The sequence below is a fragment of the Corella eumyota genome, chromosome 3 (genome assembly GCF_963082875.1).
Source record: "Corella eumyota chromosome 3, kaCorEumy4.1, whole genome shotgun sequence".
NCBI lineage: Eukaryota > Metazoa > Chordata > Ascidiacea > Phlebobranchia > Corellidae > Corella > Corella eumyota.
The window spans coordinates 5,498,499-5,611,498 of NC_137492.1; the positions used below are offsets into that span (position 1 = coordinate 5,498,499).

Here is a 113,000-nt window from a genome sequence, read left to right on the forward strand (position 1 = left end):
GTAAAAAAAATCTCTTTTGGAAATGGATATTTTTAAGCAAGATTTCTGAAGGACATTTTTTTAAACATTAAGGTTTACTATAATATCGTAAGTTTAAATTTAACTTTTTTTATACCAAATTATATAAGCATATGACGTCACGCTACCTTGAGATTTTAGAATAAAAATAGTATTTTCTTCTAATTTTATCTTTTTGAATTTGAATTTTTCGAACTCAGTTTTTACTTCTTAAGGTCAAAAAATTTATGATAAATATAAAAAATGACGAAAACTTTACTTAGCGTATTTTTAATTGCAATAGAAGTAACAAAATAGAGCAATCGAAGAAATAAGGTCAAAAAAGTAACAAAAAAGTGTTCTTAACAGTTGCCAAACATAAAATTTAAAAAAAGAGACAGTTTGGTACAAAAATGTCGGTGTGTCAGTGTGAATGGGATAAAACAGAAAAAAACATTGCAAATTGGAACTAAAAAATTGTAAATTTTGCTAATTACTTTGACAAGTGTCGTATTTAAAATGCCAGAACAAAAACATGGTATTGTTTTGTTGGCACCAGCCATTTTTTTAATAAAAATGTGCGAAGTCTAGCAGCATCGCCAGTTGGCATTCGAAAGGTAAGAAAAATAAAAGGCAAAAAGAAAAATTATGCTGATGCCTCCATGACGTCACCGAGCCACATTAGCCCGTCATCGTCTGTGACGTCACAAGTGTTATAATCGTTTTTAATTGAAACGGAATCTAGTAAATAGTTCACAGTTTTAAGCACATCTTCCTCGTCCCCTCGAACCACAAACGCTAGATTACTGATGTCGGGATTGGTTGGCGTGACGTCACCAACTGAGGTTAAAGAATTTTCCGACACGCCGACAAGAGTGGTGTCAAAGTCTTCGGCGTTGTCCTTAGGCAAAATCGGCTCGGGTGCGACATCTCGCGGTTCCAAATTTTTGAACGAGATGTTTATTTTAGGCGTTGATGACCAACTTGATGATATTTCACCCAGTTTAGGGTAAGATGGGATAATTAGGGGGCTTGACTGTGACGTATGCAGCGGGTGGTGGGTAAACTTACAGGATTGATCCTCCTCCTCCACCATTGGAAAAAACTGCGAGGTAAAAGAAGAAGCAGGGAAGTTGGGTGACTCCAGTAACCACTGAGGAGGTTTGGAAAACGGGACATTGTCTACTGGCTTTGAGAGGATGTTGTCGTCACTGTTTGATGACGTCAGTCGTTGTTTGACCTCGTCTAAAGTATCCAAGGTGGAATCATTTGAAGTTAACGAATTATTGCTTTTGGCGCTGTATAAATTAGGGGTCGACCGGGTTGGGTGAGTTAACAGCCGGGTGCTTTTCGGGGGCGTTTGGTTTGAAAACCGGGGGTCAAAGGAGTTTGCGATTTGAAGAACCCGACCGCTCGGGGGCTTATTACAACTTTTACTTCTAACTAGAAAACTTTCGCGTTTTGGGTTCGAGCCATTAAACTTACTTCGGATGGAGACCGACAGTCGAGATATATTCGGCGAGGCGTTAAGACTTTGCGACCGCCGACAGGGACTCACTTTTCGTTCGTCATCTTCTTTATCACGTGACTGATAGGAATCATCGACTGAGTTATCTTCCCATTCGTCGCGCGTTGCTTCGGCCTCCGTAGCAGCTAAGCGTTTTCTAAGAGATATCGAGTTTTTCCGTCGAGTAAGCGGGGATGGGAGCTTAAACTTCCGGCTTGTCGATTCCTTCTTCTCGGAGTTTGCTGTCTGAGATAAATTTATTGATGTATTACTACGATGCCTAAGCCATGGGCTTGTATGTCCGCTATCGCTCTTTGCTGACAACGAACGTTTGATCGAAGCGCTTTTTGATTTCAAAGTAGATGTTTGTTCTGAAGTCGAAATTTGATCTTTGACTAATTGTAATTTGTTAATCGCTTCTTCTATTGAGTTGAGCCATTGCTTTCGGTCGTGTTCATCAGCAGCAATTAAGGTATAAGAAATATTTAAAATCTCGCAGCGAATTCGAAAGGAGTGCTTAGCTGTAATCCAAATATAATTTCATAAGTTTTTTTTCCCAAAATAAATTATTAAATTCTGAAAAAAATTTTAATCAATTTTTTTGTTTTAAAAATTCTGTCAAAATTAAAAAAAAATGCATGACCCACCTTTATCGCTACTCAGTATTCCACCCCTAAACGACCCTCCTAGTTTTCCCCCCTCTTCCGAGTCGATTGACAACGACCTTAATGTGAGGGGTTGTCGGTAAACTTGGTAAACTAACTTCCCCCCTCTGGTAGCATTACGCGTTAATACGATCACCAAATCGAAAAGAAATACCTGAAGTTTCTGTAAACAAAAACAGAAAAACAATAATTTCAGAAAATTTTTTATTTTTTTAAAACAGAGTGAAAAACGAAACCAATTCTTTGGCAAAGTGAAATTATTAATACTTCCGCTATCAAACTATAAAGGATTTTGATTGGTTTTATTTTTGTCACTTTGTAGTTAGTCAATGCATGTGCCTTGCACTTATATTTAATAACAGCATGGAGATATTTGAAATTGTGCGATTCTATGTTAATTTTGTACATTTTTGTACGTTTATCAAGCTGGTAAAAATTAAATAATTAATTTGCTATTTTAAAAAAAAAAATTATCAAAATCCTTTTTTACCAAATTTTATTTAATTTTTTTTTGAAATTAACACACCGAACCGCAAACAAGCAATTTTAACCCTGGTTTATATGAACGAGAATCTTCTAACTTACCGCTCCTCTGTTGTTTTTAAGTTGTCCTGAGCACACCAACGATCTACAATCCTCCAGTTCCAAACACCGCTGTTTGTCGTCCAAAAACTCCAACTTATCGAGGACAAAACTGGCTTGTTGGTTCCCGGTGACGTCATCGACTCGCGATATGATGTCGTTTATTATGCCAAGCTAAAAGCGATAAAAAAAATTTTAATTTGATTTTTTGAAAAAGGTCAAGTTAAAAAAAAGTTCAAACCGTAAAATTATTGAGGGCTATGGGGACCGTGAAAGTAACATGAACAATATGTATTAAATATTGTTGTTACAAATAAACTGTAAAAGTAAAAGTTACTTTGAGAGCCAAAAAATTAACATTGTCAGAATATAATCACTTTAGGAATTCATTTATTAAATAAGACTTTTAATTGCTTCGAAATTTGAAATTAATTACCTCATCGCATTTACAAATTATTTTATTTACAATAACCACCCTTTAACGTTCAATAATAAGCAGGTCGTGACCAATTAAAACGAAAACTTTGAAATTAGCCTTGTTTTTACTCGAAAGTGTGTAGGATTAACGTTAAACAAAAACATCGAGTGACTTAAGCTAGATAAGGCATTTGTCGCAAATTTAACACAAGTTTTTATTAGTTGGTTAAATTAATTCGACTAATGAATGATTTTATTAAAAGGCAATATACAATATTATTAATATCAAAAACTGGTAAAGCTTATTTCAACTAGGCTAAATTAATTAAGATTATTTTATTTTTTAGGCTGTGAAGTCGACCTTCTTACATCAAAGATAAACCAAAAAAAAAAAAATCAATACTGCGTATGACCTTAATCAGGCCAATTCTTTTAGTATTTTTTAAAATGATTAATAAAGACATGATTTCAAGAAAACATGTTCAAAAGACGAGTAATTAATTGAACACGGAAGTAGATAAAGTTTACAAAAATGTGATACAAGCTTCATCATTGGCAGTTTAAACGCAAACAATACGCTTGGCTTAGTGACTCAGACAATTGTGTTTAAAAAAAAAAAAAATAAATACAAATCTAGAAATTTGTATCAAATATTTAAACTGTTAAACGGTATTTAATCTCCCAAAAAAATTTAAATTAAAAAAAAAAAAATTTTTTTTTGATTAAAACCCATTTAAATTCAACAAAACCCTTACCGCTTGTTCAATATTGTTTTTATCCATGTGCTCATTCCCAGTGGCGTTTAAAATATTTTTCAACAGCAGAGGGTACTTAACAAGCCGAGAACGCGGCAAGTCCAGATACGACCACAAGTCTAGTTTTCGACTAAACGGAGACTCAAGACATCGCTGTAGAAAATCGCGAACCCTGGCCTCTCTGGATATTACTTTATCGAGCGCTTCTTTGGCACTTGATTGGTTAGCGCAATATTCCTCATAACCAACCAGCGTTGGGAACTATAAATTAAACACATTTTTTTTAGATTAAATTTTTGAGTTTATTTCGAAAATAGTTTGAATTATTAAGTGTAAGTGACGATGGGACATTTTAATTTTATTTTAATGTAAACTGCTATAAATAATTTAAGAGAGCAGAAGCTATAAAATTTTCAATTTATTAATGCTGCGTTTGCCGTTTTTACATGACCTTGTTTTAGAAAGTTAACGTAAAAACCTCAAAAAAGTAAAAAAATCACAACCCTAAATTTCCCCCCCCAAAAAAACTCAAAATTTACCCAATCAATAAAAACTTTTCCGATGGTATCTGTTCTGCCAGATGACGACCTCTCGGATTCAAGGAGTTTAAGGAGGTTCTCGTGAAGAGGAAGAAGGCAGTCCAACTTCCCGAATATTGTGTTTACTTCATCTTCACTCAACATTTTAAGAGTCACCATTGAGTCGCGGTAAGTCTAAGAAAAAAAACTTAAGTTACAAAATTGTTTTTTATTTCTTATGATGCAGATTGCGTTTACTAAAATTTAATGCTAAAAACATTAAAACATTTTAAATTTTCATTATTTTTTTATAATTACCTGTTTGGCCATCTTTAAATCTTGCACGAGGTCACATTCTCCCTGATATAACTCAAATATCGCCTCCTGTCGCTTAACTTCTTTATTATTTAACCCCGACCGATCGAAGGTCTCGCACCAAAGCCGACTTCTCCTATTTTTTGCCTTCCCGCTGTTGCTGGTACGACCCGGCGTGGAACCGCCGAGACTCGAACTCGAGACGGTAGAGTTGTTTTGCCCAGGTGCACGGTAAGGTTTACAAGGTTGTGCGGCAGATTCTTTGAAACTGGAGGACCTCTGCAAAAAAAGTTTTAAATTAATTTTTGTTACTAGTTTGTAGCAAAATAAGTTATAACACTACTAAAGTAAGCGTATTTTAAACTAATAGGTTATAGGGTATTAAAAATAACTTAATTTAACTCAATTTCTAAGTCAATTTTATTTGCTAGAATCAAATCAGTATATTTTTATTTGAGTCAAGCAAATTATTTTTTTTTTAATAATATTGGTCACAAAAACTTATTGGCATTATTAACTTATACTAGATTATTGAGCGGATATGACGTGACTTATGTGTTAAGACAGGCAGAAAATTAAGACTGATTACTCTACCAAAAATATACAAAGTTTTTTTTTCCAAAAATCGATTTTTCTATCATTGAATACATTTATTTTAATCATAATGACAAAAGCGCTAAAATTTAGAATCAATTGTGACTTAATTTTAAATAAACCTCGTCCTTTTTTTAAAAAAGCACAAAGATGGAAATTAAAAATTCAAACAGTCTTTAAACCTGGTCAAAAGGCCGACTGTGTTTCACCTTGTAAATTATCATAATATTGGGTGAGCTGTTATCGAACGGCCTAGTTATCCAACTTTTTACATCAAGCATCAAGAAATAATTTATATTCTTTAAATATTTAAATAAGACTTTTTTAAATTAAAATTTCTAAAAAAAATTTCAAAATTTCTCTTTTCTAAAAAAATTAATAAAACATTAAATTAAAAATGTATTAAACTCTTTACTAATATTTGACAGTCTATAGATAAATTCATAAAGATCTAAAAATGGTAGCTGGTATACCTTAGCTCTTAACACTATATGAGGAACATTATTCGATCATAATAAACTAATTGTACTGACCTATAAGACCACGCTTGCGAAATTGTCTAAATATATAAATGACTCCACTTGCTATAAAGTACAAACCAGGCTATTACAACCAGTTAAAAACAAAAACACACGTACTAGCCTACATAGACTGTATTTATTTTAGTATTGTTTACATCTTTTTAAATGAAAACAAGTTTACTAACTGCTTTGGTAATTTTAAAATAAAATTAGGCTCAATTTAAAAAAAAAACACGCATCGACATTTGGTTAAACCACGTCTATTTCCCTTACCAGAAATAACCCTAGTACAACTCATGTTTTTTCCACAATTTTAAAGGGCATCGCTAGCTAATTAATTTCTTTTCAAATGATTAACGCGTTAGCCTTTTTGCTGTAAAAAAACATGCAAACAACGATATCAGTTTCGAAAGGACATGCTGGAAAATAGGCCTTTTTACTACCGAAACTGATGTAATTCTTCATGTTTACATAAAATTCAACTATAAACAAAAATTTGATCTTCCCTTTTTAAAAACAATACGGTTTTAAATCCACCCTCATTACATACTAGATCAACTAAACTCAAATTACTCCTATATAGGAAAATTAATAATACTTAACGAGTGGGCTGCCTTTCTATAAATATTTCATACAATTAAATCTAGCAAATTAAATGAATAGGCTTTGATAAATTAAGACTACAGTACCGATATTAAAAATAAACCTAGCTAACTAGCTGCTAGCATAAAAACCCCTATTATATGTTACAATCTAAATAAGCCTAATTATATTTTTTTAAGGATTTTAAAAATTTACATGTTATTTAAATGCACTTTTACTAAATTTAGTCCTCGACGTGATTGAGATGTTTTATCAGGAGCTGGTAGCTGATAAACTTGACTCTTTTACCTCGTGTTTTAAAATAGAAAGCGTTTGGATTCACTTTAAAAATCGATATTAAACCAGGATATTGAACGTGTCAAAACAGCATGTGCGAGTTGACTTACCTGTAGTTTTCCTCTTGGTTTCCCGGGCGATATTAGATTGGCGAACGAGGCCACGGACTTACGAAGGTTTTTGACCCGTTTGGAGCCCTGGTCCTGCAAAAAAAAATAATTAACCAATTGTTAAAAAAATAATGTAAAAATTTTGGTTAACGTATTATTGTACGGTTCTTTTAAAATTTTAGAGCCGTGAAAGTAAAAGGAGATGTGGCGAGAACCGTAAAAGTAACAAGAACACTATATATTTATTATAGAGATTATAAAACAATTATAACCCATCATTAGATATATTGTTATAATTGAGCTAGAGTTACGGTTTATAAAGGTTTTTATATACATATTAAAAAAAAAGTTGAATTATAAATATAAAATATAAAATACATATGATTTAAAATAAAATTTTTATATTATTTTTAAAATCGTATTTTCGTTAACAAGTTTTATAATAGAATGCAAAAAAAGTATATAATAAGTAGTTTCAAACTGGATTAGAACCAGACATAATAATTAGTCTCATGAGATAATAAAAAGGATTTCTTTAGGAAATTAATGTAAGTCTCATGAGTATTCTACAGCCTTATAAAATTAAATTTAAAGCAGAAATAAAAAGGCAAAAATTAAATAATATTAAAATAAGTTTACACTTTTTTAAAAACAATTAAATTAACGTTTATATGTCATGTTAGTCTATAAAAATAACACCGTATTTTTGTAATCCAATTTTTTTGTGTTTACACGGTCTTACGTTAAGGCCTTACGTTAAGGCCTTTAAATAATTTAGTTCGTCTTATGCACAATTTACCGATAAGGTTTATACCGCTACAATTAACCGAAGAAAAAAACGCCAAGGTTCTGAGGCCAGTAATGTGTAATTCCTATGGGTTTAGGTAATGTAGCATATGTTAGCTGATAAGATGAAGCTTAACAACAGACATATCTGGTTTCATGCAATTTACATGTCATTGTGATGTTGAATTTAATTCTAATATGTCAAAAAGGTTTACACATGTTGAGTTGTTAATGTACAGTAAAAAGGTGTCATGACCAATTTTCATTTCATTTATTGTTATAATTTTACACTTATAAAATAAAAAAGTTAAATTTTTGAAACATTTTAATTTAATGTCATTTATTTTTTGTTTTAAATTTTAACCAATTTTTATTAAGTGAAATCAAAAATGAATGTCTTAACGGATTACTCTTGAACGTAATACATTTCTCAATTCAGAAAGTTTAGCTAATAATACGCAAGACTACATCAAAAAGACCTCGGGGCCTTATGTGCAGCAGCCTATAATTAAAGTCGGTATTTATTCAACCTTTATCGTTAGTCCGAAAACTTAAAAAAAATACGAACTTTACAAAAAGCAATACCTTATATGGTTATACAAGCGATATAATGCCGGGTTTTGTTTAGTTAGTAAAATCGACGAAATGTAATCGGTGAATTTTAAATTTAATCACGTAAATTCTCCAACGTTAATGAGAATAGTGACTTTTTTACAAACACACCTACTTTAACGAGGATATTAAGAATTTATTATTATTTTGTGGTGTTTTTCACAGTTATATTTTTACACCGGATTTTCGCTAAAACGTAGTGGTTAATATTTGCCAATTAAAAACAACAAGTTTTTTTACTGGTAAATTCAAAATTCAAACTAGTTATTAAAAATATTTATTTATGTTTTGTTTTATTTAACTAGTTTCTTAAAAGGTAGATTATAAACATATAAAAAACATGACTTTATAATTTTTTTTTTTAAATATACTTTTTACCTGATTTTGAAAAGATTTGCTGGAGTCGCTGCTGGTCCCCTTTTTCTGGTAGGCAAGATAAAAATTCGACAATTCGTCATCATCCAACAAAAGATTCGGATCAATTTCTTGAAAGCGGCTAATATCACTTAGATCGCCAACACTCGTGCTATGCAAACGGTTTATGTGGTCCGAAAGCGCGGCTAAGTTTTGCGACTTTCGAAATTCGGCCAACGAGTTCAGTTTGTGATTTGGAGTGTCAAAGTTAAGGGACATTGTCTGAAAAGCGCGATTTTCTCGGGACAGCATTTCTGTGCTCTGATTTTTCTTTTTCTCGCTTTTATTTTTGTGTCTTCTTAATACTACCCCGGGAAATGCAATAGCGCGTTTGATAGGTGAGTCTACAAGTTGCGATTCATTTTGCAGGTGACTAGAAGGTACAACAGTTTTTGATCGTTCGCGCGTGATATTATTACTTTGTGGAACCTGCAGTAAGTTAGCCGGATTCTCGTTAACCGAAGTCAAGCCTCTGGTTGGGTTGGTTCTATCGCACAACTGTGGAGTTGAGGTAAAAAATGCTCTCCGCTTTAACGAGCTAGTCGGGTACGTTTCTCTTTGCGGCATTTTTCGCGGTAACGTTTGGTTAACATTATTTTTTATTTTTTGTAACTTTAGCGTGGATTCGCCCAGTTCGTAACTATCCTCGATCGTAGAACCACTCGTAACTGAACTATCATCAGGATACGACCCCTTTAAATGATCGTCAAGGGTGTGCAGGGACATACAAACCGGGCTGCTATATCGTTTATTTATTGAGTTTATAGCGTTGTAACTGGGCAAGTTAGGGTCCGTGTCGACTATTGATAAGTGCATTTCGCCACAAGTGCATGCGATTTGAGATAGCTTACATGAATTGCAATTGTTCAACATTTGATCGTTTCGCCTATCTGGGATACGAACTGGGGTCGTCGAGTTACTTATTACCGTACCGCTGCTGGTCGTCGAAGTACTGTGCGAGCGCTCGTGGTTTTTGTCTTTAGAATAATTTAAAAGTTCAGACACAGTTGATACGTTACAAGATGGAGAATTAAAGTTCAGTGGCAATGATGATGACGAATTTTGTTCCGATAAAGAACCACGCGATAAGCTATTTTTCGAGTTTTTCTGAGTTTTCGAATTTTTGGTTTTCGAAGTTGGGTCTCTTTTTCGAAAAGTTGCATCGTTTTCAGGAGGACCGAGATTGGAGTCGATGGAATGTTTTTGAGAATGTGACATCGTCGGTTTACGTAATCGCCTAAAAAAGTCCATGGTTGAAGTTCGAAAACGAGTTTCTTTCGTAAATTCAGAATGTTCTGTTGCGGACCTATGGTCACGCGTAAGGGTATGGCTCGCATTGTGGGGTAAAATAACTTTACGGGGGTTTTCCAGATGGGTGAACTCCCCTTGCAGTTCGTCTTCCCTTGTGAATTCCCCTAATGTGTACGCCCGACTCGGCTCTACCCAGGACCAGGGCCTTTGCAATCTACTGGAAGAGGAAGACGCGGAAGACGCAGTCCGGGAGCTTGATTCCGACCCCGGAATTCGCATTCCCGATTCTGACCGTCTGGTGACCCGGTTTTCGGGGTAATGGATAGGAGCATTGTTGGGTATATTGTGATGGCTATTAACTAACACTACTGCGCATTCCACGTCCTTGGATTTCGATTTTTTGAGCTGCTTTCTTTGATTTCGTTTCTGTTTTCGACTTAATGGCTTGCTGTCCAACGAGTCAAATTCATCTTGGATCACTTTTTTGTTGTTGTGTTTTTGTTCGTAAATGCTGGGCTGGGATTCGACTGTTGCCTTTTTCTTTTTATTCTTGTTGGAAAAAAATCGTTTCATCTTCATTTCAGTAAGGCATGTGACGTCAATAATATTTCTTTTCGATTTTTGTTTAAAAACTTTAATTACAAAACTATTAAAACCTTATAAAATGCCTAGCGTCCCAGAAAGTTTTATTTTCTGTTAAAATAAATGAGTTATTAGTAAAGTCAAACAGGTAAAGCATTCAGATTAAATTCTTTTAAATGCATGGAGATTAGCCACACCACCTAAAATCTAAAAACGCAAAAATTAATATTTTAAAATACATTTTATGTAAATATTAGTGTTATAAAACTGCATGCACTGCCTTTAATTAGGATTTACTAAATTAAACACAATAAATATAATAACAACACACCGTTAAAACATGCCATATTAAATACCACGCGCATACATTATTTAAACACTAGTTAGACAACGTTTGTTGTGCAAGGTGACGTCACGCCAGTTCGATAGTGAAATAACGGAAGTGATGTCACGAAGCGTAGCCAGTGTGAATCTTGCAAAACGTAAATTTTAGAGAGCCACGTGATTTATTACAATCGCACCGTCACTGTGAAAACTTTCCTGTATCGAACCAGAACTATTTTAGTAGCTCAAACTAATAATTTAAACCAAAAAATAAACCATTTAACAGCTTTGTAAAAATCTAGTAACTCCATTTTTTATTTCAGGTGTTATGTAACTGTCCGAAAATTATTATTTTCAAGTTTTAGTATTTTTTAAAATTTGGTACTAATTTTGTAAAAAAAAAGAATATTTCACGGGTTTAGATTTTTTTCTAACGTGAGAAAAAAGGAAATTATCCTGTGATTGACCCCATTTCCGTTTCCTGATTACCTATTATTACAACACAGCTAACATATTACCAAAACAAATAGATTGCGACAATACTGCAGTTTTAACACGACCAGACCCGAATTACAATGTAACATGTATTACTATACATACGTGAGACAGTTGACAAAATACCTTTTCACCGGAAAATGTCACATGCTTATTTTTCAACAACATAATGTAAAACCTGATGACATTTAAAAGAAACAAAAGTTTGCAATAATTTATATAAATAAATCCAATTAATAATTTAATTTAAGTTTTATATTGAAAAATGCCGGTCCAGAGATGCAAACAGTTTTAAAAATATTAAAATTAGATTTTTGTTTGAATTTAGGGTTGTAAGACTGACATTTTATTTTAAATTTCGCCGGAAAATGGAGACCGGAAGAGTAAATGTTAACAAATTCAGTGGTTGACTTATTTTCCATAGCTGTCTTTCCTGCTAATTGTTAACGAAAATTTATTAACTTTAAAAATTTCCGTAACGGCCAACACGAAAACAAGCTCGTTAGAATTATTGCTACCGCAATACCACAACAAATAGGCAGTTGAAACGTAGAAATAATTTATGACGTCATAATACAACAAAACAACGTGCTGTTAATTTCCTTTTAATATGTGGGCCGCTTCCGACTTTGCCAGTCGAGTTTTTTAATTACAGAATAACAAAAAATAAACTTTTGGAACAAAACCCAAGTTTAAAAAAGTGTGCAAAGAATAAAGCCGGTTTCTCGTTAGAGCCATTGTCTACTTAAAATACTACGAAGTTATATCAATTATGTCATTATGCGTACATTTCCAGCTCCCCTTTAACAATAACCTCGTAGCTAACGAAAACTGTACGGTTCATTAATTCGAGTTGCACCATTTCGCTCGAATCTGGAGAGTGTACAGTGTTGTAAATCATAATTTAACTTTTACAAACACTTAAGTTGCTATATTTGGGGACTACGCAATTAAAAATAAGGATTGCACCTAACAAACTACAGTTGCAATGTCGTGTATGTAACGTTTACAACACCTATTTGTAAACACGGTCTGCTGTTATATTATGACGACATAGAGCTGTAAACATTCAAGTCAAAACTACTAGGCTTTAGTTTATTTAACATCAACAAACCACAACTCAAACAAAACCATTATTATGTAGCTTAATTATATTTTGAAACAAATGCAGAAGTTTAATCAGGAGTAGTGACTGTGGTAAACAAGATAAAATAATTTTTTTCAGCATTTTTAAAAAGAAAACAAGCGGTTTATAAAGACACACCACAATTAATTGACCATTACAACACAGCCATAAAACAACGCATTGCCCCTTATAATAAACTGAAAACAAAACGGGCAATAAAAAAGAAGATCATACCAATGGCACAGTTAGAGATTATTGTGGCTTTAAAAAAACATTTGATATTTACCTTTCTGATGACAACTTTTTACGACGATCGGTCATTAAAATATACACGTGCGTCAAATAATTGTCGTTCTTGTCTGAATAAATATCCACGCATTTTATAAACCAAACCTTCACAACCTTTACCATGCAAACAAAGACATTACGTAATAAAACAAATCCCAAGCGGACAGAACATTAGGGTCACAAGCGTTTTTTTAAATCCCTAAGGTCCAGAGGAGCTAATTTAAAAGTTTCCTAAATTTCGTTTGATGTTTCAACTAAATTACCCTTATTTACATAAATTATCACATTTAAATTTACCATTAGAAAAAATTACTAAATCTAACATTGTTTAATAAATGAACTTTAACGATACACATTTTTTTAGAAAATGAGTTTTAGTCTGTCAATCTATTTGCCAAGTAAATTTTGCTCTTCATTTCTCAAGTTTTACCTGTACTACTGTTTAGTGTTCGTAGCTGCCTAACAAACTAAATTGACAGCTATTTTTACATAAGAAGAAAGTACTTTCGAACCATTAATAAAGCTTGAATTTTATTTTTCACAACTACATGTTGATAAGCTAAAAAAGTACTTAGTGTTTGCTGTTCAAATATCCCATGGATACGCAAAAAATGTTAGTTCTATTCTTACTAACTAAAAACTGTCCTGTCAGCCTGTATACGTCTAACACGTTTGGACTTGTTCCAAACAGTTAGGAAAACTCATTTTAGTAGCCTAGACAAGTGTTCTAGCTGTCTAGGGTAAATGATAACTAACCCGAGCTTAGTTCGATCATAAATATTTGATAACCAACAAGAAATTGCTCTAAAAATGAATATCACTGAGCAAAACAGCTGTTAGTAATACAAAACGGTTAAGTGCTGGTTTAATTCAAATATTAGAAGCGAAGCATAATGGCAATAAAAAGAAAGTCCGTAAAATTTTTATATTAATACTTCAAGCTTTTTTATTGGTTGTAAAATAACTCGTAAATGTCCAAGTCCTTCCATAATGAAATCACTTGAATTTTTACTTACTGAAAAATAAATCATAAAGTACTTTGCTCTGTTCGTCTACTACTACTAACTAGTAAAACTCAATTTGAATCAAACAAAACAATTTAATTTGAACAAACCTTGCTTTACAAATGCCTCGGGCACACAAGTTAATAAAGACGTCAAGCAGAGATCTTCAGAATAAGCGAAAAATCTCGTGGTCCGCCAATGACGATAAAACGACATAACAACCAATTTTGTTTACCAATGCGAATAAATTTGTTCAGAACAAGGTCACAGCGTTCAGAAGGAATATTTTTTTAAAATTTTATAACCTAAATGAATTTAAATGCAAAAACATTTGGCACAGAATGGAATGATAACACAATGGCGTGATACGTAAATTACGTCACCTTTTTTTCTCCATTAGTAAGTCCAATAATTTCGAACCTTCGATTAATTATCAATATGGTATTTATAAAACGATTATATAGAAACGCCCGCTATAACTACAAATTAAATTTTCTACAAGTTTAAGGGAAGTTTTCTTTTTCCCACTGTTATGAACCTTTAAAGAGTTAAAACATGACATTCAGTTCCTTAAAAAAACTTTCTATTTAAAACGAATGTGTTTCAGGTCAGAACACAATTATTCTACCTGTGGCTTTCTATTTTTGAATAAAAAGGGTTTGTTGACCAATCATTTTTTATACATTCAGTACTCAAAAACATACATAATAGGATTAAAAAATAATAATTTAATAAAAAGGATATATCAAAGTGGTTAATATTTAAGATTATTTGATGTTCAAATAGTTATTTTCTGCGCTTTGGAATATTTTCTACAAACAAACCAAGCCATATTTCATTAAAAACTGTACTTCTGCAAACATACTAGATAATACATCTTGCTTGCAGAAATGACAATATAACAAAACAAGCAAAAACTTTTAAAAGAGACATACACCTAAACCCTGTTCAAGTTATTGATTCTGTTAAAGTATGGCACTCTATTTTAAAGGGCAGTTTTTAACCATAAGTATTTTTAATAGAGTTTTTGAATCACTTTCTTGAATAGTGTTCATGTAAGTGGCAGGAAATATTGTAGCGTACTTAAGTAAAGCGTTAAGGGTACTTATATCTGCCATGTCCAAAAAACAATTACCAGCTAAATGAACACACAAAAGTACAATTTAACAGCATACTAAGCTAACAAAGGCATTCTGAGACCAAGGCATAGTAATATAGTTACATTTAGTTTACAACACAAATTAGGCTTGACCATAATATACAAACTATAACTATAAACAGCCCCAAAAAAATTAGTAGTTACATGACTCAAAACCCTTCTCAATACGTTGCTTTGCACATAATCTGATATGAATCACTAAGATTACAAATCATAAATAATTTTAAAACAAGTAACATGCATATATTTAACCTAAACTTACTAAATCTTAATAGCCGACTAATATTTTTTGAATGCTGCTAACATGCCAATATGTCAATATACTGGCAAATTAATGACTTTAATATGTTAATGACGTACTAAGCTCACCATCACCAAGTTGCATGTTGCATCAAGTTTAAACGACTACAATTGTGCAGATTTGTTAAAGTTGTTAAAATTCTGATTTTTTTTTAAATAAAAAATAATTCCTTTAAAAAAAAATTACATTAGTAAGCGTTATTAGTACAAATATCTTGCTTCTTAGACAGTAAAAAGTATATTTAATAACATAACTTCTTTCTAAACGCGTAATAATTGCAAAATATCGTTTAAAGAGTCTAAAAAAACTTACGTGAAATGTTTTATTTAATTCTCATTTCAAGCGTTCGCGTACAATTTAAATACAATAGAACTTCTAGCGGAAGTACAACTTGAATCATAGTCTGTCAGTCAAGCGGATAGTTACAACTACAGTGTTGTCAAATTTATTAAAACATAACTGCAATTTATAATAAATAAAAAATTTAATATTTTTCAATAAAAATTAAATTTTAAACATCAACTGGTATCGTAAACAAACTTTTATCATTTGCGTATTTTAGTGTATTTTATTGGTATTGTCTATGATGTCATATTATAAAAAGTTAAAAAAAGTTAACACATGATTATAAAATATAATACAAGATTTTTATGAAAAAAATATTTTTAAACTTAGTAAACGCTTTAGTTTTTTACTAAAGTTTTTTTATTAACTTTATTTAAACATATATGCAATATTTTTGTATTATAGATGTGATTTTTAAAAGAATACCTTTTGTGCAAAATTCCGGTAAAATTTTAGCGGAGTCTTTGGTAAACAAAAGGGGACTTTTGCAAAAACAGAGTTTGTAAGTGAGATTGACGTAATTTTCCAAAAACATGAACCAAATAACTCGAAACGCTCCATTTGGGACAGAAAACACACCAGCTATAAATGTAAAAATTATTGGTGGAAAATGTGTTGAACTTGTAGCAACACCAAAAACTAATTCAAGAGATAAAAGGTAAATAAAACACTTTGCTTGCAGTTGCTGTTAAAGTTAATGCTGGCAAACTTTAAAAAAAAATTATTTAAAAATGTAAAATGTTTACAAACAAAATTAATCCATTACATTACTATACCTCAACTATCAATCACATTAAACAACTACCTGACCACATTATATAAAACTTTATTTAAAATTGGAATTTAATTATTTAATTAATTATAGTAGAAACAACAGGGAACCATTAAATGCTGGTCCACATGGCACCCCATCAATGTTAACCCAACCACCTTTTTGGGAATATGAATATGCTGATTTTAGAAGTGATCCAAAACTTAAAGCAGTTCAAAATGTAAAATGCATTTTTTAAAACTTGAATAATTATTATTTTATTTTTTGTTTCCTTAAACTGTATCTTTGTTAAATTTTTTTTTGTGATGTATATATATAGTTTTTTTTACCCCCATATTACCCCATTATTTTACTTCTACAGGGGTTTTAATGACTTGGTATATTTGTAATTTTTCTGGTCAAATATAGTATATAAATAAATTGGATTTTCGTTATGTTTTTTTAAGGTGACATCATATACTTCCCCAAATGGGGATCGAACCCAATCATTTCGGCATGGATTACCAATGCTCAACAAACATCCATTGGTACCACATTTTGGGGTTTCACAACCAGCTGGTATTGTAAAATTTTAAAAACAAATCTTTGTTAAATTTATCTTAGTTTTAGATTATTATCTAGTTTTGAATATTTTGTGTTTAAATAGTTGTTTGTAATTGTATGTATTTGCCGAGTTTTTATAGTTTGTTAAAATTAAACATTTAATTAAATATTATTGATTTTTTTTTATAAACCTGTTGTTTTAATGATGCTTTTAGGTACATTTTTGTCACACAAAAATGAAATGAATATAGCCGAAGTGAAAGATGATTTAAATAGCACTTCAAATTTAGAGAACAATGCAAGTATTGAGTTTTTAATCTATCGACAAATGAAAGGGTTTCCTATTGAAAAGATTAAGTAAGGAGACTTCAGTTTAAACTTTTTTTCATAAAACATAGTTTAATAAAGTGTTATTGTTTTGATAGATGTAAGGTTTATCAAAAGTAATATATTTTAACAATTTTAATAAATATTACTGTTGCAATTTTTAGGGACATCTATATCGAGTTAACTGGATTTGATCGACATCTCTCTGGATATGTTTCTGACACTCAACTTAACCTCATTGCCTTGAGATATAACTTACCTATTAAACTTTCATTACTTAAGATGATCACAAATAAATTTGCAGGCATTTGATCCCATTATTTTTATTGGCTATAATGTTTAATTTATCTGAAAAGTAACTTTTGTTAAAAAATTAAATTTGAATTTTTTTCAAAATAAATTCTTAATTTTTTTTCCGGATTACCCCTTTTAAAAGTATCAAATGTTAAAGAAAATAATTGTTGTATTGTAGATCCCAAAAACTCAAATTTAGTTGATTATGAAAGCTTTCTTCAATTTTTATCAACCTGTGCTACTTCAACTGTAAAAACACCAGAAATACCAAAAATGAAACCTCCCTACACGACAAAGTAACCATTGTTAAAGTTTACATATTCGAAATCTTAAATAGGCATTGCCCTTTAATCTAAACATGCACTAAACAGCTTTAATGAAGACACTGTGAATCCAAAGAACAACTTTCCTTCACAATTAGATTTTGAGGGTAAAGATGACACAGATTGTAGCTCCCCTCTTGACCAAAAACTTATCGGATTAATTAGTGAACAATTAAGTGGTGAAAATAAACTTGATGTGCCAGCAATTAAAAGTACATTTGCTAAACTGGACAGGTGGTCATAATATTATTTGAGACTAAAATTTGTTGTCTTTTTAAAGGTAGATGGTATAAGGCAATTATGATAAATATTTTTTCAAACAATTTAAGTCAACCTAACACTGGCTGGGGGCAAAAAATGTTACCCAATGTTACCCTTTGTTTAGGCTATGAAATTAGCCTTTTCACATCAAGGATAAATAAATTCTAAAAAATACACCATTATAACATTTTTATAGATAAAACTATAGTACATGAATTTTTAAGAATGTCATAAATTTAAACAAATATTTTTAAATAATTTGAATCAACTATTTTCAATTTTTAACACAAATTATATTTTTAGATATAAATATAACCTTATACTGTTCTTAATTTTTAACAAATTTGTTTTATTTTGTAAACTCTAGGTATGGAAATGGGGAATTAAAGGCAGAAATAATACAAAATTCTTGCGTAGAAAACCGATTACCTTTGACTCAATCAGTGATTACAAAAATGTTACTGAGAGCTGAGATTGCAAATGGAATAGTAAAGTAAAAATTAATCTCAAGTTTAATAAGTTATACTAAAACAAAAATTTTGTATAGGTCTAGCAAAAATTAACCCTTTTAATCTAAAAGTAAGGCTGGTGTACTAATTCCTAATGTCTTCAGTTACATTTGATTTTTTTTCAATAAGGCATGATATTGTCTTAGCTTATCATATAGATTCTTAAATTAATTATTATATACCAAATTATATAATGTCTAGGCGCAAATTTTTTAACAATATAAAATTTCTTTTGTTTAAAAAATTTGAAGTCATTTAATAGATCTGTGCTATATAAAATTTCTTTGATTAGCAGTGACCCTACTTGACCCAACTCTTCAGTTTATTTAATTTTGCTAGATTTATAACAAAGGGATTTTTGTATCTGTGTGTTTTATTGTTTACATAAATAAAATTAATGAAATGTATTTTTTTCGAAATTTTTAAAAAGTCATAATATATTTTTATATTTAAAAAAAGAATTGTTTTATTTTTTTTTAAAATGGTTTGCTTCGAAATATATTGTTTTATGTTTATCTATTTATCTTTTTTGTATTTTAGTTGGCGGGACTTTATCAAACCATTGGAAATAGCATCTCACTGGATATATAACACAAGAGAAAGTCAAACAAGAAAAGAAAGTGCAAACACTGCACAATCAAGCAAAGAACAGGGTAAACTAGATTAATAACTTTGCAAATAATAACGGATTGCAAAGGTTTAAAAAAGTAATTTTATTTTAAATTTTAAAAAACTATTTATTTTTTTAATTTTTATGAAAAATTGTTTTTAATTTTTTTTATGCAGCATCCCGAACTGAAGAGTTTGCAGTTAAACATGAAAGTCAAGATCTGTTTCGATCAAGAAACTCTGAACCACCAGCACGTACTGAACTATGGATAAGAAATTTCAACAAACTCTCTCTTGCACTTAAATCGTATCATCCATATAAAAGCGGTATGTATCAGTGGTAAAAAAACAAAAAATTAATATTTGGGTAAACATATTATTGCCATCCGCGAGTTGGCGCTAACGAGTCGTTTTTATTTAGATTTACTACCACGAAAGGAAGTGCGCAGAATGGTGCAAAACTACAATCTTATATACGGCCTTGGGTTTTCGGAAAATCAGCTCTCTAAAGCTGTCGTAAAAGCAGTCACATCTAATGCAAACACGGATATCGACCAAAGCGTTTCCGTTGATAAGTTACTGGAAAATCTTATGGACATTTCAACGCTGTAAGGATTCGTGTAAAGTTGTGAAGGTTAAGGTTGCTCGATAGTTTTACAAAATCTCGTTAAAAATGGTGTTGTAAAATACATGTAAAAAGCATAACCAGAAGGTAGCAAAATCACACTTATAAAACACTGATAACTAAACGTAGATATATGCTAGTAAAAATGTTAACTGTAACAAAAATCTGGAGTAGATATTAGAAACTAATGCATATTTTTTTCAAAAAAGTTTACGAAAAACTGTAGTAATAAATAAATGCCACTGTTATTTTAATTAAACATACACATGTTCTATTACTTTAAAGTTTCGCATTTAAATTTTTTTTTTTTTTTAAATTTTTGTCGTCAACACTGTTTATATTTTGCACTGTTATTCATAATAATGTTCATGTGCTTGTAGTTTAATATAGTATTTTAGTTTTAATAATTAAATTCGACTGTGATTAGAAAATGTTTTTTTATTTAATTACAAGTACAAGTTAGTTTTAGCAAAATTTTAAAATTACTGTCATCTTATTAAATTGGAATTTTTTTTTCTATTACCCCTATTTAAAAATGTCCTTTAATTTGTAATAAAAGTTAACCTAAATTACAGTAAAAAACCGTTTTCAAAATTTAGGTTTTTGTAAAATGTCCATTCGATCAATGATCATGTATGATCATTGATTCGATCAAATAGTTTCAGTAATATGGGATACCCTTAAAAATATATAACTGTCATTTAAAAAATATGCAAAATAAACGTTTTTGCGTGTAATATACAAGTGCATATGTAAGTAAATAAAAACTTGCCGAACGGAAATGTTTTAAAAATATTTAAACACTTGTTAAATCGATAATCGCTATGCTATCATGTGACCAAATACGTTTTTCATATGGAAAAGCACGAAGTGGGCACATCTTCAAACGCCTAACCTCACCCCTTTCGACTTTGGACCAGGCTGGTAACACTAAACTGGCATTTAAAATCACAATTAATGTACTTATAAAACTCGTCGTTATTTTGGTATTGTTTTAACGGGTTATATTACAAAATATTATGACAAATTCTTTAGTTTTAAATAGTACATGTGAGAGACTTTGTACTTAAGCTGACCATTTTATATAATTAAACGTCGCGTTGTTATTTTGGGCTACCGAAGGGGTAAAGTGTTTTTGGGATCCGATGACAAATTGTCCGTGTTTTTTACCTCGTTATAAAAAGTAATATGGCAATAATGTGGGTAAAGCACTTGTCCTATATACTTTATTATAAACGAGTGCCAAAATCGTAGAGAATGTGGGCGCGTTTTAATTAAGGGTGGGAAAATAGGGTAGTTATATATTTTGTAATGGAAAATTTTGAACTTTTTTTTAGAATAACATGTCCCATATATTTTCTAAGCTACAAATGTTTTTGTTTTTTACTATGTTTTTTAAGTTTTTTTATGATACTTATACACGTAGAAGTGTCAAACTTAAAAAATAATTTGCTGTATTACATAACTGACTTGTTTTTTTGAAGAAAAAATGCCACTTTTGTAAGAAAAGATGCCAGATTTGAATCTTAAAGTTTCGAAAACTTTATTACCCATTTCGGAGCTAAATCATTTTCGTTTTAAAGATACCATCCAAAAAATAGATTGGCATATTATGTTTATTATTGAACGAATTTTAATTCACAGTGTTTTTATATTGACAAACAACAAATGGTTAATAAATAGAATAAAATTTTTTGAGACAAAACGAATAACTTATATGTGCCTTCTGGTAGAATATAGAAATTTTGATGTAAAATTGCGAATTTTTAAGGAATTTAGAGAGAGACACGCACGTACAAAGGCACAGAAAATGACCTATGGAAAGAAGTTTTTTTTTTCACGTTCCAAATGCAGAATTTAATAAATTAAATATCAACGGTTAGAATTTTTTTTTGTGGTTATTTTTGCTCTTCAGGACTCTTGGGCAATTTGTTTAACACAGTGGATAGAGTCTATCATGTTTTTGTGAGTGTAATTACAAAAAAATCAAAAAAAAAAAAAATGAAAGCGACCCTCGATATAAGTCGACAATATCATATACAGAACAATGCTGTACACTGATGAAACTTATAAATAAAAATAAATATATATTTATGCAACTTCGTACAAAAGAAAACAACGAACAGAAAAAAAAGAATAAGTTACTAATATTTACAGTCTCGGTGATTAAATACGGGAATAAATAGAAAGAAAACGGCGTTTCGCAGCGCAACCCGATCCCGTTTCGGCGCCAATCCTTTTAACCTTACTTTCCAAACACCACACACATATATATCGCTTTGTAAGAGAAATTTATACCATATAACACATTGCATAGAAGAGCAGCCGGAAAGACCGATTTGATTTAACCTAAGATAGACGATGGCACCGCCTGTTTTCCGCTATTGTATCGAATCTGGTTGTGAAATTGTGTTTTGCGTAGTAGTAGTAGAAGATGTAGTTAATATTGAAGGTGAGTTCGTTGTTTTTGGCGAGCGTTGTGGCACCCCGTTTCTTAGTTGAACCAAGGCTGGTGAATAAACGCCGTATTTCTTATAGTGGCGCGCAGTCTCTTTGTCGATACTAGGGTATTTTCGTGGAAAGGATCTTCGAATAAAACTAGTTCGAAGAAGCTCGAAGTCTTCTCCAGGGGGAATGAAATGTGCTCGAATTCTTTGATCTCGATTTTTACCGAGGGGCAAATAAAGATATCTAAGTAAAAAATTAGGAAAGGTTTACATCTTGATTGGACATTTTTTTTTATTTTACGTTATCCATTGTAATAAACTAAATTTTAAATATTTAAACTAACAGAGTGATGTAGTGGTTAAACGCCTGGCCTTGGTACATAATGTCCTGAGTTCAATTCCCACTGTGTTTAAGTTAAAGGGTTTTTAAATAAAAAAGCTATAAACGGTATGAGCTAAAAAAACCTTTTCGCAAATAAACTAACAGGCAATTACATTCAACATTATCCCAAACTGGTAAAGTAAATTTTATACTATGGGTCTGGGTAACTAATGTTACTCTATGTTTAGGCTGTGAAGTCGACCATCCCACATCGAGGATAAGTAAAACGAATAAAAAAGTAAATTAAATTTCTTTTTTTTTTTTACCTTTTTTGTTCAGAAGCGGAGAAAATTTTGATTCTCTTAAGTCGAATGTTTTCCTTGGAGCAGAAAAACCAAGTCCAACAGGTCGGCCTTTCCCAGCGGAAGGTAACCCGGTCTATATCTCCAATATCGTTTTCGGTATCTTGAGCGACCAAAAATCGGGTTGTTCGGCCAGCAATAACTTGAAAGGTAGCACCACTGGAAAATATAAACAGATAAAAATTATTTTTTTGGCTTTTTTATGTATAACTTTTGAATCATTTGTATAATAAGATCCTTTAAAAAAATTAGAACCGTAAAGTGCAAGAGAGAATTGGCGAGGACCGTAAATTACAAGTGAGTCTACTTTTTAAATGGTGAAATACGAATACGGTTAAAACTTACTCGTTAAGTGCTATTTCGTCTGTGCTTCTTTCGGCACCATGTAACGTTATAAAAAGTTTCGCTTTAAAACCGTTCGGTGAAACGTTGCTGCTGTTTCTCCAGTGAATTTGAATTTGGTAATGTTTGACTAAAAAAAAGAAAATAAATTTAAAATAAATATTTTTTTATAGATAAATTTTAAAAGTTTAAAAATGCCAACAAAAACATTTTGCTTATTTTACCTGTAAAAGGGGCATCCCCGGACGTTGCTCCATAATACTGAACTTGCTTTTTACGTCCGAGAGGTGGCTCCGCCCAGTAGCCCATCCTCCTGCATCGGTTTCCACCTCTCTTCTTTCCACTACCTCGGCATCTTAAACAAACACCCCGCTATAATTCAAAAAAAAATTAAAATACTTGATCAAAATAGTGTTTAAAAGGCTATATTTGTTTATGGGTAAATTTATTATAATTTCTATTTGGGTATATTTAATAAGACTTGGTTAACAAAACTGTTAAAAATCTCACCTTGAATTTTTCATAACTGTTACATTTATAAGCCATCATTGGAAAGTTATCTCCGGTTGCATTAATGCTGTGTTTAAACAATTGGGGGGCTCGCAAATGGTCGCATGCAGTTAGGTCGGTAACCGCTAAAAATAAGATAAAAATAACTAGGTTAGATATGAAATACTTTAAAAAGTGGTATTGGTATTAAACTTAACGTGTGTAAAAATATTTTTTTAAGCTTAAATAAAAAAGTTAGTTAGGCAATGGCAGTTCTGTATAATGTTACACGTAGCTTTCAAAGTTAAGTGTTTTTGACATACCGTTGTCGTTGTTAAACCATAAGCACCCTTAAGTAAATCAAACATACAAACTTAAGCAACAGATAAAATGGCGTGTTTTTTTACCCGTTAAAATTTTTAATATTGATTATTTTAACGAACGGGACTTGAAGAAACGAAAATCGATGAAAGGAAAGTTAATGGAACAGATTTTGGCAACAAAGACTAATGGTAAAATCAATTACAACGAAACCTGTTAACAAAACATGTGTGCCACTTTGCTTTCAGTTTATTTAAATATTAATTAATTTTCTCTGAAATTTTTATTTCGGAAATTCAATATGTTACAGTAGCAAAGCACAAACAAGTGTTTAATTTCATTGAACAAAATCGATTTTTGAACAATTTTAAGATGGTTGCCAATTACTTTGGTTTCACACATACATAAACACTAAATTGTAATATCATAAAATGTATTATTTTTTTTTTAATTTATGATGCGAACGCACTGAGTGACAACAAAGTTGCTTAACCAAACAAAATCATAATCTAATCAAACAAAAACTAGTCCATCAATTAACACTCAACATAACATTTATCAGGCATGTAACTCATTCTACGTGCCGCAGAACAAAATGATAAAATATTAATATTGACAATTTGTTACTCGCTAATGTTAGATTAGTAAACAATAGATGATTTCCGCTGGCAAAGTCTGTTTACATTTAAAAGCCCTTAAATAAGTATATGGGTTATGCAACCAAAAAAATTAATAATCTAATGGCATCATTTAGTAAGTGCCTGATAAAAACGCATTGCCTTTGTTGTTAAAATGTAGGACTTTTAGATAATAATGTTTGATGTTTATTGTTTTAACATTATGAGGAAAACAAGTTGGGATATATTTAACTTATGTGTGTGCACTAATCCAAAAACGCATCCCGGCTGCCTTTGGGCCTAAAAAATGCGACGCGGAATTTCAAAAATAACCGCGGGCAACGAAACACTAAACTTTATTCGAGTTTGTAAATTTCAGCATAAACAAAACATCGAAAATCGAGTTTTTTAATATCAAGTTACATATTAAACGAACGATTTTTTTGTTTTTCTTTTTTAACTTAGACTTACTGATCATTATCGAATACACGGTTATTTTAAGAAGCGAAACGACGTCAACATTCTTTGGAATAACCTTCCTTATCCTAATGATGACGTCATTGGAATGACGTTAGTATTCCACACGTGTTGGTAAAGAGGCGTGGCGCATGACGAGAGAAGGTGACCTCGCCAAAGCGATGTAACTAACAAAGCGTATTAAATCGCGCGATGTTCGTATCAACTCTAGTTTGTACAGTGACGTCACTTGAACAAACGTCACTGTCATGCGGAAACTATTTCGGGAAACTACAGCGGATTCTGTCAACAATATCACAGCGACGATTCATAAGCTATGGCACCGCACAAACGAGAGACTTCCTTATACAGCATATTGTATACGCGACGGTAGCAATTATGTATGGCCAGATGCTGAACAAAATAACTCCAGTTCAGTAACCTTTTCGGGTTACTTAACTGGAGGAGCGAGCGAAACAATACTAAAACATGTTAAGATACTGGGGAGTGAAAGAGGCGTTTCCAAGAATCGTTGAGATGACGCACTACCGAATGCGATTTTAAAATTATTTACGCTAATAAAGTTTCGATTTTGAAAGCTTTTAACGAAAGAGAAAGCACTTCACCATAACGTTGCTTTTTTGTTAGTTTATTAAGTGGGTATATATATATAAAAATTCACAAATATTGTTTAATAATAACAAACCCAACGCTAATTGAGAGAAATGTGAACAAATTGTAAAAATACCTATTCGAAATATGTTTAACATGTTTTATTTGCGTTTAAAACGGTTCAAGTAACTTTAATTACATTCGGAGAGTACCAAATAATAAACGTGTTTGATGATAATTACCTGATATCCATGTGGAGTCCTCCGACCACGAATTGCACCCAGTTTGATCCGCTCCTCCGTTTGGGAAGAAGTCGGCGTGTCCGAGATTTCTGTTCATCCCGGAAGCTGTGGCAAGAAAAAAAAATTTAATTGTTTTTAAAAAAAGTATAAAAACTGCTTGTTAAATCTGGTTATTAGATGAAGTAATATCGTATCACATGTTTTTAGCTTTCCCATATATTTCATAATCAAATTACATAATTCTTTGGTTTAACACATTGCATAAAAAGGTGCAAGTTAAGCGCATTATTAAACAATACAGATCAAAACGTGATAACAAATTCGCCATGTTTCTTAATTAAAGTTTTTTTTTGCAACAGAGACAAACTACTTACCCATTACTAGAACTGTGCTTGTATCTGTGTGGATAACGTCCACGAACTTAGCGTCCGTTTTGTCGAGCCGAACTTTTGTGCTGTCGTAGTTGAAAGCCGGATTGGCTGGGTCAAGTCCGGTGATGCGACCAATCATGTTCACTTTACCACCCTTCTGGACAATTTTTCCGGCGAACCCAGCTACGTGTGCGCCGAGACTAAAACCGATCAGGTGAAAGTCCTTGGCTTTCGCGTCGTGAACTTCCTATAAGAAAGAAATGTATTTTAACTTAATTTAGGCTATTAAATTTTATCACAGATATCAAAAGTAAGGGTATAATTATCAAAAGTAAGGGTATAATTCGCAACTTTTTCTTACCATTAGCATATTGATAAGGTAGGCTACTTGAGCTCCGACCAGTCGTGTATTCGATGCAGCATTATCATATTCCAAATTTGCTCCTTTTACCCAATTAACTTGGATAACATTAACGTCGTGATGATAAAGAATTGTTTCAGTTACTTCAGGTACCCAAGAAGCGAGTCGAGCATTCATCATCTGATTAAAATTTTTTTGAATTATTTTTAAGTTTAAGACGGTGGTGATTCACAGAAATACAACACAGGTTTTAATTTTAAACCTCAATTTTTTTGGTTTTTATCGATTTGCGTTATTTTTTTTTACTCACCACAAAACCGTGAATCACTATTTTAGTCGGCTTGGATGGATCGAAATAAGACGCGGTTAGATTAGCGTCGTCGGGCGATATACGTTGATTAACGTAGCGATTCTGTCGGGTACGCAGGTAAAATTCCGTTGATATTTTCCGGGGTGACATTGGCAAAGGCATGTCGGGCGAAAACGGTGGTAGGGCACTGAAGCACCCCAGCGGTCCGTAACACACTGTTTGCTTTGTTTCTTGCGCTGCGTTTTTGCTTTTTTGACCTTGAAAAATAAAGAAACATATTTAAACTCCCATAAAGGGTTAGATCTTACTAGAAATGCAAGATATTTAAAGGTTTAGCGACAACTTACTTCGAACCGGGCTGAAGGATAGGGTGACATAAAACAAAAAAATTTTCAATAAAACTGTCATAGAAAATTTATGCATTGTTGATTTGTGATGCTGAAAAGCGTTCGTCCGAAATCTTTTCATCTGGTTTAACATAATATAAATATATATATATATATATATATATATATACTATTTTTACAGGAATAATTAAGTGCGAATTAAAATAAATAAATCTAAAAATCAGAATTTTTAATTACTTAACATAATATCAATAAATCAATACACTATATAGTTTAATCTGTTAAAAGGCTATATAAAATAAAAACTTTCGTAAACAAACAATTTTATATTAAGAAAAAATACTTGGCGACTAGGCTACCACAGCTACGTCTGTACGTGACACTGCCAGAAGACTTGTGTAAAATACACGATTTTACATATACCATAAGCACGAATTTTGCTTAGATTATACACAAACTAGTCAATACTACACTACCATCAGACCATACTGCCCGCAGACCCGGCTGCCTGATATTTATTTGCACGTGCTTGACCTATGCCCCAAAACATGAAAGTTAAACATTAATACTTGCTACAAAGTGATAATTATTTGCTTACTATTTGTCTACATTTAAATATTCTCCATTACAAGCTACCGGCTAGGTTACCTAGGTTTGCTGGCCACGTTTCTAAAAAGTACAAAGCCTTACAGTCTTAAACGTGTTAATAAGTCAAATCCTTTTTAAGTCGGTGTGATGACGTAGAAAATATACCACAAACTAGTTGACTAACTGTTAAGCAACACTGGCAGACGCCAACAAATATGCTTCAGCTGTTAATGGAGTTAAAAAACATATTCCATAATAAACAACTATACTGTTGTAAAACATATTCTAACCTTTGCCGGCTTGAACATAACGCAAAACTTGGGAAGTTGATTATATCTGCTCATCCTGTCCAACTTCCTGTCGCTAAAGCTACGACTATAAAGTTAATATAATTCCAATCTACAAATCTTTTGGAAACGAAACAGGACGTAAAGACCTTACTGACGCGCGGCGTTAAACTATTAAAATTCAATCACACCCGGTGCCGTTTTACGCTCGATTGACCTCATAGTAATACGTAAAATGCTAGCTAAGGTCAGGCCATATTGAATGGGCCAATCAGCGCCCTCCGCCTATCGTATGAGAAGGCGGGTGAAAAGAACATATAGAATTATATGGGTTTCGAAGAATGACTCCTACTTTAGTTACTTAACAAAGATTATGACTAAACTTTTAAATAAAGGTGGACAAAAGTGGCTTTGTTAAATAGTTCAATTAAGTAGAAAGGGAGGATTTTAATGGTTATTTGCTTTTAAACCAGGGTAAAAGTTAAACAAGCCTGGCAAACTTAAATGTTTTTTTTTTGTATTAAGAACCTTGTGATCAGCTTTATTTTAATATCATTACCCGTTTACGCTAAAACTAATAAATTTTTATAATTTTCTATGTATCATAAAATTAAGGTAAACTTTAGTAACCTCTTGCTAGGTCAAATCCATTTTGTCCTTAAGTAAACCCGCACCATAACAAAGAAGGCCTCTCAGGAGAAAATGTTTTTCTCTTTTGTTTCTTTATTTATATTAGGAAACGTGTTGGTAAGGGCGTTGCTATGAGCCCAAATGCCTTGTGATCGATCAATGAAACCGTAGTAAGTATTTATAGATTGTTTAAGTTATGATTGGGCCTTTTTTAGGCGGAACAAGTAACACACAGGGATTTGATTTATAAAAGACCATTTTGTTAGCCCCTATAACAAAAATTTACATATAACCTGACAATTACACAATTATTAAACTAGAGCACTTACTTTTTAAGTGACGAAGGCATTTCACAGTTTAAAAATGCGAAATGAGGTAGATCACACGTGGCAAAAATTTAACGTAAATGAAATGCCACTGGTGTGACATCTAGCGTTCACTTGTTTGGGCGTTCTAACTGCCGGTAGGTTACACTTGGTACAGCATCTGATTTCAAAAAAAAAATTTACACAAAAAAAATAGTTTTAAAACCTATTTCACGTTACAAAAATAGTTCAGATACGTTCCAACCCGCACACTCTCACCCGATAAAAATGAGGGAATATGAAAAAAGGGGGAATATAAATTAAGGGTGTATGAAAAGAAAACGTTATTTGCCCTTGAGTTCCGCGTTAACTGATAACCCAAACACTTTGCACACTTATCCACGATAAACAAATAAAACCTAATACCTTAAGATGATATGAAAAAAGAAAGGTTTAAGGTTTTCCATTTAGTCAAAGTACTAACTAGCGATGTATAATAAATAAAGAAACACTAGATTAAATATTATTATTCGAGAAACATTGTACCAAAACTTAAAATTAAAAATTAAATACATATCAACGGCGATGTTAACTCATTTCGTGAAATGCAAATTTTTTTTACCGAAAAGCCGTTTCATCACCGAACAAAATTTAACCTAATAAACGTTTTGCCGAAAACCATATACCAAAAACCACCAATGAGACATTTTCTACAGAAAGTTCCCTTTTATTTCTGAAAAAAAATTAAATTAAATTTTAGTAACATCTAAATTTTAGTTTTTAAAGTTTTTTGGAGAATGTGTCCATTTGGTGAACTGATTTTTGATAATATGAGCAAATACCACACTTGATCTAGTTACAGGTCTAAAGACTCTATATAAGCAACACCAGTATCTGGCATAAAATGTATTTTTCATTAAAAATGGTTACTTTATCTAAGCTTTTAAGGTGTTATGTAATAAGGGTGTAGTAGAGTATTGAATACGGCAATTTTGCTGAAAAAATTTTAGCCTTTTTTCCAAACACTAATAGTCGCTAGAGGGTCGTTTACAATAATTTAATTTTAAAAAAGGCTTAATATATCCTTTGTTTGTTTTTTAAAACATTTATCTTTAAGTAAACTTGTATTGTTTATGTTAAAATAATAATTATTTGCAATTAAATAGAAATCATAGAATAAGCAAACACACTTATTCTAATGGCTTAAAAAATACTTTAAATTTCATTATTTACTTTAAATTACCCGCTTTTTTATCACCTTAGATATATACCATCAATGGAACTTGTTTTTCTTTTGCTTAGCAACATAGATTTAATAAAAAGTTGAAAAATAACTATATCGGTAACTTATTTAACAACCTATCTAAATTAAATAAAAATACGACTTATAAAAAATAGTAAGATGTCAAGTAGGCTATGCTTAGTCGAATTTTAAAATCGTGAATAATGTTTTATTTAATTTTTAAATAAATCAAATATTAATATAATTTCAAGATATCTCTGGATAACTTGATGTACTTCTTTTCCAGCGTAAGCTTAACTACAAACACGTAACTGGCGCCATAAGAAGACTAAACAGGATCAGAAAATACTTGAGGACAAATAATAAAATGTGTAACAAATAAAAAAATCAAAATTAGTGTCTTAAATATATTTCGATCTACCACTGTTCAAATAATATAGATTAAAACTGTGTTTTGATGTTACTTGTACCAAAAAAATAACGTCATAATCTATTTTTGAGATTTTACTCCGTACAGCTTAAGGGTCAAATTTATTGACATCGTTTGGGCTATGTACGTAAGAAAACTACTGTAAATACCTGAAAAATACGTGTATAAATATAATATGTGATTCATGAAACGATCCAGAAACTACTACGTCATATACAGATGACAGATCCGATTAATTATAATTTCTAAGAAATTTGCCGAACAACACGATAATGACATTTTAATTTGCAAATTGAAATAACTTATTAAAAACAAAAGTTACGTTACCAACATTTCAATGTCTTTAATGTAAAAGACAACCTTATAGCATTTTTGAATTAGAGTACGCCATGTTTTCTAAATTTAAAATAATATGTTGGTTATTTTGAAATCTTAATTTTTTTTCCGTTTGTGTTACTTTAAAAAATCGATTGGAAAGTGAAAGGCAGGGCTATAATATAATAATTGCTGCCTTCAAATATCACTTTAACGAAATATTTGGTTGTCGTCATAACAAATTAGTTACGCATGGTATTGGCACTTTTTCGCTACCTTTATCGATAAACGAGCCTAATGGCTTATACCTTTGAACTCAATTACAGATATATGTCTTTTTTGTTTACATCTTATCGTTTCTAAGAAAGTAATGGATGGATTTCAGTTATTTACTGATAAACAGAATTAAAACAGAAACTAATGGGCGCTTGACAAAAATGCAACAGACACTGAATATTTTAGTCCTCATTGGCCATTGCGAGGTTTATGTAAAAGTTAACAATAAAGTTTATAAATTTCTACACGCATTTGTTTAATGTCTGATTGTTATTTAATATTTTTAAACAAAATTTATGCTTGTTAATTTGCAAATAAACAATACTTAGCCTTACCGCTTTGGGTCTCGCCCGGTTCAAAGGTCAGGCTTTGATTTTCCAATCGCAACACGGGCTTGGCTTGTTCGAGGTTAAGTTAAAATACTTTCAAGTATGTTTATACTTTTACACTCAAACAAAACGGTAGCTGAATTGTCAGGCTTGATTTGGCTTGCTTTTGCCTTTACAATACCTTAGTGTTGATGGGTGGTAAACGAAAATGTCTGGCAAGAATAATCAACAAATAGCGCTCACTTTCAAGTTATACCCAACGGCCTTTTAGAACTTCTGTTTAAAAAAAATAAGTGTGGGCGTCTTGTAATGTTTTGAGTTGCGCCAACACGCTAAATTAAAGTTACATTTTATGTTAAGTTTTCTTTCAAGGAACCAGAAGGGCTTTTAATCAATAAAAACTTGTGTAGGCGCCCTATTTCCATAACAAAAAGAGTTGATACCACCGCGTCCAAGTTTTTGTTAAGTGGTTATCATAGCTATGTAGAGAAAAAAATTGAAGGTTTTTTGTTAACCTAGTTTGGAAAAAAATTTTGAATGTCAAGTTACAAATTTTGTTCATTTTTCGCACAAAATCGTGCCTTGTTTTCTTATATGTTAAAAAAATATTTTGTGGTCTATAGTGTTCGCAACGTTGTTGACCTATAAAAATATTCAACAAACTTTTAATTTTAGAAAATATTAGAATATAAGCTTTCACGATTATTGGTGATATTTAACGTGACATTTGCGCGGGAAACTAAACCCAGATTTCAGAAGCGGTAGCGATTTCGTTTCGTGTGATCGTGCACACAATTTTGCGATTACGAAGTTTATTTTAAAGTCAAACACGTAAGCAGAACACCGCACGCCGTGATATTTACGTCTTACGTAGCAGCGTTTACGTAAAGAAAGGTCTTGCGTGAACGCCGCAAATTCAGCGCCAGTTTCGTCGGCAAAAACGTGAGTGCAACTGAATTTTTGTTAAGTTAAATTAACCTAACTTTAACCTTTACCGCATTGTGACCTTAAACCACAAATATTAAGGTAAACTTTTAAATATCAAGAGCATATGGCCGGGTAATGATAAAACCATACCAAAAAAAAAATAATTTAACATACTTAAGAGCAATAAATAAAACATGTACAGATTTTTTAGTATTTTAAGTTCATTAACATTTTTATATTTTTCAAACAAACTAAAAATCAAATAACAAATAGGTTTTACAAAATTAATAAAGCATAAATATAATTCTAGAGGTATATCTTCATTAATTATTGCTTTTATCATCAACTGTTTATTTAAAGACACTTTGATATTATATTTTCCCTAAGATTTTTCGCTTGAAACTTCCTTAAAAAAGATTAAAATTGCATACGTGATCTCGCTCTCGTATTTCATCAAAAATTATTTCTAATTATAGAAATATAAACAACTGGGTCTTAACTTTCTGTTTATTGAAATTCTCTCGAATGGCAGAAGTCCAAAATAAGCTATTTAGTTCGTAAAAATGATTCCATTTTTGATTTTAAACCAAACATTGCATTTGATATCAAATTATAGGTAAAAAAAATAAAAGCTTATTTTATACTATTGATAGTTTATGTAATGTGTCATGTATCGGTAATAAGCTAACAAACTTGCAACGCAGGAAAAAATATTGCTATGTAGGCTATAAATAGCCTGTCTAGATGCAATCATGTCAACGAAATGATGAAATTTCGTAATTCAGGTAAAAAGGCTTCTTAACCGTTTAATTTTGCCGCTAGGTATAAGAAGCTTATTTTGTGTCCTGTAAAACCTGAAAGCTTGACATGTTTCGTATTCGCTTTCTACGAATTCGGAAGGAAAAATTTTTCATATGCCGATTGCTAGCGAAGCTAAATGATATGACATTTATAATAAAGCATCTTAAGATCTATTAATATTGCAAAAAATTGTAATTTATTTGTAATATGGAAATTAATATAAAGAGTATGCTGCAATTGCAATCCGTAATTTTTGTTCCTTTAATTTATTTAACCAAACTACAATTGTATTATTTTAAAACATTTTTTAATGCAATATTAAAATTGATTGTATTTATAAAAAAAATAATTTCAAATTTTTTTTTAAATTTTAAATAAAAGAGTTTTTGTTGAAAAATATCTATTAAAGCAATATTGAAAAGAAAACAATGAATAAAACTGTTAAAGGTTGATATATTTATCGGTGTAATTTGGGTAAATATAAATAAATAATTTAATTTGAACTTTACACAAAAAAGAAAAATGTTAAGGCAACAGTAAATAAATAAAATATTTCTTAAATATTTAAAATGTCAGACCAATGTCAAATTTATTTATTGTTGACAAATTTAAATTTGATTGCAACATCCTCGAAAAAATCTTCTTAAATTCTTTTTCTTGATTCTAAAAAAAATATGTTTATTTAAATATTTGAGATTTAAATTTTTTTTTTAAATATTAAAGAAAAAATATATATGTCCTTGTACCCCATTTAATTTTATTTAATTCTTGTTTAATCGTTAATCAATGCATTTATCTTTCTATATGCTTGTCACTTAAGTTAAACAACCGCTTTTAAGTCGGGTTCACTACAGATGTATTGATTATTTATATGCATTAAGAACTTACACAAACTTGCTGTAGATCGCACGACGTTCACATGAGTTGCCGCATGCGTTTTTAAGTTGCTTCTCTGGTTGAAGGTTTTCCCACAAGTATGACATTGAAATGGGGGATTCTTAAAGTAATACAGTAAAATTTGTTAATATTTTGAGCTAACTTGTTAATTTAAAAAAAAACACAACCAATAGTAAGTTAAATTATAATATACTAGATTTAAATTGCTATTTGTAAAATAATTTTCATTTCAAAATAGTGCAACAAGTATAATTTCGAATGGAATAAAATATTTAACCCTTTTTTCGCCTCAGTATTATGTTATATAATAATTTAATCTATCAAAGCCCTGTGCTTATATAATAACGGTTGCGTAACCTTCTTGTGCTGTTAGCTTATAATGACAGAGGTTATTACATAAGTTAAAACCATGAACTCACTTTTAGGTGTAACAATTTATGCACTGCTAGTGTTCTCGATTGACAAAAGCCCTTACCACAGTAAGAACATTTGAATGGTTTTTCCTTGCTATGGATGTATCTAAAATAAAAATTAAAAAATTGATTTGTTATTGCCACCATTTTTTTTCATTTAATGTTTATTAAAAATAGAGTTTTAAATAATTAAGTTTTTAAATAATTCTTATATTTTTGTTTGTTGTTTTATTATTTTGTAACGTATAATTTTAATAGTAGATAATATAAATTGATGATTAAAAAAATTTAATTCACGGCGTTTTGCTTATTGGATTCGGTATCAAGAAAGTCGAAATGCCCAAGGTTAAATAATCAAAATGGCGTTTTTCTGGCAAAACGCGTGATTTTTCATTTTGGTAGTATTTTGAAATATTTGTAAATTTGACTGTATTAAATAACAAACATACCAACTATTTAAAATATTATATTAATCGTTAAGCAAACTTTAAGGTAAACAAAGCGGCTGTTTGCGTAAAAGAATTATAGTTACGTAGTTTTCAAATTTTTTTGCTGTCATCTAAATATTTTACCATTTAAAAATATATTCAACAATTTTTTTAGTTTTTTTTTCACTCGTTTAATTTTTTGTATATGTGCTGTATTTGCGCCCAAAGTTTTGGCAACAACATAAACTTTAGCGGGACATTTTAGGTAAATAAAAACATTAAAAAATATCAACAAAAAGTTAAAATTTATATCACTAAAATAAAAACCCAAAAACGTTTAACATGTTGTTGTAAGTTTATTATGGGTTTAAAATTAAATTATGTTTTATTTAATATTTTTTATTTTTAGCAATAAATAAGAATTTAAAAAAACGACATTATCCCTAATAAAAACATAAAATACATTTTTGTTAATTAAAAAAACCTAATTATGGCAATGTGGTATAGACTATATCAAAAAATGCATATACGCTTAAATTGTGCTTTTAATAAAAATATTGATTTTTAACACATTTTAAAATTTGAAAAAATATAAATTTTTAATGACATTAATTTTAGAAAAATGTGATTTTCTAAGTTTGTTTTAATCTCCCAATTTATGATAAAATTAATTAAAATTTATATTAATTTTTTGCATGATTAAAAAACTATTTTTAGGAGGTATTTTCGAAATTAAATAAACTATACAGTTAAACTTATTACATTTTTGACTAGGTGTTTTAAAACTGTTGTTTATATAAAAATCTGTCATAATTTTTTAATTTTTAAATTTGTTAATCAAATAACCAATGATAAATTTTAAGTTTTGTTAACTCGTCAAAAACAATGCTGCTTTTGATGTGATAAATGCATATATAAAATATTAATTGCATTGCGTTTTTACAGAAGTCAGAATATTATTTACGCATTTCATTTTAACTTAATTTTTACATTTAATCTCACCTGTGGTCTCGCAAATGGTCTTGTCTTCGAAAGGCTTTTTTGCAAATTTCGCATGGGTAAGGTCGTTCGTTCGTGTGAGTTCGCTCATGTATAAGCAAGTTGTACGACTTCGAAAATTCACGGCCACAGTATTTGCAGATGTAGCGCTTTTTTGGTCTGGTAGGTAGCCTGTTTGCTTTAGCTGTCTTTCTACATTTAAACTTCCCTACCATCTCAGTATTTGCTTTAAAATTTGACATTGATGTCTGCAAAGAATTACTAGTAGCGCTACAGGTTTCAAATGATGTTGATGTATAATTAGCCACGGACTGAGTTTGAATGTTTTTTCCACTGAAATTTGGTCGAAGCGACGCAGTAGCGTTAGGGCTAAGATATTGTAAGTGATTTTTATCTGGGGACCTATATAACCTTTGAGACTGAATAGAGTTTATAGGCAGAGAACTTTTTGTTAAATTTAATGGACCAAGATCATCATCAACTAGTTCGCGTAAACTTGGTCCAGTACTTGATTGTCGAGCGTAGTTACTACCAACAAAATCAGACACTGTATTTCTTGACGAACTTGGTTGGCGTAAAATGTCCATTGCTGACAAAACTTCAGTGTTCTGCCTGTTCAAGCCCATATCCATAAATCTAGGCACGAATTTGTGATGAGAATGCTTCAACAAATGGTTATCCATAGGATTGGACAACATAGTTTGTGTGTTTCGATTTGTTTCTTCGCCTAAACTTTGAGAAGTTGGGAAAGACTCTAGTAGCATAGAAATGTACGCGCTGTAGTATGCCATATTGAGCAACGGGTTTGTCATACCATACGTTTCCAGTAGTAAACGAGCACTTTGCATGGGTGATAGATGGGTGAAGGGTAACATCGGTGTTGGCATTCCATAGTTAGTAGCAAACATCGGCAACGCTGGCAAAAATCGAGGTATGACGTTTGCTGAACTTAACGTTGGCCAACTATTAGTTTGAGCAACTGAATATTTTACGTTCTGATCGAAATCTTTTATAAAGTCAGTTCTTGCACTTGAAACGTGACCATATGCATGTGGCTGACTACTTTTGTTTTCTTTAGCAAAATACTGCATTCCTCCGTTATCTTTATTTACACGTATCATATCGTAGTCGGCAGATGTCGAACACCGGCAAGACTGTACTGTATGGCCTGGCGCTTTTCTAGCTTCGCTAGCAAGCCCGCTAGTGGACTCTTTTTTTATGCTAGACAGCGATAAATCCACCGGCGTTTCGCAATCACTGTCTTTATTCATGTCTTTTTATGAAAAAATGCTTTAAACAAGCCATGAGTTGAATGATCAATTTATTCTCCCCCCCCGGTAATTTAAGTAAAAATGTCTACATATTTACTACGATCTGGGTTCTTTTTTCGTTTTTTTAGCTCCCGGCTACCGATGTTTTTAAACGGTAGCTTAAATCGACTTCGTTCAACTACAAATTGACATCTTTTGATTTCATTTATTTCTACAAATTTAATATATTCTTTTTAACGGGTAGCAGCTATTTCTTTTTAGAATCTAAATATTTTTTGAGGACAAATAAATAGTTTCGTCATTTTAGCAAACTATTTATTTGCTCTAATATTCATTTATTTCAACTGCTGCAAAATTAAAGTTACAGTGTATTTAATTAAAAATATATGCGCTATATAATATGAATTTGTAGTTATAAAAAATAGCTTTTCCATATTAGCTTGTTCGGTTATATAAGATTTTATAAGCAAATTTGTTTATCAAATCCGGCACCTTATAAGGCACATTCAGACGATCTAAGCCGGATTCACGATGGCAGAGTTTCTAAAAAACAAAATCTTCTCACGTACTTCCAAGGTAAACATGCTTGATAATTTCGCGATCGTTTTGGTTTAAATCACGATTACGACCCAGCCGCAATTCTTAGGAGAAAGAGTAAGGATCTAAATTCCCAAAAGCACTGCTATCAACGTATCGCATTTAATGAAATATAGGGCGTGGATTTGATCAATTTTATTTATAATTTTGTACCTTTTAAGAACAATGAAAAAAATTGCATAACTATGAAGTGTTGCTATTTAATTTTTATTGATATCCTTACTTTTTATGAAGTTTTTCATGATAAAAATATAAACAAAGTATTTAAAGATAAGCGAACTTAAATCAAAACAAAGCAACAACATTTAGCTATGTTTACAAAAATACTCTTTGTCTATTGCGATAGACATTTGTTTGTTGTATATTTGTAGATTTAACCTCACGCTGAACGTGTTGTTTACAACTGCGTTTTGCGTTTTGAGAATTAAACCTAAGTGCGGGTAATGAAACTAACTAAGGCCTGCACAATATTGTATTTTTACAAGACATTCGTGAAACGAGTAAACAGACACGATTTGTAGATTATGGTCAATCCCATGTGATTTTTTGCACGGCGTATACTTGACATTTGCCAAAACGTGAGGCCAGTCCTAATAATAAATTCAAGGCAAAACAATAGCGCCTTTACACAACACAAGTGCAAAGCATGAAGTGTCCTAAAATGGCCTTGTGTTGTTGCAAAAATCATGATGTTGTGCCTTAATTAAAACAAAACCTACACATTGTTAAGCTAACGGGTGTACCCAGTCGTTTTGTGTGCAAGGAGCAGAAGCATACCGTCATCAGAAAACCATGTAAAGATCTGATCCAAAAATAGGCATTTCTGCAAGAACTGATTAAGTAATCGATGATTTTTTTCAGTTATTAAAAGAAAACAAAAAAGTGTCTTTGTATAAATTACCCTCGGGCAAAATGATATGTGATGCAATAGCAGACAACGAAATTAAGTCTATACCTTAACTTTTACTGACAACCTAAAAATGTTTCGCAAGCTTTTTTTAAAAATAAAAAAGTAAAAAATTACATCTTTAATATATTATCCAAATTTAATATTTTAAATGCAAATAAATAAGTTTATTCTTTTTATAAATTTTCAACAGGAACCCAAACTTTTTTTCCGAAAATTAGTTTGTCCTCTTTTTTGTAGTTTTATTGTTTTAAAATGTTAAACCATCTTAACTTTGCCACCTTAATTTTAACTTCCACCACCTCAACTGTCGTCGTTGATGTTCATCTGATTAGTAATATAACCTTTATAACTAATAGCTACATCACAATCACGTTTATTTTTGCCATAGCCTTACTTTCCCTGAATTCTTACTTAACTGTAATAACCACCAACTTTTAATGTTACCTTATTACCATTATTTTTTTAATTATCTTTACTGCTACTTTTATATTCTATTTTCACCGCACTTTTAACATTATCAGTATTGTAACCTTTTTTAGGACTAGCACTTTGCAATTCAGGTCAACTTAGCTATAGTAAATTACATGTTTTACTAAGATGACTTAGCTGTTAGAATAATTTGACTATACAACTGTTTTATTTTTTGGTCGATTTTAAAACATTCATTTTCACAGACGGAGAACTCCGCTAGACGTCGTTAGCTCTCCAATTAAGCTGGAAGTTTAGAGCTTGGTTATAAAATGAGTCCGGTAGTGTGGCGAACCGGTCATGGCGTCGGACTACGAGCCGAAATGTTTCTACGAGCCGAAAGGTTCGAGCCGCACCAACGTCACACTATTCGCCCTTGAGCCCGGCATTTACGGATAGCTCAAAACACGTTATGAAAGCACACCGTTCCCCAATAAAAAATATAAAACCTATCACCTTAAGGTAATATAAAAAAAAAAATTGGTTATAAAATGAAAGCCTAGTAATTTAGTATTCCAGTGATGGTAGAAGATATTATATTCTTGTTTTGGTTTAATTTTGATCAAAAATTAACTTAAGGTAATACTGATCAAAAAGTTTGTTACGACACTTTCAAAAACTGTTTATCAATACCTTTTGATTACTAAAGAAATTTTTTTGAACAAATACTATTCTTATGACTTTGTAATATGCTACTTTCACCATTTTTGCTACCACTCCAAGCAAATTTTTTAAAACAGTATATCATTAGAATTAGTTTTACACCAAAAATAAATATGTGCTTCATTTAACCGTAATTTATTCATCAAACAAATTACTAAATAGCCTATATAGATAAGATATTTATGCTTTAATATTCGATTCTTTGTAATTGGTTGTTTTTTTGTGCAATTATTTTAGTATATTAGTTAGCTCATTATTGTAAAGATATTCTATACAAGCAAAGCCATAACAACCGTATACAGCGACAACAAAGGTTAGCGTGTCAATTTTGAGTTTCTTTTTCAAATATTATATCTTCCTGTATAAAACTGATGATTACTGTGTTCAGCGGCGTGTCGAAGAATTCCATTTTATTCACAGAATCAATTTTTTACAGTTTTGTGTCTGCCTGAAATTTTTGTCAAAAAAATCAATAACCTAAAATTGAAATTATATTTGTAGTATTAGTTTGGTATTTTGTTGTGCCAATAAAATTCAGTGAAATACTTATAAAGGATTTAAGGGAAATTTAACTAAAAAGTATTAATATGTTGATAATACAATAGGGCAGTTTAAAGGCAATATGGTTAAAATAGATATCTGTCATAAAGATAAAACAGCTGTCGGAAATTTTCCATATTAGTTTAGCATATTACAAAATTTTTCAAATTTTGTTTTTTGTTTAAATTAGATATGCCATTATTTAGCGTTTAAAAAAAAGCGTAGAGTTTAAATAAATGTGTAGACCTTATTTAAAATTCGTTATAGAATCAGTAGGTTTAGTAAAATACGTTACATTGGGTTTAAAAATGCGCCCGCGGTCGGTATAGGGTTTAGTAACAATGGTTTACTGATGCTATGTGTATAGCGACAACCCGGCCCAAAGCATCATAATTATAGGTTTCAATAAGATACTAGTTGGTGTCAAAATATTTCTTATTCACTATACTTCAACGGATAAAAACTACCACCGTCGCTATGGCAGTTAATTTAAACTCTCGGAACTTTCCAACAGTTTTTTTTTTCATTATTAGTTTAGTCTGCTTACCTATTAAACTATATTACAGGAAATGGTGGCGCGTGATATTATATTTTGATAATGCCTGTATTGTAAGTAGTTCAATAGGAAGGATATAATACAAACGATAAAAGGTAAATCTATGGCCAATAACATAATCAATAAATAGATAAATATGATGAACGGTAATTAGAATAAAGTAAAGGTAGACAATGTAAGGTAATATGTAAGTTTTATTTCTGACAATTTGAGCTTTTATTTTGTGACAATATGAGCTAAAGACAAGCTAAAAAGGTAACCCGTTATTTTTTTCGTCATTAAATTGCTAATAAGTTTTTTTGATTTTTGAAATATAAAAAAAACATAACGATAATATTAGTTAAAATAAAAAATTCCAAACAACATTTTTAGCATTATTATTTTGAAGTTAAAACGATGAGACTGTTGTTGGTTATGTTAAAACGAGGATAAATAAAAAAATATATAGAATTCTCAAGATATTATAAGGTAATAAATCTATATTTGGAGTGATCTACCTTTTGTATGTATGTATGTGACACTTTAGCAATAAAAATAAATAGTAAAATTTCTAAAGAATTTTGTGTTAAAATATTTTTTGACAAAGTCATTAAAAATCGATCAATTAAAAAATCTAAACTATATTTTAAATAGTGTTATTCTTTTTGTTTTGTTTGGTGTTTTTTCTCCCAATTTTATAGGTAAAACTAGCAAGTGTCACACATTGGTTATACAATTAAACTTAATATAATTTAACATATAATTTGTGTTATATTATTTTATTGCATACGGTGTGTGTTATAATAAGACTGTTTCGAAGTAATGATAATACCAGGATGCTATGACAATAGGATATCCCACGCTATATATTTACAAAACACACTAATGCAATCCGTATCAAATGAAAATATTTTAATTAAAATTAATAAAAAAAATAATTTTAATATTTAGTAAAAAAAATTTTCATTGTCTTGTTAGTTAAAATTATTGTCTAACATTTTTTTATTGAAAGAAAAAAAATTTTATATTGTAGATAACAAAAAAATTAATGCAAAAATTTATAAGAAAATTAAGCTGTAAAGAATTCTAAATGTAAAATGTTAAGGATGCGCATTGCTTCTAAGAAATGTTTAATAAACAGATCAAATGACGCAATTGCCTTAGATGATCTTGCTGAAGCGTATTTTAGTTAGTTTCCTTAGTTTATAGATATATTTGTGTGTGTGTGTGTGCGCGCGCATATGTGTGTGTGTGTAAAATATATTATAAATACAATAATGTGATGATATATCAAATTAATACATCGCAATGTATGAATATGTAACATTGTTTTGCCAAATAGTTTTCTGTAGATTTGTGATAAATTAAGTTTAAGAAAAAAAGACAAAGAAAAACGAAGACTAGTCACGTGACTCTGGTCGCTGATGAGCGTTTAGTGATAAAAAAAGTTTGTTAAAAATTTACGGAACGCACCAAAAATATGGTAGATATCTTTTTATTTTGGTTTTTAATTATATTTAGAAAAAAAAAAAAAAGTTTAGGAATTTTCTTAAACACGATAATCGTTGAGTATCTGACTGCAAAAAAAAAACTTAACAGGCACGCTATTGTCGCCCCCACAACAACAAATAACTTAATATTTTTTAATTAGAAAAAAAATTTATTGCAATTTTTTATAACAGTACAGGTAGAGCTGTGAAAAGTGAACACAGTAAACTCTTATGTAAAAAAAACAACGATTTAAATATGTATTTCAATTGCTAAGATATATATTATAAAATGTGTGTAATATTTTCGCAAATTTGGAAAAAAAATAATTAAACAATATAAGTTATTTTAATTTATACGAGACTTTATAACATATACATTTGATGTTATATGTAAAACCTAATAAAAAAAATTAATTCACCTAATACCATGTTAATAAATGTTCAAAGTTGGCAGAAATTTTACCACAAATATAAATCCCGTTTAAACAAAAATATATTTTTTAGAGAAAAATTAAGGGCAAAAATTTAATATTTAACAGAAGTAAATGAATTGTTTTATGATGGTTTAATATTACACCATCGAAAGATACCATTCGCTTTATTTCAACCCGGAAACTGCATTATTTGTAATTAGCCTATCACATGTCGAGTACAATTCTTACGTATTTATCCAGTCACGTGATAGAAACCAACGCCCTCTCCTTATAACCTAATCATGTAGTTAAACAAAAAGGATACTGACTTTGAAACATTTTAAATATTTGTAAATGGACAATAAGTTCAAATCGCATAGTCTAGAAGTTAAATAAATTCCATTACTAGTTTTACAATAATTTAATTTATTGTATTGTTCTTTAAACTTTTACTTACTATTGCTTTTATACAAAATTTCTATAACCTGAATAGTATATAAAAGAACATTTTTTACAAAAAAGAGGATAACTTGTATTAGAAAAAATAATAGAATTAAGTAATAACTTTCAGAGATATCAATTAAGAACATTTAAAATAACATTTTATAATACTTAGAAGTATAATGTATTAATAAGCTAAATCACGGTAATTAGTCCCATGCATTACGGCTGCATTTCATTATAGTAAGTTAATTAAAAGATTTGTAGCCATTAACGACCTATTAAAATAATAAAAAAGTGTGGCCGTTAATGGCTTGCGTTGCAATGTTTATTTAATTTACCATCTAGTAAGTAATGAGACTTTTCTAGAAGTCGGGTATATTGACTTTGTTTTGATAAGGGATTTGTAATTGTGCTGTAATAAGCACACGGCGAATTTCGCCGGTCGCGAGGCCAACGCGTAAGTGTGCGTTTTTACAAAAAACCATGGTGCATTTACATCCCTAATCCCCCGCAAAGTCGTCCGGTTAATGTACCTGCAGACTTCCAAGGTGGACTTTAAAGTATAGCCAGTACTTTTCCGAGCTGATATACATCCCACTAATTGTTTACAAAATGTAGTCAGCACATCCGTCGGTTTTAAAAGATTATTTTCCTAGCTTATATATGTTATTACTGTTCCTTCTATATGTCATAGACTATCTAACAAAATACCTAATTTAAACCGAAAACTAACCATACTACAATTTTCTAAAAAAAAACTAGAAAATGTAAGTTAAATCATTGACAATATATGGCACATGTTAGAATTCACTGTTTGTCATTTCCAGTGGACTGTCATGTGCTGTTAGTTGACATGATTATATTCTACTAATATAAATGAGAAGTTATACCAGACATATTATAAAAAAGGTTAAAAAATAAATAACCAAGACCTTGTGCACTGTCATAAATTTGATTTAAAAAAAAATTGTTAGCAAAACGAAATGTTTTGTTCAAATCCATACCATGCCTTTGTTAATTTATTAATTCATCAGTAACGATAATCAATTTACATAGTTTTAAAGTGTGTTACCCTAAAAATCAGTATAATTTAAAGCGTATTATGTAGTATAAGTGTTATTGAGGCTACCATATTTCAATAGCAATTGCACTACTAAAGCCTAAAACATAATCATTGAAACACTGCAAATTCAGCCAATGTGTAGCTATTATTGCCAAGTAACACTTTGTGTAAATAGTGCCACATTTTATTAATAGATTAATATAGAGTCGCAATATACCATGTAATCCCTTATAATCTACATGCAGGTAGATGTTAATTATGTCTGAGAGAACGCACTTCTGATAACGGGCTAATAACCAGTCTTGAGGGAAGACGTTCGTCTACACGAAATAGCCGTTAATGCATTATTCAAAAGGCACGATTGCATGATAGAAAAAGGCAAGCAGGTCAATATATAAACAGCAAGGAATGACGACATATGATAGGTAGTGCATAGACAACCACAAGTAGTTTTGCAGCAGGTGTTTTCATTCCTTAAAGTCTTTAGCTTATTAAAATGGAAATGTATAATAGTGTTACTTAGAAAAAACATTTTTCGTTAGTTTCGGTTTGGCACTGGCACATATTTGATAACTATATGTAGTACTATCAAGTATTGCCTGTGCTAATCAGAGACAAACGGACAGTCAACGTTAATAAAATCCACTACTGAGGGAAGTTGTATTTGGAATGTGTAACAAAGGTGTGGTTCAGTACTTGGCAAAATATAGAACTCACGTTGGATTTGACAAAGTATATCCAGTGGTTTTAATTTTGCTAATCACGGAAACCACGCATTAGCAGCAACATGCCAGGTAAAACATATTTCTATTTCATCACCAACTGCCTGAACGACACGTGTTAGCGCCTTTTTAATGTAACAGAAATTGTAAAAAAATGTAAATTTAAACCAGCACTTCAAAAACTTTTGGATGCAAAACCTACAATAGTTTTTAAGCTAATAGCAAAGCAACCAACGCAGATTTTTTTGCTCGATTTTTAGTCAATTTCAGCCGGATCGAAAAACTAAAATATTAATGAGTAACCGAACAGCTGTTTGTAAACCTATTCGCTACAGAATTCAACAATACAAAGCAGCAATTCTATGTAATATATGCACAGTAATGAAAAAGTACATAGAATAAGCGAAGTTGCTGATGGTAACTCTAGTTTAATTCATTGTCTATTGGGGATTTTAATATGGGACTGATGTTTTATAATAATTTTTGCAAAACTTTCAGTGTGAAACTCATTTTAAGTAATATAATAACTGCTGAATTGACATAATTTTAATTGGTGATTATTTTGATGCGGTTACATATTTTACTGCGTTGTTTTTCCTAAATAAAATTGGCTTGATTTCCAACAAAATTTCCAACAAAAGAACCACACTTTCCAACAAAAGAAAAAAGAAGTTTCGGACATTAGCAAGACATTTTTTTTGGCAATGCATACGTTAAACAGGGCTACAACATGCTTTTTTGTTGAAAACGATCAGCACTATTCAAAAGCTAAATGTAGCAACATACTATATAGGTTATAGGTTACAAGCGACAACATTTGCAAATAACTTTTTAGTTTGCAAATAACTTTTCGGTTTTGAAATAAATCAACTCGATAATTTGATTAGATCAGGCAATAAATTACCAATTTTTAATAGATTATCCTATAAAAAACGTACAATATACCCGTTATCAAACGTTTAAAATTTGATAAACGTTTTCAAATTCTCAAAAAAAATATTTTTAAAGGATTTAAAAACTTAAACCACTTTCTGATTTCGAATCTCTGTCACATTTCGCATCTTGTTCAACTTTTTCTGTTAAATTAGCTGACATGCTTCTCGACCGGTCACCCTTTATTTGGTTGAGTTTGGGTGAGGGTCGAAGTCCAAGAAAGTCAGGGGTTAAATGTATTCGACCGTCTGGTGATATGGAAACGGAACCAGCACCCGATTGCTGGTTAATCGTGTTGGCGATCTTCTCATAAACGGAGACAGGAATTTGGACCATAGCTGTTACAATTAAAACTCGTTTTTGTAATTTTTGTTTTTATCTTTACTTGATGTAAGTAAGCCGACTTTACAGCCTAAACATTAAGTAGTTTTCTCTACCAATGCCTATTCTTGATGTGAGCATTGTCTATTTGTTAGCCTTTTCGCATTTACTATCACTTAAAGTGGTAGTAATTCTACAACATGGAAACTGTGGGAATCGAACGAAACACCCAAAGTATAGTAATGCGTAATAGCCCGTTTTTAATAACTGTGCCAAGTCGAAAATTAGATAAAAATAAATAAGTATTTAAATGGCCTTTTCTTTGTTTTGAATTGGAATTAATAAAAAAATATGATAGTGATATTACTTTCTTAAGACTTTAAAATTTTTTTTTACACATGTTTAGAACAATGTTTCGATAGTTAAAAGTGATAAAAAATACTGAACAATACTTTACCCGAAGATTCGTCTTCAGCAGATATCGTAACGTCATCGTTTTGTTCTAAATTACTTTCATTAACCATCTGAACAAAAATTTAAATTAAAAAAATATTTAAAATAACGGCTATAGAGCGTTATGTTTTTACAAGAGAATATTTAAATTTATTTAAATAATTTAACGGCAAATAAGGTGTGTGAAAATTTTTCGAATAAGGTGTGTGTAAAACATCTAAAAATACCGCTTTATAGTTTATTTATACGAACGGCTTGCAATATAGGTAATATCACTCGGCACCAGCCCTTGAGGTCTAGAGTTCGATCACCAAAAACTCCACGTCGTTGGGCAATTCGTGTTATTCAGTATTTAATAATGTCAATCAAGTCTAAGTTCAGTCGATATACAGGGCTTGTAATATCCTAGACTGGCAAAGGCAACTCCAAATTTGACCAGGGTAAGGAAGTAACGTAATTTCAGGCTGTGAAATCAATCTTATACAACTAGGTTAAACATTTTTATTTAAATAAATAAAAAACTTACCTGTTCGTTGGTTGAAAAGGGAAGTGAAAGGGGCTCATTGCGTTTTCTGTCGATATCGGAAGTTATGACACTAAAACTTTCGACCATGTTGTCTGTTTGATTTTCTAGAGGCCAATTTCCGGCTTCAATCTTGAGTAAAGTTTAAGTAAAAAACGTTAGACATTTTTTTTGTTATTTTATTACTATAAGTTAAAAGTATTGGGTTGGAATAGTGTAAACCTGCCTTGTAAATTGTCCTCAGGAAAGGACTGTACTTACACTGGTAGTATACTGGTCATGGCAACATACTGGTAATAGCATTGAAATGCAGCATAAAAGTTTAAGATTATTGCTGCACTAATACCTTACCATTTGCCCTTGATTTCGTCGTTTACAGATAACTTAAACATGTATTAACAGCACACACTTTCCAAATAAAATGCGATAAATAAACAGAATCTCTAATATTTAAATCTAGAAAAGGCATTTGTAGACTTATTAAATAAATATTAAAAACCAACATCTTCCATGGTCATTTCTAGTCTGTTGTCACTGGATGACTGGGTGGTTAATGTGGCCACGGCTGCACCAGATTGGTCCTGATGAATGGTTGCAATGGTCTGACCAGAATCCAACTTAAAAAAGAGTTATAATTTTTTTACAAAATCTTTAACAAACATTAGTAGGTTACACGTAAAAATAGATAATTATAAGTAAATGAGTTTTGTTAAATTCTAGAAATATAAAGGCTTTATATGAACTCCTGCTGAGCCAGCACTTAATCAGGCAAATAATAATCAGGCAATTACAATTTATATAATATCCCAAACTGCTAAAGGCAACTCAAAACTGGGTAGGAGTAACTGATGTTGAGGTTACACATTCGACCAAATCCACATCGAGGATAAAGATATATACAAAAAACACTTCCATTTTATAGAATTTTTTTTTCTTTACTGTTGGAAATTTTATTTGTGTTATTTTGATCGTCTATACTTTAACAAAAATGTTCAAAAATGGTTTACCTGTATTAGAGAAACAGAACCATCAGCATTATGAACAGTTTGAACCAGAGTAGGGGATGTAACTGACATGGTGGAACTTGTGCATGGCATGTGAACTCCCAGTAATTTGTCACTAACAAAAATATCACAATAAAGAAGAAATGAATACCACTTCAAATAAAATATATTACGTTTTGTTAATATTGTACATTTTATTTAAAGAAAAATACAAGTCTTTAATTTTTTTTAAATGAATGTTGTAACAGAACTACCCAAAAATGCCAAGCACAAATGTATATAGGCATAAGTTGAACTTGAAAACAAAACTTTTTGGGTCAAAGCTGATAACATCACAATTGTGCTAACTACATGGTCTGAGACTAAAAATTAGTTTTAATATTGTATAAGAACCAACCGTTTTAACTCAATAGAATCCAGATTATCCTCTGTAGAAAAACTGCCATAAAGTAAATCTTCCCTGTTGTGATATCTATAACAATTTCGAACTATTTGTCTTAATGCTTGTGTCCAAGAAACCTAAAAAGTATAAAGTTTTATTGCTTTTAAGAACATTGGATTTTTTTTATGAAGTTGACATCAAGTTTTAAATTTTTTTCAATTCGTTGGCTTTTAAATTTGTTTTGTAATGCCAAATTATTCCTCTTTTAAAAGTTGCTTGTTTTTTTTGCTCGGCTGAAGTTGGCACAAGTTAATTGAATACCATACTTCTGAATTTAATAAAAAAGTTTTTAAAGAGCTTAGATTAAAATAAAACAGCAACAACATATAAAAAATAAAAAAAAATGTCACAGGAAATGCTGGAAATTACAAACAGTTTAAAACAAAATAATTACTACTGATTTTCGTTCTTGTGTTCGATCATCCCTTCTCACATTAGCCCATGGTACATCCTGGGGCCACCACACGGGGCGTGTGTGATCTCGACCCCACCCAGGTTTTCCTCGTCCTGTAGAGTATTTCAACATTTCCGGAATAAACATTCGAAGTTGTGCCTAATTTCAAGTTTATTAATGTTACATTACGTACAATAATTTTAATAAAAAAACTTATACTCTGTTTTATAAAACAAATAAACATTATCTTAACCTCAAAAATTTAAAATTACTTATAATGTTTTTAATATAAGTTGCCAGTTACAATTCGTTTTATAAATAATTCTAAAATTTTAAGAGTTTCCTTATGATACTTTTTTCAACTTGTTTTTTATCAACTTGGTTAAAATATTGGTAGTAGTCCCTAGATCACTTAAACAAAGGAAAGTTTACTTATTTGTTAAAAATTTGAACATTGTTCAACACTTAAAAGTCCTAAGCTTTATAATGTACAAACAAATAAATTAGTTTTATCGAATATTTGTATAAACTGAAAATTTTGGTTTTTATTTATAAAAGAAAGTAAATGGAAAAAAATAAAGAATATTTTACTTGATTCATTTTATCAACAGTTGTTGGCAAGCCTTCTACTGTTAAAACTGGAAGTTCAAACTGTTCAGAATTTCCCTCAGTATTTTGAGGATATTTTTGTTGCAATGCAGTTTCTATCTCACTGAATATTAAATCTCGACAATTTTTTACCTTTATAAAAAAAATATTTAAAAAAATTTTAACGGAGGGGTCCTTAAATATTTTTATTTAAAATAATATAACCTAAACTTTATATGATTAACAGATTAACAATTTTAACAATTTTTCCATAAAAATTTAATAAATGTCTGAAATAGATTTAAAATAATTGTCTTAAGTTTAAACCTATTAATTAAACGAAACCCAAGACTATCACAAAAGTTGCTCTTAAAACAGTTACCCAAAAAAACTATTAAAGTGTAAAAAATATAACACACCACACGATCTAGTGGAGATGAACCAAAAACACAAAAGTTTGGATTTTCCTTTCCAGGAGACACACAAAGAACAACTGCTTGCTGACCACATCGAGTACAAAGTTCATGAATTGTCTGTTTTAATTTTCTAAAAAAAGAATTTTTTCAGGTTTGATAATAAAATAAAATGTATTTATATAGTAACATCATGTATTTGTGTTTTAAGTATGATTAAAACATGTTTTAAATTAAAAAATAATTTTCCATTACAATAAAGTAATATTGCTGTACACTTTTTTGAATAAACTTCATTAATGTGTAAAATTTAAGTATAAAATAATTTTCATTGTGATTCATAGAATATAAAATATAGGCTCATGCAGCAGTTTAAATAGTTGCAATGTTTATTTCAAGTCAAAATAAAAAAAAATGTTATAATAAATTATGTTTTAAGATCTTACCTTATTAGACGGGTATGTTGTCTTTTACGGGCGGTTGGGTTTAGTTCAAACTTGTATGGCCGATGTCGTTTGTGGGAAGATGCTAGAGCAGCAGCTGCTGCTAATCCTGGAATCGTACCTGAGCCTGCAAGGACAGTGCTTATTGTTTCCTTAAATAAAAAAATGTGTTGGTTAAATGCAGCAAAAACAATTCTTAAAATTATAAAATTTTATTTTCCTAGTTTAAAAAATATGCTTTATAAACTAACGTTAGATAGCCTATTTACAAACTAAATAAAAAACGGTTTTTAGGATAATTTAACCAATCATTTTAACTTTCCCACTTAAACATTCATTGTTATACAGATATTGATTTGTTTAAATTAAACTAGATTTTGCAAATAAAATATCTACAAATTATTTATTACACTAAACTGTAATATTGTTTTATAATTGACAAAAACTTAAAATTTCAATTTTTTAAATCTACAAAATATCCTTAATTTCTAACCCTGGATTGTTTGGACTTTTTCGTATTTAAAATTTTGATCTTTTTGTAAGTTGATTAGCTATTGATCAAATGATCACCAACATTTATACATACCTGTAGTTCAGCACTAAGAAGATTACTTGTGTTGACTGGTTCCTCTCCAATGTCACCTTCTTCTTCACTTAGCATGTCCAGTCCAGCTGGAAGCGAGTTTATAATGATTTGATTCATGTCTTGCTCCTCCATTCTGTTAAAAATAAATTTAAATTCGTTAGCAATTAAACAAAAATATTAAACTGTAAAAGCACATAATTAGGATAACATTGTATTTTGTTTATGATCAAAAAATGTAAGTGAACCAATTAAGATAAAGAGAAATTAAAGGTAGATTAAAGTGCAATATTTTGATTTTTATATAACGAAACACGAGTTACAGTTTTTAACTAATAAACAAAAAAAAAGTTTTTAGGTTAATGAAAATGTCTGTATGTAAAAATGTCAGTTTGCCATAAATGGTTTGCCAAATTTTTATTTAAATACTATGATTAGGAAATAGTTGTATACAAAACAATGCAAACACTTTGATTTTACAAGATAAAACAGTTTAAAATTGTTCATTTATATTTTTTTTGTAAGTTACAACTGGGCATGTGCAAGGCACCTGCGCACTGTAATATCACTAGGGTAAACGATTGTTGCTAAGAATGCTAACATAAAGACACAACACAGTGGTTTTATACTGACAAGCCGAAGACGATATAGAACTATAACTATATTACTTGAAAAAACAATGCACTTAAGTTAATAATACATTACCTTAGTTGTTGTAACAAAATTGATCACACTGTAAGTTTGAAGATTGTTTAATGGCTGCCTTCGCATGAATGATTATGACGTAAGAAATGTCGCGCAAGCGAATTTTAACAATATAAAAAGATAAACAGCTAAAATTCATTAGCAACAAAAAGCGAATTGATTTAAACTTAATGTTTAGGAAAAAGTTTACAATTGACAATTATGTGATTATTTACTGTATAACTGACATTTTAACTTTTTTCGATGTATTTAGATTGTTGAGTTTAGATTACATTTTGTTTCATTTAAATATTTCTAATATGCCACCCAAAAAGAAAAAGGGAAAAAAGAAGGGGAAAAAAGGAAAGAAAGATGAAGCAAAAGAAGAAGATAAACTCAAGAAAACTCTTCGCGAAATTGATGTTCTTAAAGATCATTTAGGTAGCAATTTTTAAGCTTTAAAATTTAAAACTATCAAAACCACATAATTTTGTACATATGTATCTATTGGACATAAACAGTTAGATTTTAACCACATGCTTTTCAATTTCCTCGTTAACCTTGAAATTTAAATAGGAACTCAAAAGTAAACAGTTTAAATTGTTGATAAAAGATTTAAATGTGTATTTGTACCCGGATTCATAGTAACAAACAATTTTAAAAGTTTCAGCTGTTTGCTATGACAAAAAAACATATATTAATTCTAAAATTTATAACAAGACTGTGTTTATTTAGCACATAGAAATGAAATTGCTCGAAGGTCCCAAGCTTCTGCATCTGATGCTCAAGAAAAACTACATCAAGTTGAAGAAAAACTTAATGAAAAACATCTCGAGCAACTGGATGTTAGTGCAGATTTAACAAGACAATATAAGACCATGCAAACTGAAATGGGAATCAATTTACATCAACTTGAAGCAGAAGTAACATTTTATTTATAAATCTATATTTTTAGGAAAAAATTCAAACTAAATTTAGTGATTTTAATATATTTATATTAACTGTTAACTAATTATCAAAAAACAGTTAAGTGCTTAAAGTCATTATATAATCTATTTATATCAAGAAATAAGTGATAACATATGTCAATACGGTTTATACTTATATTTTCACCTAATCAGTTTTAGTTCTATTAAACGATTACCACAAAAATTGGTTAAATGGTTATTCGTTAACTTGTGGGTCAAATTTTATTGTTTAAAATAGCTGTTTTTTTATTATTGTGCATTAATTAGGACCTAGTTTAAAATCTCTTTTTTTAATTTTAGGTGAGCCATTTGCGTCAGCAACTTTCACATGCCCAATCTGAATTAAAAAAAACAAAAGAAGAGAAAGAGAAAATGGAAAAAGAGAAAAATGACATAATTCAAAAACTTGAAACTAGAATTGATGGAATGGAGGTAGGTTTAATTTTTAACAACTTTATACATATTCAATAAATATCTTTTTATGTGTAAATAGTGTAGGTTATTAAGTAAATATTTTATTTATATACATATGTTTAATAAAAATATATGCAATTTTAGGTATTTTATAAACTATACTATTAAGTATTAATTTTAGAATGAAAATATCACTGATTGTAGTCAACCACTTGGCTTTACTACACAAAATCCTATGTTTAACCCCCTTATTCTATTCAGTTATTCAAATAGGGAACTTTGAATGTTATAAATTTCTGTATAATATTTTAAAGGTGCCAAAAGGCAACATAAGGTTGAATTAGGGTAACAAATATTACTTTTTCCTATTTGGAATTCAAATTATATCTTTTCCCATTTGGAATTCAAATTATAAATTTTTTTTATTAAATTTAGGCAACCTATTTAAAACAAAAATTTTAAAATGATTTAAATTTGTATTTTAAAGGGTGCATATGAGAGAGTATTAACAGAAGCTCTAGATTCACTTATTGGCAAGATCGAAATTACTAAAAGCCGATGGGAGGATGAAAATATTGTCATACAAGAACAAAACAAGAAAGCTTTGCTAGAATTTGGTTTAAATCATCTCGATTTGTAAGAAATTAATTTTTTTTCACAAGACATTAGGTTTTTCCAAAATTCAGTTGTTGTTTAATATTTAAACAGTTTGTAGCCAAACTATGATTTTACCTTTAATCCCCATACCTACATTGTTTTTAAATGTTTGTTAAGAAATATTATTTTTTATACTTTACCTAATACAATACCTTAAAACTGTGTTATCATTTTTTTTAAAACTGTGAAAATTTGTTTTTATATTTTTTTTAAAACTGTGTTACTTATCTTTTAACATAAATTTATTTTGTCATTTTTAAATATTGCCTTACCCTCAAGTTAATTTTAAATTTATAATTTATTTAAAATACATAATAAATACTAAAAAATATATTCATAAAAAGGATCAAATGTTTTTTAACCATATTTTATTTTTTAAATAAATTTTAACATCATTTTTAAATCAGTGTTGTCTTTTTAGAATTTTATTTTTTTTGCTTGAGATATTTTTATATTGGCAATATCAGGGGTGGATCTTGAACTTTAAACTATTTTGTAACACAAAATATTTTAATATATTTAGAATAAATGTATATTTTTATTTTATTGCCATTATAATTGATGGAGAACACATAATACAACTTAAAACACATAGAAAACTATATAGGATGTAAGACGTATGCAAACAAATGAAACAAAATTTGTAAAGATTAAAAAGAGTTTTAACTTAAAAAAGGTGATTGTTTAAATATTTATTGATTTTGTTAACATTTGTTTTACTTACCAGCCATGGAAAATTTGGATTTTAATATTATCAATTAAAAAAAATATTTCTATTTTCATTTATTTATTTAAAAGTAATGATTTTAAGGCTATTCTTTTTTATTTTTTTATTCCAATATAGTGTTAAGTATTTAACAGATATTAAACGTAAACTAATTAAGTAGTTCGAACCTAAATAAACTTGTGATTGGTGTTTTTTTGGGTATCCAATTACATGATAATTGTTGCGTAACCCAATAGCTTAACAAAAACTCCAGTTTTCAAATATGCTGCCACGTTTTAATAGACTTCAGAAAGTTGTATGTAAGTAAGAAAGTTTCTTGCTAAAATTCTGTAATATCTTACGTAACTTTAAATCCGTGTGTGTGTGTGTTTTTAAAAATAGAATACAGTGTACACAAGTATTTAGGAATAGCAAAATTAAGTTAAACAAATTGTATAAATTTCCAAAATAATAATAAAAAAAGTTAAATATAGCTTTAAATTAAATATTACAGGTACCACATTATTTTATAATAAAACTTAAGTATTATTAAATTAACTTTTTTTTAGTAAACTATATATAAATAAATGTCAATAATATTCACAACCCTTGTCTAGCCTCAATTGTGCCAGTTTGTTATCTTGCAAAACGTGTCATCAGCTTGGTATGGCTGTATGGTGGTGTGGTGTGTAGACTTACAACGCTTTTAATGTAAATAAAGCTGATGTAAAAAAGCTAAAGCTCGTGATATTACGATACAGGCAAAAGAAAATTGCGCAAAAGTACACTTATTTAAAAAAAAGATAAAACAGTTGGTGATACCTGATAGATTTAACACAAAATATTTTATTTTTTAGATAGTAAATAACTTTTACAATGGTCGAGGCTGTTGCTGAAAAAATAGACTTTTCAAAACAGGAAGAAGTTATTTTAAAGCTTTGGGACGACCTTGATGCTTTTCAAACTTCACTGAAACAATCAAAAGGAAAACCAAGGTTTGGTTATTTTAAAATGAAAATTCTTTATAAATTAGTTTGCGTGTTAACTGGTAAATTGATTTTTGTGTAAATAATGGCATTTTAGTAGGACCTATACTGCAGAACTCAAATTTTTTTTGCCAGAGATTTTGCCAGTAAAATTTTCAAATTAAACATTTATGTTGGTCATAACATTCCAATTTTAGTAACATTTCTGTAATTTTTGGTCACTTTTTAGATAATTTATGCCAAATATACATTGCGAAACCCCTGAGTTTTGCAGTTAGGAAGTGGGACCTGAATTTTCTTTTAACCAAACATATTTTTTAGGTTTGGGTTTTAACCAAACATATTTTTGGGTGTTAACCAAACATATTTTTTAGGTTTGGGTTTTATGATGGGCCTCCATTTGCAACTGGTCTTCCCCATTATGGTCACATATTAGCGGGAACAATTAAAGATACAGTGACAAGATGGGCACACCAAAGTGGATTCCATGTGGAAAGAAGATTTGGTTGGGATTGCCATGGATTACCTGTTGTAAGTTCTAAATTATTTGATTTTATATATAAATTATAATAATAACATATTATCAGATCTGTAGTGATTATTAGGTTTGGTAATCACTATGTTAGGAAACTTATAAGGAGAAGATATGTATATATAATATAAAAGTTAATTAAAAGACCGTAAAGTAAATTTGTGTATATACACACAAAATCTAAATTTTTCTTCTTTTTTAGGAATATGAAATTGATAAAGCACTAGAAATTAAAGGTCCAGAAGATGTTGCAAAAATGGGAGTGGGAGAGTACAACAAACAGTGTAGAAATATTGTCATGAGATATTCTGGAGAGTGGGAGGTAAATGTGTTTTAAAAAAAAAATTTTATAAATATTTAAAATAAAAAGTTCATCTTATCAACTGTATAAAAAAAATGTAAAAAAATTAAGAATTAACATATTAACTAAATTCGTACCAACTCGCTAGCTAATAAAGTTGCAAAATTAGAGTTGTTTATTTGCATACTTCAAAGAACTGTTTTTAGTGATTTTAAGAAATTTAAACTATAACTTTTTATAGTATATATGAAAATTTAACTTAATGCCTTCTTTGTAACAGATGATTGTAAAACGACTTGGGCGTTGGATCGACTTTAAAAATGACTACAAAACTTTATATCCCTGGTTTATGGAGACAATTTGGTGGGTATTCAAGCAGTTGTTTGATAAGGGACTTGTGTATCGAGGGTTTAAAGTTATGCCGTTCTCAACAGCTTGTCACACCCCCTTGTCTAATTTCGAAGCAAATCAGGTATAAAAGCCTACCAAACATTTTTTTTTTATTAACTGACTACATCTTAGTTTTTTGTTACTTTAGCTAGTTTGGGATTCTTTTATAATTAGATTATGGGCTATGTATATTGCTTGTCTTAAAATTGCTGTGACATAGATCCAGTGAAAATTGAACCTGAAACCTCTGTGGTAATGCCAAATGTTGTCAACCACTTACAAAACAAATGCTTGCTTTATTATATAATTAATTGATATAACGAGAATTTTATATTAAAATTATGACAAATAATAAACTAAATTTAAAGACATTTTATTGTTTTTTTTTTTAGAATTACAAAGACACTGTGGATCCTGCTGTTATAATTAGTTTTCCTTTAGATGAAGACCCGAACATAAAACTTATTGCTTGGACTACTACTCCATGGACGTTACCCAGTAACCTTGCTCTTTGTGTTAATCCTAAGATGATTTATGTTAAAGTAAGTAGTTTATTTTCTGTATATGGAGAGAAAAATATTAACACTTTTAATAATAAAAAGCTATATGTGTCCAATTTGTAGGCCCTCAAAATAAAAAAGTGTCTTTTGTGGCACGAGTTAAATTATTCCAGGCTTATATTTGTACAAGTTTTAACCGTATTTTAACAATTGAAATGCAGTTTGTAGGTTAGAAAACTGACCAACCAAAAGCCAAAAGTATTTTTTTATTTTAAATTTATTAAACATAAAATTTTTTATTTGGAATTTTAATTTATATATTTATAAATAAGATTCTGTTAAAATAATCAGTAATTCTCTTTTTTTGTTTGTGATCTCATTTAGGTTAAAGACACAGCAACTGGAAATATTTATATTCTCATGGAAGCCCGTCTCATATCATTGTACAAGGGGGAAAATGAATATTCTGTTTTGGAAAAATTTTTGGGGACAACTCTGTTCGGAAAATCTTATGAGCCCCTTTTTCCATATTTTGCTCATGTAAATAATTTTTTAAGATAGTTAGCAGTATTTGCATAACTTAGTACAATTTTATGGGTATGTTTAGTAGTGTACTGAAGGCACCATATCAAAGAGATGAATAAATGTTATGACCCCTTTTGTTACTATAAATTTTAATAGAGTGCAACTTCATTAAAGCAATTTATTGTTAATATTTAACATAAAGGGTTTGGTGATAATGTAAGATTCTATAAACCCAGATAATAAAATTTAATAACTAGTGCATGTTTTAACTAAAATCTTCTCATATTAAAAATAAAACGCCAAAAACTCAAATTTTAAAATCAACGTTTAGCTAAAATTTAAATCAATTTTTTTCGAAAAAAAAAAAGATGTTTTCGAAAGGTTATAGTAGAAAAATAAGTTGAAACAATTGTTTAATTGTTTACAAACTTACATTTTTTTGTAATATAACAATGTTAAATTGACAGTAATTTAATTTAAAACAGAAAATTGATTTTTGTCGTTTTTGTAATAATGCAATATATTGTTTAGTTGGTAAATATTTACCAGCCTGTCTGTAAATAACTTTTTTTTAACAAATTTAATTTTTTAGATGAAAAAAGATGGCGCATTCAGGGTATTGTGTGATAATTATGTGACAGATGACAGTGGTACCGGAGTTGTCCATCAATCTCCCTTCTTTGGAGCCGTAAGTTTTTTTTAATATCAATTTAATATTAATTTTAATAAAGTCGTGGCATCAAGAATATTAAATTTTTTATTATTTTTTTGTGTTATATGAACTTAAACTAAATTAAATATATATATACATAAATTTTTTTGCAAATAGTTTTTAAAATTAAACAAAACAATCAATTGTTTAATAAATATCAAAACTATTTGTTTAAGATATATTTATTTATGTTTTAAGTTATACCTATTTTTTAGGATGATTACCGAATATGTTTAGCAAATAAAATTTTTGAAAAAGATGGAAAACCAGTTTGTCCTGTTGATTTATGCGGAAAGTTTACCGAAGAAGTCACTGATTTCAATGGTATATATGTGAAGGTAACTAAAAAACTTCTTAAATTGCATTATTATGTTAATACCATAAAATGCTTAATTTAGAAATATATTTGCCTCCTGGAAAAATTTTGTTTTAAATTTTTTCAAACAAACTTTAAAGTGGACAAGATGTAATGTATATTTACGCATGTCCAAATTATTGGCCGCAAAATAAACTACCATTTGTAGTGTGTGGGTTAATTTATGCAGGCAATTTTTAAATTAAGATTTGCTTCCCACATTTTAACATTTAAAAGCTGAAACAAAAACACTTGGGTCTGGGCAATCCCCCTAACAAAAATTATAATTTGTCATGAATATATTAAAAAAAACAATGATTGTAGTAATTAAATGATAGAATAATGCATATTTTAGTTAATTAAAAATTAATGCCAACTGTATACCTGCTTTATATTTTTAAAAAAAAAAACATTAAATTTACTTCCCTTTTAAACTACAAAATTTTGTAACTATGTTATCAATTTTAAACTATTAAAAAAATTTTAATTCTATATTCTCTTAGGATGCTGACAAGCTTATCTGCAAGCATTTAAAAAAGGAGGGTAGACTGGTTCACCAAGGTACAACTAAGCATAATTATCCATTCTGTTGGAGGTCTGATACACCACTTATTTACAAAGCCGTACCAAGTTGGTTTATCAGGGTTGAACAGATGCAAGATCAGTTGTTGAAAAACAATGCACAAACATACTGGTAATGTTTTTGTTGTAATAACTAACAGTACCTATCAAATAAACAGAAATTGAGGGATTGACTAAATTTAAATGGGTTAGGGTTTGATTCAAAATATCCATTCAATCTATAGGATTTATTTTATTAATGTGACCCACGATTTAATTTATTTTATCTGATTTGGGGAATTTAGAGTCAAAAACTTTAATATTAAAATTTTAACACAATAAGTTTTAAGGGTATGAAAATTAGGAATGGGCTGATTTGAATTCGAATGTAGTGATAAGTAGTAAGAATATTTAAAATTCGAACTCTCAGAATATTGTTTGATATTTTTTGGCAATAGCAATTTAAGAGACATAGTATTTTTTTTCATTTTTTTTGAAACATCTGCGGTATACCAGTAATTTTAATTTTGCCCTATCTCTATAAAAATGTTAAAGTTAGTTCTATTTTTAAGGGTGCCAGAATTTGTTAAAGAGAAAAGATTTGCCAATTGGCTTCGAGATGCGCATGACTGGGCTATTTCAAGGAATCGCTATTGGGGAACCCCCATCCCGCTTTGGGTCAGTGACGACCTTGAGGAAATTGTCTGCGTGGGGTCGGTCGACGAACTCAGCGAACTGACAGGGGTCAAGGTTACTGACCTCCACAAAGAAAAGTAAGATATTTTTTGATTTCATTTAGTAAATCTAAAATAAAAAAAATTAAAAAAATAACTTTTTTTTTACCAAGTAATTAAAATTAATCATGAAAACTTTCCATTTAATTTTATGTGTTAAAAAAATTAAATTTAATGCCATTTTAGTACTTTTAAACATATTTTTCTAACGCTTTCACATTTGTTTTTATTACTAAAATTGCTAGGTAAAATTTTCATATTTCGTTGTTCTCATTTTTTTTTTATTCTTTAACAATTTTTTTTAGTGTTGATCATCTGACAATCCCTTCAAAAATGGGAAAAGCAAATTTAAAAAGAATCGATGAAGTTTTTGATTGTTGGTTTGAAAGTGGATCTATGCCATATGCTCAACTTCATTATCCATTCGAGGTTAACTTTTATCTTAACTTAAATTTAGCTATGCTAGTTATTTACTCAGTTTCTGTACTAAATTTAATAAATAATTAGATGTTTTTTTGTTGTATTTTTTTTCTAGTTTGTGCTAAAAAATACATGATTATAAGGAATACACTACTATTTGATTGCCTGTCATACAGAATGCATTTTAATTGTCATAATGTGGTCACAACTAATATATGCCTGTGATAATTTACCTGCACACCACAAATATTATTTTGATGGCGTATAAATTAAACTACATGCTATACACTTATATATAATATATTGTACTAGGCTATAATATATATAAATTTTCTGTATTGAAATACCATTTCTATTAATCAATTGTGCATTTGCAGAACAAAAAACAATTCGAGGAAAGTTTTCCGGCAGATTTTATTGCAGAGGGAATTGACCAAACCAGGGGATGGTTTTATACTTTACTGGTGCTTTCAACCAGTCTTTTTGGCAAACCACCTTTTAAGAACCTTATATGTAATGGTTTGATTCTAGCAAGGTAAAACCATATCCTGATTTGAATACCGTGTTCTTTGATTTTTAGGTTATTAAGATTACAAAAAGTTAATTTTTTTCCAACAGTGATGGAACAAAAATGAGCAAGAGAAAGAAAAACTATCCGGACCCCATGGAGATCATAAACTCTTACGGATCGGATGCTCTTCGTCTTTACCTCATCAATTCTCCAGTTGTACGAGCAGAGAATCTTAGGTTTCAGGTTTGTGGATTGTTTTGTTAGAGTTTTAATTTCCTTAACCTGTAGGTCAATCAAGTTAGATTTAAATTCTTGTTTAAAAGTCTGTAACTTAAATCACAGTTATTTGTAAGTGCTGTGCCTAAGTGATTATACTTCGTCTTCTATGGGTCGTGAACTTGAGACCTTAAGGGCCATAAAGAGTAATCAACAAGCAGTATTTAGTTATATTATTAAGTCGAAAGTATTTAATTTTTTTATATATAGGCAAATGGAGTTAGAGATATTCTAAAGGATGTATTCTTACCTTGGTACAATGCATATCGCTTTCTGATTCAGAATATAATTCGGTAAGTGAATTTTGCTACGTTCAAAATACTGTTTGTAGGAAAAATAAAATAAAAAATAAGCTAATTAGGATTTTTTAATTGTTGAATTTAGACTACAGAAAGAAGAAGGTCTCAAGTTCGAATACCACGAAGAGGACCTCGGAAGCTCGACTAACATTATGGACAGATGGATCCTCTCATTTACACAAACTCTGGTTAAATATGTTAAAGTGGAAATGAAAGGTAAACTAATATATTAAAAAGAGGTTTTGTTTATATACAATACATTAACCATTTGGCCCTGAGTTTTTTTATATTCACTACTAAATTAACAGGGCTTTTATTTTATACTATTAAGGCTCTGTGTTCAAATAAAATTCAAGTCTTCTTTATTTTTGTCTAAAATAAATTTTTAGTCGTTAGAAAAACAAATATTATATTATTAAGTTTCACAATTAAAATTTAATTTAACATAAATGAATAAATATGATGCAAATATTAAAAAAAAATTGTATATATAACGAGTTTTTGCATGTTGTATTTCCAACCGATATTTAAATAAAAAAGTTTTTATTTTTCAGCTTATCATTTATATGCTGTCATTCCTCGTTTGGTGAAGTTTGTAGAACTTTTGACCAATTGGTATGTCAGATCCAATAGAAGGCGTTTAAAGGTAATATATAAAAAATATTTTCGTTGTATATGTAATAAATATAATTTTGGTAACTGTCTTTTAGCTTTAATTCCTGTAGTTTACTTAATATTTTTTTTTATTTTAATTTATTATATAAAATATGTTTGATTTCTTAGGGAGAAGGCGGTTTAGTGGATTGTCAAAATGCATTGCAAACTTTGTTGAGTGTTATATACACCATGATTCGATTAATGGTGAATTATTTTTTTTATAAAACCCGTTTCTGCTTTACTGTAAAATTCAAAAAAAATAGTTTTTTTTAAGTTTTCTAAAAATCTATTTTGTTAATTATTTTTTTGTTGTTATTTTATTTATTATTATATTAAATTATTTTTTTTTTAAATATATTTTACAGGGGCCTTTCACGCCATTTTTGACTGAGACTATGTACCAAAATCTTCGCAAAATTATGCCTGGTCTTCAGTCATCAGAATATGCAAGCATCCATTATCTTATGCTTCCTGAAACCATGTTAGTTATCTATTTTTACATGATCCAACATTATTTTATTTAGTTTATCAAATAAGTATAAGAACTTGATTGGTCTTATTTATGTTGTGTATATATTGTGTACAATTAATAATTATTATTTTATGTGTTTGGTTGGGGCCTTGATGTAGTGGTAAGAACATTTAACTTCACAACATAAGTTTATCGGTTTTCCGTTGCTTTTATGTTGAAACATTCAATTAAGTAAAGTGTTTAACTGATACAAATGCTAGTCAGGATCAAAGCCAATTGGCAGATTAGTTATCTGGTATTGATAACCATTAATATCCAAATTTGCCAAAGGCAATTTAAGACTTTTTCAAGGTATCAATATTACATTAAGTCTGTTGAGTCAGCCTTCCCATGTTGCTAAGAAGTATATTTAAAAACTAAGTAATAAAATTATTTCTTTAGCGAAAACTTGATTGATGTTAACGTAGAAAGAGCCGTCTCTCGCATGCAAGCTGTTGTTGAGCTAGCTCGTGTTATAAGAGACAGAAAAACTTTGCCTACCAAGGTATTTTCCATGAACAATTTTTTGCAACTTTAATTTGCAGCTTTTGTAATAATATGTATTTAGTTTATTTTAACAATTAGTTGTTTTTTTCTTATTTTCTAGATTTCTTTATACTTTTTTTAAATTTTTTTTTTAAATTAAAAAAAAAAATTCTTTTATATTTGTCTTCATCATTTTAGTATCCTCTTCCCGAGTTAGTGGTCATCCATAAGGATCCTGGCTATCTCGATGACATCAAGCAATTGGAGAGTTATGTCACAGAGGAGTTAAACGTGCGCAACATCACTTTGTCATCAGACAAGGATAAATACGGGGTTCAATTAAGAGCGGAACCGGATCATATGATCCTTGGAAAGCGACTGAAAGGTTCATGATAAAAGATATTTTAATTTTGTTTATGTTAACTAGTCAGTCCCCCGCCCTACGACTGATATTTTAATCGTCGTGATATAGTTACAACTTAGAACTTATATTTGCCCACAATAATTAGCATCACAAATGGCAGTTTACTTTTTTTGTAGGCCTTTAAATTGAACATACATATATTTCATCCACAAAGTTTTGTTGTATATATGATTAAAACTAACTTAATCAGTAATTTAATCAAAATGAAAATAAGTAATGTTAAAATGAAAATGACATCTTGCATAAATTACGGCTTTGTTATTTTTTTATTAATTTTAAATGCTATATAAACTGTTTTTTATTGCAGTAAATTTACTAACAAATGGTTTAACAAAATTTTTTTAGTGTTGGAGTATAATGTATGTTGATATTTGTATTTAAGACCTAACCAAATTACAAACAATGAGTTTAAGGCTTTTTTTGTTTAGGTGACTTCAAGCAAGTTACAGCGCTTATAAAGGCAATGTCGAATGACGATGTTGAACTTTTCCAGAAAACTGGTGAAGTTGAATTGATGGGTCATCTTTTAAAGAAAGGAGACCTGAGAACCATTTACCAATTTGCTCAAGAAAATTCAAAGTTCGATTTGTTTGTTGTTTTTTTCTTGCTTAATTTTTTTTCACTTAACTTAAAAAATACAATTAGCAATACACTATCGAATGGACCGGCAGCATGGTGTAGTGGAAAACAACTTGCTACACCACCATGAGGTCGTGGGTTCAATCCCTACTGAGCTCATGCTGCCCTTGAGTAAGGCACTATAAACGGTATGAACTCCTGCTGAGCCAGCACATAATCAGCAGAATAATAATCGGGCAAATATAATCTATAATTTTCCAAATTATCACAGGCAACTCGAGACTGGGTCGGAGTAACTGATGTTACTCTATGTTTAAGTCGCACATTCGACTTTCCCACATCGAGGATAAAGATATATACAAAAAAAAAAGAATGACTAAAATAATGGTTTAAATTTATGTAAGACTGCTTGACCACGCTTATTAAAATTTTACAAATTTATTTTGTTTTGCAGTTTGTCAAATATTTTTTGTTTTCAGATATGCTGCACATTCAGACAACGACGTATTAGTTTTGTTAAATACTGTTCCAGATCAATCTATGTTGGATGAGGGAATGGCTAGAGAAATAGTTAATCGAATTCAAAAATTAAGAAAAAAGGTAAAACTTTTATGTAACAGAATGTGATAAACATTTTTGCATAGTAATTATTTACTAACACTACTCAAGATAAATTCTATATGAAATGGGGTTTAGTGGATGTATGTACATCAAATTTATAGGCCTTAAAATAAAAAAACTGCCATTTGTAGTGTGCTAATAAATTACTTAGAACATATATTATTTGCCACCATATTACAACATTTAACTTTTAGTTAATACAATTACTAAGTAATTTGCAAACACAATTTTTTTAAGTAAATATATATATACATTTTTTTTATTTTTGAAACTGTAAATGTGTATTTTCTTGGTAAATGTGTTTTTTTCTGCCAGTTTTACATTAAAAAACAAAGATTTTTAAATTTCCAATTTTTTGCAGGCAAAACTTGTCCCAACTGATGATGTCACAGTATTTTATGACATCAGCGGTGGTGATGGGTACTTGAAAAAAGTGGCAGTGGAATATGGTAATTACATTACTACAACAATAAAATCACCGTTCCTAACTTACCCCGTCCCATTATGTGACATTCTTATACAAGAAAAAGCTCAGGTATTTTATAATCTAAATATATATATCTTTTTTATGTATTTTTATTCTCAATGTTGAACGGTTTACTTCACAACCTAACCATAGAGTAACAACTGCTACCCCGACCCAGTCTTGAGTTGCCTTTAACAGTTTAGGATACTATTAATTATAGTTGCCCAATAATTAACCTGCTGATTAAGTGCTGGCTCTGAAGGAGTTTATACCGTTTATATTGCCTTACTCAAGGGCGCTACAGCATGAGAGCAGTGGGGATTAAATCCCTGACCTAACGTAGTGTAGCGATTGTTCTGACTACTACAACACGGTGCCGGTCATATGAAAGCTTAGTTATATAGAAATATAAAAGATTAGTTATATAGAAAATAATATATAGAAAGCGTTGTTGCATACATATATATATAAAACTGCGCCTTACTATTTAAATTTGTTGTGCTTTACAATCAAAAAACTACCATTTAAGTGTGCTGGTAAATTAACACAGGTATATATTAGTTGCAAGTTCGGACCATATTTTAACTTGCAAAATGCAGCTAGTAGAGGTGGATTTCAAATTTTAGTCATCTTTTTGTAAAAATCATAAAAATTAATTTTTTTTTTAAGTTCACTTCTTTGACCAAGGGGACCTTAGAACTGACTCTCGTGAAAGGTCATGTGACCAAGGACCAATCAGCTTGTAGATTTGTTAATGTGATGTTACGCTCCAATGGTTTGTTGTCAGGTAGTAATAAATTTTATTGTAATGTTTCCAAAATATTTTTAAAAAATTTCTAAATTTTTTGTTATGGCAATAAGGTCAAGCTTCAGTAATTTTGCTTGAAAATCCTCGAAATTGCCCGACAGTTCGAAATGTTCAAGAATTGAAATCATTGGTTGTAAAGTTGTATAATCTTGATCAAAATTCGAAAATCAATTTGGTTCAACTTCAAAATGAAGGTAAAACTTAAATCTTAATTATTTAAGGAAAAAAAATTTGTTGATATTATTTTTTCAGTTTCTAGTTTAAGAATTTTTTTTTGCATGTAGTACTAGTCGTGAAAATGCTACAAAATTTGTTTAATCTAAAAAAAAACTTTTTACAAAACATCTTACGAATTTTTTCTTTTTTTTTTTTTTAATTTTTTTTGAGAAAAAGTTATTAGCTAATTTAATTTAAATATGTTAACTAATATTAGAAACTCCAATGAACTCTGTGCTACCAGTTTCTGGTTCAGTATTGATCGCTGACGTTTCCTCTCCTAATTTTACTCTGAAACCAAATCAATCAAAAGTTCAACCAACCAAAATGGCTTGTCCGAATATCAATGTTAAGTTAACTAAGGGAGAAAACAGAAGTAAGTTAAAGAATTTTTAAATGTGATCGTACATAATTATTATGTTATACTTACTTGTTATCAGTTTAAACTAATTTAAAAAAAAAATTTTTTGTTTTTTACATATTTTTAATAGAAGAAGTACAACTTTTATTTGCATTTTTTTATCTGCAATGTGTAAGGGCTGATTTTATGACCTAAACATATAGTAACATAAGTTTCCCTGGCCCAGTCTAAAGTTGAATCTGCTGATTGGACTTTATGATTGGAGGTAATAGCAGTCATTCATAGCACCAAACTTAAACCGAGGACCTCATGTTGTAAAACCAATGGTTTTAAAAACTACAACATGCTTCAAGTTTAAAGCCTAAACATTGACCAATTTTTATTATTGCAGCAAAGTCTTGATAACATTACTTTTAATTATTTACTAGTGAAATGAGGTTATATCCTCGCTGCATTATGCAATCGTTCAAAGTGCATGAAATCTAACAAACTCCTTGTATTATCTAATAGTGTCATTGAATATATTTAACAATAAAATTGATAATTTTAACGAGGTGGTGGTGATGCAGTTGGAGTCATTCTTCTCGAAAACCCAGTGACCCAAAACAAAATCACATGGGAGCAGTTGTCACATAATGTTGCATCTATGTTTGGTCAAAGAGAAAAAACAGCAAAAGTGTTTGGTGACGTCTCTTTAACACAAGGTTGGTAGATTTCATAATATTATATTAATATTTTTTTATTGTTGGGTACCGAAAAGTTTGAGACCTGATATCTTTCTTTTAACTCTCTTATTATTAATATACACATTGTTTAACTTTAAAAACATATTTGAAGATTTGGAATAAAAAATAAAATATTATTTAATTTTTTAACGATTTTTTATTCAGAATTAAAATCAATGGAAGATGTTGCAAACCATGATGTTGTATACATTGCTATATAAGCCCCTTTAAAAGTTGCATGAAGTCACAAATTAAGAAAATTCATTTTTGCTTTTTTATTTATTTAGTTTGCTAGTTGGTGTTAGCTTAAAATTTATCATGTTCAAAAAATGTATGGGGTTACTTAATTTTGGAAAACAATTTCATCTGTAATTGTAAGCAGACTCTGTATAAGAGAATATAACACGTTATCTGAAGACCTTATTTTTTACCTTAAAAATATAAGCAAAAGTCTATGCATTAAAAGAAAAATTTACATTTCATGAAAATAAATTTTACTTTTGTGTGTTTGACATTAAACTAAATTGCATTTAAACCATGGTCCATTCTGAAGTACTCCCTTTTTAAGTATTGCATTTTACATATATGTGTGTTCTAGTTGAATATGGTAATTAAATTTAATTGCTTAATAGTAAAAAAACTAGTCAGCTTTGCTATGTTATCTGAACTTTAACTTTCTTTTCAGTAACTACATATGCACAATCAAACAAGTTTGTTAAACATATAAAAATATTTGAAACAACCGATATAGATTAGTTTTCTACGAAAGCTAAGTTTTACAATAAACAAGCAGTCACAATAACACGAAAATAGTAGCTTCATGCAATTAAATTAAATGCCTTAATTAATTCAATACTATTGATTTGCTAGAAGTAGTAAAAAATAGAATTGCAGCACATTATATTGAGTTTATTAGAAAATACATTATTGTAAGGATAGTATTTGTAGAAGTATGTAAAATCTTGAACATTAAATATGGGTAGTAAGTAAGTGTAATAGTTATTTTCTTCTACAGAGAATTTGTATCTGTACTCTATTTAAAAGGTAAATTAAGTTAGGGTTATAACATTTATAAATCATCTTTGCAAAGAACTCAAAAACAATATATTTTACGAATTAATTTGGTAATTTAAAAAAAAATTATTTTGTAACATATTTTCTAAAAAAGTAGTACAAAATAATATAACTATATAGGCTATGGAACTTTTTTTGATGTGTTTATACTAATAAAGTTACAAAATATAGAAGAAACTTTAATTAACAACAATAGTACCAATTTTTTGAATAAACGAATAACACTCAAATGTCTGAAATATAATGTTTTTAAAAATTTCTGTCATAGTTTACAAAAAATATAATTTAAAATACAACACAAACCCCTAATAATAACATTTTTTCATGCAGACCCCATTTTAAGTTAGTTTTACCCACTAACTATAGAAAATATTTTATTTCTTAAAAAATGTATGATAGTAATGGTTATAAAACTAAAACATTTTTTTATGAATGATATGTTTGCTTTCTTCATATTCTGCTTTACTAACCCATATCTTCTTAAAAGTGTCCAATGATGCTAATATAGAACCTCTACAAAATAGAAAGGATTTATGTGGTAAAATATTATTTTTTTATAATTCAACTTTAATTTTTATAAAATCAAGTTCAGTAGATGAAATATGTACATACATACATATATGGATTGGTTAATTTATATTGCAATTATGATATATTAGCTGTGAGTTATGACCATATAAAGGCAATTAAAATGAAACCCAGAATGAGGCCAATTGACTAATTTAGTAAAAAAATACAAAAAATTAATTTACCCAATCCAAGTTGAATATAAACGTTCGGGTGACGATAAGATTTTTAATTTGACATCTTTGGGTGCAAGTCTTTTCGCTTCATTCATAAATCGATCCCCAAAACCTATTATTTTTTATTTTTGCAAACATATTTTTATTGGTAGAAATAGTCTATTAGAGGTCCTTAACAAAATTTAATTATTTTATAGTGACTAAAAATTAAAAACAAACAAGTAAACCTAAAAAAATATGAGATCGTATATTAGGCAAATAAGAAAAAGGTATAACAAATTTTTGAACAGAAGTAAAAAATAGTGAATATATATATCTAAATTCTATGCTTAATGGTACCGACCTTTAAATAATGTTGAGCCTCCAGATAGGACAATGTTTTGATATAAAGTTCTTCTTAAATCTCTGTCAGATTTTTGAATACTGTAGGAAAGAACCTCATGAATTCCTAGACCTTCTTCCCCAATTAATTCTGGTTGAAATAAAACTTCTGGTGCACAATACTTAGCAGAACCAATCTAAAAATATCAAATTAATATCGGCATAAGTTGTGTAGTAATAAGAACACTTGGCTTCACAACATGAGGTCATTGGTTTGATTCCCACTGCTTTCATATTGTAGAACTTTTAAGTAAGGTGCTATAAGCGGTATGAACTCCTGTTGAGCCCAAAACCAATCAGCAAGTAAGTTATTTGGCAATATGCTTAAGAATGGGTTGGGGTAACAGATTTAACCCTATGTTTAGGCCATCAAATCCCCTTTTTTAATCAAGAAAAAAATGTTATTTAATATCATGTCCCAAAACAAAGCAAATTAAGCTGTTGATAAAATTTAATAACAATACTTACAGATTACAGTTTTTTAAATAAGCTCCATTTGGCAACAAAAGATTTAGAATTTTATCTGTGTAAGTACTGTAGTATATATATATATATATAGGCTATTTGACATGTAACAAAATATTACTTTTATGTAAGTTCCATCAGGAAGTTGATAATGTTTTTTGTCATCTGTGTTAGGTGGAACTAAACCTTCATCTTTTACTGCATTTGGTGACAAATAACATGCTTTCTAAATAAAAAAAAAATCATATGATATATATATACAGGTTAAATACAGTTATATAGATATACAAAGTATTACACACCTCTTTTATTGTCTTGATCATTTCCCTTTCTGATGAAGTTTTAAATATATGACCTTCTTTTCTTAGGAGAAGTTGTAAATAGCTGCAAATGAAAAATTTGTTTGTTGAAATTATAGTCATTATTGAGAAGAAAAAACTGGGTTTTTAAATTTATTATAAGTTTTTTTGAACAATACTTAGTTTAGATCAAAATAGTATCAAAAAGAGCGGGGATCTGTAGCAAAAAGTTTTTAAATCGTAATTACCTAGTTACATCTCTTCCGGCAATATCTGTTCTAACAATCGAGTTGGGCAAAGAAAATCCCTCGTAAATTGGGACCGAATGGGTAACTCCATCACCTGCATCAACCACTACTCCAGTTGTCTTTCCAGTTGAATAACTAACCAAAAATTTTTTTTATAAATATTGTGACTATCAAAAATGCAGACATTCCTGTCTAAGGATTTAAAGTTTATTTCATTTTGTCTTTGAGTTTTTGGCCTATTTAATCAAATTTTTTTTAATTAGAAAATTAAAAGTCCAAAAATACAAAATTAGCTCAAGAACAACTGACAGTTTAAATTAAAACAGCAGGAAATGATAAAATTTATATGAACTTTTAACTTACAGTGATAAAACAGCTTGTATTGACACAAAAAATGCAGGAACGTTAAATGTTTCGAAAAAGATTTCTGCAGCACGCTCACGATTTAATCTGGGGTTTAAAGGAGCTTCGGTAAGTAAAACTGGGTGCTCTTCCGGAGTAGTTTGAAGTCCATTTTTAGAGTAGACGAATTGCCAAATTAGTTCCATATCATTCCAATCAGTAATAATGCCATGCTAAATATAACAGAAAAAAACATCAAAAAATGAAAATTTTTAAACTGGTCCAAGGTATGATTGGTAAATTGTCAGTTTGTCATTTAGTTATTACATTAAAAACATTTTTCGAAACAAAAAAATTTCATTATTTATAATTGCAATTGTCCTTTTACAACTGATAAATATAAATGTGTATACCTCCATTGGATATCGGATTTTTAGAATACCCTTGTGCTCTTGTGCTTTGGGGCCAATAAAAATATCACCTTCTAACGCACCAGCCATAACTCGAGAATGCTTAGGGCGCCCAATACTAAAATTAAATTTATTTCAATTATAACTAACTTCGTAATTATGTGACTTCACGTTTCGAGATTTTTATTACATTATAAATAATATACAGTTTGACACAAACAAATATATGATATTATTAACTAACTAGTTTGGAAAATAAGATTTCGGAACTTGGTCTCCAGCAAACCCAGCTTTCACCATCCCCGAACCCTGAAAAAAAGAAAAGTTAAATATCTTTCACTAATATTTTAGTTTAAACTATGTTAATAACAAATTTATATAATTATAACTCTTAGTTATTTTTACATTTTTTTCGTATATAAATTTATCCTCGATGTGGAAAGGCCTAATGCGTGACCTAAACATAGAGTAACGTCAGTTACTCATACGCAGTCTCGAGTTGCCTTTAGTAGTTTGGGATATTATAGAGATTATATTTGCCCGGTAATTATGCTGTTAATTAGTGCTGGCTCAGCAGGAGTTCATACCGTTTATAGCGCCTTACTTTAGAGTGCTAAAGCATGAGAGCAGTGGGGATTGAACCCATGAACTCATGTGTGATGTAGCAAGTGTTCTTACCACTAAACCACACAGCCATTTTTTTTACCTCTACACCACATTACAAAAGCTAAAATATAGCAGAAACTTACATTATCTATTACAACAGGTTGGTTGGCAATGACCTCGTAAGAATTCATATTGGTGTTGCTTGAACCTTGCTTTTTATTGATTGGAGTTATTAATATAAACCTTATTTGTTAGAAGTTATTTAAAAACAAACAGCAATTATCAGATTATTTAATGCAATATTCAGATAATTAGAAGCATACAAGATTACAAAAATCTAATAATAATCAAACGAAACAACACTATACACGCAATAATATGAAAGCAGTAGGAATTGAACCCAATATGTTAGTTAATTTGGATAAGCAAAATAAATAGTTGACATAATATAGCTATACACTACTTAAGCAGCAAAGTTTTAGTAATGACATATGTACCGAAAAAAACGGATATTCGTAAAATTAGCGTTTACAAATTATTTAAATCACTGATACAAAAAATTAAAATTGAAACCAGATTTAAACTGTTATAGCAGGCCTTTTTAAATTGCCAACTAAAATACAATATATAGCTAGGCAAAAAACAAATATTTTGGTACCATATTTAGCTGAAATTGTTATTTGGCTAAAATAATTATTGAGATTTGCGTAAGCACTAAAAAGTTAAGTTATGTAAAAATTAAAATGGGTAATACAAATAATCATTTTTTGCTTAATCAAAAATAAAGTTATCAGAAAAATAGGTGTATGGCTTATCTTCTAAAAACTAAAAAACATTCTTCAAAAGCAGGGTTACTATAGAAAAGGTTAATAGAAAATGCCATTTTTTGCTAAAATGACGTTTTTAAGCATATTGTTTTTGTGTGATAGTAGAAAATGTCCATGCATAATAGAGTGGTTATATAAGCCAAACAAAAATTGTAAACCTTATTTTCATTTTTTTTATTTTGTGGTCATATCACATAAATGAGTTAGTATGCCATTTTTTATACGCTGATAAACTAAGTTGATTAATACCTATTGTGTCATTTTGCTTTAAAAACGATTGAACATTATGCATAGTTGCATAAATAATGAACTTCTTCTTTTTTATTTTTGGTTATTTATTTTTTTAGGTAGCTTAAACGTTACTGTAGACAATGCAATTGAAAAAAGGACGCATTTTCGAATGTGCATTCTTTTGTGTGTCATATTGGACTTTTTTGTAACCTTCCTGTATTTGCCCTTAAAGAGTTTTTCGTTTGGTGATTACAGTCGGTTGAAACCTTTTGTAAGAAAGGGAAACCATATAACAAACGACACGATTTGAAAAAGCATAAATAGCAAAATGGTTAAATGATTATACGACCTTGTTTGGTTAAAATATTTTGGCTTGGGTAATTTTAATTTTTACAACTTGTTTAAGATTCATAACTACCTTTTTCGAATTGCAGTTTTAACATAATTGCCAGGTTACCATTAAAAAGCGGCCGTGCCTTCTCTGCAAACGTTTAGGACTTTATGGAGCAAGCATGACCTTTAGTTAATTTATTTTTGCTTTTTTTTGTTGTTGAATATTTATTAAAAATAAAAAAAAACTTATTTTGAGTTTTATATTTATAAAATAATAATAAAAATTTGTTTGGACACCAACAAACATTGGATTTCGTTTTATTAAAATTAAGAAAAGGACATAAAATAATTTACTATTGCTTTAACATAGGGTGTTATAAGGCATGAAAGCTTAAAATTTTCCACTAAGCGAGGCGCAAGGAACGTGACGTCATTATTAGTGCGCCTCCTCGAAAAATTCCTTTACCACGAGGCTCGGGTGCAAATTTTAATTAGTTAGCACGTGCAGACTAAACAGAGATTTTATTACCAAATAAGGTTATAAAATGTAGATGAATCCAGCTGTAATTTATAAATTAAGCGAGGGGAATGCGACGTCTTAATTGGTGCGTCTCCCCAAGAAATTCCTTTAAAACACGAAGTTGAATCATAAGTCTGAAATTCCTGATGTTACGTAATGCGCTATGTTAACGCACGTATAAGTTGTTTAGTCGTAATTTAAGACGTTAATTGTTACAAATAATTTTTAAAAAGTAAATAAATATTTACATATTATAACCGGTTATTAGTTTGTGTTGTTATACTAACGTTTTAATAAATTGTTTAGAAGATTTAAGCAAATATATTTTGAGTGACAGCTTGAAAAGCGCTTTCCACTGCAAGAAGCGTCGTGCACGTACACACATGTTACTAAACACTTGCAGAGTCACGTGATTTGGTGTTTCGTGGCAAATTTGAATTGAAATCGGAATTTTAGTTCTTTCTAGATGGACTTTCGAGGTGAGTAGACGTGTTTTTATTGGTAATTTATAGTTACGATTTTTAAAGTTTATCATTAACAGTCATTAACAGTATAAAGTGTGGCATATTATAAGCAGTTAATAATTAAATATAAATATATTTTATATAAAAAAAAACTGTAAATTTTAAAAGATTTTAAATTTTTTTTAGAAAAGTTCGTGAAGTTGGACTTCCTTATGTGAGACATAGTTTCCTGAACACTGTTCCAGGTATGTTAATTTTTATTTAATTGTTTTAAAATTATTGTTTAACTTTTAACTAATTTTTGAATAACCATAAAAAAATTGTAATATTATAAATTTTAGTATTAATTTATCATACTTGCCAATAAAATAATAATTTTTTAATTAAAAATTTATAAACATTATTAAACCTGTGTTGATGCACAGGTACTCCGAAAAAGTAGTTAAACGAAGTATTTAAATATATATATAACTGTACATTTGGCATAAATTAAAAAATCTGGCAATAGTTATTAAAAATGGAAATATTTTAAAATTGTTGGCATGAAAAAATTAACAATTATACATTAATAATATTTGGCATGTGAATTGGCATAATTTAAAGTTGTTGGCACTAAAAGAATTGAAAAGTGACATAATTTAAACAATTGTGGCACGATTTGACATAACATAAAATTGACATTTAAAAAGAACTTATTTTTAAGTGGGGTTTAGTGTCTATCACTCATTTTTAAACAAGGTTTTTTATAGAGAAGAAAAATGGATTATATTTGGATTATTTAATTGGAGGAAAAAGATAATGGCAGGAATTGGAGGAATGGAAAGCGGATGGAATTATAATAAGTCTCCCTTGCAACTAGCAGGGGAGAAGTTAAGTCGAAGAACTCAGGACTCGAAGACAACTTAGGAATGGATCGGAACATATTTCAAACCTAAAAAAACTTAGGACCTTATTTAGTTAATGACTGTAGGGGTGTAGGTTTTCACGTGCCTGATTTTTTATATGTACTGCATAATTAAGCGCTTTAAATTTTCACGGGTTAAAAGTTTTATGTGTCTGCATTTTCTTTTTATTTGTGACTGGTTAAAAACTCATAATTTTGCGCATTAAAAGTAGTATAGTTGACACAGTCCCAATGTGTTTAGGTTTCTGTGTGTTCATAATTATATTAAACGGGACTGTTTAATGGGTTTTTAATGTTTTGCGCAAGTAATAAATAAAGTATATAGAACAGATTTATAAAACTAGGCCTATATGTGTGTTATGTGTTTTTTTTGCAAAAGAAGAACTAAAAAAGTCTCAGGACCTCTTCAACTTGGCAAAATTCAAAAAATAGTCTCAGGACCTCACTTAACAAAAGGTGGGCTGTAGGGCTTTAGGTCTGTAGGGCTGTAGGTTTTCACGTGCCTATTTTTTATATGTACTGCATAATTAAGCTCTTTAAAAGTTTTCACGGGTTAAAAGTTTGTAGTATCACGTGTCTGCTTTTTTATTTTGACTGGTAACAACTCATAATATTGCGCATTAAAAGTAGTATAGTTGACACAGTCCCAAGTGTGTTTAGGTTTCTGTGTGTTCATAATTATATTAAACGGGACTGTTTAATGGTTTTTTAGATGTTTTGCGCAAGTAAAGTATATATAAAAAAATTAAAAAGACTAGATTTTAGAAAACTAGGCCTATGTGTGGTTTATGTTATTTATGTGTGTTAATTTACTGTATTTTATTTGTCCTATTATATTTATGTACTAAACCTAAGTGTGTGGGTGGGTTGGAACCCAACATAAATTATTTAATTTCGTGGGCGGAGCCCGACATAAAGCAGTATTTAATTTCGTGGATGGAAATCCAAACTAAAAACTATAAATTTCGTGGACGGAGTCCGAAATAGCATACAAAAAACACAAAAATTTCCAATTTCTCTCTTATTTTTTGCAGGCCATTCTTATTTCCTTCTACCTTTAAACCTATTTACCTCTACAGAGGCCTCTAAACAGTTCGTTTTATTTCCTTACAGGGGCATTACTAACCAAATTATAATTTTTTTAGGGGCCTTTAAAAAACTAAAACCATAATTTTTTTTCAGGAGCCTTTAAAAAACTAAAACTAACTTTTTTTTCAGGGGCCTTTAAAAAAACTAAAATCATAACTTTTTTTTCAGGGGCTTTTAAAAAACTAAAACCATAATTTTTTTTCAGGGGCCTGTAAAAACTAAAACCATAATTTTTTTCAGGGGCCTTTAGAAATTAAAACCACACCGTTTTTACAGTTTTTTTTTCAGGTTAGATTACCAAAAAGAAATTTAAACATTCTTTTTTTTATTTTTAGATGCTGGTTGACTATTTCGAAGAGCTCGTTGATTTGTTTTTGGCCAATTTTAATTTGTTCTTTATTTTTAGAGATCCTGTTTAAAGAAAACTTCAATCTAACCTTTTTCAATCTTCAATCTTTAATCTAACTTCAATAAATAACTAACTCTGTTCTTTATTTTTAGATTCTGGTTGACCAGCAAAACTACCGAGTTTGTATAAAATCTTTTTTAATGTGAAAAGTCACCAACACAAAACAAATAAATAACATTACTTTAATTTAAATGATACATTTAACATTAACATAATCAAATAAATACAACTACACTTTTAAATATTTGTAGGCAGTATTTTAATCTTTATTTTGTTATTTTATAGAAAAAAAAAGATCGAAGCATACATACAAAGTTTGCTAAAAAAGACTCCACTTTTTCTTAGGGCCATCAAACCACCCATTTTTAAGGGGATAGTTCTTGTCTTCTGAGGGGCCAGCCTTTTTTGTCAAGGGCCCAAAACCATTTTGCCGAGGTTTGTGACAATTTAATGTACAGATCCAAATCAACTGTACAAACAGACAAAGACATTAACTGTATAAAGTTAAAATTGCATAAACACTTCTATAAAACTGAACATAAATTTAAAAAAACAGAAATTTTTTGCATCATCTTATGTCGTTTTACTACAAATTTTGTACGTCAAATTAACTACTTTTTCATCCATAAAACAGTATTTTTTATCTTAAAAGTAGTTTACTTTTGACCATGTATACCGAATTTTATTATTTTTTGTATGTACTCTTTATAAATGTAATTACTTTGTTACTTCGTTTATTATACTGTATATGTTTGAATATTTTTTATTCTTAAGTGTAATGTATTTTTGCTTTTTGTTTTTTCTTCGTATTTATTGTTTTTTCTGACATGTTTAATGTATCGTCATTTCTATTCTTTAATAACCTTTATCATTTTTTCAATGTAAATTATAAATGTTTTTACTCTTTGCCTTGTGTGTAACGTAATTGTGTTTTGCTTTGTAGTTTTTCAACTTAACAATGTCGAAATAAAATAGATAAAGAGTTATTATTCTTATACCTCGGGCTCCTATTCTGTATACCAATAAAAAATTTGTCCAATGACATAAAATGAAACTTTAACCAACCATTTGTTCAAATAACTTGAAACTTTGTCCAATTAACATGAAAATAACTTGAAATTTGTTCAATTAAAATGGAAATAACTTAACTTTGTCCCATAACCTAAAAAATAAATTTAATTAGTCCAATTAAAATGAAAAATAACTTAAACGTTGTCCCAATAACATGAAAAATAACTTGAAATGTGTCCCATATCATAAAAGTACTTTAACATTGATTCCATAACGTAAAAAATAAATTGAAATAATTAGTTCAAAAATAACTTAACTTTGTCCCATAACCTGAAAAAAAAAATTAAATTGAATTAGTCCCATTACATGAAAAATAACTTAAAATTAGTCCAATTAAAATGGAAATTAACTTGTCCCTCTCCGACAACATTAAAAATAATTTAAAATTGGGTAAATTAACAAGAAAATAAGTTAACCTTGTCCCATAACATAAAAAATAGTTTTAATTTGTCCCCAAAAATAGTTATAATTTGTCCCATAACATGAAAAATAACTTAAAATTGGACCAATTAACATCGAAATAACTTAACAAAAAATAGTGTAAAATTTGTAATCAAAAACCATAAATATAATCTCTTAATATAGTTATATACAACAAAGATTTTATTTAATTAACAAGTTATTCCCATGCATAAATTAAAACATTAAACTCAAGGCCAGGTCATAATGAAACAATATATTTTGATATTTAATAAGTCCAATAAAGAATGTGTGTAGAAAAATTAAACAGCTATAGTTTTATAAGTCATAAAGTATATAGAACAATGTATTAACAATGTGTTTGCATTGTATTTCTGTTAATGGTTATTCAAAAAGCTAATGCTCATTAAGCAGTGCACTTTATTTAACGAAGGGTTTCCATAACTTTTTATACCAAATTAAATTTTTTGTATTCTCGATTTAATTTTATTGGAAAGCCTAACCCTGGTTTTCCTAACCCTAATCGAGCTCAAGCCCTAGCTCATGCGATTTCAAAATGAGAAGCAAGATTCGTGACGTTACGATATTTGCGTAAATTTTAAATGACTTTTAAAGTCATTAAACAACATTTTATTGAAATTATTTTATCATTTACCTTTTTTTAATACATTTAAATATTTTTTTTATTAATTATTTAAATGTATGCAAGTTTTTATAAATTCCTAAAAAAATTAGGTATTGAGGATAAACGAAAAAGTGCACATCTCAATAAGCATGAGCTTTTTGAATAAATATGAACAGAAATACGATGCAAACACATTGTTACTTAAATTATATCTTAACTATTTTTTGTTCAACATACAGGTAGCTAAATTGTGGTGGTAACCAATATGTGACCAAGCCAAGATGAAAGAAATGTTAAGTTTTGATACATTTTGTTGATAAACCTAACTTCAACCCTCTAGTCAGCTAGTCTCTAATAAAAGCAAAGACTAAACTAAGTTTTTTGTTTTTTTGGTAGTTGTTTTTTTGGTAAGTAATTTTGTTTTTTTGGTAGTTGTTTAATCTGTAGATATCTATTTTATTTATTTTTTTTTAATCTGTAGATATTTAAATTTAAAAATAATAAGTGTATACATTTTTTATACTTACATTAATAAATATCATAACATAGCCACTTAAATTAACACCTTTTTTTATTTATTTGTTTATATTATGAATTCTTTATTTTAGTTATTTTTTATTTATTTTTGGTTGTAGAAATGGTTGGGGTTCAGAAGTTTTTTTCAACAAACAAATAGCAAATTGAAAAGCAAACTCTAATAGTGCTAAAAACTGGAACTTTATTCCATGTTTTTTTAATTTGGTTTTGTCATTTTGTATTTTAAATTTGCCCTTTAAATATATTTAATACAACTATTTGCTTTTTTAAAATATATTTAACACAACTATTTTTAGTCTAAGTTTTGCTATTATGTTCAAATAAAACGAATTGATGGATTGTAGTCACTAAAATTTATCAATATTCCTTCCCGCTAGAAGGCAGTCGCGAGTAATAGAGATTTGTAAAATCACGCGTTTCCTATCGCGTTCTATATACATTTTGCCTCTATAACCTTTATTAGAAATCTAAACTAAGTTTAATTATAAAGGATATTTTAAAACATTTAAATTTTTTTGTAACGCACGAATTTGACACATATTCTTAAGCTCAAAAATTGTTGATCTCTGCTTAAGTAACATTATATTTTTCCCGGTAAAAAGACTTTTTTTAATTTGTAGCAATTTTACAAAAGTCTGAAACTAAAGTCAGTAATTAGCGTGGTTTTTATAACGGAACAATTTTGTTTTTTCCAATCGACATTTGAACAAAACATTTTTGGCTTTGTGAAGTTCGGTTATACGGGAGCCCCGTCTCTTCTAAAACATTTTAACATACACTAACTGATTAAATGTCGTTAATAGAAGGTTTGCGACACATTGGGATAATAACATCCATACTAAAAATTTAAAACTTTTAATTTTAAAGAACAGAAGTTATCGTCTTTCAAAATTATGACTAGAAAAAATAAAAACAACAATAAATACACTGACAATAACAATATGTTTTAAAATTTAAGATTTTGAACCATAACTAGTTTCGTACTGAGTATATTTTGTTGTCGGTCTGCTGTTGCTAAATATAGAATAGCCTACTGATAGTTTTTAGTAATATAGAAATCTGCAAAAACTTTATAGTAAGTGCTTTTTTTTAATTTAACAATTTGTTACAAAAACTGTGAAAAAAAGACTTACTTTTTATATTTGTCAAATAATACTTTTAGTAAAAAATGTGAAGTTCAATAACTAAACGCGTTGTTTTAAAATTAACGTTTAAATTAAATTACGTAAATTAGCAAGCTTCTGTAATTAAATTACAAAATAATTAAAAACTACCGAACATATTTTTTAGGATAAACTTACCATTGTATATAGTAAATTTAGGTTATAATTTAATTTAACAGAATTAAATAATTTGTAATACAATTCGATGATAAGACAAAAATGCCAATCACAAGTTTAGAAAAATATCTTTAATTAAACTGTTTTTCAAATCTGCAAGGCTTGAATACTATTTATTTTAACATATTTAGAAAGCAAAATTCGATACATTTTTTGCAACTTTAGTTTTATAGTTGTAGCTCTATGTTTTAAATTATTAAGTATGGGACAGTATAACCTACTTGGGCCTATAACTTTTTAAGTAATTCCATTTTTGTACGCAAAGTTAAAAGTTTTGCTTTAAAATATAATCTAAAAAAACATGTTTAGATTTTAACTAATCTAACCTATACTTCCACGATTAACAAATTAGAGTATTTAAAACTTTAAAAGTAAAGGTATGTTTCCCTTCTAGTTTTTAGTTCACCTTGGAGGCTATTAAGTTACTAAAAAAGGGGAAACAATAAACTAACGATCCTATTACACTAATTTCCTGTCAGAAAGCAACCAGCAATATTTTAAACTTAGTGATAAGGCGCGCAAATAGTTTGCAAAATGAGATTTAATAGAGTTGTTTAAAACTTATTTTACGTATAGTGGATGCGGTAAGCCTACGCGTTATTAAGTTAATATTTACTTTTTCGTACACTTTAAAGTCTTTTTCATAATAAATTTATTTTAACAACAAGTTTAGTCGTAGTTTGCGTTTGGTAAGCCTAATATTAAAAACAAGCGTCGTTTTTTTTTGTTACTTTATTAAGTGTGCGTTCAATTAGGGTGGTATATATATAAAAGAACTCCCTAGCGTCGTTTAATGTGAATAATTACGGGTTCAAGACGAGCAATAACGACGATGCTACAGTTCATATGTAGAAAGTCAACATTCATAATTGGATATGACTGTATACGTTTGATTACTACTGCGCTTAATTGAGGAGTGATGGTAAAGTCTAGAAAAGTTATATAAACTGATAAAATAGACTGTTAAAAATAAAGTGTTGAATGGAATAAATACGATTAAGTATATTAGTGATCAAATAGAATGCCTTATCGTAGTGAAGAATTTAAATAAAATAAAACAAGTAAAGTATTTTTACGTGATGTACAATTTTACAGAGGGTAATTTCGTAGAATGCGAGTTCTTCGAAAACTTACCCACATTTACGGGTTTATAATAAAGATACTAACCGAGTTCAATCAACCGGCAACACCAAACAAATGTTAAAATTGTCAGCTTAAAACGAATGCCTTATGTAAAAAAAATTCCCAGTCGTAATTTTTCTTTTTTTAGAACAAGATTTAACCCAAATTAAGCACAACCAGTAAAAATAGGCTAAATAGTGAGTATTTACTTATTAATTGTTGACTAGACAGTCATTTTCGCCAGAATACTTTAGGTTACATTTAACTAATTTTATGTACATACAGGCAGTCAAGCGTAAAAAGCAGGCAACTTTTTTGTGTATATTAATGGTATTTCTGTTATCAAGTTTTGTTTTTAAACTAATTGACCTCGGCTCGGTATCAATATCAAAACAAATTCTAGAATTTTCTTTGTTATAATGTAAATGTGGTATACTTTTTAGCTACAAGTTTAAATGGAAGAGAGGCTTTAAAAATCTTATTCTAGATTTTATTTTTAGTAATCGCTATTAACAATATTCTGTTTAAAAATAGTCAAATTTTTTTAGGGGGCAAATAGTCATAACTTAGGTAATTTAAATTCTTTTTTTTTCAATTTTCTAGCCAAGTGATTTTGCGAAAAACGCTAATTTGCTTAAACGAACTAAAATCAGCCGTTTTGCTTTTTAGGGCCTCAGGTAGCGAGAGAAAAAAAGTTTTCAGATTATTGTAGTTGGTACTTGATAGTATTATTATAGAGTACATGTTGTTTTAATATCTTAAGTTTTGTAGGCTTTGTTAAAAAAACTAGTCATAAAACGTATTGTATACAGCAGGTAAAAGTTAATAAGTAAATAGTAAACCTTTGATAATAGCAGTGTAGTTGCTATTGAAAAAATGAAAAAAAATGCGTTTTTAAGTAATAAGGCTAGGGTATAAGTATTTAACTTTTAAAAAGAACATAAGGCCACATTTAATAGAGTAAGATATAGATTATATATAAAACCAAGCTTATATTTGCCTAACTTCGTAAAAACAGGGAAACTTTTTAAGCAGCAGACTATCAACAAACAGACTTGTTTTTTATTCCTTTGTTGTCCGTTGAACTTAAACTTTGTTTACTTTTTAGGTCGTTAATTAGTTTATATAAGGATAAGATTGTGTATTTAAACCGAACTGCACATAAAATAACTTTCACAGGAACTCGACGAACTTTAATCAAACGCTGAATAAAGAAACATTAAAGTTATTAACTGAAGGTAATTTTAGACTTCTCTTTTTGATTACTCTTTAAATATTAAAATTTATGTTTCTTATAAAACTAATTTATTTGTGCTCGTACGTCTAAAATTTTTAACCCAATGTAATACTAAGAAATTCTAAAGAAAATACTAAGGCTATTTTTACGTCCTGTACTGAAAGCTTAATTAACGCAAATTACGAAGTAGTTGTCTTTAATGAAAAAAAACATCAAAAACTTAGCAGAGATTAATAGGTATATTTTATTATAATTTAAAACAGTATTTTTCTTATGTGTTAAATTAAAAATTGAAATATTATAAAATTTTTAAAACGAACAAACAAGTTTTATTTTAATTTGTCGTAGACGTCTGGGGCCCTATTTGCATAGAGTTTAATAATAATAATAATAATAAAACCCCCTACAAAAATATTTTCTTTGCGTTCTATCATTAGAATATAATAACATGTCATCTTAATTTGGAAATTAAAAACAGATCTTGTAATTATTTATTGTTTTTTTTGAAAACACTTAATGTTTGGCATTTTCGTCATTACTTTCACAGTTCTTTTAAATATAGAAATAGGTAAACATGTATCTAACGATGGGTTAATTGTATTTCATAATTGCGATATTTAATGAAAATTGTTCTTGTTATTTTTTCGGATTTCAAGTCTGATGCTCTAACGGCCTTAAAATCTCGTTATACATTTAGTTTTATCATTTAAATAATTATAAAATATTTTACCCTATTTGCATGCACGCTGTAGCGAATTTTGTTAAATTCGGTTCCTTTCTCTCGTTGTAATAAAGAGAAAAAAGAGGAAAGTTAGGAAGAGAGCGGATATTAAAAAGAAAGAAAGGTGGAAGCGCTCATTTTGTAATTTTTATTTAATAAATAGGGTTATAGGTGGGTAACTAAAAGCAATCAAGCAATTAAACATATTCTTAATTTTATACAAAGCATAGGCCCCAACACGTACCTTAGGAATTCGAAAACTGTATTTTTAATTAACTTTTTTGTAGATATGTAAGAATTATGTTTAGATAAAGATGTTATTTATGACGACATTGTTGAACTTTACATTAAGATTTCGCTTTATTTAATATGCGTCTTTGTAATAATTTATTTCAATCAATTTACACCAGTTAGTAGTATAAAATTTGCAAAAAATTAATGGCATATATAAATTTTACAAAAAATTAAATGTATAAAATTTACAATCGAAAAAAAATTTTTATTGTATAAATTTAAATTTATAAGTAGTTTTTTAATTGCTGTATATGTATGTATTGGATAATTGATTTTTTTTCAAAATCACGAAGTTTTGATTTTTTCTCATAATGTTTTATTCTAACACAGTATAACAAAATTATACAACCGTGTTATCTTTTATTCGCGAAAACCACGCTTTATTTTATATATTTTACCACGACGTTTATTTTTTATTATGTTGAAATTATTCTCTGAAAATCTGGGTTTGTGGCTACAAAGGAATTTTTATGACCGAGCCTTGCTTTAATGCAAAACACATTAAATTTTATATCATAGCAAGTTATGCACAAACTATTAATAGAAAATATTCCTTTCGCTATATAGCTAACACATATTTTTTGGTATTTACTAAAAAATTTTTAAAAGCTATTTTATGTCACCTTAGAATATTTTATATTTTTTTACAACGACCAAAATTGTATCTGCTTTGAGCCAATTTTTAAAAACGCTTTTTTTAACAAACGGCATTTGTTTAAAATAGCGATAAAATAGCGATTTCAATGTTTTAGTAGAAATCATATTAATGATGATTTAATTTCAGTTGCGTTGTTTATACTTAAATTATTATGGTTCGAATGTTTGATTCCGAAACATTTTGTTATTGTCAGTGTATTTATTATTTTTTTTCAGAATAATTTTTGTTCTAGTAAATTAATGTAATATGTTGCTTAATTACAATAAGGCAAATAGTAAAAAAGGCAAGGCCTTCGTTTAGGTTGAAAATAAATTTTTATATTTCTCTTATAATTTATTTATTAAATATTTTTAGTAAAGTTTTAGGCATATTTTTTATTATTTCAAAGAATTTTGAACCATATTTTATTTATTAAATATATCTAGTTTACAATTAAACTTTTGACTAATTTTGTTAAATTTTGATTTTTTGTTTAGCCATGGTTTTACATGAAACAAAATTTGTGAATTTGTTACACACTAACCTACCATTCGTTTTTAAATTCTATTGAAATTGTATCGCTAGGCCAATTGGCACAGTTGTTTTATAGACAAATCTTGCTGTGTGCTGGGTTATAAAAGATTCTGAGATTTAAAAGTTCAGCTTTATGAAAAGTTATGTAGAAACGTTTACTTTTTCAACGTTTAAAATGCAGATAAAATATTAATTTTTTATTTATATATAGACTAATAAAAAAAACGAATGTAATTAAAATTTGGCAGTTAAGTTTATAGGTATTTGAATTTTATTTTAAGTTAGTAGAAGTGTTGTTAAATAAGAATTAGTGTATTATATCTAGTTTTGCTGAAAAATAAATTTAGCCTATATATGATTTTATGGATTTTGGTAAAAAAACAAAATCAAGGAAAATCAAAATTTATTTGCCAAACGGATAAATAATTTATAATCATATGGTTAAAAATGAAATATAATAGTTTGAGGTAATAGAAAATTAATTTAAAAAAATAGGTAGTTGATATATATAATTAAGAAGAAAAAACAATGAAAAAATGAACATTGTTTTGTACCTGCTTGCAAGCTAATTTAAATAATTTTTATTTAATTTTTTAATAGGGTTGCTAGGATTTTTTGTTATTTTGGTTTAAAATATTTATTTTCTTCGATCACATACTGTTGTATTGTAATTGTTTATGGATGAATAAGCGAAATAATACCACGAGCCTGTTGTTAACTAAAAGATTACGTTAGGAGGCATTTAAATAACAGTTTGTAAAAAAAACATCGTTTATAACTCGCCTATTTTGTGGATAGAAAAGTAGGATTAAGTATCAATAAGTAAATATCACCTTTTATGTGTGTTAGTCGTTTATAGGAATTTACCGAGGCTATAAAATTGTCGAATAATGTGACCTTACGGTTTCGTAACGTCTTTAAAATCTAGGTTGTTTATTAACTATTGTTTATAGTTAGTCAACAAATGGGTATATTTTCTTAAAGATTTATAGTTTTTTGTTTCTGTTACAGTTTTAGTTTTTATTATTAACGTTTGATTTGAGATGGTGGTTGTTGATAATTGTTCAGTACAACCAGTGGATTATTAATGAAAACGGAAAAATAAATTATTAAAGTAGTGTTAATAATTACCTATTGCGTTATTCGTGTATCGTGATTTGAATAGGAATTTATTTAAGAAAACCCTTCGAGTAGTTCAGTTGTTCTTGGATTTTATTTCAAAAAACGTATTTGATTTAAAAATTTTTAATTTGAAATGGATTTTTGTAGCAAATGCAGACAAGGTAAAATGTTTTAAAAAATTATGATAATTTTTAATTTAAAAAATAGTCTTAACATCACTTTAAAAGGTTTATTTTTAGTTTTTAGTTTATTTTTTAGGTTTTATTAAAACCCTTAACATTTTTTAATTGCCAGTCGCCATGTTTTTACAGTATTTGTAATGCGTTTGGGCCTCGCAATAAAACTTCGCATTTTATTTTGGATGGGCTCCTTCCTACGCACACCGCGCGCTTTGTATTGTCATTAACAAATATGTATACACGGAAGTTGCCTATACTAATGCGATTCACAATTACGCTACAGTTAACTTTTGTAAAACATTTATAACCAGCCATGTTAAGGCACTGTGAGTGTTTTGTATTGATAATTGATAAACCCAAGCGAGTGTCAGTTTTGTTGTCTTTTCTTATATAAAACTATGCATTGAAGTATATAGATTTAGACAAGTAACTGTATGACTAAGTTTTGTCTGAATATCAAGTTAAGTATTGTATAGATCAGTTATTTATTATCTAAGTTCCTGTAAAACGCATGTGCTTTCGGTTTACTGACGCAATGCAAAAAGGACATTGAAAAATGGCCTGAGGGAAGCGCCGTAGTTTTTTTTAATTTTCTGTGTTTTTTGCCCAATTGCTATCAGTAACAAGCTGTAGGCCATTAGTTTAAATCTGCTTTTTAAGGTCTACGCCGGTCGAGACCGTTTGTGATTCTACAGGCCTGTGCTAGATCAAACACCTACAGATTAGATTACAATAGCAAACTAGAGCAATGGGCCGTTTTATTGACAATTTTAGGGCTTTTTTTGTACACTTTGAAGTGGGTTTTTTGTGTAGGTAAATAAAATATAAGTAGACGGGCATCAATAGGTTATTTCTAGCAAAGGAAGACTAAAATACCTGAAGCAAGTATAAATTTAATCTAAGAAGGGCAAAAAATTATAGTATTTGCTTGTTTAGTGACCTGAAACTAAATGGGTATTTATTTTCAGTTGAATTAGCACAACTGGATGTATAGAAAGGTTATATTTATTAGTGAAAACAGAGCATCGCTTTCTTTAACACGAAATATTTTGTTGTCTGAAAGTTATGCTTAATTAAGTAAGCTTTCTGGTCAATAACTGTCCTGTGTTTGTGTTTTTTAAGATTATAGTATATTTTTTACAATAATAGTTTTAACTTGCACTGGAAAATGGAAAATAAGCAAAGGTACATATAACTTATGACTTGTTCAATATCTTAAATATTAGGCTACTATACTCTTTAAAGTTAGTTAACCAAATATAGTGATATAATGCAATTACTTTACACTTTAAAAATATATCTCTTTTTAGTATATTATTACATTTTTTGTTTTGTGTTGTATAGTACTCCCTTCTACAAAAATCTAATTATTTGAGCATTAAAGCATAAATTCGTGATGTTATATTAAAAGTAACATTATTTGCCTTTTAAAGATATTAGTTTTTATTGAATAAATCTGATACGATGTTACGTAACATTAATTCAGCAACATTTGGGGGTAGGCAAATACATAAACAGTAAAGTTGCAAATTCCGCGTTCAAAGCAGATATCTTTTTTTATTAGCGGGCAAGTTAGGCATTAAAATAAACAATTAAACCGAAATGTACATTTCGCACGAGAAGCGGTAACTTATCAGCAGAAAGTTTTTACGGGGATTTATGAGTGCGCTAATATTTGAATAATCGTCAGCATATCTTGCTAAAACATTATGCCTGATTACCAATGCCTGAAAAAACGTTAAGGCATATCTAAAACTTCATTATAACGGTTCATCAATAAGCCTACTACTTAAAAACAAAAAATATTTAATCACATATTACCATATGTGTAAACACAATATTTCGAAAGTTCCAATAAATTCTGGTTATTGTTTCATTGGTCAAAACAAAAATCAGTTATTGATTTACCGAGCAAATACTTATGGTGTTTTGTATATGTGTAATAATCTCCCGACAAAGGAAAATAAATTTTGGAAATGTTGGTTCATTTTAATCGATATGTTTCGAATTGATTCTGTATTAGACGAGACTTTTCTTGTATAGACTTGATGCGGTAATGCTTTAAATAATAACGTGATTGAAAATCGATATTTATTTTTACCGCTTTATAAAATTATGTACATATTCACGAACAAAGTTTTTTTCATTAATGCTTCTATATATAGGGTGGTAACTGTCATTTTTATATGTAAAAAAACAAATAGCAAATCAAATAATAGTAAAAAGGACAGCGTGATGTAGTGGTCAGATAACTTTCTACACTACATGAGGTCCTGGGTTCGATCTCCAGTGATCTTATGCTGTAGCGCCCTTTAGAAAGGTGCTAAAAAGGGTTTGAACTCCTTTTGAGCCAGTACCTTATCAGCAACCTTAATTATCGGGCAATTATAATCTATAATATCCCCAAACTGCCACAGGTAACTCGAGCCTGGGTCGGGGTAACTGATGTTACTTTATATTGAGGTCGCACATTCGACCTTCCCACATCGAGGATAAAGATATATACAAAAAAAATATTTATATGTTATGACTTTATCAATTTAAAGTTTTTACTAACAACGTAAAATTGAGTTTTTGATACGAATTTAGGTCATTTGAGTGTCGTCTCTTCACGAGTCAGGATGTCCCATCATCAGATCTATCTTCTCGATGAAGACGAGCAGGACTGGAATAATTTACCAAAGAAATCAGCTTCTCATCAACTTTTTCCTCCCAGACGCGGAACTCAAGAGTAAGAAATTAATATTTTTTTCAAGATATCTTTTAAAATAATTTATTTTAAAATTAAATACAACGCTGTATAGATAGCAATACCTTGTGAAACTTTTGATTTTTGATATGTTTTTAGCCTTTAAAATTTTGATTTATTATTGTAGGATTGAGGTCTGTCTCATTTTTGCGTTGATTAGATTTTGTAAAGCACGTGGATATGCTTTAGCTTTTTTGGTTTATTGCACTGCCAAACAACTATTTTTTAATTAAATCATGTATGTAATCTATAGTCTATAGCATATCGTCTGTCTCGCTCAGACTGGCAGAGTGTTTATTTTATATATTTGAAAAGTAGTAGATATCATGCTATTTATTATCAAGATTACACTAGGTTTGAATAAAAAATAGTTTTTAAAATATGAACATTTGTTTTATGGTGGTTACAATTTTATTGCTAGATCTGTAACTTAGTCAGGCAAAATGCGATACGAAGTTTTTAGTTGAGGTGGATTTTTCAGATAAGCATGATTTTAAAGTTTATGAACTCTTTTTTTAGATACACAAGTATGACATTAGACAGACGTCAACACAAAGGCAATAAGCTCGGTATGTCAATGGATTCGTCTAACCCTTATGGTACGGCACCGAGACATACAAAATCAACCTACGCCAAACTGAAAAGCATTGCTACATTTACACAAATGTACTTCAATAATAAAGAAGCAATTATAGCAGAAGAGGAACTGAAATACTTGAAGTAAGTGCTTATATAATATGCAGAGTGTTGTTTTTTTATTGAGAATGATGCAATTTAATATTAACATAGTATAGTTGTTGTCATTTGTGTATTAGATCGTGACTTATTCAATTTAATTGGTTTTATGACCTCAGTTAAACCCAGTATTATTAAGTATAATAACATATTCACAACATGCATTTCTGTATTGGTTAATTAAAAAATTGATATTACAGTTAACCTAAAAATGTGATTTATTCTTGGATTTATAAATTTAAATGAATATTCCTTTTTCAGGGGTGCAGAAAGTGGAGATCTGGACGTAGTTCGAGGTATTCTTAAATCAAATCAAGACAAAAACGAAGAAGCCCAAAATGGTGGCAACCATAGTGAATCGGGCGGTGCGAATGAAAAGAACGACGAAAGCGACACAGCTAAAAAAGAAGACACTGTGGATGATATAGTCCTAGAGGTAAACGAAGTTGTGCCGCCTGCCAAGAACATTGCCCCCTTAAAAACAAACAGACTTCGAGGCTCGCTCTGGAACGGAATGAATTTAAAAAGCATCAGACCCACCAAAAAGTCGAACTCCCCGGTACCAGTGCGCATGCGCAACATTCGCCCCGACTCGGGTATAGTAGAAACGGAAGTAACGTCATCGTATCCGTCCATATCGGCCCCACGAAGGACGGGGGATAAATTTAACAAAAACTGTAGAGATCAGTGGGGGAGGTCAGCATTATTTATCGCCATGCTGCATCAGAATATGGACATGATGTCATTATTGCTTGACTACAAGGTAACTTGGTAACAGTAAAATATTAAAAAACATTTTAAAATTTAATTAATTTTTTTTAAATATGGTATAGCCTACTTATATGCATACAAAATACATGCAAAATTAAAAAGACTTTGTAAGATTTATAGATTTTATTAGACATTTTAATGATTTTTTAAATTGATGTTTAAATTAGCTTACAAATACCTCAAAAACACAAAATCAATAACCGCTCGCAGTTAAATTACCGGAAACCAGAATCGGTATTTAAAAATAGAAAAAAGAAATTGTCACCCGTTTGCTTACTTAATTCGTTTATTGAATATTTATTTAGTCCATTAATTTTTTCTTGAAATGCTCTAGGGCCATTGTTAATATCAAGCAATATAAAAAAACTACCAACATTTTATTAAATTTGTAATGATTCGAATATTTATTACTTTTATTATTACCAGTAAATTACTTATAGATTGCATTTTCTTACATAATAAAATATATATTACATGTACTGTGTAGGCCTACTGCTATATAAAGTATTTTTTTTTACTAATTTAAACAAAACATTGAAAGCATTCACTCATTTTTACTTATTATAAGTTAATAACGAACCTAATTTTTTAGGTCGAAATAGAAGAGTGCCTTTACCACGCAATTGACTTTGGTTACTACAATGTTGTTGAACTCTTTATGCAGTATGATAAAAGTCGCAACATGGTTATATCCGGAGAAGACTCCTTTTACCCGACTGGTTGGTGTTTAAAAACTCATTTTATTAAATAAATTACTCTTAGTTTGTCAATATTTTAACTACAAGCCTTTTTGTTCAGGCCTAACTCCAATCCAACTTGCTGCTCATAAAAACGATTACGTCATGCTTAAAATCTTACATTCACACGGGTTCAGGTAAATAAGATTTCTATTATTTTGCGTATGGATGTCATCGCAATCTAAATTATTTAGGCCAACTCGAATTACCAAGAAATTTTCGCTCAGAGTTTATGGTTTCTCGCCTTTGCTTTATTTACATTATAGATATAACCATGATTTATTACCATCGACATATTTGTTCTTTTACTAATAAACATTAAATGTCAGATTCTTTCAGAGTTAAGAAACAGATTATATTTATAATATTGAAATCAAACATATTTTAATTATGTATACAATTTTACCTAATAACATTATTAAAAAATTAGCCTGATAAAAAATATAAGTTTAACAATCCTTCCTTAATTGACCGATCGTAGGGTTAGTCAGAACACTCACTCCTTTACATGCGGCCGTATGTTCGATTCCCACTGCTCTCATGCTGTAGCGCCCTTAAGTAAGGTGCTATAATTGGTATGAACTCCTGTAGCCAGGACTTAATCAGCAGTTTAATTATTTGGCAATTATAGTTAATAATATCGGAAACTGCAAAAGGCAACTTAAGACTGGGTCGGGGTAACTAATGTTACTCTATGTTTAGATCGTGAAATCAACCTTCTTACATCGAAAATAAAGATATAAAAAATCGTTTTATTTCATATAACATATAAGCTAAAAATTCACCTTTTTTGCTATAGAATTGAAAGCTCCAAACACATGTCAAAAAAGTCCAGAAACAATAGCCGAAAAGAAAAAGATAACAAGTCGGTTTTGGAAAAGGCTTGGGACAATTCCAACAACCAGATTTTATATTACAGGGCGATGGCAAGTCCCGCTTACATGGTTATGATGTTTACTGAAGGCCAGGGAGGTAAGGGGTTTTGTTGTAAATAAATAAAAGACCTGTAACCCGAAAGTTTTTTTAGTATAAATAAAAAATTTTAAGGCAGTATATTCATTGTTGACAATTTTTTTTTAAACTTGAATGGAGAATATTGTTAAGAAAAAAGTGATTGAACTCTGTGGGGCTATACAATTTTAAATTTAAGACAATTTTCTTTAAGATAAATTATGGTTACAATAAAACAACCATAGTGCTTGGTTGTTTACATACAAAGTATCAATAAATTACTATATGGATAAGAATAGTTTTATTGTGTACACAGTATAACATTTTTCTGATATTTATATTCTTTTTTTTATAAAAAATCTTTGTTTTTGTTTTTAAAGAGGAAGGTTCTACATGGGATTTTCTCGACAGCATTTTTAAACTCTATCGAAAATTAAAGAAAAAGGCAACAGACAAACCTTCTGCACGTTCTTTGTATTTACCACTTGCCAATCAGGTACATATTTGGAAAAAATATTACAGTAATGCATTTTTTTGTTTTACCTAATAAACTGCTTGCCAAACTAACTTTTTTTAGTTATTAATCCTTCAAATATATATTTGAATAAACATTTGTATGACAAGATATTTTTTAGCAAATATATCTTATTATATATAACGAATTTTCCTTATTAAAAATTGTTAACAAACGTGATGTTTTTGTTTAATAAAGGTTGAAGACTTTGCTTGTGATTTGTTAAGTGAGGTTAGAACACCAATTGATCTCGCAGACCTTCTACGATTCGACGTCCCAGGCCCCCCGCACAAGGTAAAAAAAAACACTAGCATATTTACATAACATCTCACTGAGATTTAAAATTTGTTGGCAATACAGTAGCCATATAAATTAAAGCCTAAATTTTGTAGGAGTTAACTAATATTTTGTTAAATTAATCAGTACGGTAATTTTTTTAGTGATCAAAATTATTTTATAAAAAATTTAGAAGTTTAAATTTTTTTTCTAGATTGTTCGTCGAAATTACCTCTCCCCCTTACAGCGAAGTTTCGAAGTTCGAATGAAAGAATTTGTAGCGCACGACAACTCACAACTTGCACTTTCTTGTTTAAGACTAGGAACAGTCTTTAAAAGTGAAAACAGCTGGAAAACATTTTTTGGAAGAATTTTTCTTGGCCTTATTTTTCCTTTTTTGAGCATTGCTTTTGTTGTCGCACCAAACACAAAGTAAGAATCTTTAATATTGTTTTGGCGATGTTTAGATTTAAGTTTTTAACTTTTTAAATATTAAAAGTTTTGCCATATTTCTACAATAGCGGATTTTATTATAAATCTTACTACAGCGTAAAGTTTTATATTATAGATGATGGCACAGTTTCTAAAAATCTTTGTCATCAAGGCTATAGTTTTTTCGTAAAGGTCAATTCATTATTAGCACAAAAAATTATCAGAATATAAAAACGTCATAAAAAATAAATAAATGTTAAACATTAATACTCGTTTTTCTTTATAGATTTGGACGACTTCTTTTAAATCCTACTATTAATTTTTGTTGCCACATGGTATCGGAAGTCGCCTTCGTTCTACTTATGATTTTAAGACTGGTTATTCAAACGTACGAAAAATGCGACTGTTTAGGCATGCCGGTGTCAGGCTTGGATTACTTTATTCTCGTATGGGTTATAGCAAGACTAGTTAACCAGGTAGTTTTATAATTTCGTAAATTTAATATTAAGGGCTATAAACTTGGGTTATAAAGTTTAAAAAGTGGTATCGGCTCTTATTCCCGAAGAGACATTTCTCTGAAAACGACGCTTTACTAAATTCAGGCCCCTAATTTTTAAAATAAATGGTTTTTTAGTGAATGTTTAAATGAAAATTTTTTGTTTTATTTTCGGTAAAATGGCGTTTTGGGGAGAAATTTTTGGTCAAACCGTTCGTTAATATGAAGTAATCAAATTTTTTTTAAATTTATACCTAAATACATTCTTAGAGATTACTATCTGGGCCCAGGTATAACTAATTAATAAAAAAAATTTAGAATATAACATTTAAAAAATATTTACATATTTTTTAGGTCAAAAAATTTCAAGAAACTACTATTTTCCAAATGGTTACAAACATTTGGAGAGTCAACGACCTGGGCACCTGCTTTTTGTTCGTGATTGTGATTAGTTTAAAAATTTATGACGTCAGCAGATTTCCATACGTTGATTGTTTAAATTTAATGAACCCTGCGCAACAAGTACGGAAAATTAACTATTTTTTTTAGATTTGTTCTTTATCTGTTAAAATATTAGCCCGGCGATATATTAAGTTGACATTAAACCTAAAATCCATTTTTATTAAAGGAACAATGCAATCGAAACGAGTGGACTTTTTCGCAATCCTGGCATATAATGATATCGGAAGCATGCTTAGCTTGCATATTTCTGCTTATTCATATTAGAGCAATGGAATTGTTATATATAGACCGAACGTTCGGTAAGTTTATATAAAACTTTGTTTTAATATTTTTTGAATTTGCTATATATTAGGCTATAATTTCTACGTATATTTACATTTTTATTTAATATTTTGATTTTAAGCAAAAAAAATTTTTTTTTTAACTTAAAAATAAATGTGTCGATTTTAAATATATATAAGGTGAAATAGCTTAAAAAAAATTAATACAACAGATTTGTAATTTTTTTAGGTCCTTTACAATTATCACTTGACAGAATGTTAATTGATACAATTCGGTTCCTTTTTATTTTTGCTGTAACTTTCTTTGCTTTTGCATGTGCAATGACTCAGTTGTACTGGCCTTACGGAACGGTAATACTTAATTCATAGAAATTGTATTTTTTTTATGTTTATATCTTTATTCTCGATGTGGAAAGGTTGAATACGCGACCTAAACATAGAGTAACATCAGTTACTCCGACCCAGTTTCGAGTTGCCTTCGGCAGTTTGGAATATTATAGATTAAAGTTTCCCGATAATTAAACTGCTGATTAAGTTTTAGTTCAGCAAAAGTACATACCGTTTATAGCGCCTTACTCAAGGGCGCTACAGAATAAAAGCAGTGGGTATTGAACCCACGATTTGATGTGGTGTACTTTACTGGTGTTCTTACTACTATACCACGCTATCGGTTATTGCTAAAATAATATTGCGTTATAACACTTGCACTTAATTTTTGGTATTCAATTTAAAAACATATAATTTTTGATATTAATTTTACATTTAAATAATAATATGTTGAACAAAAAAGCGAAAAAGCTTTGTTAGATGTTAATATGTAAAACCAAAATACAGTAATTTAAACTTGACCTGTTTTTACAGCCTCGTCTTTTTCGAATCGACAACAATACCCTCACGCATCCCAAAGTATGCAGAGAAGAGTTTATAAATGCCACCGAAGCCTGTATGCCAGTGTATTCCAGTATTTTAAACTCAGTATTGGAACAGTATTGGACTTTATATGGCTATGGATGGGGAAGCGAACCTCCAGTAGCTACAGAGACTCCTCATTCGACTTCCGAAGCGGTAAATACAGATATTTGTATTATATTGTTTTAAACAGGACTTAAGCGATATGATGATCTGATAATTTATCATCTGTTGTTTTTTAAATTATGTCAAATTTCAGGCAATAACGGAAACGATCGGCCAGTTGTTGTCAATGCTTTTCCACCTGTGGGCAGTGGTTGTCATGTTAAACATGCTTATCGCAATGATGTCGCATTCGTTCGACAGAGTTCGGGATAATGCCGAGATCGAGTGGAAGTATCACCGTTCCGGGATGTGGATGAAATTCATGAAGAAGGGGATTTACCCGAGACCCCCACCAATGAACCTTATTCCTTCACCGCAAAATATTAAAGATTTTTACCACTTTTTAAGGGTGGGTTTCTTGTGCAATTATTTTTTTTGATTTGAAAAAAATAAAATTTTATTTTTTTAACAGAGGCTGTTTTTGAAATGCACATCAATGCATTTCTCTGTGCCTCCAATTCGTGGTAATGCAAAGAAATCAGAGACAACTGGAAGTATTTCAAAGGAAAATAGACATTACAAGCAAGCAATCACCCGCATTGTAAACAGGTAGATTTTTTTAAATAGGCTATTAATAAGACTTGTTTTCTGTTTGTATTTATTGGTATAGTGTTGTTTTAGTATTAAATTATTGTTATTTAATAAAAGTTACTAATGTAGTGTTCAATATAAATTAAAAAATGGTTCTGTTACTGATTACTGTTTTATTACCAAAATTACTCTTGACCGAAAATTATTATCAAAATTACTCTTCTGTGCCCAAAATGCCGTTTTACCGAAAATGTGACATTTTCTTTTAACCGTTCTCTTCCAGACTTTTACTTGTAACTGCCTTTAACTTCTAGAAAATAATAACCCAAATTTCGGTAAATGTCGTTTTCAAATCTTTAGTTTTCATTATATAATTTATTCGGTCAAGTAACTTTCGGTAATATGATTGAATACCTGTGTCACTACTTACAATTTTTAAAAAAAGGTTAATGTAACAAAAATTTGCCTTTTCTTGTTTTATAAAGTAGTTTGAATATATTAAACAACTATTAAATAAAATATACTCACGACAAACTGCTTCATTATTTAGATACATGCGGAGATATCTTTTGCCGGATTTTCGGCATGACGAAATTGACGCTTGTACACTAAATAGAACGACTAACAACAACAGAAGGGACAGTACCTCTTTTCTTGATGACGTGCTATAGCCTGGCTCAACTATAAGTCTGTTGAAGCATCAACCTAACATTTAACTGAACATTATACGGAGAAAATTTATGTAAGTGAGTTTAAAGGTTTTTGACTATAGTTATTCTGTATTGTCTATATTCTATTTTATTTATTCATCCTTTTCTGTATATTTGCTATATTTGTTTTGCTCGGATTGCTGTCAATTGAGTTCCATTTATTAAATTTTATAAAGTCCAACAGAATAAAATGAAATTATAGTTTTTAACTTGCCTTAATCTGTAAATATAAATGTTCAAACGAAAAACATTGTGTGACATTTGTGGTCTCTGTAAAAGGTTGTAGCATATGCTTATTTTTGCCATTTAAGGTTCAAGTTCTTATAGCAATATTAATGTTTAAAATTAAAGTGCTGTTCTACTATACTAATACAGTTGCCGAAATTGGCGTTATTTTTTTAAACACGTGCACTTTATTAGCCTATTAATAAAACATTTAACTATTTACTTACGTATTATTACAATGAACATTTTGTAAGTTTTTCGTTTCGCGTATTATGCATGTACGAACAATTTTTTTCGACAAGTGATTTATATTAACTTGAGAGTTAATATAAATTGGTTCTTCTTTCCTTTCAACAAAGTTTATATTCTTATTTCACTGTTAATTCCTACCACCCTTTTGTTGGTTGCACAAAAAATACTTCGCAAAATAAATTCTTCTTGCTTACGTTTATCTGATGCTGTGAATACAAATGTTAACTTTTGGTCAGATGAGATTCAGAAAAATGTATAAAGTATTTTTTTAGATTACGTTTTGGGTGAAAGCTGGTTAATTCTACATTTGAATTCTTGTTAAATCAAACTTTACTAGTCATTTTTTTAAACTGATATTGCTAAAATTTATGTAACTAACGTTTATTTTGCATTAATAAATTAAAAATTGCTATACACAAACATAGCCCATCGTCTATTGTAAAATAAATCCGAATTGGTTATAGTAATTATTTGAGGATAGATTAGTTTTATGCGGTTTATTGATTTGGTTAGACACTTGAGTGCGCACATTTTTACACGTGCGTGTGTGTTTTGATTTTTCATGATGCAAGAACTGTTTATTTATTTGCAATAAGTCTGCAGATGGTGCATGTTGAATGTACAATTTATAGTTTTGTTAGTAAGGGGACCCAAATCATTTCTTGCATTCCAAATTGTAAAATGAATAAAATTGACAATGTTTTTTGCTCGTCAAAAGTTTAGTTTTGGCGCAAAAATAAATTTCTACAATGCTCGTAGAGCTAATTCTATAGACTCACAAAAAAGCGTTTGCTCAAATAGCATTCGCTTATTTTTTTACCAACAAAAAATAAATTTTAAAGAAGGTTGGACGTGTTATAAATGCGAAAAGAGTTTTGCAAATAATAAATCATCTATTTTAACAAATTGGTACATTAACAAAAAAACTGGTGATTTTTTAAACGTTGAAAACAACTCAAAAGGTTCATGGGAGTTGTTTAAATCCATTGTTTGTGAATCGAAAAATTTAGACACCTTAAAAAATCTTAAATGGCAAGGAGACAATCCACAATCTGATGAAGAAATTAAAGACATTTACAAAATATGGACAAACAGCAAGAAAATTTCGAGTTTGAATTATACCAAGGCCCTGGAAATATTAAATAATTTTTCGATAGATTCGAGATTGCATGACCAGTTAATAAAAAACAACATCCGATGTACTGAAGATTTGAATGGCATCGTGTTACCATGGTTTAAATGTGGGCATAGTAATGGACTTGGGGAAACACCAGAAGGTTTAAAAATCATAAAAGATAAACAGTATGCTATTTCGGAAATATGTGATACTTCATTGTTTCAAACTTTTCCAGCAGATACCAACAAATTTTTATTTTTAATTAACAATGTAAGTGCCCACACTAAATGTATTGTAATAACAGCTAATGAATTTGATGCAATGGCAATTAATCAGAATTCAAAATCGTATGAGGCAATATCCTTACCTTTGGGAAGCACTTTCTTTGATACTGATTTTTTGCCATATTTGGAACGATTTTCACAAGTAATATTGTGGTTTGGAAGTAGTGCATTGAGCTGGGATGCAGTGTGCAAATTTTCTAAAATAATTTCAATTGAAAGGTGTTGTTATGTTCACAATAAAAATGCTACTTCTGCTATGAAAGTATTGGGTTCTGGTGATCATGAAATTGATTCAATATTGAATGAATCGAGTGCTTTTAATTCTACAAACATCGTCAAGTTTCAAAACTTTCAATATGATTTAAAATCTGAGTTATTAGGGGATGAAAAATCGAGCGTTGCAGGCATTCCTTGGCAGCGATATGTTGAGTTAACAAAAATATTAAAAGGACACCGTCAAGGTGAACTGACTATTCTCACTGGACAAACAGGCTGTGGAAAAACAACTTTTTTATCGGAAATGTCGCTTGACTTATGCATGCAAGGTGTGAGAACTTTATGGGGAAGTTTTGAGGTTCAAAACTACAACTTAATAAAGACAATGTTTAAACAATTCTGCAAAATTGACCTAGCAAGCAATATGAGTAGATATGACGAACTAGCTGATCAATTTGAAAAACTACACATGTGGTTTATGAACTATAGCGGAGAACAAAAAATCGAACACATTTTAGAGACAATGCGGCAAGCAGTTATAGTCAATGATGTAAAGCATATTTTACTCGATAATTTACAATTTATGCTAGACAGCAATGCTCGAAATAATAGCTTTCAAAAATTGAATGAACAGGATCGTGCAATTGGGCTCCTACGAAAGTTTTCTACAAAAGAGAATGTCCATGTAACTGTTGTTAGCCATCCTCGTAAGGAGGACACTTCAGTGCCTCTTGATATCTCATCAATCTACGGTGGGGCTAAAACAACCCAAGAAGCCGATAATGTGCTTGTTGTTCAAAGTCTAACCCGTAAATATTCAAATGAATACAATCAACCAAGACGCTGTTTAGATGTTTTAAAAAATCGCTTTGATGGTGAAACAGGTCGAGTTCGTCTTTACTTTGACTATAACTCTAAATGTATGTCGTCTTAAATTTTTTAAGAGCAGCTTGTGAGCTTAGTAATTTTTTTTTTTAATTTAACTTTGGAACCAATAAATAGGCAAAATTTTATATTTTAAAAGCTCAAATCGTTTATATTTTAACTTCATTAAATAAGTAATATTAGTATAATTTTTTTATATGTTAATTTGCAAATTATGCTTAAAGTTCCTTGAGCTATTTTGTTTTTTTAAATAAAATGTATTTCTTTCTTACATTGAGGATAAATAAATATAAAAAGTAATAACATTATGACGTCATAGTAGAGAACAGCTGATTAGATATACAAATAGCTCGTCTTTTATATTTTGTTATTACGCCACGGTCCGTCGGTCAAAGCTTCTTTGTTTGCTATTATATGTAAGTTTGTACTTGGGTTTTACTTCCTGATAATTTAATTAAAGCAGCGCTTATATTTTAAATGTTTAGCAGTTGACAATCACAGTCAGAATGACAAATGTAATATGCGCGCTTTTCAACTGCTTAACTTAATTTTTAATTGGTTTTTAAGACCTACACGAAAAGGTTTATTTTCGATGGTGAACCTTTCGTTTTTAAACAAAAAATAATCAGATTCAGACTATATCGTTGATTTGTTACTGTTTTAAAGTTAAAGATAATAGTTTATATTATCAGATTATAAAAACACTGGTAGGCAATTAGGTGCAGAGAATTGTGTGCAATATGGAAAACCAAGGCATTCCAATTTTAAATTCAAAATCTGCTGTACAATCTTATGGAAGTTTAAACTTTACTCCAACTGATGCAAGGACTTTACAAAGGTAAATTAATTTTACTTCTAATAAGCTTAACAATTTTTAACATATCAAAAAAGGAACCAAAATTTTAATTTTGTGGAAAAAGTGCACTACGCTCTTGGTGACATAATTATTCCACAGATTAAAAATACATATATACATATGTTAAGCTGTATTAAAAATATTTTATCAAGCAATAAATGATACTATTTCAGCCCCCCAGATGATAACAAAACAAATTCTATGCCTCTACCCAATCATTTACAACATAGAGGTTCACGAGTACTTCCTTTAATGCACCCACGTTGGTACAACAATGGAACCTCAAATAGTGGTCAGTGTAAGTTGAATATTAAACTAACATTAACAATAAGTATTGAGGTAATGGTGGGGCTACCATTAAAAAAGAAATTCTTTTTTTTTTTAATTTTGCAGTATTAAATATTTAAAACCAACATGTTAAATATATTTCTTAATAGATGTATTCCAAGCTACATAAAAATACAAACGGAGTTTTGTAAGAATATAAAGTTATCTTTTTAGTGGAATTACACTTTTTACATACTTCTAGCCTTGTTGCTTCTTAAATTAGTTTAGTAGAAGTACCATAAAACAGGTCCCTTAAGCTTCTAACATAATAAATGCCCTTATAAAACACAACAATTGTTTTAATGGAATTACGTTTATGACTTTTACAGTGCAGTTAAATGAAGAAAACTCAAACTATAGATCAGAGAGCATCGGAAAAGGCAATGAGCTGGAAAACCAACTATCTGAAAATTCGTCTAATCACCAACTTATACCCCACGATGATATTGCAGAATTGAGTGTTACTTTTAACAGGCATAAATATTACAGCAAGCTGGTAGACCCAAATGATTTAAGAATGGTAATAACTTTGTTATTTTGATTCCTTTATTGATTAAAAACTGGGCAAATAAACATATTTTTTAATTTTGTTTAAATTCTTGCATACTAAAGCACCTGATTAAACAACCTTATTTTTTAGAGATTGCCTGACCATGTACTTCCATCTTCATTTTTTTCTATTATGCCCACTCAGTCGAATGAAAAACAAAGTAGCATTGTTACTATGTAAGTTAACTTAAGTAACAAACCTGCTTAAAAAAGATTATTTTAAGTCAATCTACATATCCCAGAAAATCTAAGTATATATATCAGAAAATATGGGTTGTTGATTATATAATAGGCCTTTATGTATATATATCATAAATGTTAAATCTATTAGTGAAACTGACGGGTTCATTTATCTTATTCTTTTAAAAATCTTTATATATAATTCAATTGTTCATATATATTTTAGATTTGCAATTTGGAATACAATGATGGGCACATCACTTCTGTCAATGCCTTGGGGGATTAGTCAAGCTGGGTTTAGTTTAGGGTTAATATTGATCGTTCTTGGAGGGTTTTTAACACTCTACACTGCCTACATTGTTTTGCAGTCACAACATGGTCTTGGTAAAGCAATCCTAATATTTTGATCATTTTTGTAATATAATAACAGTTATAACATTATTGTCTTTTATAAACCATTTTATTCTTTTGTAAATGTTGTAATTACTATGTTACTGACTGAAAATATTTTTTACAGATTTCACCATTTTCGAATTTTCGGATGTTTGTAGATATTATTTGGGTCGGTTTGGTGAATGGATTGCAATTATTTTTGCTTTGGTAACATTTTTTGGCGGGATGATAGTTTATTGGGTGTTGATGAGCAATTTTATGTACACTACAGGAGTGTTTATCTATGGTAAATTCCTATTAGTAATATTTTAATTTTTAAACGAAAAAATAAACCTAATAAATAGGAAGAAAATTGTAAAGCAAAATTACTACTTCTTAGACAAGGTTGAACATATATCTGCCAACTACACAAATGTAACAGTGTTGTGTCCTCATGGAATCCCAAGTCAAAATTTGAGTCATTTAAGCATTAAATCTATGTTTGACAAGAAAGAGCAGAGTCCATTTTTAAAGATGTGGAGTGCCCCAGAAAGCGTTCCGCTGCTTCTTACACTTTTGGTTTTTCCGTTACTAAACTTCAAGTCACCAACTTTTTTCACAAAGTTTAACTGCTTAGGTATGTTTTAATTAAAACCATTTTATTTCACTAAAATTTGCTATTAAGGTTTCAAAAACATTTGGCTAAATTTAAAATTGTATTTTCTACAGGAACCTGTTCAGTGTTTATTTTGCTTTCACTTGTAATAAGTAAAAGTGTCGAGTGGGGTTGGAATTTTAATTCTGAGTTAACAAATGCCCAACAACCCCTTTTTGTGGAGACACAATTCAAGTTAACTTTTCCAGCTCTAACCGGGATGCTGTCACTTGCTTTTTTTCTGCACAAGTATTATTTTTTAAAAAACCTGTAATTATTTTATCAGGATTAAGTTTTTAATTTACTTTTAAAATTTGTGAATTTTTTACAGTGCTGTTATTACCATTGTCAAAAACAACAAATATCCAGAAAACAACGTCAGAGACCTGTGTTTGGGTTATTTGTTAGTGGCTTTAACCTACTTAACAGTCGGAATATTGTTTTATTGTACATTCCCTTTGTCAAAGGCCTGCATAGCTTCTGTAAGTGGATTTAAATTGTTATATTTATATTAAAAATATTTTTTATATTTTTTTTTTTTAGAATTTGTTGGAAAATCTCAAACCATCTGATACATTTGCAGCTGTTGCCAGAATTTTTTTACTATTTCAAATGCTGACCGTTTTTCCATTGCTTGCGTATATGTATAGGCTTAATGCATTGTACGCCATTTTTAATACAGCATGGCCTGGGTAAATAAGTTATTAACTATTAATAAGAAATTATTAAAAAAATAAAGGCAAAAAAGGTATTAAAGTTTCGTAAGTATATGTTAACAAAATGGTAAAAACGCTTTTAATAAAAAATCCAATTTTAAATTTTTTTTAATAAAGGAGGTTTCATGTGATTGTCCTCAATCTAAGTGTTGTAGCTATATGTGTCTGCGTCGCAATATTTTATCCTCATATTGGAGATATCATAAGGTAAAGTACAAATTATTTAAACCAATGTAACAACCTTTGCTTTGCAAGTTTAAAACTTAAAACAAAGGGTCAAGCAGTTTTTCTGTGTTAATAACATTGTAATGTTTATATATATCTATTTTTTTAACAGATATAGTGGTTCGTTATGCGGTCTAGTGTACATATTTTGTCTACCATCAATTGTGTATATGTTAGAAAAACGGTCACAAGGAAAATTAGGTGTCTTACCAGCAATTCTTCACTGCCTTATCATTATTTTGGGTTTCTTCAATTTTGTTGCACAATTCATTATCGAACCTGCTAAATAGTAAAACTGTATTTTGTTTATTGTTTTTAGTCATACATATTTTTATCTTTTATATTTATGTCGATTTGGTACTTTTAACCATGTGGTGTCTTAATAGCATATTTCTATTATTGTTCTTTTATCTTTCATTTTATCAAAACATTTACCTAGATAAAAGAATAAGGTACTATTGATGCTATGAATATCATGTATTGTATATAGTATTACATAAATATGCCAGTGTCTTTTTTATAAACTTTGTTATATATTGAAAAAATACCTATTAATATACAACAATACAAAATAATTTAAATTTTTAACTTTTTCTTGTATTATTTACAAATATTTATGAAATAAAAATGTAACCAGCACAAAAAAAAACAGAATGTTACCCAAATCATTCAGCAATAAAATCGCTGACGAGACTGCGTACGAGTCTGCAAATCTAATTATTATAAACACTTTTCTCTTTTTTGGCATCGTCTTAAATAAATCCAATAATTGTGTACTTAATTTCGGTTGTTTAAAGTCAATCTTCAGCGCTGACAAGCATTTTTAAATGCTTCGTGCAATATACAAGTAAGTAAAAGTATGAACTAGTTAAGCCTGCTAAGAATACAATTACGACTATAAAATGAGGTGGTAAGCCGGGTTAAACCTTACAAGATAATAATGTTGTGTTAAGGCTCAAAATTAGTTCTATAGGTTCCACCCTGAACTCAAATAAATGCAACAATAGGCTGACCGACGCGCACTTACGCACGGCTCGCTGATAATACGCGGGGATCTTCACGTTTTCCCTTTTTTCCTCGTAGCAGGTTTGCGTGCGAGCCAAAGATAATCGATACTTCGTAATACCGGAAGAAATAGCTTGATATTACGTTCTTAACGATTGCTGGCACTATGGGCCGCGTTCTCTAATCAAATATATAGTTAGTCTGGTTAAGAATACCTATAGCCGAAAGTTAAATTAGCATAAATGTTAAAGTTTGCTTAGTAGTATTGCTAATCTTTTATTATAGTAATTTTGAGGTTAGGGAATGTAACATATTGAACTTAAAATTTTAAAGCGGTTTTAGTATCTGTGTACTTCTTAGAACCAAGAAACGAATGCTAATAGTTAAAAAAATAAAATTTGTTACATTATGCCAAATAACTAACTAGCACAGCTGTATTTCAAAAAACTTTAGTGATACTTTTCTAAGAAACATGTTATGGTTTAAAAAGTATGATGGTAACCAAATTATAAATATTTACTAAACAAACAATACGTTTTAACCAATTTTTGTCAATTTTATAGCAAAATGAATGAATTATATCAAATAGTTGTACATGCGTTTGAAAATATTTACGGAATTATTATCGTTTTTTGCCTACTTGGAATATTTAAAATTTATATTACATGTACAACCGGAAGGCCGAATATCCCCGGACCGTTTCCATGGCCTTTGATTGGAAACGTTATTTCGTTAGGATCAAAGCCACAAGAAGCTATGCAAGCAATGTCGAAAAGGTGATTTTTGGATTTTCAAGCTTAACTAAATGAATTATTTATTTAATTTGTGTAGTCTTAGAATATTTTTTTATTTATAGGTATGGGCCAGTTTATCTAATGAAATTAGGTAGCGCGGATGTGTTGGTTTTGAGTAATTACAAGGTTATTAAGGAAGCACTCATTAGGCAACGAAAAAACTTTTCTGACCGCCCCAACTTTAGTTCTTTCAAGAACATTTCGCAAGGAAAGGGAATAGTATTCAATGGACCCTCTAATATGGGCGATAGATGGAAAGATATAAAAGGTTTAGCCATAAGAAATCTGCACAAATATGTTTCAATGCCAAATACTAGACAGGAGCTGTCAAACAGTATTTGCTACGAAATTGCAGAGCTGGTTTGTATTGTCACTCAAGAATGTCAAAAAAGTGCAACGAAGTCGACTAAGCCAGAGTCGGTAATCAATGTCACCTTGGCAAACGTAATTTGCACAATGATGTTTGGACATCGTTACAGCCACGATAATGAGGTGAATATTTTGCAAATATTGGTCTTGAAAACTAACTAAGTACAGTCAAACTTTCTGTTGTAAAATATGGATAGAACGGTATTTTAAATGTGGCTATACCACAAGAGCCGCAACTTAAGGAAAAAGTAAAATACATTGTTAGTCCTTAAACGTATTTTGTTAAAGTTAAAAAATGCATATTGCAAATTTCAAAGCTGCCAGCACACGTTTTGATTTTTTATTTAGGTTTTCACGCATCAGTGGGCGTAACAAAAAACGATAAAATAAACAAAATGCGCGAAGCAATCCGAAAATATAAAGACTAATGTTATGGTTTTAACCTGTTTCAGTAATTAAGTAACCACGCTTTGCTTCTTAGTTATCTTGATATCTACTAAAGAAAGTACAAAGTTCAGATAGTTAAATTTGGATTGTGCACGAATAAGTATTTTTATAGTTTATTAAAAACGATTAAAACTTAATCATTTTGCGAATAAAGCAAATATTTGCGTTTTAAAGTTAGTGTTTATTATTTCTTTAACGTTAAGAGTGTCTACGAATTCCATTTTAAGTTATGTCGAAATACAAAAATTTTATCAGATGGGTAGTTATACAAAACTATATTTAGTGATCTTTTACGTTTGGGGTGAGTTTTGACAACATTTCAACATTGCAGGTATGCGTGTGCGTGACAGTCGTCTATGAACTCAGCCTGGTTCATCGGTTTAAATATTTTTACCTAGTGAACCCCCGTGTTAATCGAGAAGTCTTATGTAACGAAACCCCGTGCCAATAAGTCTTGACCCGACAGAAATAGCCATTTTTTAAAGCTCAGCAGTAATAATGTACAGCAATAAAAATAAACATGCGTGTTAGTTAAATAATATTTGCAGTGGCGAGGCTGTTCATTTAGTTAAGTAATCACAAAGTGCAAAATTGTCGTTTATTTTTGCCTCTTGCCCCGTGGCTTGTTGGGATATCAAAATTTAGTGCTTTACATGCTTGTGGCGATTATCGGAGCGTGAAAAAATTTCGTCATTTGTCTTCGCACGCAACATGTGAACTGGTATTGAGTTCACTCTTCTCTCAGTTGTCACACAAAATATTTAACCCATGAACTGCCGCAGATATCATAGGTAACAATCATTAGGCTCGCCTTAAATTCTTCCTCTTACAAATTACTGTATTACAATTGTCGTTTTAAGTTTAAATAAATCATATCGATTAAGAAAAAACTTAAAATTGTCATATAATTGTTTTTTTTTATTTATTTTTTTGCCTTAAGGCCAACTTTTGCGGCATTTTGCCCAATCATCTTTAAAGTTGTTTAAAATTAGATTTGTTTTTATCTGATTCTGTAAACTTTGTGTAATTTGTGTACTAACTTATTAGGTGTCGTGCGAAGTTATTATGACTATAAAAATAAAATTAGATTTCTGCTTATTTTAACAAATGAATTTTATTTAATACGGGCAATTACAGTTTAAAAGATAATATTGGTTTTTGATTAAGTACGTAATTATAAACTAAAATAATAATATTTATGTAGGCTTCAGAATATTATAAAATATTAATTTTTTAAATATAATTAAAAACTTCAGATTTTTTGTTGATTAGTGCTATCACAAAAAATATTTTATGCAACTAATGTGTAACGAAATTTAAAGTTTGTCTTTTTTTAGGAATTTCGTGATTTGATGGGTTTAAACAGGGAATTTGGGGAAGTTGTTAACTCAGGAAGTCAAATCGATGTTATGCCATGGGTTAAGGTTAGTTAAACATTTGTTCAGTTCAATGTCATATTTTTTTCTCTAATAGGGTGTGAGAAATTTTAGAAATTAAAAATTAAAGGCAAGGCACATATCATACTACGATGTCTTATTTAAAATGTTCAATAATAATTAAGATTAACGAACTGTATTTTATGTTATCGAATATAACTCGTTTTTGGTTTGGTTTTACCACTATTTCTAAATTTAAACTAAACTGTTTCTTAATTACAAAGAAACTAATCTCTCATTTTGAAAAACACGTTTATTCTTTGAAATCAATATAGTTAGGAGAAAATATTTAATTAACAAATAGTTTTAACTTCTTATCAGAAAAAATATACATAATCAACTGATATAAAAATATTATTTATTTGTTTAAAGCAACGAGGATTTTTATTAAACGTGTTAAGTAATTGAAACTGGAATTTTTAAGTTTCTGCTTTTCTTTTAGGTTATACCTTACTACAAAAAAGTTTTGAAGACTTTTGATTTTTTAACTCTGCGTTTAAATAAATGGATGTTAAACCGGTAAGATATTCTGTGTTTTTTTGTCGTTATTATTTATATTTTTTTTACACTTCGGTTAAATTAAATCCTACTTAAAATTTAAAAATGCTGTCTGAAAAAATATTCAATTAAATATTTAATACCAGCAAATAGCGCAAAAGTTAAAGACACTGGGCATTAACACATTAGGTCCTAGGTTCGATATATTGTAGCTGCCTTAAGTAATGCATGAACAATACTTTATTTGCTAAAACGGGCATTCTATAGGTTAATAAAAAGGCAATACACTACATTAATAATATTATTAAATGGTAAAAAGTTTTAATACTGGGTCTGGGTGACTATGTCAAATCAAATCTATTTATATACTGCTAGATTTTTCCAAAGATAAGTTGAACTATGTAAATTTAATAACAAAAAAATACTTTTATTTATGCAGCACTACTGAACATAAAGCAGGATACAAAAAAGGTTACATTCGTGACGTCATAGACACCTTTATTGAAGAGAGTGTTAACAATCCTCAAGGAATTATGCAAGACGACATTATAATGGCTTTGACCACCGATATTTTTGGTGCCGCTCAAGACACACTTTCAACGGCCTCACAATGGATATTTATTTATATGATGTATTTTCCAGAATGGCAGAAAAGGGTAAAACTAATTTATTTTTTATAAAACAGTAAGAAGGTGTGAGGGTTTTATAAAAATAATCTCTACAACCCCATTTAACCGAATATATATTACCCCGAAAACTGTAATTCTTTTATTTTACCGACATTTGGTTGCATTTTTTGAAATTTAAGGGTTAGGGTAAGAGGTAATTCATATAAAATTTCCTCTTGTTGAAAAAAAGCGTTTAGAGTTTACGGTTTTTGATAAAATGGTTTTTGTTATTTTGACAGTAATTCAAACATTTTTAAAAATGATTTTTTAAAAAAATTTAAAGCGTTTTAATGATATTTAAATGAACTTAACAAATATTTTGACTTTCAAATCTAGATCCAAGAAGAAGTCGATTCTGTTTTGCAAGGAAGACGACTTCCTAATTTAAACGATCGCAATAAATTTCCAGTGACCGAAGCAGTCATGCATGAGATATTTCGTCACACAACAATGACTCCGTGCACAATACCACACACAACCAACAGGGACACTGTTCTGGGAGGCTACAACATTCCTGCGGGTCTTATCGTGTTTATCAGTCAGTACGCTGCAAATCACGACCCGGATGAGTGGAAAGACCCAGAGAAATTTAACCCAAATCGTTTCTTAACTGAAGAAGGAAAGCTTATTCCAAGAGCACACGAAAAATATCTTTTCTTTTCGACGGGCTCGCGAAAGTGTCCGGGTGACGAACTTTCCAGAATGCTGTTCGTGCATTTAATGGCTACGTTGAGCAGCCTTTGCGAGCTTACGATGGACCCAGATGATCCTATTACCTTAGACTCGGTTTACAATCTTTCAATGCGGCCTAACAAATTAGTGGCTCGCATGCAAGTTCGTCATTCGCATTTGCTTAACCAAGTTTTGTCGAATGAAAGTAGCCAGGAAACTAAATTCTTTTCTAATAATAAGCATTTAAATAACAATTACCCACCTCATATAAGCGAAACAAAATATTCATATTCAAAAATGACTTTTTCAGACGATGATGATATTGTAAGAGAAAATTCGTGAAGGATTTTTTTTTATGTAAGTCAAAGGTTGATTAGTCGATGCGATAACGAGTTATGTCGATCGTCCAATTGCTATAAGATTTATTTTTTTTATAAATTCAAGAAGATGTGAATAAAGCCATGGGTATGCAATATAACCAGATAATACAAAAAATTTCCATAAATTATTAATTTCGGTCATTTATAAAAATGTACGTAATTTATTGTAAATATTTCTTATGTAATAACTTTGTACATTTTTCTAACAAATGGCATATTGTTTTTTTATTATGTTTTTTTTCGGTTATGTCGTTTAAATATTATTATTATTGTTTTACACATTACAGTTTTATCAACAAATAGTGTGTTGTAGTTATAAGTAAAGTTTGATATGTCTAACTTAACAAAAAGAACTTAACAAGGCTTTATTGCCTAAATAATATGTCAATATTCTAGAAATACCAAAAATTGTGAATTCTTCATGGTTATACTATAACATTTAACTCACAATTACTTTATCATAGTAAACTGTACTTTAATCCAGTAGCAAAGTTTTAAACATAAAATATACTTATAACATACGTAATGACCAATATAAGGCAAGTGATGTACAATAGGCCTTGTACCTACAGAGTGTAAAAAAATTTGAATTTTTTGAACCAACATCTTTTGCTATACGTTTGGTATTTGGTTTTAAAATCGTGTCTATACAACTAAGATTTCTTAAAACCCGATAATTTATTTAGCTTATTTTCCATAACTATGTATACGGATTTTAGACAATGTAAAAATTGAAGCAAGATAAATTTACGTAGGCCTATAGAGGATAAAACTAAAAAGCAGTAAATCAATACGATTACCACTTAACACCAATTTGCATGAGTTAATTATTAATGCCAAACACTTTATCTTAGTATAGATATTTTTTTTTTTAGAAATATTTTTTTTCAAAAGTTTTTAATTAAAGAATATGCGCAAGAAATGCGACTCAAAATTAACGTTTATTAGATATGCACAAACTCTTTTTTCAAATAACTTAAAATAGTAAAAAAAGTTGGGTCAAGATAAAAATTTATTAGTATTAAGTCCCATTTTTTGGTATGTTATTTTATTTATTCTTTCCTATTTAACAATAAGGAACCGTTACATTTTTTCCTTACATAACACCAGCGCTATTATCACCCTTTCTCTTACGTAGTTAGTTTACGAAAACAAACAGCACCGTAAAACTATCATTATCTTTACTTAATGCAATCCTGACATTGATCAAGCTGCAATTACATATCAATGTTGGTATTTCTTATGCTATTGTTTGTTGTTATGTGTTGTGGTAGCATCATTACCAGTTTTTGTTTTCATTTGTATTCTATATAAAAAGCATAACATCCTTTTTTTCAACAAAATAGCGTTTTCATATTCAATGTTTTATAAGAACAAGTTTATCATTATATAGTCTATGTATAAAGTAAAAAATAATTTATACATATAAAATACAACCCAAAATAGGGAAAACACATTTATTAATTTTTATTTAGAAATTACACTGCTTTTGGTGGTGATATATGCCAAAGCTTTTCCATTTTTATCACAACTACGGTTAAGATTTTTTACATTAAAACCCGAGTATGGGAAACAACTTGATTCCCAGCTTACGATTTGCAATTCCAGAAAATACTTTCTGCTTATAAATCAAAAAATTGTTGTGGCCTATTCTTTCTTGTGAGAAATTCAAAACCAAGCGGTTCGGCGTTTTTTATGGGAGTTAATTGGTCGTTTATTAACAAAATAAAACGGAGGGCATATGAAAATATTACATTGTAAGCAAGAAAAATAACAAAAGTTGGACGGTTTTAATTGTTTGAATAAATTGCTATAGCTTTAGGTTTTATTATATAACAAAATTATATTATGCGCGTTTTTAAAGTTTAGTTAAAGCTGTAGTTTTGCAATAGATAGTAGGTTTTTTAAGCTCTTCTATCAAGTAAATACATAAGCGTACGTTTACAAAGATAAGAACACCAATCTTAGGCTATAAACAAGTATTTTTTAAATGATTTTGTTAAGGTTGTATATATTTTTTTTATTCTAATGTTTAGTTTGTGCTGTGGTAAATTACAAATTAACATATGTTTTTAGAATAAAGTTGTTTTTTAA

The 113,000-nt window shown here is 29.5% G+C and overlaps 12 protein-coding genes across 15 annotated transcripts; 7 read left to right on the plus strand and 5 right to left on the minus strand.

The window, feature by feature from the left end:
• Window positions 1–290: 290 nt before the first annotated feature.
• LOC145744491 (uncharacterized) lies at window positions 291–10,612 on the minus strand. Its single transcript, XM_082562333.1, has 8 exons — window positions 8,637–10,612; window positions 6,861–6,953; window positions 4,760–5,035; window positions 4,463–4,636; window positions 3,924–4,184; window positions 2,755–2,925; window positions 2,152–2,332; window positions 291–2,025 (listed from the first exon to the last, which is right to left on the minus strand). The coding sequence occupies exons 1-8, from the start codon at window positions 10,500–10,502 to the stop codon at window positions 644–646; spliced, it is 4,404 nt and encodes a 1,467-aa protein (XP_082418459.1). The 5' UTR covers window positions 10,503–10,612; the 3' UTR covers window positions 291–643.
• A 5,436-nt stretch (window positions 10,613–16,048) lies between these two features.
• LOC145745593 (uncharacterized protein C1orf87 homolog) lies at window positions 16,049–20,134 on the plus strand. 2 transcript variants are annotated; one of them, XM_082563710.1, is made up of 11 exons: window positions 16,049–16,205; window positions 16,413–16,539; window positions 16,766–16,877; window positions 17,078–17,219; window positions 17,354–17,493; window positions 17,662–17,779; window positions 17,855–18,040; window positions 18,435–18,560; window positions 19,117–19,229; window positions 19,363–19,512; window positions 19,607–20,134. In XM_082563710.1, the coding sequence occupies exons 1-11, from the start codon at window positions 16,081–16,083 to the stop codon at window positions 19,795–19,797; spliced, it is 1,530 nt and encodes a 509-aa protein (XP_082419836.1). In that variant the 5' UTR covers window positions 16,049–16,080; the 3' UTR covers window positions 19,798–20,134. The 2 variants fall into 2 exon arrangements, with proteins under 2 accessions (XP_082419836.1, XP_082419837.1); XM_082563711.1 differs by lacking the exon at window positions 17,855–18,040.
• Window positions 20,135–21,420: 1,286 nt separating this feature from the next.
• On the minus strand, window positions 21,421–27,527 carry LOC145746438 (pancreatic lipase-related protein 2-like). The gene is made up of 10 exons (XM_082564721.1): window positions 27,410–27,527; window positions 27,063–27,319; window positions 26,753–26,932; window positions 26,395–26,638; window positions 26,021–26,125; window positions 23,794–23,918; window positions 23,508–23,655; window positions 23,287–23,413; window positions 22,906–23,100; window positions 21,421–22,501 (listed from the first exon to the last, which is right to left on the minus strand). Exons 1-10 carry the CDS (start codon window positions 27,483–27,485, stop codon window positions 22,192–22,194), a joined length of 1,767 nt encoding a protein of 588 aa, XP_082420847.1. The 5' UTR covers window positions 27,486–27,527; the 3' UTR covers window positions 21,421–22,191.
• A 6,330-nt stretch (window positions 27,528–33,857) lies between these two features.
• LOC145745471 (uncharacterized) lies at window positions 33,858–37,621 on the minus strand. The gene is made up of 4 exons (XM_082563560.1): window positions 36,281–37,621; window positions 34,857–34,956; window positions 34,429–34,537; window positions 33,858–34,203 (listed from the first exon to the last, which is right to left on the minus strand). Coding segments are annotated over exons 1-4 (1,479 nt in total). The 5' UTR covers window positions 37,549–37,621; the 3' UTR covers window positions 33,858–34,201.
• An 8,053-nt stretch (window positions 37,622–45,674) lies between these two features.
• Window positions 45,675–52,305, minus strand: LOC145745000 (DNA-binding protein P3A2-like). Its single transcript, XM_082562984.1, has 12 exons — window positions 52,196–52,305; window positions 51,494–51,626; window positions 50,911–51,059; window positions 50,471–50,597; window positions 50,055–50,204; window positions 49,464–49,622; window positions 49,025–49,146; window positions 48,631–48,742; window positions 48,127–48,240; window positions 47,627–47,755; window positions 47,105–47,171; window positions 45,675–46,664 (listed from the first exon to the last, which is right to left on the minus strand). Exons 2-12 carry the CDS (start codon window positions 51,623–51,625, stop codon window positions 46,405–46,407), a joined length of 1,521 nt encoding a protein of 506 aa, XP_082419110.1. The 5' UTR covers window position 51,626; window positions 52,196–52,305; the 3' UTR covers window positions 45,675–46,404.
• A 147-nt stretch (window positions 52,306–52,452) lies between these two features.
• On the plus strand, window positions 52,453–54,483 carry LOC145745634 (dynein regulatory complex protein 12-like). Its single transcript, XM_082563765.1, has 4 exons — window positions 52,453–52,615; window positions 52,910–53,097; window positions 53,443–53,574; window positions 54,044–54,483. The coding sequence occupies exons 1-4, from the start codon at window positions 52,495–52,497 to the stop codon at window positions 54,194–54,196; spliced, it is 594 nt and encodes a 197-aa protein (XP_082419891.1). The 5' UTR covers window positions 52,453–52,494; the 3' UTR covers window positions 54,197–54,483.
• Window positions 54,484–55,683: 1,200 nt separating this feature from the next.
• Window positions 55,684–68,705, plus strand: LOC145746437 (isoleucine--tRNA ligase, cytoplasmic-like). The gene is made up of 29 exons (XM_082564720.1): window positions 55,684–55,701; window positions 55,777–55,914; window positions 56,280–56,436; window positions 56,640–56,759; window positions 57,019–57,210; window positions 57,521–57,670; window positions 58,013–58,168; window positions 58,746–58,841; window positions 59,081–59,203; window positions 59,724–59,914; window positions 60,354–60,554; window positions 60,821–60,944; window positions 61,313–61,470; window positions 61,554–61,689; window positions 61,933–62,015; window positions 62,107–62,237; window positions 62,576–62,667; window positions 62,805–62,882; window positions 63,044–63,159; window positions 63,592–63,694; window positions 63,874–64,060; window positions 64,528–64,678; window positions 65,158–65,278; window positions 65,661–65,834; window positions 66,435–66,552; window positions 66,627–66,767; window positions 67,007–67,165; window positions 67,705–67,854; window positions 68,041–68,705. Exons 2-29 carry the CDS (start codon window positions 55,796–55,798, stop codon window positions 68,094–68,096), a joined length of 3,783 nt encoding a protein of 1,260 aa, XP_082420846.1. The 5' UTR covers window positions 55,684–55,701; window positions 55,777–55,795; the 3' UTR covers window positions 68,097–68,705.
• On the minus strand, window positions 68,575–72,888 carry LOC145746439 (alpha-centractin-like). Its single transcript, XM_082564722.1, has 10 exons — window positions 72,587–72,888; window positions 72,082–72,146; window positions 71,841–71,955; window positions 71,449–71,660; window positions 71,086–71,220; window positions 70,841–70,922; window positions 70,660–70,764; window positions 70,036–70,210; window positions 69,702–69,804; window positions 68,575–69,462 (listed from the first exon to the last, which is right to left on the minus strand). The coding sequence occupies exons 1-10, from the start codon at window positions 72,632–72,634 to the stop codon at window positions 69,363–69,365; spliced, it is 1,140 nt and encodes a 379-aa protein (XP_082420848.1). The 5' UTR covers window positions 72,635–72,888; the 3' UTR covers window positions 68,575–69,362.
• A 10,553-nt stretch (window positions 72,889–83,441) lies between these two features.
• On the plus strand, window positions 83,442–98,454 carry LOC145746515 (short transient receptor potential channel 4-like). The gene is made up of 18 exons (XM_082564810.1): window positions 83,442–83,573; window positions 89,649–89,790; window positions 90,328–90,528; window positions 90,805–91,306; window positions 91,907–92,033; window positions 92,113–92,188; window positions 92,851–93,023; window positions 93,383–93,498; window positions 93,715–93,810; window positions 94,007–94,224; window positions 94,511–94,700; window positions 95,075–95,242; window positions 95,349–95,481; window positions 95,693–95,814; window positions 96,325–96,528; window positions 96,632–96,886; window positions 96,950–97,086; window positions 97,619–98,454. The coding sequence occupies exons 2-18, from the start codon at window positions 89,681–89,683 to the stop codon at window positions 97,737–97,739; spliced, it is 2,949 nt and encodes a 982-aa protein (XP_082420936.1). The 5' UTR covers window positions 83,442–83,573; window positions 89,649–89,680; the 3' UTR covers window positions 97,740–98,454.
• A 1,117-nt stretch (window positions 98,455–99,571) lies between these two features.
• Window positions 99,572–100,823, plus strand: LOC145745427 (twinkle mtDNA helicase-like). The gene has a single exon (XM_082563503.1). The coding sequence runs from the start codon at window positions 99,694–99,696 to the stop codon at window positions 100,804–100,806; it is 1,113 nt and encodes a 370-aa protein (XP_082419629.1). The 5' UTR covers window positions 99,572–99,693; the 3' UTR covers window positions 100,807–100,823.
• Window positions 100,824–101,441: 618 nt separating this feature from the next.
• LOC145744694 (neutral amino acid transporter 9-like) lies at window positions 101,442–105,269 on the plus strand. Of its 3 annotated transcripts, none has more exons than XM_082562608.1 (12): window positions 101,442–101,595; window positions 101,787–101,911; window positions 102,270–102,460; window positions 102,581–102,666; window positions 102,896–103,053; window positions 103,187–103,348; window positions 103,442–103,678; window positions 103,771–103,945; window positions 104,028–104,178; window positions 104,240–104,388; window positions 104,530–104,619; window positions 104,750–105,269. In XM_082562608.1, the coding sequence occupies exons 1-12, from the start codon at window positions 101,498–101,500 to the stop codon at window positions 104,925–104,927; spliced, it is 1,800 nt and encodes a 599-aa protein (XP_082418734.1). In that variant the 5' UTR covers window positions 101,442–101,497; the 3' UTR covers window positions 104,928–105,269. The 3 variants fall into 3 exon arrangements, with proteins under 3 accessions (XP_082418734.1, XP_082418736.1, XP_082418735.1); XM_082562610.1 differs by having other exon boundaries at window positions 102,896–103,044; window positions 103,169–103,348; XM_082562609.1 differs by having other exon boundaries at window positions 101,787–101,905.
• Window positions 105,270–106,209: 940 nt separating this feature from the next.
• On the plus strand, window positions 106,210–111,037 carry LOC145745222 (cytochrome P450 1A1-like). Its single transcript, XM_082563228.1, has 6 exons — window positions 106,210–106,418; window positions 106,499–106,928; window positions 108,590–108,676; window positions 109,131–109,207; window positions 109,626–109,842; window positions 110,191–111,037. The coding sequence occupies exons 1-6, from the start codon at window positions 106,210–106,212 to the stop codon at window positions 110,866–110,868; spliced, it is 1,698 nt and encodes a 565-aa protein (XP_082419354.1). The 3' UTR covers window positions 110,869–111,037.
• Window positions 111,038–113,000: the final 1,963 nt, after the last annotated feature.

Coding starts and splice junctions, on each gene's coding strand:
- LOC145744491 (XM_082562333.1), bottom strand. CDS start 10,502: ATGAAGATGAAACGATTTTTTTCCAACAAGAATAAAAAGAAAAAGGCA. Junction 6,954..8,636: donor GCAAATCTTTTCAAAATCAG/GTAAAAAGTATA, acceptor TTTTTTTTGCAG/GACCAGGGCTCCAAACGGGT. Junction 4,185..4,462: donor GAAAAGTTTTTATTGATTGG/GTAAATTTTGAG, acceptor TTTAATTTATAG/TTCCCAACGCTGGTTGGTTA.
- LOC145745593 (XM_082563710.1), top strand. CDS start 16,081: ATGAACCAAATAACTCGAAACGCTCCATTTGGGACAGAAAACACACCA. Junction 16,206..16,412: donor ACTAATTCAAGAGATAAAAG/GTAAATAAAACA, acceptor AATTAATTATAG/TAGAAACAACAGGGAACCAT. Junction 19,230..19,362: donor ACAATCAAGCAAAGAACAGG/GTAAACTAGATT, acceptor TTTTTTATGCAG/CATCCCGAACTGAAGAGTTT.
- LOC145746438 (XM_082564721.1), bottom strand. CDS start 27,485: ATGCATAAATTTTCTATGACAGTTTTATTGAAAATTTTTTTGTTTTAT. Junction 23,919..26,020: donor GGACTCCACATGGATATCAG/GTAATTATCATC, acceptor TCTTATTTTTAG/CGGTTACCGACCTAACTGCA. Junction 23,414..23,507: donor CGGGGATGCCCCTTTTACAG/GTAAAATAAGCA, acceptor TCTTTTTTTTAG/TCAAACATTACCAAATTCAA.
- LOC145745471 (XM_082563560.1), bottom strand. CDS start 37,548: ATGAATAAAGACAGTGATTGCGAAACGCCGGTGGATTTATCGCTGTCT. Junction 34,957..36,280: donor GACCATTTGCGAGACCACAG/GTGAGATTAAAT, acceptor TTTTTATTTTAG/ATACATCCATAGCAAGGAAA. Junction 34,538..34,856: donor ATAAATTGTTACACCTAAAA/GTGAGTTCATGG, acceptor TATTACTTTAAG/AATCCCCCATTTCAATGTCA.
- LOC145745000 (XM_082562984.1), bottom strand. CDS start 51,625: ATGGAGGAGCAAGACATGAATCAAATCATTATAAACTCGCTTCCAGCT. Junction 47,172..47,626: donor CCTTTTCAACCAACGAACAG/GTAAGTTTTTTA, acceptor ATTTTTGTTCAG/ATGGTTAATGAAAGTAATTT. Junction 46,665..47,104: donor TGCTGAAGACGAATCTTCGG/GTAAAGTATTGT, acceptor TAATTGTAACAG/CTATGGTCCAAATTCCTGTC.
- LOC145745634 (XM_082563765.1), top strand. CDS start 52,495: ATGCCACCCAAAAAGAAAAAGGGAAAAAAGAAGGGGAAAAAAGGAAAG. Junction 52,616..52,909: donor TGTTCTTAAAGATCATTTAG/GTAGCAATTTTT, acceptor GTGTTTATTTAG/CACATAGAAATGAAATTGCT. Junction 53,098..53,442: donor TACATCAACTTGAAGCAGAA/GTAACATTTTAT, acceptor TTTTAATTTTAG/GTGAGCCATTTGCGTCAGCA.
- LOC145746437 (XM_082564720.1), top strand. CDS start 55,796: ATGGTCGAGGCTGTTGCTGAAAAAATAGACTTTTCAAAACAGGAAGAA. Junction 61,690..61,932: donor CAGAGAATCTTAGGTTTCAG/GTTTGTGGATTG, acceptor TTTTATATATAG/GCAAATGGAGTTAGAGATAT. Junction 63,160..63,591: donor CTTATGCTTCCTGAAACCAT/GTTAGTTATCTA, acceptor TTATTTCTTTAG/CGAAAACTTGATTGATGTTA.
- LOC145746439 (XM_082564722.1), bottom strand. CDS start 72,634: ATGAATTCTTACGAGGTCATTGCCAACCAACCTGTTGTAATAGATAAT. Junction 70,765..70,840: donor TGATCAAGACAATAAAAGAG/GTGTGTAATACT, acceptor TTTTTTATTTAG/AAAGCATGTTATTTGTCACC. Junction 69,463..69,701: donor TTATATTCAACTTGGATTGG/GTAAATTAATTT, acceptor TCTATTTTGTAG/AGGTTCTATATTAGCATCAT.
- LOC145746515 (XM_082564810.1), top strand. CDS start 89,681: ATGTCCCATCATCAGATCTATCTTCTCGATGAAGACGAGCAGGACTGG. Junction 93,499..93,714: donor ATTTACCACTTGCCAATCAG/GTACATATTTGG, acceptor TGTTTAATAAAG/GTTGAAGACTTTGCTTGTGA. Junction 93,811..94,006: donor TCCCAGGCCCCCCGCACAAG/GTAAAAAAAAAC, acceptor TTTTTTTTCTAG/ATTGTTCGTCGAAATTACCT.
- LOC145745427 (XM_082563503.1), top strand. CDS start 99,694: ATGGCAATTAATCAGAATTCAAAATCGTATGAGGCAATATCCTTACCT.
- LOC145744694 (XM_082562610.1), top strand. CDS start 101,498: ATGGAAAACCAAGGCATTCCAATTTTAAATTCAAAATCTGCTGTACAA. Junction 101,912..102,269: donor AACCTCAAATAGTGGTCAGT/GTAAGTTGAATA, acceptor TGACTTTTACAG/TGCAGTTAAATGAAGAAAAC. Junction 104,389..104,529: donor TTTAATACAGCATGGCCTGG/GTAAATAAGTTA, acceptor TTTTTAATAAAG/GAGGTTTCATGTGATTGTCC.
- LOC145745222 (XM_082563228.1), top strand. CDS start 106,210: ATGAATGAATTATATCAAATAGTTGTACATGCGTTTGAAAATATTTAC. Junction 108,677..109,130: donor ATGTTATGCCATGGGTTAAG/GTTAGTTAAACA, acceptor CTTTTCTTTTAG/GTTATACCTTACTACAAAAA. Junction 109,843..110,190: donor TTCCAGAATGGCAGAAAAGG/GTAAAACTAATT, acceptor TTTCAAATCTAG/ATCCAAGAAGAAGTCGATTC.